We start from the raw sequence: 144,179 nt of genomic DNA, 5'->3' as shown, positions 1-144,179 counted from the left end.
GTAAAAATAAAATATACAATGTAAAAGAGTGGGAGACACAATATGTACAATACAGCAAGGACACAAATAGACATACGTAAGACAGAAGACAGTAGTGCAATAGTGATGGAGGGGGTGATTAAGATGGAATAACAGTACAATTATAAACAGAACCCGTGTAAAACAGTAGTGCAAATATGGTATGATAGCTTAAGGCTGGTAAAGTAAATGAGTGCAAAAAGTTCTTAAAGCTCACAGTTTATGGAGAGTTAAAGTGAGTAATGCAGTGTGAGTGTAGCAGCAGTGCAAGTATGAGGTATGTAGTGCATGTCTGTTTTAAAAGTTCCAGTAATGTGTGTGTTCTAGTAAAGAGTTTCAGTACTGTGTTGTTGGGGGGGTGGGGGTCAGGATGCTGAGTGAGTGTGTGCTGAGGGCAGGATTGGGATATGGTGTAGAGCAGGGAGAGTTCAGCATCCTCACAGCCTGATGGATGGAGCTGTCTCGCAGTCTGCTGGTCCTCGCCCCGAGACTTCGCAGTCTCCTCCCTGATGGCAGCAGGCTGAAGAAGCTGTGTAGTGGGTGGGAGGGATCTCCTGCGAGGCGGAGGGCTTTCCGTGTGAGGCGGGAGCTGTACAAGTCCTGAAGGGAGGGGAGAGAGGTGCCAACAATCTTCTCAGCTGCTCTCACGATGCGCTCAAAGGTCCTGCGGCAGGATGCTGTGCAGGCCCCGTACCACACGGTGAAACAGCTGGTCAGGATGCTCTCGATGGCCCCTCTGTAGAAGGTGGTCATGATGGGGGTGGGGGCTCCAGCTCTTCTTAGCTTGTGGAGAAAGTAGAGACGCTGCCTTCCTGGCCAGTGATGCTGAGTTGGTGTTCCAGGAGAGGTCCTCTGTGACGTGCACACTCAGAAACTTGGTGCTGCTCACCCTCTCCACAGCAGTTCCGTTGATGGACAGAGGAGTGTGCTGTGTGTGAGTTCTCCTGAAATCCACAACAATCTCCTTGGTCTTCTCTGTGTTCAGAGAGAGATTGTTGTGTTTGCACCAGGAGGCCAGGCGGCTCACCTCGTTCCTGTAGTGTGACTCATCGTTGTTGCTGATAAGAGCGGCCACCATCATGTCCTCTGCAAACTTGTTGACTGTGTTGAATGCTAAGCTGAAGTTAACAAACAGCATTGTGACATAGGTGTCTTTCTTGTCCAGGTGTGTGAGGGCTGAGTGGAGATAGCATCATCAGTCGAGTGATTTGACCGATATGCAAACTGATAGGGGTCCAGGGAGGGGGGAGGGAAGACTTAATGTGGTGCATGCTTCGTTCAAAGCACTTCCTGAGGATGGGGGTGAGTGCAACTGGACGATAGTCATTGAGACAGGATGGCGATTCCTTCTTTGGGACAGGGATTATGGTGGTGGCAGAAACAGACTCCATGAGGGTGGTATGAGGGCCCGACGTCCACAAGTGGGGCTTGTTCTTACAGCTCAAAACAAGCAAGATTCGCCATTGATGCCCTGTGCTCTTCACCCTGCAAATCAGACCCCTTGTGAGACCATATGCTGGTGCAGTGGGCCCTGAGTTCCTCCTAATGCAGGACAGTGCTAGGTCTCATATGGCTGAAGAGTGTTAGCAGTTCCTGCATGATGAAGGTATTGATGCTATGGACTGGCCTGCCTGTTCCCCAGACCTGAATCCAATCCAGCACATCTGGGACATCATGTCTTGCTCCATCCACCAACACCACACTTCACCACAGACTGTCCAGGAGTCGACTGATGCTTTAATCCAGGTCTGGGAGGAGATTCTTCAGGAGAACATCGTCGCCTCATCAGGAGCAATCCAGGTGTTTTAGGGAGGTCATACAGGCACGTGGATCCACACACTGAGCCTCATTTTAACTTGTCTTGAGGAATTTCCACTGAAGTTGGATCAGCCTGTCATTTGATTTTCCACTTTGATTTTGAGTATGATTCCAAATTCAGACCCCCATAGGATAATAATTTTGTTTTACATTAATAATTTTTATGTTATTTTGTTCTCAACGCATTCCACTATGTAATAAATAGGATTTTCAACTGGAATATTTTATTCATTGAGATCTAGGGTGTGTTATTTTAGTGTTCCCTTTATTTTTTTGAGCAATGTATTTAAGTAAAATGTACATTGCACTTTTATTCTACAAACCACTGACAACAGTTCTGCAAGTTACAAATACAAACATTGTCATTTAGAGCATTTATTTGCAGAAAAAAGAAAATAGTCAACATAATGAAATAGGTAGAGCGCTTTTAAACCTTAAACAATGCAAAGAAAACAAGTTCATATTCAGTTAGAAACAATAATGCTAATGTTTTAAGAGTTTAGAAATCAATATTTGGTGGAATATCTTGGCATGTTCTCCGCAAGTCTTTCACACTGCTTTTGGGTGACCTCATTCCACATCTGGCACAAAAATTCAGGCAGTTCAGCTTCGTTTGATGGCTTGTGACCAACTTACAGAGGTGTACCAGGGGATGCTGCACAAACAACTACATCATTACAATTCATGATGAAAGTCGATTATTTACTTTATTTTTAAATGTGTTACTGCTCAACACTGCATAGCAATAAATGTGAAACATAACATATATTTTTTATTTGTATTGTAAAAACACAAAAGCTCATTCTGCAACTATACATTTATAGTAGTGCAAACGATTCTTCATTGGCCACAGGTCATGACGTCAGATGACAAGAATTTTACCTCAGGAACATGTCTTATACTGTTACATGCCTGCAGGATCCTTGCACAAAGATGGAGGTAGTGGTCCTGCTGCTGGGTTGTTGCCCTCCTACAGCCCCCTCCACGTCTCCTGGTATCTGCTCCATGCTCTGAACACTGTACTGACAGACACAGCAAACCTTCTTGTCACAACTCGTATTGATGTGCCATCCTGGATGAGCTGCACTACCTGAGCCACTTCTGTGGGTTGTAGACATCACCTCATGCTACCATGAGTGTGAAAGCACCACCAACATTCAAAAGTGATCAAAACATCAGCAAGAAAGCATGAGAACAGAGAAAAGGTCTGGGGTCACCACCTGCAGAACCACTCCTTTATTGAGTGTGTCTTGCTATTTGCCAATAATTTCCACCAGTTGTCTGTTCCATTTTCACAACAGCATGTGAAATTAATTGTCAATCAGTGTTGCTTCCTAGGTGGACAATTTGATTTCACAGAAGTTTGATCTACTTGAAGTTATATTGTGTTGTTTAAGTGTTTCCTTTATTTTTAGCAGTTTATATGTGTTGTTTAAAAATAATATGTTGTTCATAATAGAAATAATTATAGTGTTAGAAATAAAATTGAGCAAATTTAAGCATAATATACAGGTCCTTCTCAAAAAATTAGCATATTGTGATAAAGTTCATTCTTTTTCATAATGAAAAGATAAAAAAATTAAACTTTCATATATTTTAGATTCATTTTAGTGGAATAACAGCTGCAGGTCTTTACGGGTTTGTCTCTACCAGCTTTGTGCGGTCACATTTACTTTACAAAAAAAACTTCAGCTCAGCAAGGTTGGATGGAGCACGTCTGAACAGCAGTTTTCATGTTTTGCTACAGAAGCTTAATGGGATTTAGGTTAGGACTCCGACTAGGCCATTCTTACACATGAATATTGATCTTCCACTGTAGTTCTGGCTGTATGTTAAGTAGGGTGACCAAACGTTCGTATTTCACGTCCAGTTTTTTTCAAAAAGTGAGGAAATGTCCTGGTTTTTAAATTACCTTCATTGGACCATTAAATTTACAGGCACTAGGGCACTGCGCACGGCGCTGCGTGTGACAGTTAAAAAAAAAAGTGATATGCAACAATTTTAACACGGCTTCTTTTACAAAACTAAATATTTTAATAAATAGTTCAAGCCATTAGAGACATTAAAATCTGCCACAATGTCCTTCTTTCAACAAAGTGATATGACATCATGGCTTCACTCTTATTAGGAAAGAGACAATTAAAAAGTACATTAACCAAACATTTAAGATTCGAAAAGGTGTGCCTGTCTTGAATAAACCCTCTTTGGTCCAAGAAAAAACAGATGGAAGAACAGATTTCACATAATTTGCCTGTTGTCTTTTTGGCAGTGGCGTAGGAGATTATACAGTCATATGAAAAGGTTTGGGCACCCCTATTAATCTTAATCATTTTTAGTTCTAAATATTTGGGTGTTTGCAACAGCCATTTCAGTTTGATATATCTAATAACTGATGGACACAGTAATATTTCAGGACTGAAATGAGGTTTATTGTACAGATAACACAAAATGTGCAATATGCATTAAACCAAAATTTGACCGGTGCAAAAGTATGGGTACCCTTATTTTATTGATTTGAATACTCCTAACTACTTTTTACTGACTTACTGAAGCACAACATTGAACTTCATAGCCAGGTGTATCCAATCATAAGATATTATATACCTTAAATATCCAAAAGATATTTAAGGTGGCCAATTGCAAGTTGTTCTCCTATTTGAATCTTAAGGTAACTTTTGTTCAATATCTGTTCAATATCCTGCAACACACACTTTATCTTTTTTTTTTAATTGATAACTTTTTTACATTTAACAGGGTTATTCAACCTTTTACATTCCAGCTCTTTATCTTAAGGTCACCCATATATATTTGTTTACTCAGATCAAAATGCACATAAGGATTTTGCATTGCAAACCGGAAAAAAGCCTCAGCGTTCCTGGTGGAGGTATATTGAAAAGTCATGCTGAATGTGCACCCGTTAGTCTCATAACATCAGCTCCTTCTTAGCTTTAACTGCAGACATTACTCTGACCTTGTCCCTAAAGTTGTGGAGCTTGATGATAACTGGCCTGGCTTGTCGATATGACGGCTCCAGCTTTGGTCCGAGCCGATGTGCTCGGTCGATCTTCAGACCTCCGCTCTCACACGGGAGCCCGCAGAGCTGCAGAAGCCACGACTCAAAGAACTCAGCCAGCTGCTGTCCCTCTACACTTTCGAGTAGATTTATTATGATAACGTTGTCCAGTCTGCTCCGGTTCTCCAGATCATCCAGCTTCGCCATTATTTCCTCCACCGTGATGTTACCAGTAACGTCTCACCGCCGTCCATTTTGTTGCATCTTGGTCTGTGGACACCGCTGTTCGTCTGTCTTCTTTATCCCTTTTGGACATTTTTCGGCCATATTATTTGAACCTTTGCAGCACCTCGGCAACCCTTACAAACTGACCCACGCATAAACTAGAAAAGTTGACAGAGTGCAAGTAAAATTGAAACATTTAGGTGGAAGATCACAGAAGAGGCCCAGTCCTCCCAGCTCGTCGTCATCACGTGAACAGTTTTAAAGGAAATGTTTATAGAGACCAGAGCATGTTCTGAGATTATGGCAGCATCATATTAACATTCTGACACAGAAGAAAGTAACCTATTATTAACAAAAACATAACCCCAGTGTTGGTTTTATAACTATTATAAATATTCAATATACATTAGAAGTATTTTTCCATAAATACATTTTCCACACAAGTGCTACTGATCACACATTTACTTCAGCATTGCTATTCTACTTACATTTACTACAATTGTGTTATTCTGATATATTGAATTTACTCAACAGCAGCGCTCCTCTCATTATACATTTGTCTGAGCAGTGGTATTCTACTTACATTAATTAAAAAGTAATTGTGGGACACTGTGTAAAGAGTAAATAAAGGTAAATAAAACATAATTCAATGACAATTATGATTTGCAAATGCCATAAACCCATATTTTATTCCCAATTAAACATAATGTTATGAAACATTTTTGCATTTAATAAAAACATTATTTAGAAATTGAGTATTTAAGAAGCAGATTTGTGAGGTTCACAAATCTGCCAAAAACAGCGTCTTTAAATTTGGAACAATATAAGAACATTTTTCTCACCATAAATTTGTGAAGACTTTGGATATTGTTTACAGGAAATCACTGCATGAACTCAGGAACACAGGATCATGCAGAGAAGCATGGGCGCAGATGGCACTGGGGACGGGGGGGACATGTCCCCCCCAGATTTATAGTGACCTCATCCGAAATCTATCATCTACAAGCATAAACGTTGGGGTTTTAATTTAATTAACTGTACGTTTGTGGAGTTCTGTGTTCCACAATGCCCTCGTTTTTAAACTAGGAAGCGTTCAGTTCAGAGGTTACATTGTTCGGAGCTCCGTGTTCCAGTTCCAATGTAAATTTAACGCACCTTCTCAAGTCCGGGGTTCTAAGGAGCTGGTTACCTGTAGACTACAGACACAGGCAGTTACCAGCTCCTTACGGTACGTGTCCACTAGCACTTTTTTCAACGCAATCCGCTGCGCTGGATCTCCTTGCTCGTTTTTGAATTAAAATGAAGCAACAGAAGTAGACAGTCATAAGTTTAATATTTTTATTTTTTTACCAACCTCACTGTAACCTATAGCTCTATAAATCCATATTCTGCCGCTTTCAGCTTCTCTTCTGTGGTTGAAAGGCGCCTGTTCTGTGTGTGTGTGTGTAAGAGACTTGTGTGTGTGTGAAGACGCAGCCTGCTCTTCCCTCATTGGCTGGACGCAGCCTGCTCTTCCCTCATTGGCTGGACGCAGCCTGCTTTTCCCTGATTGGCTGGACGCAGCCTGCTTTTCCCTGATTGGCTGGACTGGACACAGTGCGGCGGCCGGATTTATTTGAATAAAGTTGAGCCGGAGGGCGGAGCTGCGTTAAACACTGCGTTTAACATTGTCTTCCTGGTCTTGCCTAGGCTGTAGCAATGAAGAAACAAAAAACAATAACATATAACAATAACAATATTCTAAAGTTTATTGCAGCATATATATATATATATATATATATATATATATATATATATATATATATATATATATATATATATATATATAATTTTACAGCTTGGTCCCCCCAGTTCAAAATTTCCATCTGCGCCCCTGCAGAGAAGGAGTCATATATCAGAACATTCCAAAAACAGGAGTGTCTTCTCTGGCCCAAAAAGAATGGAGCATACACTAAAAATGCCGGCAAACAGTGAAGCATGTTGCTGGCCGGTGGGTAAGATGGATTTAATCAAATACTGGGAAATCCTAGGAAAAAATAATTCTTTAATATTGAGTTTCATTGGACTTTTCAGGGACATTAATCCCAAACCCCAAATCCCAAGTCCACCAAATCTTGGTTTTAGAAGAAGTCCTGTAAGATTCTGAAGTGTCACATGACATAAATAGGATTAAAATAAAGGTTGGCAGGATTTGAAGATGTTTACAGCACACAAACCCAAGACTATTACTGAGTTCTGGAGACGACCAAGAAACGTTGCAAAAGGGTTGAATGATTGAGTGTAACTGTACATTTAGTTTAATGAAAATGCTTCAGAAACTACCATATTTAAAGCGACAGGTTTTGTTAATCCATTAATCCACAATTTTGGAATCTGTGACAGGACACTGAATGATTTTACGTGCATCATTATATATCACCATATATATTTATGTGACTGCCGTTAAAGCACATTTGTCTCTTGAATATTTTTAAATACCTGAGGCTTTTCTCACAATCTCAGCAGCAGTACGTTTTCTCCTCAATGTGAACGAGGTTGTGTTGAAGGAGATTAGAGTCTTCAGAGAAGCTCCTTCCACAGTCTGAGCATTGATTTGGTTACTCTCGTGTATGAATGCGCTGGTGTTGTTGGCGATTACACCGTCGGTTAAAACTCTTCCCACAGTCTGAGCACTGATACGGTTTCTCTCCAGTGTGAATGCGATGGTGTCGCTGTAGTGTAATCTGTTGATTGAAACTTTTCCCACACTCTGAACAATAATACGGTTTCTCTCCAGTGTGAATGCGCAGGTGTGTATTAAGGTGACTCTGTTGTTTAAAATTCTTTCCACACTCTAAGCAGGAATAGGGTTTCTCTCTTGTGTGAACACGTCGATGTTGTTGAAGAGTACCCTGATGATTAAAACTCTTCCCACACTCTGAACAATGATGCGGTTTCTCTCCTGTGTGAACAAGCTGGTGTCGAAGGAGAGTACTCTGATGACTAAATCTGTTCCCACACTCTAAGCAGTGATATGGTTTTTCTCCAGTGTGAATAAGCTGATGTGTTTTAAGATTGCTCTGTCTAGTAAAATTCTTCCCACACTCTGAGCAGTGATATGGTTTCTCACCTGTGTGAACAAGCTGGTGTCGCTGAAGTGTAATTTGTTGACTAAATCTTTTCCCACAGTCTGAGCACTGATACGGTTTCTCTCCAGTGTGAATGCGACGATGTTGATTGAGATGACTCTGTTGATTAAAACTCTTTCCACAGTCTGAGCAGTGGTAAGATCTCTTGGCTGTATTTGTCTGCATTTGTCCATGAAATGCAGGAGAGGATGTTCGTGGAGTACTGGAGATTTCTCTGGATGCCATGCTCTTCCCTCTCTTTCAGCAGGATAACAACTTGAAATACTCTGATTATGTGTATTTGTGAAACCAAATGTCAACCAGGTAGCCAAGTCGACAGTAGAAGCAGGAGACTTTACTTGGCATTCATCTCTGGAAGAAACAAACAAAACCCAAATTCAGTGGAACAAGATGCAGGGTGTAGCTTTGGATAGGGAGTAAAAACTATTAAACTGAACAAAAATTGTTGTGTGTTTGTGGCATTTAAACAAACTGTTTTATTTAGACTTTTATTTAAACATATGAGCAAATGCTTCACAAATTATAAGATGGTTCTCTGCACTTTAAAAACAAACACAAGCATGAATTTCAAACAAACAAATAAGCAAATTCTAGACGCAGCCATGCAATCTGGAATGAAAAGATTTATGCAATTTTTTAAATGTCAATAATATCATATATCAATAATTTTTGGGTCGGTATAAATCATCCACAAAAAAATATTGTGACAGGCCTAATGTCAACTGACCTCAAAGTAAAAAAAACTAGCTAGAAGCTAGAAGTTGATTTACAGGTTAAGATAAACAAGATAGCCGGATTTCCAAGTACAAAACATGGCTAACCTAGCCCCCACCAGTGCGCAGCAGTGTCAGGCGTCTGTACAGTGTAACAGGTTTAACCATAGACTGTATATAAAGATGGACGCCGTGTCACCGTTCCCATTCATTCACTGAAAACTAAGCCAAAATCTTCCGCCATTTTGGCGATTCAGAAACCAGAGTCTGCGCAGTAGAGACCAGAGGAGGGAGAAAGACTGTGGAGAGACAGCCTACTCACTTAAATAAACCCGCCCCTGAGGGCTGCCTCGACAAAGCTCACACAGTCTGCCGAGCCGAGCCGAGCCGAGCGGAGAACTTATCTGCAGCACGATAAGATTAATATTTTCATAGTAACAGTGCAGTTCGTGCACGTTATGGATATTAACCGTGTACCCAGCCACATGATAGTTCTGTATGTAGCAAGTGGAAGTGAATAAAATACAGCGAAAAAAAAAATCACCAAACGGCAGTGAATGCCAGGACTAGTTATTGCTTTAAACAACGAGACGAATCCGGTACTGAAGCTCAGTTAATTTTGCCGCTGAGACGAACTGAGCACATTTGGCTAAATTCTGCACGGATTATGCAGAGTCTAAGCCAGTGCTGCCGTACATCAGCGGATCTCGGGCAGAGCCTTCATGCTATCTGGGTGAGTTTGCCGCACGCACCGGTGACGGGCGAAGCCACTGACCAAGTAAAAATATGAATTCTACAGAGTCTAGCGAATATAGTTAGTTAGATAACTACACTAATGTTAGCTAACAAATTAAGCTAGCTATATAATCCAACCGAGATTAAATGGTTCACCTAAGACCTTGATAATTAATAAAATAAAATGCACACAGACACAGGAGTGGAGGGAAAAACAGCCAGCAGAACACGACATTATTAATACAACAATCTAAATTCAGTTTAGCTAATAAAAAATAATAACAGTAGTACAGTTAGCTAGCTAAACGTTTGACTAACTACTAGTACTAGTCTACTGCTTGACGTAAGGGGAAAAAAAGACATGATGAAGGTTCTGCTGACGGTCTGTTATTGGTCTCGCCCCGGCTAGGTGTAACCCAGCCCTTTTTACAATAACCACACCTTTTTAAATAGAGCTGAATAACGCTTTAAAGCTCACCTTCCGCGAAAATCCGATTTTTCTTGTTTTTTGTGGAATACAGTAGGTCTCTCCGAGTTGAATGTGTACACCTGCACATTAAACTGTTTTGCAGCCCCCATTGTCTGCAGGAGCTAAGCAAAGAAATCCCCCCTCCCCCCCTCCGAAAAACGGGTGAATTTTGAATTATCTTTCTGCCTACGTAGGCAGAAACTCACAGACCAGCCCACCTTGGCTCGAGAAACTCCCAGAGGCGGAGCTGAAGCGACGCAACATCACCGCTCATCAGTTAGGAGGTGGGAGGCAGTGAGCGGCAGAGCGGCGGAGGGGCGTCGCAGTGCTCCTAGCCAATCAGAGGAGAGATATTTGCATGCTGTTTGCATGTATGAATATTCATGAGCAAAGCTGGAATCCGGTCATTTTGGACACACCCCTAAAACAGTCCATTAAAAAAGAGCTATACAGAGACACCTGAGCACTTTTTTTTTTACAAAAACGGCTCACATGTCATTCATTCATACTAGAGACCACAACTAGACATTTTAAAATGAAAGAAAAAACGACGGAAGGTGAGCTTTAAAAAACGAATTCTGTGGGAATATAAAAATGTGACAATATAAGCAGAGGTTACACTAGCTGTTGCATTTAAATAAAGGAGGTAGAATTACAGTATATTAGAAAAAAAACGTGATTGAAAGTTGTTCTGTTTTGCCATTGAAACCTATGGGGATGGGTGGGATTATACAGCCTTCTGCAGCCGAACAGTAGGGGGCGCCCGACCTGTGGTGGCTTCACTTTTGAGAGACGATGTTCTGTCCAGCTATATACAGTCTATGGGTTTAACTGTTAGAGGGAATAACTGTACCTGTTTTAGAGGTTAGATCGGGTCCAAAAACCCGAACCATGAACTGTCATTATAAGCCCGAGCCCGACCCGACCTGCCCCGCCCCATAAACTGGCTGTTTTCGGGCTGATTGAATGAGCGAAATATGATCAGAATTATGTTAATGAACACTGTAACATAGAAGCATAGAACTATTATTTAATTAAAATGATTTTTAAGAAGTCAAACGCGGAGGAGTTCACGTGCGAGAGAGAGAGAGAGAGAGAGAGAGAGAGTGTAAGTATATGGTGTATGAGCTACTCACAGGTAAATGTTCTCACACACTGTAGCTCCTGTTTCTCTTTTATCTCCTCGTGCTCATATTCTAGTCCCATACATAAGTCTGCAGCTCCCTCAGTGTTTTCTGTCGTATTTTGTGGCTAGCACGAGCGCTTACAAATAACACTGAGGACCGCGAGGTGCCGCCGCGCTGCCGCTGTTATGCCGAATCCGACTCCCTGCTAAATCTGACTCCCGCTTTGTGGGTAGAATCGGCACAACACCCCCAGCTGTAGAACTACGGTAGTGAAAACAGCGCTTATAAATAAATTAGTTTTTTCACTTTCAGTTTTTGTTATTTGGCTCGTTTTCGTTAACAATAATAATTGGGTACTTAGCAACATTGTGATTATCACACCAGAGCTTTATTTAAAAATAAAAATATAATTAAAAAACAGGTGCCTACATCTCAGACAATTTTCTGGAGTCCGACCCGGCCGAGGAATGTGGTAGGAAATCTCGGCCTGGCCTCGGTTGGGTTCGGGCAGAGAATCTAAGCTCTAACCTGTTTACCTGTAACTAAGTGATTTAATGTGTAAAAATTTCTCTCTTTACTTTATTCATTTAACTTTTTTTGTTTTTATTGTCAATATTAAACCATGACTTGTTGCAGTGAAACCCGACAGGAAGCTGCAGGGCAGACTTGCCAAAGAAGTTACGAAAAGCCTCAGAACCGACAAGAAAAATTACATCAAAGAGATAGCCGAGAAAGCAGAGACTGCTGTCGAAAAAGGAGACCTGAAAGCCCTTTATGCAATAACCAGTGGAAGACGCAGCAACCTCAATAGACCAGTGAGAGACAAACAGTAAGAAACAGCTGCCTTAAACATTAGAAGACCAGATGGCAAGGTGGAGAGACACTTTCAGGAAATAGTGAATAGACGACCACCACCTAAGAACCCACCAGAGTTAGAACCAGGCAAACAGTTAGACATCAGCATGGGGCCGAGTAGCAAACATGAGATCCGAAACGCCCTAAAAAACCTAAAGACTAGTAAGGCAGCTGCAGCAGACATCCCCGCAGAAGTGCTGAAAGAAGGAGGGCCCGCACTAAAAGACCAGCTAAATAAGCTCCTAAACCTGATATGGACCAGTGGAGTATTGGCAGAAGACTGGAAGAAAGGCCTCCTGGTCAAACTGCCAAAGAGCGGAGACCTGTCCCAGTGCGAAAAGTGGAGAGGAATCACCTTACGGTCTATCCCGACCAAGCTTCTCACAAGAATCATGTTCCTACGCAGACCAAATTGCAACGCTGAGAATCATTGTTGAACAAACCCTAGAAAGGCAATCCACCCTCCATGTCAGTTTCATAGACTTCGAAAAAGCCTTTGACAGTCAGTCAATGTGGAACCTCCTACAGCATTATGGGGTGCCAGATAAACTAATCCAGATCATCAAAAAGTTGTACAACGATTTCACGTGCCAGGTCATCCATGACGGAAAACTCTTCACAGTGAGAACAGGAGTGTGACAAGGCTGCTTGTTGTCTCCCTTATTTTTTCTGGTTGTGCTCGATTGAGTCACTAGGACAGCCTGTGCTTGAGCAGGGAAAGGCATTCAGTGGACTCTGATGACAAAGCTGCAAGACTTGGACTTTGCAGACAATTTGGCCTTGTTGTGTCACCGTTTGCAGCACATGCAAAAAAATATGGATGCACTGAGAGAGAGACATCACAGCGAGTAGGGTTGACAATCAGCCGAGAGAAGACGAAGCTCCTACGAGTACCGTGCAGGAAGAAGACATCACCATTGGGGAACATGTTGTGGAAGATTTGGACAAGTTTGTCTACCTAGGTAGTGTGATTAACAAGACTGAAGTCACAGATGAGGACATTCTGGCTAGAATCAGAAAAGCCCAACAGGCTTTTGCAATCCTCTGCCCAGTCTGGAAGTCAACCGCTATCTCTAACAACACCAAGTGGACCAAGGCAAACCAGCAATTCATGGAGATGCAGATCAGGAGAAGAAAGTGGCGTTGGGTCGGACACATTCTACAAAAAGACCCTTCCAACATAACCAGACAAGCGTTGGATTGGAACCCTCAGGGGAAAGGGAAACAAGGGCGTCCACGGCAGACTTGGAGACGCAGCCTAATGCAGAAACAGCAAACCTGACCTGGGATGCAGCGAAACAGACCGCCAGGGACCTCGAAAAGTGGAAGACGACTGTAGAGGCCCTATGCTCCACTAGGAGAAAAGAGGCGTGAATGAATGAATGATATTAAAATTTTATATGATTTAATTAGGTAATTTTGCATTAAAGCAGAAATCCTGTGTGAAAGGGACTTGGGTTGTAGTAAAACATGACAACGAGTACAAACTTTTGTTGAATAGTCCACCTCTATACACCCTCAGAAATTCAGAAATATAGTGCTTTTAGCCCATGCTCCTAGCAGGCCTATAATGCTAGTGATAGGGGCATAGCGTTGTTAATGCAAAGAAATCTCTATTTTTACCCTATTAATAAACTCAAAGTAGCTCCACACTTCATTGGTACAATACAGAGGGTCCTGACATTTAAAACAAGATACTGAGAACTTTAGAAGTTGTAGTAAATATTGCAACATATATGAAATAATATGCATGTAAGCCGAGCACAAACAGCAGAAAACTATAGGCTTCCATAGCCTGGCAGTGTCAGGGCATGATGACGTACCCCACAGGCGATGGCAAAATTAAGAAATTAAGAATTGTATCCAGTAATGACCTGTACAGGAGTTGGCCATCCAAGGGGCATTTGACTGTCCATCGAGTCACAAAATATTCAGCATAAGATACTGTGCTGCCATCTCTTTAGGTCAGTTCAGTGCAGTTGAGTAGCATAAGCTTACATTTAGCATTATACTTATTACCACTCTTAAACAAACTCGTAATGCAGAGGATACAGATATGTTCAGGAGAAAAATGTGCATTGGTCTAAAGCTTTCACTGGATCTGGCAGTCTAAAATCAGATGATCATGATAGTCAAGGTGAATGCCTCCTTCTAAGCTGCACCCAGAACCAAATGAGAGACTCCAGAAGCAAAATACTTTAACAGCAAAATCCACAAAAACAAAAGAAAAGACTGACAAAATCTAAAAGTGAATAATTTTCAGGTACCTGCAAAAGACATCAAAGTAACCAAGAATGTTTTAAAACACGTTTGATTCTTTCTATTTTTCTAATTCTAACATTTTTTTTTTTCGCAGAGGTTATTATTTTGTTCTCTGCCACTGAACCTGCATACAGTCTGTATGGTGTTCTTCTGAAGTCTCATTCGACTGTGTGCTTAGAGCTTTATCTGCTAGCCACGTGGGCGTGGTAGTGGGGGGAAAAGTGGACCTAACTACCCAGAACCAGAGTAGGGAGAGGGGCCCATTAAAATCCAAATTTTTTTTCGCTTACGTTCCTTGGGTACTGGCATGGATATGGGGCCCACTGACATTGAAAGTGTACAGGGCCCAAAATTCGCTGCTACACTCCTGGCTAGACGTGTGTTTTCAGCCTCATTTGGCAGAACATGTTTGCACAGATGGTGGTTTAGCGTTTAGCCTGTTAACAGTTAGCCAGTTAAAGGTTCACTTGTTAGCGGCTAGCCTGTCAGCAACCAGCCTGTTATCAGTTACAGGTTTGCTTGTTAGCCAGTAAACGGTTAGCCTGTTATCTAACGTATCTAGCTTTAGCTAACTTAACTCTCTCAGAAGCGAGTTGGAAAATCAGTTTTCTTAGGTTATTTATTCAGAAACAGCTGAGCTGTCTGATAGTCAGTCAGTATATCTCTACCGGGGGCTAAAATGCTAATTTCCGCACTCTGTCCATCCAGCCGCTCTATCCTTCTCCTTTAAACATTTAGAAGATTCTCTGCACACACTGAAACTATCTGGACGAAATTAGTTTCTCAGGGGGACGTCTGTAAAAAATATTTCACACTTCTACTTAGTAATAAAACTCCTGCATCTGGACTTCAATAAAAAAAAACAGGAGGAAGAGTGAGTTTTTTGTCTTTCGGTCACGTGACATTGTGTTCAGTAGCCCCAGTATCATTTATTTTACTTTACTTCTGAATATATGGAGATATTTAGAGTGCATTATTAGCATCATGACATTCCAGATCATTATCTTCTGTTATGAATCTGATAAAATTCTTATTTTTTTTAAACTCTCAGTTAGGGGTGTGTCATATTATATTGCATACTATAATAAAAATTAATTAGTAGTGCATTTTTGAAATATTTTTTTAGTTCAGTGTTTCGTCATATCGCCAAGAATACCATAAAATATTGTGATATTTTAGGGACAAATCGCCCGCCCCTAATCGTCATACCTGCAGCAGGTGAGCTGATGGTGTTCCTCCAGCAGAGCAGTGTGAGTACAGATGTGTGGAGCTGCTGCTGCTGATCAGAGCTGGATCTTCTGCTGCTCCACTTTACTGGAGACCGGGAGGAAACTCTCTTTTTAAACAGCAGCTAACATCTCTACAACCCGCGCTCTGACTATGAGGACATGTCCAGTCCTACATTCCACTGATCAGATAAACCAACAAACAGTCCTGAACCTCCAACACTAAACAACCGCAGCTAAACAACACCGGAACTCCGCTCAGGAACCAATCACATCACATAACTACACTTCCGTCCTGGAGCCAAGCTAGAAACTACATGTCAAAATAAAAGCTTTGCCGCGATATAAGGTTAACTTTATTTTACTGGTATTTTTAACTTGTTAAAAAACAGAGAACAATTATTGTGCATTAAATATAATTATTTTACTAATGTATTTTTTTTAATTCACTCAATAATTGCTTGTTTTTCCATTAACTAATAAAATGTCCTTGAATCCTATGTGTGTTTATATAAAAAAAGACATCTCTGAAGGATTTTAATAATTATATTTCATCCAGCTGGCCACCAACGTCAATGGACGTAAATTCCTGGTTGAATGTTGGTCATGACGTCAGATGACAAAAAATTTACGTCAAGATTACGTCTAATACTAACGTCAAATTGACGTTGAATAGTGATGACATATGACGTTAATATTTTGTTGTTTTTGCATCATAATTTTAGATAACCAAAATCCAACATCACCCAAACATCACATCCTTACGTCAAATTGACGTAAAATAGAGACATTTTGTTGTAAGGTATGATAACCAAAACCCAACATCTGGTTACCGTCGGAATCTTAATGTCAGCTTGACGTGATGTTCTGACAACATTAGATGTTAATATTTAGTTGTTTTGGATCATAATTCTAAGTAACCAAAATTCAATGACAACCAAACATCACATCCTTACACCAAATCGGCATAAAATACCGTCATTTTGTTGTAAGGTATGGTAACCAAAACCAAACGTCTGATACATATCTGAATCTTAACGTCAGCTTGATGTGACATTCTAATGTCATTTGATGTTGATATTTAATTGTTTTTGTGTTTTAATGTTAAGTAACCAAAATCCAACGTCACCTAAACAACACATCCTTACATCAAATTGACATAAAAAATACGGCATTGTGTTGTAAGGTATGATAACCAAAACCCAACATCTGGTAAACGTCAGGATCTTAATGTCAGCTTGATGTGAAGTTCTTACATCATAAGACAAATTGTTAAATTAAATTACGTAAAATACCAAAATTTTGTTGTAAGGTATGGTGACCAAAATAAAGGAAACACTTAAACAACACAATATAACTCCAAGTCAACCACACTTCTGTGAAATCAACCTGTCCAGTTAGGAAGAATCAGTATCAAAAAGTGGGTCAGTAATGGTGTGAGGAGGCATGTATTTGTGTGTGTGTGTGTGTGTGTGTGTGTGTATATATATATATATATATATATATATATATATACACACACACACACACACACACACACACACACACTGCTTGAATTTTTGCACCAGGAGTAAAGCAGCATAAAGTTATCCAAAAGCAGTGTGTAAGACTGGTGGAGGAGAACATGTCAAGATGCATGAAAACTGTGATTAAAAACCAGGGTTATTCCACCAAATATTGATTTCTGAACTTCTTTGCATTATTTGAGGTCTGAAAGCTCTGCTTCTTTTTTGTTATTTCAGCCATTTCTCTTTTTTGGCAAATAAATGCTCTAAATGACAATATTTTTATGTGTAATTTGGGAGAAATGTTGTCTTTATGCCCCAGATAGGATGGGTGGAGGCGGCAGAAAATACAAATTACCTTTAAGGACTGTTGAAACTTTGAAAACGTGTTTGAAACATTCCTGTAACTTGTGGAGTTAATGGAGTTCCCGTTATTGGTGGAGTTCTGCATTAAGTACTGTTGGATTAATTTCATTTTGTGAATATACTGCTTTGAAAACAAGGTAAGCATATTATTTAACATTTCAATTAAAGGGTTTTCATATCCTGTTGTTGTATAAGCCATTTAATCTACATTGGTAAAGTTTAACTGTTCTTAAAAATAAATAACTTTGGTCTGATATTGACAATCCAATTTTTTCAATATGGATTTTAAGAAATCTGACTGCTAATGTCCGGATTTGATGGATATTAATTTTTTTATTTCCATCTTAAATTCTGTAACGCCACAGACGGGAGTCAGACGCTCGCGGTAAAAACAAAACGAGGCTTTATTATAAAGCACGTAAGCTGATAGCGTAGTCAGATAACAGGCATGGGTCAAAGCCAGAAAAACAACCAACCAAAACATCAGAGCCGAATCACAAACCGAAAACGAAACCATTAACCAGAAGCAGAGTTCAATAAACCAGAAAATCACAATACAAACAGAACAAAAGGATAAGGCAAAAACGTAGTCGACAAGAACAAACAAGGGTCATACACGGGTAATACAGACAGGAAAATAACGCTCAGTAAATCGCTGGTGAAACAGGGAAAATACCTCGCGAAAAACGAGACAAACAGACAGGTATTTATATCTGAAGTAAATTACCAACACCTGAACACAATCTAGAATTCCGGTGACTTAGACCGCACAAATGAGCCGTGATTGGCTGAGTCCGAACACGTGGTGTTGTCAGGTGCATGCTGGGAGGTGTAGTTCCGGACCGGGGATTGTCCATAGACGGGAACGGCAGAGTCAGAAAAAGGAACTACAGAGTCTGTGGTAGGCGTCACAAATTCGATAATGATTTTTCTTTAACCTAAATTTAACGCCTCTCTGTGGTTGGAGCTTGATGTCAAGGCAATTTCAGGATCCAACTAAAATTTTACGTCTATATAACATTGGAGCTTGATGTCAACCTGACGTTGGGTTTTGGCGTCAACCCGATTTTCATTTCCAACTAAAATATACCGTCTGGCCAACGTCTTTCTGACGTCAGGGTGGCGTCTTGTGCCTGCTGGGAAAGTTTATAGTTAGAGAGTGGGGACAGGTAATAAATGCTTTTTTTTGCTAAGTTTTTAATGTTTTTATTTACGTATCTTACTTTTGCATTTAGGTCAATGTAAAATACACTATGCTTAATTGTGAAATGTATGTAATGAAATGTATTTTTAAGTTATGTTGTGTTCACATGTATAAATGTAATTTCCTGAGGACAGAAATGGCACCTATTCGGTGGAATGGCCCATGTACTATTATAACCCATAATGTTTATTTATTAAAATGTTTTATCGGTTTGTAGAATTTTTCCCAACAGGGGAGCTCATCAGCAGGGTGTATGAGCACCGGCTTCCCGAAAGGTCTGCATCAAATAATGCTTATGTGCAACACAAAAGCATTAAATATATATTATATATATTATATAGCTATATCTGAAATATCATATACAGAGCACTCAAAGCCCTTTAACATTTCACAACCTTTACAACAGGGGGGTCCAAACTTTTTTTGTTGGGGGCCAGAAGGAGAAATATGTTTGAAGTCACGAGCCCCAGACTCTGTAATAAAACAAATAATGAAATGTACCACTTTAAATAATACATTTTCCTGATTTTTTCATTTACACACCATTTTACTTGACTAACTATCTTTATCTTTGACAGTGTTGTGTAAACTAAGATTTTTCAAATTGATGTTTAATTTCATGATGTCTCTCAAATTTTAGACTCTTTGGCCTGTTTTTCTGCGCTAGAAATGCGCAGAGCTGCCCTTTAAAAGCCTCAGTATTACTGAGGCTGGGTGGAGTATGGTTTGGCTTGTCCCCAGCTCCACACTAACATTTTCTTCTGTCTCTCCTCGACCTAGAAGGCTGATTCTGGACCCGTTGCACAAAGGGATCCCCGTCCTAAAACTCCAGTCATTGGATGGACTAACCTCTCCTGGATTGGGAAGGGATATTGGCCCCTCTAGCCTGGTGGCTCCTACAGCCTCGGTCATCTGAACCAGGGACTTTACTTTTCTCAGTTTTCCTTTTTTTCTTTTATTAATAAACGCCCTACGGGGAGCTTTTTGTTGAACCTGCCTCTGACTCCTGCTTCAACTGGGTCCTCCTAGCTAGGTTGCTCACACTGGTGGAGAATGCGGGCAACTGGACCCTTTTGAAGGAGAGGCAGGTGTAAATATATATAAATTATAATAAAAAAAATAAAAAAATATATATATATTTTTTTTTTCTTTCCGACAAATATTTTTGGAATCTGGGCCTTAACCTCCCGTTTCTCTGTCGGAAGCTCCTCTATAGCCTCCCGAACAGAGCCCCCAACGAGGAAGACGTCTTTCTCCCTCTCTATTTTTTTTCTTTCTCTCTCTCGCTCTCTCAGAGATGGACCAGGAACTCCAGCATCTCTTGGAGACCAGCCTCCAACAGCAGGAGGTCACCCGGGAGTTGGCGCGAGGGCTCCGGGAGCTGACGGAGGATCTGCTCTCCTCCCGTCGTGCAGGACAGCTGGCTTCGCTCCCTGATCCCCGTCGCAGTGCTCACCAGCTCCTGACCAAGCTGGCTCCGGGAGACGATGTGGAGGCCGACCTGTATACATTTGAGGGGATTGCAGAGAGAGAGTTATGGAACAAGGAGGAGTGGACCAACATCCTGGCCCCCTTTCTTACCGGCGAGGCCCAGTTGGCCTACTTCTCCCTGCCCCCTATCCAAGCTCAAGATTACGAGCTTTTAAAGGAGGAGATTCTGGCCCGTGTAGGTCTAGGGCCAGCAGCATCAGCCATATCATTTTATAAATGGACCTTTAAGCCCAATGCTCCCCCCAGGCCCCAAATGACCCAGCTCCTCCGCTTAGCCAAAAGATGGCTGCAGCCAGACCAGACTAGCTCTGAGGGCGTAGTGGAGAGAGTGGTAGCTCACCACTTCCTCCATACACTGCCTTCAGAGCTACAAACAGCAGTGGGCCTGCAAGGAGCCCCGACCATGAGAGGGATGGTTGAGGCCACTGAGTCGGCGCAGACCATCTTATCCATGGCAAGACCCGTAGAGAAAAGAAGCCCTGGTCCTTTCCCTACCCAGAAGGATAGGCCCCTTTTTTCCGGTGTCCCTCTAAACCCCACTAGAGGTCCTAGACCTGGTTTTAGGCCCAAAGAGCCCCCGCTGGGGCCGATAGACGAGCCCATGAACACAGCCCCAGAAAGTCCACATCGCCCCGCCCCAGCCGCAAAAGCCTGGTTAGCAGGCTGTGGACTCCACACTGGTCTGGCCCGACCCATCCCTCGCTGCACTCTCCAGCTCAATGGCCGCCGAGTACAAGCTGTCCTGGATTCCGGGAGTACAGTCACCTTGGCCCGTCCCGAGGCCATTCCCTGGGTACGTGCAGACTACACCACCATAAAGGTCCGCTGTGTCCATGGGGATCAAAAGACCGTACAGACCGCAAAGGTGTCCCTAGGCCGCCCCCAGCAGCAGTGGCCCATCACCATTGGCCTTGTCCCCGATCTTCCCGTCTCCCTCCTCATCGGCAGGGATTACCCGCAGTTTGAGGAAGAGCTGAACAGAGCCTCACAGTTTCGGCCCGGTCACAGAAGTGGGAGAAGAAGGGGGCCATCCCTCCGACCTGCCCTGGCTGCGAGCGGCCGGAGCCCCTCCGAGGAAAGCGCCTCCGAAGGTGAGAGAGACCCACTATCTAATCCTCTGTTCTCTCTCCATCAGCAGGTCCTCCGAGAGGGGTGCTTTAGCCGCGAGCAGAAGGAGGACCCCAGGCTCAAAAACATCTGGGAGGCCATCGCCGAGATTGATGGGAGGGCCGTGGGACCCACGGCACCAGCTCCACCATATTTTATGGTCAGGGATCAGCGTGCCTACAGGGTGGTGAAGATCAATGGGGAGACCGTGGAGCAACTCCTGGTGCCGACCCGACACGTGGACAAGGTGATGCACCTAGCACATCACCATCCGCTGGGGGGTCACCTAGCAACGGAGAACACCTTGGCCCGGATTCAGCAACGGTTTTACTGGCCAGGCATCCGGGCTGAAGTCAAAAACCACTGCCGGCGCTGTTCCACGTGTCAGCTTACCAGCCCCTACAAGCCGGCCCCGGCTCCTCTAGTACCCCTCCCCATCATCGACACCCCGTTTGAGAGGCTCGGGATGGACATCGTGGGCCCCCTGCCGAAGTCAGCGCGGGGACATGAGTACGTCCTTGTCCTGGTCGACTATGCCACTCGCTTCCCAGATGCGGTGCCGCTCCGGAAGGCAACCTCGAAGGCAATCGGTAAAGAGCTGGTGCTGCTGATGAGCAGAGTGGGGATCCCAAAAGAGATCCTCACGGACCAAGGTACGCCCTTTGTATCCAAGCTTATGAGTGACCTTTGTCGTCTCCTTCAGGTGCGGCACCTCACCACCTCGATCTGGCATCCCCAAACAGACGGACTGGTTGAGCGATTTAACCAGACGCTCAAAAAGATGCTGAAACGGGTGGTCGAGAAAGAACCCCGGGATTGGGACCAGCTCATCCCCCACGCACTCTTCGCTGTCAGAGAGGTGCCCCAAGCATCGACCGGCTTTAGCCCCTTCGAGCTTCTCTACGGCAGGAAACCCCGAGGACTGCTCGACGTCATGCAGGAAGCATGGGAGAGTCAGCCTTCACCTTTCAGGTCGGTGATTGAGCACATACAGTCCATGCAGGAGAAGATCAACTCTGTGCTTCCTCTGGTGCGTGAACATATGCAGCAGGCGCAGCAGGCCCAACAACGCACCTACAACCGCCCTGCTGTCTTGAGAGAATTCCAGCCAGGAGAGAGAGTCATGGTCTTAATACCTACCACCACCTGCAAGTTCCTGGCTCGCTGGCAGGGTCCATTCACTATCCGGGAGAAGATCAGCCCAGTGAATTACAGCGTGGACCAACCAGACAAGCGGAAAAAGACACAGGTATACCATATCAACTTGTTAAAGAAATGGATTGAACCACCACTGCCTGTGTCTTTGTTCACCCAGGTTCCTGAGTGTCGAGGCAGCATGGAGGTGTCGTTTGGCGAAGACCTGTCTCCCTCCCAGCAACAGGAACTGCGGGAGTGCATCGACAGGCATCACCGCCTCTTCTCGGAACTACCTGGACGATCCCAAGTGCTGCATCACCGGATCTCTACCCCTCCAGGAGTCGTTGTGAGACAGCAACCCTACTGTCTTCCTGAGGCCCGCCGGAAAGCTGTGGAGGAGGAGGTAGAGAAAATGCGTAAGTTGGGGGTGATAGAAGCGTCATCGAGCCCATGGTCCAATAGTCCTGGTGCCCAAACCGGACGGCTCGTGGCGCTTCTGTAACGACTTCCGCAGGCTGAATGAGGTATCCCGGTTCGACACATATCCCATGCCCCGAGTGGACGAACTCATCGACCGTCTGGGAAAGAGCCGGTATATCTCCACCCTCGACCTAACAAAAGGATACTGGAAGGTACCACTGGCTCCAGAGGACCGAGAGAAGACGGCGTTCGTCACTCCCTCAGGTCTATGGCACTACTCGGTCCTGCCGTTCGGGCTGCATGGAGCACCGGCCACCTTCCAGAGGTTGATGGACATCATCCTCCGGCCCCATCACAGCTTCGCCACAGCCTATATGGATGACGTCATCGTCCACTCAGAGACGTGGGCCGAGCACCTACTCCACCTGGACCGGGTACTGACAGCCATCCAGCAAGCCGGTCTCACTGCCAACCCCCGAAAATGTCGTCTTGGACAGTCCGAGGCGCAGTACTTGGGGTACAAAATCGGCAGAGGTCTCCTAAAGCCACAGGAAAAAAAAGTTGAGGCGGTGAAGAACTGGCCCACTCCCCGCACGAAAACGGACGTCCGCGCCTTCCTGGGACTCGCAGGATACTACAGGCGGTTCGTCCCTCACTTCGCCTCCATAGCCGCTCCACTCACGGATTTGATCAAAAAGGCCGCCCCGGAGAAAGTGAACTGGACCCCCGAAGCACAAACTGCCTTCACCGACCTGAAGGGTAGGCTTTCTTCCCAACCTGTGTTGAGGAACCCTGACTTTAACCAGCCTTTTGTCCTCCACACAGATGCCTCTGAGACAGGGCTGGGAGCAGTCCTTGTGCAGGAGTTCGACGGAGAAGAGCATCCCATCCTCTACCTGAGTCGGAAGCTCATCCCCGCCGAAACACGCTACGCCACCCTGGAGCGAGAAGCCCTGGCCATTAAATGGGCGGTGGAAGAACTACGCTACTCGCAGTGAGCGACACACACAGACACACACAGAGACTCGAGAGGGGCGGCAGAGGAGAGCACACTGCTCTGCTCCACCAGACTAGAGACAGGTAGATGGCGGCTGTGGAGCTCACTGCTCTACACAACTCCACCAAACTCGAAGGGAGAAAGAGATAGATATAAAGAGCCGGGGATCGCCCGGAAAACCGGCATAGATCCGCTCTCACGAGCTTCAAAGATCCAGCGCCGAGTGGCTGATTGGCGCTGCTGATAAGGTGTTCAAAGCAGGTGTTGGTAATTAGCCAATCAACCCTCAGCGCTGGCCTGGCGCGCCCTCCGATGCCCCGGAGGATGCCTCGATCGGGCACCAGCCCTTACACCCTCTCTGCTTTTAGACTCTTTGGCCCGTTTTTCTGCGCTAGAAATGCACACCCTCTCCGCTTTTAGACTCTTTGGCCCGTTTTACTGCGCTAGAAATGCGCACCCTCTCCGCTTTTAGACTCTTTGGCCCGTTTCACTGCGCTAGAAATGCGCACCCTCTCCGCTTTTAGACTCTTTGGCCGTTTTACTGCGTTAGAAATGCGCACTCTCTCCACTTTTAGACTCTTTGGCCCGTTTTACTGCGCTAGAAATGCGCACTCTCTTCGCTTTTAGACTCTTTGGTCCGTTTTACTGCGCTAGAAATGCGCACCCTCTCCGCTTTTAGACTCTTTGGCCAGTTTTACTGCGCTAGAAATGCGCACTCTCTCCGTTTTTAGACTCTTTGGCCCGTTTTCTGCGCTAGAAATGCGCACCCTCTCCGCTTTTAGACTCTTTTACCCCGATTTTCTGCGCTAGAAATGCGCACTCTCTCCGACTCTTTGGCCTGTTTCTGACACCTAGCGTTCAAACTTTGAATTATATTGCATTATAAAAACCTGCTTAACAGCGGGCCAACTTTCATTCTATTTCTAAAATACCTTCCTTCCTTCCAAAAAAGGAAACTGACATTGGCTCTCCTAACGCATAGCCGTCCTACTACGTGTCCACTTGACCCGATTCCTTCAGACCTTCTGCAAACCATTGCACCTGCAATCATTCCGGCTATTACTCACACGATCAATGGGTTCCAAGAAAGGGCACTCTACTGAGACGGCTCTGTTGTCTGTGACAGAAGTGTTAAAAACTGCTAGAGCTGCAGGACAGTCCTCAGTGCTCATTCTGCTGGACCTCTCGGCCGCATTTGACACAGTCAACCATGACTTCCTCCTAACTATACTCTCGAACATGGGGATCTCAGACAATGCGCTGTCATGGTTCAGATCGTACCTCACTGGGCGCTCGTTCAGGGTGTCATGGCAAGGACGGCTGTCCCCAGCCCACTCGTTACCCACTGGGGTTCCCCAGGGTTCGGTACTGGGACCTCTTCTCTTCTCAATATACACCACCTCTCTAGGTCGGGTTATCCGCTCACATGGTTTTTCTTACCACTGCTTTGCTGACGACACTCAGCTATACCTGTCGTTCTCACCAGATGATCACTCAATCTCTGCACGAATATCACAGTGTCTCTCAGACATATCCGCATGGATGAAGGAACATCACCTCCAACTAAACCTCTCAAAGACTGAACTTCTGGTCATACCAGCAAAACCTTCTATTCAACACAACTTTGCCATAACCATCGACTATCTCTCTCTCTCACCGACAAAGGTTGCTAGGAACCTGGGTGTCATGGTTGATGACCAGCTTCTCTTCACGCACCATGTGGCCTCAGTTGCTCGATCCTGCCGCTTTGCGCTTTACAACATCGGAAAAATTCGACTGTTTCTGATGCAACAGGCCACCCAACTCCTGGTACAAGCTGTGGTAATCTCACGCCTCAACTACTGCAATGCCGTACTAACTGGCCTCCCGGCCTGTGTAGTAAAACCACTACAGATGATTCAGAATGCAGCAGCACGTCTGGTCTTCAACCAACCAAAACGGGCACATGTCACTCCGCTGCTCATTGAGCTCCATTGGCTACCGGTTGCTGCTCGCATCAAATTCAAAGCGCTTACAATCGCCTACAAGGTGATGACTCCTTCCTACCTGCACTCGCTCCTGAAGGCTTACGCTACCTCCCGGCCGCTGCGCTCCTCCAATAAACGTCGTCTCGCTTTACCAAACACTCGCACAAAGCAATCCAGACTGTTCTCATACAGAGTTCCCCAATGGTGGAACAAACTAGATCAGGAGAATCTCTCGCTATCTTTAAGAAACTCCTGAAGACAGAACTCTTCAAAGAGCACTTACTCTCCTAACACCTCTAACACACTAACTACTTCTAACCTCATCTCCTTCTTCCTCTTCTCTACTCCTCTATCCCATTATTTCCCTCTGACCTCCTTAAGGCCCTATCTATAGATGCTTTATTTTTAACTTCTATTATTTTTGTACTTAACCTCTTCTATTATTTGCACTTCATTATTGTAAGTCGCTTTGGACAAAAGCGTCTGCCAAAGGTAATGTAATGTAATGTATTATAGTTCAAACAACCTCACGGGCCAGATATTTCACGCTATAGTCTAGGTCATTCAGACAGCAACCACTGTCCACTTTAGCAGAGGTGTCATAAATGAGAAATGTTCACGGACCACAATCGTATTATATTAAGAAAGTCTTCAACAAGTGTGAACGTGCCGCCGTGTGGAGGCTCTGAAGGGTTGAGTAGATGAATGCTGCCAGGTAAGTCCCAAAACCCAGTGAATTTATTTGTGTTTCCACGGCCGTAACAAACAATGAAAAAAAAAGAGGAAAGAAAAAATATATATATACAAAAAGAAAATAAAGAAATAATAAGAACTACAGTTCAGGAGGACTTGGAAGCAGTACTATCAAATAAATAATACTGACTTGTAGCAGCCAGTAGGAGTAGCAATCTAGCAAAAAAAAAAAAACACACATTTCTAACAACTTCTAGCTGCAACAATCCTGAGTTTTATTACCAAATACAATTTAATCATAATAATGAGCTAATTCCAGAAGTAGCCAATCAGGTCTGAAACCTGAATTTGAAACATACATGCATATCTTAGCATTTATTATCATATGACCTTTTGATTCTTAGTGAATGGTTGCAGTGAGTCCTCTATATTTGAGCTATAAAAATCACTTTACCTATGATGGTTTATCTCAGACTGTCCACTCAGCAGACAGACAGAATCCATTCATTTTAGTAGCACAGCTAACACACAAATCAACCTGCTAATGCAACACCACAAACACTTCCATACCACTGTTATTCCACTATTATTCAGCTACTATTCCACTGTAATTATACTGTTATTCCACCGTTTCTGTGCGTATATACATGTATACAACTTGTCACTATCCGATCTGTGCTCCCTGCCCGATTTGTGCTGCGTATGCGCACTGCAAACTGAGCAGGGGGCACAGATCGGGTAGCCACGGCTGTCAACACTTTTCGGCGCTGTGAGATCGCTGATCAAGCTCAACTTCCGTTTTCTGAATTCTAGATAGACTGATAGGTGTTTAAACTAATTATAATTCGAAAATAATCTGTTAAAATGTATAAGCCTGTGGGGTTTTTATTTTTATATTCAACATATACCAAGACTGTAAACTACTTCACATTTTATTACACATTCAGAGATAACATTAACATCTACATACTAAAGTGTCAATTTATAATGCTTTCCATGAATGAATGAATGAATGAATGAATAAAAAAAAAGTAAATAAATAGAGCCAGAACACATTTATTCGGCCTTATCTAACTGGCAGTTTATCTTTCTGTAATCTAGATAGACTGGGAGATAAATTACAAACAAAATACAAACATCAACCAGAAAATAATGTTCTTTGTCCTTGAGCAGTTGATATATAAACTGTGCATTTTATGCTTTGTCAATTTAGTATTAACGGGTGTGTAAGACACACAAGGGCACGTATATCTTTTTTGTGTTTTGTTTTCTTTATATTTTGTTTTCTTCTTTCTACTCTACTCCTATCCTGCACTGTCCAGAGTTCTGCTAGCCAATGGAAGACATGCTGAGGATCAGCTGACCAGGTCCACCGGAGGGAGGAGTGGCTCACCGGGAAGGGGTGGTGCTTCCCGTTTAAATACCTCCATGTGTGCCAAAATGCGCCATCTACAGGCGGGCGCATGTATGTTCAGCCAGCATTTAAGATGGACCGGAAATCAGAATTAGACACTGGCGAATAAGAAGCTAACTTCAGCCTCGTCCAAGATCTGGAGGCTTATTTTGATATTGTGTGATTCCTCTAAAAGCACCAATATTTCATGATTTGTGAATCCACGTCTGAAGTAATCCTCAATAATAGTATCCATTTTGCGTCTTTGTCTCACCTGCTTCTGTCTCTGTACAGTAAACTAGTATCTCAAAATACTGAGATAGTATCTCAAAATATTGACTTAGTACCTCAAAATATTGAGATAGTATCTCAAAATATTGACTTAGTACCATAAAATATTGAGATAGTATCTCAAAATATTGACTTAGTATCTCAAAATATTGACTTAGTACCTCAAAATATTGAGATAGTATCTCAAAATATTGACTTAGTATCTCAAAATATTGACTTAGTATCTCAAAATATTGAGATAGCAGTTTACTTAATAATAATAAAAAAAATTGCTGGATTATTTTTATTTTTTAGGTGGCGGGAATGGGCTTCCATACCATAGCGCACACAGCGCGCAAACGTGTGATTTTGTGTGTCATTTCATAAGAAAAATATTAATATTACTCTAAGATGGACTTACATTATTCAATTTTATTACAAACAAACTTAAAAATAATAAACTCTCGTTGAATAGTGTATTATATTAGAGGCGCTCTGGAGAGGTTTTGAAGCCTTTGGAGACGCCTGGTGGACACTTAATATAATGCAGTGTAGCTTCTCAGTCCTTTTATGTAATTTTTTTTTTATTTTGTAATTTGTTTTTCAAGACCCTACTAAATCAGGAAATGGAGAGAATGATTGACTATTCATCGCCAACATCCATACACACATTGTAAACTCCACATATAACAGGCGCTTTTTGTTTTTTTTTACATTTTCTTCGGCATTTGATGTTCTCAAATGGAACCTAAATAATGGAATAAAGGGAAGTCTGGAAGTGAACTATTGTTTAGTTCCAAGTGTCTACTTCAGTTTAAGCCCTGAATGGTCTCTATGTTGTATGTAAAACTTAAGATATCCAATGTTATAGCGTAGCAGTGCAAATCGCATGAAAATGAGCATAAAATTGGATCTGCAATGCTAGCAAAAGAACATATACTTGATTCAATTTTACACAAACAAGTATTGGTAACGAATAACCTGTTCTGGGGGCCTTGGCCGGGTGTCTTTACACTTGTGAGGGAGGGGTTTTGTCTTTAAATGCTAGATTCATTAATAATAACCACATGCACAGACAGAGTTTTATACAGACAGACAGTAATTGCGCTAATGTTATGCTAGCATTATGTGAATTATTAATTCACATTTAAACACATTGAACTGTGCAAGTCTCTGTTTCGGAACTCGTGGCATCATCATCGGAACTTCAGCTAGCTTATAGTGGTGACATCATCAGGCCACAGTACACGAGGAATCGTCTCTCAGTATTCCAATCAGAAGGTGTGACTACTACTTCACTAGCACACCTGAGTTATTTATCTCCACAACTTGAGAGGGACTTTACTAAAGATGAGGAGTTTTTATCCCACAACTACCTCTCTGCACCACTGGACTACGTCCCATGAGGCACAAGATGCCAGCCTCACAGTCGCCCAGTCCACCACCGAAACCTGCTGCTAAAAACACCAACAGCAGGTTTCTGCCTGTAGCTACCGAGCCAGTGGTGGTGAATAAGCTGTTCGCCTACAATTCACCAGGTAACGTACAGTTTTGAGTTTCACTCCTTACTGGACCTTACTTAGGGCTGCACGATTTGGGCAAAATATCTATTTATTATTCCGGCTGTAAATAGTCGGGCACAACTCGACGCATGGCTCTGGCTCTGGAACCAGTCTGCTTGAGAGGGGTTGGACACTCTTTAACTCTTCAGTTGCCCCGGAAGAGAGGCGCCGAGCTGGGGTTGGCATACTTGTTGCCCCCCATCTCGGGGCCTGTACGTTGGGGTTCACCGCAGTGATCGAGAGGGCAGCCTCCCTCTGCCTACGGGTGGGGGGACGGGTCCTGACTGTTGTTTGTGCTTATGCACCGTGGCTCGTGATCTACAACTCGCACTGGAGCAGTTCGCAGCCGAGTGTGAAATGGCCGGGATGAGAATCAGTGCCTCCAAGCCTGAGGCCATGGTCCTGAGCCAGAAAAAGGTAGAATACCTTCTCCGAGTTGGGGAGGAGGTCCTTCCTCAAGTGGAGGAGTATCTTGAGGTCTTGTTCACGAATTAGGGGAAGATGGAGCGGGAGATCGATAGACAGATCGGTGCTGCATCAGCAGTGATGCGGGCGCTGTACAGATCCGTCGTGGTGAAGAGAGCCAAAAAGCAAAGCTCTCGATTTACTGGTCGATCTACGTTCCTACCCTCATCTATGGTCATGAGCTTTGGGTCATGACCGAAAGAACGAGATCACGGGTACAAGCGGCCGAAATGAGTTTCCTCCGCAGGGTGTCTGGGCTCTCCCTTAGAGATAGGGTGTAAAGCTCTGTCATCTGGGAGTGACTCAGAGTAGAGCCTCTGCTTCTTCACATTGAGAGGAGCTAGTTGAGGTGGCTTGGGCATCTAATTAGGATGCCTCCTGGACAGGAGGAGGCCCAGGGGAAGACCCAGGACACGCTGGAGGGACTATGTCTCTCTGCTGGCCTGGGAACGCCTCGGAATTCCCCTGGACGAGCTGGCCCGAGTGGCTGGGGAGAGGGAAGTCTGGGTTTCCCTGCTTAGGCTGCTGCCCCCGCGACCCGACCCCAGATAAGCAGAGGAAAATGGATGAATGGATGGATGGATATATTTATTATATTAAAAAAGAAAAGAAAAAAGAAATATATGTATGTATATATGTATGTATGTATATATATTTATATATATATATATATATATATATATAAAAAAAAACGAAACAAAGATGTATAATATGTAATAATAATAATATAATAATAATAATATAAAATATGTATAAATATGTGTGTATTTATATATACATATATAAAAAAGGGATTATATTTATATTACCAGGGTAAAAAACAATTAATCGTTCAGCCCGAACCACAGTTCTTCCCTTTATTGTTCATGTAATCACAAGTAGCAGGATACACAGACAAGACAGACAGAAGAACCCGAGGCCAGTCCAAGCTGTGGTGCATCTTATTAACAACATGGCTGCCCAAAGACAGACAGATAGAAAGTAAAGGTATGTAGAGATTCAATAATAATAACCACATGCACAGACCGAGTTTTATACAGACAGACAGACAGACAGAGAGAAAGTAAAGGTATGTAGAGATTCAATAATAATAACCACATGCACAGACCGAGTTTTATACAGACAGACAGACAGACAGAGAGAAAGTAAAGGTATGTAGAGATTCAATAATAATAACCACATGCACAGACCGAGTTTTATACAGACAGACAGACAGACAGAGAGAAAGCAAAGGTATGTAGAGATTCATTAATAATAACCACATGCACAGACTGAGTTATAAACAGACAGACAGACAGACAGACAGATAGAAAGTAAAGGTATGTAGTAGAGCTGGGCAATTAATCGATTTAATCAATTAATTTGAATTTACAGTTAAGGACAATGTGTTTTTATGAAAATCGATTTTATCTGAGTTTTAATTTTCACCACTGACGCTCCGCTGTGGGCTCCCGTACTTCAGAGTGAGCGCGCACCCCCCGCCCCTCTCTCCCTCCCTCCCTCCCTCCTGCGCGCACACATCTCGCTCTAAATTGTACTTGTTTTCTATTTTGTAAGTTTTATAAAAAAGGGCACCATTTTATTTCTTTCTAGGTGGGTTTATTTATTTATTTTTTAAGTTTGAGGGTGCATTGTGTCAGTACCTAAACTATGTTGGAGAAAGCTTTCGAAAAGGACACTTTCGAAAACGGGACGCCCGGGACAGGACGTAAAATATGGACATGTCCTGGGAAATACAGACGTTTGGTCACCCTATATATATATATATATATATATATATATATATATATATATATATATATATATATATACACACAGTGGCGTGCACAGACATTTTGGGGGGCAAGTGCTCAGGGGGGAAAGGGGCACTTTTTAGCGCACGTGGAACACTTCATTATAAAAAAAATTATGTTGAATGAAATTTGAATTTGAGTGAGTTTTCAATGGAAAAATGTCACACCACCAACTGATAAAATACATATACAATATTAACTATATACAGTCATTGTTAAGTCCTTTAGTTAACTTCTGTTTACCTTCCACTGTCTTTAAAGCAGCATCCTCCTTGGCGCAACATGAATATCAACATGCCCACTTAATTTTACTGCCCCCCCAAGCAAATCAGTCCAGAACCGGGGCTGTATGTGGTCGTCCTCACGTTATCTATCATTGATTTGGGCTAGAGCGGCTGGTTTCTCTGGTGACCAGTCGGCTAAAAATGCTTAGTAGTTTGGTTCTGGATGAGACATTTTACTGCACAACTAAATGATTTCACGTTGGGTTTAGAGGGCAAACGGTAGGATTTTACTTGATGTGTATGTTACCTGGCTGGTGGGACACGGGGGAGAAGAAGCCGATCTGTTGCTGTGCGTGCTGTGCTGAAGACTCGCTGAACTGAACTGCTGCTGAGCGACCGTGCGGGGTCATGTGACAGAGGAACAGAGAGGTTGGGTGTGTGCGAGCTGATTTTAGGGCATTCTGTTTTCACTCGTTTTTAATCCCTCAGGTTTTCAAAAGATGATTTCAAACCGGCCTCAGTAAAATCTTAATAATAATATATAAAAAAAAAAACGAAGTTTCAAAAGGGCACTTTGGTTGATAAAGGGCAGAGTTGGTGGTGCTTTAGCACGCCTGCACGCCTCTATCTATCTATATATATTTTTATATTAGAAACATTGTTTAACATTCCTGTGTTCGTTAAAACGGTTGGTGAGACCATGTAAGCCGAGTTTGAACGTTTGAACATCTGTGTAAGGGACCGTCCACCATCGTGACCTGAAAATGGCAGGTGGGGAACGCTGCATGAGGATGTTAAATTGTATTTTACCACTTCTTAACATAACATTTATCACATGTTTGAATAATAATTTGTAATAAAAATTAATCTGTTTGCTTCGTTAGCTGAGCTAGTTTAGAGGCTCTGTGCAGCTGCGCAGCTTCATAGCATCTCCTCACTTACTGAGGAGGATCCAGTGTGAGACCGGGAGACTACCTGCACAAGGCTCACTGAACACGCCTCCCCATGCGTGTGCGTTTGTGCGCTGAAAAACTTTGACGCTATAGTGTGTAAGTTGGCTGCCAGCAGACGAGCAGGATTAATTCATGAACACTTTCGAGGCTGTGAAAGACATTCACCATTTTGTCAAGGGGCATGACATACTGAATTCCTGTTCAGTGTCGAGTTTATAGTGTTTAAAATGGTGAACATAATAAACTAAAAACATTAAAAAGATAGTGTTCTGTTATACAGTACGTGCAGGCTTTGAATATTTTTTTTAATTAGAAATAGTTAATTGTGTTTGTATTTTTCATGTTATTCCCAAGTTGTATTTAGAAATAATTTAATTAAATGGACATGCACATTTTCAAATCCTTCACAAAGTATGAGGAAGTAACAGGAAGATTAAAATGTCTAATTTAAATGAAAAAAAACTTCAATATCCTGAACATATTCCACAGCAGAATTAGTGTTATTCACTTAACCTCCACAATTAAACTGCAGTTATAGAAGTGGCCCAAGTTACTGTGAGAGTATAGGTAAATTTGATCTGTCATCTTAAGTGCCTGTTACATTTTGTAACAATTCAAATTATTTCCAAGAATACATTATTGACAGTTCACATACTGTTGCAACTGGGGGCTGTAAAAATCATATACAAAAAAACAACTTAGAAAATGTTTATCATTTGAGTGCGGTCAGGTTTATTCAATAATTTATATTATGTTCTATGTCATTGTATCGCCTCACTGTGCAGGCTCAGTTCAGCTGTAAATACAGTTTAATTTTAAATGTCATTCCCTACTTTAAGATTGTATTATATCATACAAATGCATTTTGGGGAGAATATCCAATGATCAATGTAATAAGACCTAATATATATTTCTGTTCATTTAAACCTGGTTACCTACAACGGCTTGTGATTTAATAACACATATTTGTTGAGTATTGAAAATAATTAAAGCTACTAATTTTCTTTTTTAGGATGCATATCTGGCAGCCATCAGAGCCATGACCTGAAATGTGTGATATGGAAACAATGGCAAAAAAAAGTGTAAATATGCAAATCTATACATACCACAAACTTTTCTAATAGTCTTCTTGTTGCATATACTATATATTAAAGCTTGTATTTTCAACTACAGAATAAAATTTAAAATTCAACTCAAACTCTTGTTGTTTTTGTGTTTATGTTCATGCCTATATGTCTAAGTAAAGAGAGTAAGTATGAAAACTGTATTTTGAGTGGTTGTAGGAAGGGTAACAAAAAATCCTTCTCAGTAGGTTTTGGTCCGCATTGGACAACGTTTGGGTCCGGGCCCGCCCATTAGTGACCTCAGTTCTATGCAAATGCCCGAATTTTCCTCTTCTGCTGAGAGCTGCTCTCACTGCTCACCACACACACGCTGTATCGCTACTGTGTTGCCAGATCCCTCTTAAAAAGTCCACACTAAACTGTTTTTTCTTCTCGGTTTAAGCTTGACGAGAAATATCGTGCCACGAGATCTCGTCACACCCCTAAAAAATAATATATGTTAAAATATAGTTTTTATTAGAGCACATTTACAAGTAAGGCTATAGGTTTTGGACCATGTCCGCTTTGGGTATAAAGATGTTCAGCATAGAAGGTGGGGCGGAGCTGGCCCAGTGTCGGTCTAACTGTAAATGAGTCTGTGCCGTATTTGGACCAGATATAAAAATGAGTCATAGATCTGAGCCAAATCTGGGCCAGATGTAATGAAATTCAGTTTAGAGCTGTGCCAGTTCTGGCCCAAATTCAAGTCAGATGTGCAAAACTTATCTGTGCTGGTTTGGGCCTGTTGTGCAAAAACAAACCAGGCCAAATTTATCTGCCAGATTTGTTACAGATGTTGTGCCTCGTCTGGGCCAGGTTAGGACCAGAGTAAGTTTGCTATGAGGGGACACTGCCCTTTTTTGCTGAAATAAACTGGCACGCAATGAATCTTGGGACACTGTGGGCTGTGAAGGATGCAGCCGGTGGATCTTTCGTTTTCGAGGAAAATAAGGCCACATTTGTCGGCCGCATTCGAAGGAGCCTTTGAAATGCCTAGTCACACCGCTGTGACGTAATCGGCCTTCAAATGAGTCCTTCGAAGGATGCAGCCCCTGAATTGGGACACACTGAGGGTATGCTGCATTTACATAAAAGATATCTATGGTGACAGTCCCTTGTGCCCTGTGGAAGCGCCATTTTTTCTGCTGTTTTATTGATGTCCTGACGGATGGCAGACCAACACAGAGTTCACTACTGCCCCCTACTGAGCTGGAAGAACATACAGCTCTGTTAAATAAATTAAGGGCCCACTTCAGTTTTTTAACTAGTTTCGCTGAATTAGCTATTTATAGGTATATGTTTGTTTCTTCTATAAACTACAGACAGTATTTAAAAAATGTAATTTAGAGCATTTATTTGCAGAAAATGAGAAATAGCTGAAATTACAAAAAAGATGCAAAGCTTTCAGACCTCAAATAATGCAAACAAGAAAAAACAAGTTCATATTATAAAGATATAAAAATTTAAATTCAAGCAGTTCAGCTTGGTTTGATGGCTTGTGATTATCTATCTCCCTTTTGATTATAGTGTAGAGGTTTTTAATTTTGTAAAATCAAAGAAACTCATAATAAGTGGTGTCTTATTTTTTCCAGAGCTGTATATATTTTTAATTGAGGGGAAATTACATTTCTAAAACTAAACAAAACAAGATCAAACAATATGATAATGACCAGCACCTTTTAAAAACAAGACTTTACTAAAGTGCACTTCACAAATCACAAAAATATTGTTAAATATTTGTTTTTTATTAAAGAATAATATATATAGTTGCAAGAAAAACTCTTTGGGATTACTTGTATTTCTGCAAAAATTGGTCTTTAAATGTGTTCTGATCTTCATCTCAACAATAGACAAACACAGTCTGCTTAAACTAATAACACACGTAAAATTATTTGTTTGAATGATTTAGATATGCAAAACACATCTGTGCCTGTACTGAGGCTGTTTAAATACCGTGTGCACATGTGTGAGCCTTGATTGACACAAAAGCCTGGTTTGAATTAGTGGGAACAGGTTGAGTCTGAATTGCGTTAGTGGAACAGAACCAACAGGAAGTGAATTGTTTGGCTAACTCAAGCGAGGCTTACTCAAATAAGCGCAGCTTTTTTAAGCTCGCTTCTTGGAACAGCCCTCTGGAGTGTCCTGCCATTAACACAATTGAGATGCTCTTTGGCATCATGACCTCAAGAAAGTGATTCACAACAGATATCCCAAGAATATTGTTGAACTGAAACAGTTTTATAAGGAGGAAAGCTCAAAAATTCCTCCTGACTGTTGTGCAGGTCTGATCTGCACCTACAGGAAACATTTGGTTGAGGTTTTTGCTGACAAAAGAGGGTCAACCAAATTAAATTAAATCCTAAGGTTCATATACTTTTCCCCCTCACTGTGAATATTAACATGTTGTGTTCAATAAAACCAGGCAAACTTATAAACTTATTTTTCTGTGGTATTAGTGTAAGCAGACTGTGTTTGTCTATTGTTGTGACTTGATTAAGATCAGAATACATTTAATGACCAATTTATGCAGAAATACAAGTAATCCCAAAGGGTTCACATACTTTTTCTTGCAACTGTATATATAGTGACACAATGTTAAAAAAACATGCACTCATTTAAAAATAACTTTACTTCATGATTAGGACAGTCTCCAGCTCTGATCTGAGAGTTTGTCCTCACCACTGTCATTCACAGTGGAGAGAGTGAGCAGCACCAGTGTGCATCTGTAAGAGCGCACACTCCTGACCCCCATCCCAATCCTGCCTCCAGCACACACTCATTCAGCATCCTGACCCCCCTCCTTTCAATACAGTATTGAAACTTACTAGAATCTACACAATACCTGCAGTACTGCTTATACTTGGAATAGCATACCCTCTTTAATTCCACCTACAAATGTGACATTTAAAAAAGGCCAACTCTGTATCTAATGCATTATCGCTTTTCTCTTCATTTGGAAAATTCTCAGGATACAAGGTAAATTGGCCCAAATCTGTTTTGATGCCCCTCCAAAACAACACTTGTTCAAAACCATCTCAGGCGCCTTTATTAGTCTTTAACAAAGGGTTCACATATCTTGGTATTATTATTATTATTATTAAGGCCCTCATTTACAGAAATGAAAAAAGTTAATTTCTGTGACACACAGAAAAATTAGTGAAATTCAGAAAATACATATTAGAGATTATTCCAATAAAAAGGATAAAAAAATCAATTGAACTACAGAGAGCAGACAAAAATGGTGGAGTTAACAATAGACACTAAACTTCTTATACTTCATATTTTGATGCTAAATCAACCCCACACACATAAATTGCAAGTCAATTGTGCTCCGCTAATTATAAGGGGCCGGTCTAAATAAGAAATGCCAGGCCTCTGGCCAAGTACTTATCGGTCAGTAGAGGAGTCGCTTCATGTCTATATAATTGCTTGATCTCTCAGGTTCCTGAAAGAACCCAAGTCTCCACAGTATGGGAAAGATAGTTGCAGCTAATTCCTACCCTGAACTGGGATAGAATCTGGGACAATATTTTTTCTCTTTAAGGAATCTCGCTCATCAATTGATTTATTTTAAGTATATTCACAGAGCTTATACCCCTCCTATGCAGTGCTACAAATGAAATGTGCTGACAGTCCAGACTGTCATTTATGTGGCAAAAATACAGTTGGTACAAAACTGCATATGTTTTAGGATTGTCCCGAAGTATGTAAGCTCTGGTTTAAAGTATCCTGTGTTCTATCAGATGTACTAGGTGTTGATATCAGAATTTCACCTTCTTTGTTTCTCCTTAACGATGATTCTTTACTCTGGCTCTCCCGTTTTCAGCTCAGACTCTTCCTTGCTACTAAAAAAAACTAAAAACTATTCTCCAGTTCTGGTTTAACCCCACTCTCCCTTATTTCGTACTTGGATTTCCAATACTCTGTCAATTGCTATTCATGAACAATCATGCACTAGACTTTAGGGAGCTTCAGGTAAAACCATTAATATAGTCAGAAATGATAAAACAATTTGGTTTTTTAAGTTCTTCTTAAAAAAAAAACTACAAGTATATATTTTTTTTTATGTTTTTTTCCCCTAGATAGAATCTAAGTTCAGCATAATTATGTTTATTTTTATTTGTATATGGTCTGTATTCACTGTGTTCTGAACATATGCAGTATTGACAATAAAACTAACTGACTACTTGTTTCGTCAGTTGCTCTGTCCTGTTATGAAATTTCTCTAAAGCTGCTTTGTGAATTAAAATAAATTTAATTTGATAAGTACAGTACTGTGCAAAAGTTTTAGGCACCAACGCAAATTACACTAATCCATTTATCTCAGCAATATGAGTGTTTTTAACTGAAAAAAGCACAACATATGATTTGAACAGATGCAAATAAACACATATACAGTCAAACATAACAAGGAATTCTCATTTTTAACTTTCTATTGGATTTCAGCTCACCTGATTTCCAATTTACCAAACCAGGTGTTGATATGATGAGAACTAGAAACAAATGTATATATTACTACTATATATTACACTTTAAATTAGTACGCTTATTGTGCACAAAATAGCAAACTTTCATTGGTCAAATCAGCTCTACCTTTAGATTAATTAAGCTACATCTAATTACATTTTGGTAAATTTTTGTACAAAACCTATTATATATTTCCAAATAACACTGCTGCTGTACAAATGTAACAGTGTGTTTCAATCACACTTTTGGAAACTTTGAGGAACTTTTAAGAGAAATAATAATGCTTTATTTCAGTTACTGGTCAGTGAATAGAGAATGGCTAAATCAGAACTAAATAAGTCCAACAAACTTAAAACAACTGAATTAAAATAATATTTTACTGAGATAAACAAAACAATAAACAGATTATGCACATTAATTTATGGTGATTTAATTTGATTATTTGACTGTAAATCAAACTTTATCCCATTGAGATACAGGAATAATTTAATAAAAAAATTAAATTACAGAAAACAAGCAGATCTAAGGCCTTTTAACCCTTGTAATAACACATTTAAATCCTGATTCCTTGATACTTCACTGACTTCAGTACAAATGTAATCTATCTTAAAGGTAAACACTTAAAACTGTAGAAAACTATATAAATTCACTTACATAGCTTCTTACCCTTTACTTTTTGTGTATAATCTTACTGCATTTTAAATTCTAACAGATTATTTTCTGGATTAAATAATGTGTAATCTACAGTTACAGTAGATACAGGAATCACCAGTGTACTCTGTTGTACTTATACTGCTGTGTGATATACCTGCACACAAAAGGGAGTAGGATTTTGGCATAACACCGCTACTTTTTGTTCTTTCATTGTTTAACTGGTGAGGATAGCCTGTCTTAATGTCCTGTAATTGGTCTAAAAGTTCTAAACCATCCAAAATAGTGTTTTCACAAACTGGTCCAGGGTTCAGTTGATCCAGACCTCTTTTTGTTGGACCAAATTTTTGTCTTTTGGTTCTGACAGTGGTTCTTGGCACCTTTCACAACTCCTATTTTGGTTCAGACCATACGGAAAAGTCAGAAAAGATTGCAAACAGTATTAGGAGCAGTCAGTTTACAGATGAATTCACTATAACCGTAGATACATAAGGTTATATTGCTACTTTACATATCAACTGGGAGGGCAAATCAACACTACCATTCTGTAAAGTTACTCTGCGGCGATCTAATTATCAGTTTCTTTAAAGGGGACATGAAACATTTCAGTTTGTATAAGTTTTCTAAGGGATTAAATATAATGGAATTTATTGGTAGGGGGGTTCTATAAAATGTTTACACACTAAATTATAATATATTTATGTTTGTTACGTTTGGGCTGGTGCGCCTCCATTTTGCCCGTGCAGCACTGGTGACGTCACGAGGTTGGTTGGTTGAAGAGTCCAGGTACATAACTAGCGTAAAAGAGCTAGTTGTTTGTGGAGATTATGGATGAAGGCGAAGCTGAGCTAGGCTAACGTGGACCATTTGCTCAGAGATCTTTCCTCTATAAACCTGAGCAGAACTTTTTAGATGCTTTTCTGAGAGCGAGATGTTTTGGAGGTGTCTATTCTCTCTCTATGTGAGGTCCGTGCAGAACCCTGCAGCGCGTCCACAGCAGGTACTGCCATCAAGTTAACTAGCTTGTTTATATAACTGACATTTATCTATTTAGCATGTAAAGTCCAGAGTTCATTAAGACTGAATGAAACGTACATGATTTAAGTGGATATTGAAACACCAAGGCGCTGTTTGGTTGATAAACCACTCAGTTTGGAAGTTAGAAGGCCTGCTGGGTAGCTAGCTTCATCTAGTTAGTGTTAGCTAGCGTTGGCTAGCTATGGTAAGAAGGTAAGACAGCTAGCTAAGTAGCTATCGCTAGCTATGCTATCTTTTAACTGTCAGCTTATCTATACTTTGGGTAAAGTTACCTCTCGGTGCTCTGCTGGTGAGCGCATTGATTGGCTCGTACAGCTGCTGCTTTCATAGTAATGTTACCCTCAGTCGGATGGTCTGTACATCCCAGGTGTTCAGAGGAAGAATAAAAACGGAGGAAAAAAGCCTCGGACTTCAGCTTATTTGACCGGCAATAATGTTCCTGACTCAAAAACACTCTCCTCCATAGTCCTGGTCTAGAAAGTGCTCACCACTAACCCCTAGCATTGCAGCTAACCGGAGGATTCTTGCGCTTCAGCGTCGCTAGCCACCATCGAAGAACAGCTGTCTGAGGAGAGGTATGAAAGTGAATCTTTCTCATTCTTCAGCCTATAAAACTTAATACACCCAGTATTACTACACCCAGGGGCAATACAGAAGTGCCCCCCCCCCCCCCCCCCCCCTTTGCAACGATTTTTGGTTTGGCTTTTATTATCTACTGAGGATCTAAGTTACTGTAGACTAATAGTTTATGTTAGTGAGGCGTGCGAGAACCAACCTCGTGACTTCACTTTCAGCGCTTGGACAAGATGGCCTGCGATCTAAAATGACATTTAGATTGCATATTATTTTAATTCCGTTTCACTGACAACTGTTAAACTTATATTATTCTATTTTAGAGTGAAAATACAGCTTGTGAATTATACTAAATACTTGAAGTGTTTCATGTCCACTTTAAAGATCATAGCTATGGTTTAATGGTCTATGGTTAAACTTTTCTAGTAAATGATCACATGAACACATTTAAAACATTACCTAGATTTTTAAATCTGGACTAGAACCACAGTTTCCATTCCTAGAGTAGTGCTATGGTGCTCATTTCCATCATCGCTCTTTGTACATTTATGTGTATTCAAAGTCTCTGAATGCCTGAAGCTCCTCCCACACTCTGAGCAGTAGAACGGTTTCTCTCCAGTATGAATTAACTGGTGTCGTAGAAGATGATTCTCTTGGTTGAAACTCTTCCCACATTCTGAACAGTGATAAGGCTTTACACCAGTATGAATACGATGATGGATTTTGAGATTTCTCTTTGTATTAAAATGCTTTCCGCACTCTAAACACTGATACGGTTTTTCTCCAGTGTGAATTAGATTATGTCTAAGGAGATGACTCTTTTGATTGAAACTCCTTCCACAGGCTGAGCAGTGATATGGTTTCTCTCCAGTATGAATACGCTGGTGCAATTGAAGTGAACTCTGCCGTTTAAAACTCTTTCCACAGTCTAAACAGTAAAAAGGTTTGTTTCCACTGTGAATCACCTGGTGCTGAATAAGATGACCCTTCCGAATAAAACTCTTCCCACACTCTGAGCAGGGATACGGTTTCTCTCCAGTATTAATACACTTGTGTTTTTGGAGATTACTCATCAGACTGAAACTCCTCCCACAGTCTGAACAGTTGTGTGTTTTCTTATTGTCTGTATTTCCCTGTTCTTGTCTGGAAGGGGTTGGAGAGCATGACTGCTGAGAACTGAAGATGGTAACAGTCATGTTGTCCTCCTCATTCAGCAGCTTACCACCCCTTTGAAAAGACTTGGAACAGGAAGCCATTTCTTTCTGGGGGAAAAAAAACAAAGAAAAAAGGATCTATACTTAATGTAATAATTAAACAATTTCATGTAGATTGTAAGCATTTTCCTCAAAAGAAGTACAGCTTTTTAGGTGTTTTAGGTAAATTCACTATATTCCAAGATAGAAGGCTTATGTTAAATTCTGAATTCATTTAGCTGCTGCACACAAATATTCTCAGCACTTCTTTACAAATTTTAGTCTAGCCTCCTGATTCTTACTGCTAAAGAGTGGTTTGTATTTTGTAGTACGTTCTCTTTATTTCGTCTCTCGTCTTCTTTAAACACTGAAATAAGAAACATTCACTCCTGCCCTGTGGAGGTTGTTGATAATGTTACAAAATAACTGTTTTTATTGACTGACCTGTGTAACAGAACTTTCTCTTTAAACAGCTTCAGAATAGCCTGTTATTCTGATGGTAGTAGCTCTTTGTTAACTGGCCTTCCTAAAAACTAATACTACTCACTTTTAGTTAATCAGATATATATTTTTAAATTGTTGTTATTAAACAGCCGCAGTAACTGAAGAAAATCAGTTCATGTTAAACTTAGTGTCTCATTTATAAAACTGCTAAGGACTCTCTTGGGAGCCTGAAGCATTAGGGTAGATATTGGCATTTCACAAACCCTCCTAGTCCATTTTCTTTCCTTCTCTTCTCTCCTCCATTCTTCCTTTGTATTAAGATGCCCTAATCCTTCTGTTGCAAATTGAAATTAACTAACCTGTAGGGCCTACAGAAGGCGGAACCATCAGAGCATTAGCACTGTATGGTCAGCCTTACTTATTCTCAGCACTCTTTATAGAAAAACAAAAGATAAAGAGGTAAGTCAGTAATGTGTATTTTAGTATTTTTGTGTCTTTATCTGTGTCTGAGAGTAAATGTAGATCAGTGTGAAGGAGAAGAGTACCTGCAGCAGGTGAGCTGATGGTGTTCCTCCAGCAGAGCAGTGTGAGTACAGAGGTGTGGAGCTGCTGCTGCTGATCAGAGCTGGCTCTTCTGCTGCTCCACTTTACTGGAGACCTTGAGGAAACTCTAACCACCCTTCCATAATTCACCTACAGAGAATCCAGTCTTCATTTTAAACAGCAGCTAACATCTCTACAACCCGCGCTCTGACTATGAGGACATGTTCAGTCCTACATTCCACTGATCAGATAAACCAACAAACAGTCCTGAACCTCCAACACTAAACAACCGCAGCTAAACAACACCGGAACTCCGCTCAGGAGCCAATCACATCACAGAACTACACTTCCGCCCTGGAGCCAAGCTAGAAACTACCTGTCAAAATAAAAGTCCTATAGCGCCTTCGGTTTAGCGGCCCCAAGCAAACACACCCCCAACACCAACCCCCAACCTCCACACCCGTCTCCCCTCCGCGAGAAGCCTTTTCTTTAGATCATCAACTTAAGAAAGAAAATACAAAAAAATGAAATAAGAATTGTTTGTTTATTTTTCCAATTTCGGATTCTCAATTAAAAATGAACAAAACAAATATTTGGATTAGAAGCAAAAAAAGAAATTCCAGTAGCAAAAGTCTTTAGCAGCAAAATTCACACAAATCTACAGAAAATCCACAAAAACACAAAAATGGAACCAAAGGCTGACAAAATTCAAACTAAAATAATTAAAAAATAACTTTAAAAAAGTATCCAAGAATATTTAGATATATATTTGCTATGTTTTTTTCTCTCTTTTGTATTTGCAACAAACACTTTTTTCCTTTTGATTCCTAACATTGTTTTAAGTAAAACTTTTGGCACAAAATTCACTCTGTGTGTTTATTATACTCAGCATCATGACACAATCACATTAGTGCCATCTTGTGACCAAAATGATGATGTGCTGAATGGTAAGCTTGACAGTCAATGCATGTTTTGTTAAAGTATTTTTGTTCTAAAATGTATCTATAACTCTGAGCAGGCTTTTAATAACCCATTTAAATTTTTACTATTCACTATTTGTTTCTGTATATGTGTCTCTGTCTTGGTTTCTGTTTCTATTTCTGTTTCTACCCATTAACAATTCTCAAAGCCCCAAGTACACCAAGCAGTGATAACATTAAACGCGGCAACTTAATCTTCAGAAACAAAACAGCTCTGGCCCATCAAGGCTTTACAAGACCTCTGGAAAAATCCTGTGGTATCCAGCACCAATCAGATTGTAAAGCTGTAAAGTGAACTTTAGCAAACCTTGGTTGCCCAACTTGTCAAAGGCTGTCCATCCTTGGAGCATTTTTATGTACTAACCACTGCATACCCATGCATATTATATTGGCCTACAAATAGAGAAATCCAGGATTACAACTACAGGATTCATGAATATTTGATTGTTTTGATCTATCTCCTTAGTATTTGGGTAGTGTATTTGCTACTGCAAATTACATTGTTTGTATCTTGGCTTAATCTAAGCCTCCTCTTAATGAATGTATAATAGTTGTCTTATAATATCTGTACTAAATAGAAACGTGCTAATATTGTTTTTCCAAATAGTTGTGTGCTTTAAATAAACACACAATGTATACTTTAATATATATATAAAGTTGGCCTACTCCTAGAGCCCCTTAGTCTAAGATTAGCTTCCTCTATTTCGGAATCTCTAGTGATGGCCTTCGGTGGGGGACAGGGAAGCCTGACTTCCAAGACACTAAGAAATACATTGGCAAAAACTAGAAAAAAAGAAAAAAAGGGGGAAAAAAAGAAAAATATATATATATACACAAATCTTGGTAAGCCAAAAAATTTATAAGACTAAAAAGGTGCCTTAAAATTAGAATAAATTTTAAGTTCTGGTTTGATTTATGGAGAACATAGGACATGCAACATATATATATATATATATATATATATATATATATATATATATATATATATATATATATATATAACGGTCTCATTCGCTAATATATATATTATATTATAATATATCATATAATATAATATATATATATATATATATATATATATATATATATATATATATATATATATATATATATATATATATCCGCGGATCTACATAAACATGGTGACACTTTAGCGGAATTCCCCTTTAAACGGTAGTAGAGGACAAAGCTGTGACGACAGCAGTTTTGCGACAGCCCCTCGGCTCCTCTCTCTCTCCCTGCAGCGTGACTGAGTGCCGCGGCCGTGAATAAGCCCTTTCGGATCGGAGCTTCGCGCTGTGCTTTAGCGCTTACAAACCCAATTTATCGCAGCCAGTGGAACACGTGCGCACACGTTTAGGGTTTATGTGTCGCGTTTGGTCCGTTTAAGCACTGATTGCTTTTACTTGAAGTTGGAGAGTCGAGGCCCGGAGGAGGAGCGGGAGAGAGACTTAGAGAAAAGGAGAGGAGAGAGAGAGCTCGGAAAAAGTTTTTGTTGTTGTCATGTGACGAGCTACGTATACAGCGATAAAGTGCGGCTTTCTATCGGTGTATTCACTTCATTTATTTGATTTAAGAGTCTGATAATTCCTTTCCAATATGCCTCAGCCCAAATACAGGAAGATAGCCGTGTTGGGGTACCGCTCAGTGGGTAAGTTCTTCGAGTCCAGCAGAGAAAAACGGCCCGCTTTCGCTAGCAGGCGAGCTAATGCTGACACAGCGCTGCGACTTAACCATTCTCACTGTTATTAAACGCTCCTAGCTCACTGTTTACTACAGAAACTGCACTGCTGCTGCCCGAGGAAACACGGCCGGTGTTCTGTCAAATTCTGCTACCCTGTCAAACCGTGCTATCCTAGTGTTTAATGTTTAACTGTAAAGATACAAATGATTAGAACATGCTGCATGCAGTAGAAGTCTCGGTATGAGCAAATTTTAACAGCCTAAATCGCTGTATCAGGATAAAGTTAAGGCAGTATACGTGATTAAAACATTTATATATTTTTATTATATTGTTTTACTTTTTTACACGGTTGAAACACTCAAGAAAACGATGATTTTGAGTCCTAGAGGTGGATAACCCAGGTCCAGAAAGTAAAAATCCATTCCAGGGTTTTGTACCAACTCTCTGGGCTGGTCTGTGTTTAACTCAGCTGCGGCAGAGCCGTTGGTTGAAAATCCTGGAACGCATTATTTATTTTCTGGACCTGGGTTATCCACCGCTAGGAAAATAAACTCATGAAAACTTAAAAAAAAAAAAAAAAAAAAAAAGGTTTGCGCATGCGCACAGCCGCTACATAGTACATATATATATGTGTAGCACAACTCGACAGAACACCTGGCCCCGCTGAAATATCTACTGTTTATCATTAGGGCTGGCTTAGACCATTAACCCTGACACTCTGTCCTGTGGAAAGTTAGCCAGCGTGCTAAGGCTGCTAACAAACCAGAGTAGCTAAAACACACCCAGAGCGTTAACAGTTAGTTCTGTTGAAGGAAAACATGTAGCCTAGCTATTTTTATCACATGTTTTTCATGTTTTGTTGCACACAGTTGGTTTCACTATTACATTATTAAGTTGAATTTTATAGATTCTATGGCGCACACAACTTCAAATAATATCAGAATTAATTTAAACAACTTATTTAATTAATGTATTGTTTTAAATCATAAGCCCCACTTATGAAGTTTGGATGTATTTATGCAGTAAGAACATAGTTACTCCACCCTTCAGTCTTTCTTAGTATTGAACAGGTTCTTTTGGTTATTGTCTCTTTATAATAAGAAACTCTTGTTTCTTTTTACTGTATTCATGTTTATGTGCACCTGTTCTCATTTAATAAGAAGATTTTACAGTATAAATGATCTTAGTGCTAAGATAAATATTTTTATAATGAGATTGAGAGCCTTAAGCAGTAGTGGGTGTATGAATAGTATCATACTGCTCCTGATGATCATTATTGTTATACCTTGGATTATGTAGTGATGGACAGGTAAACACATACCACCATCAAACCAAGCTGAACTGCTTAAATCTTTGTACTAGAAATGGCATAAAGTTATCCAAAAGCAGTGTGTAAACTGGTGGCGGAGAACATGCCAAAATGCATGAAAACTGTGATTAAAAACCAGGGTTATTCCACCAAATACTGATTTCTGATCTATTAAACATTATGAATATACTATTATTATTTATTATTATTATTATTATTATTATCATTATTTTCTTTGCATTATGTAAGGTCTAAAAGTTCTGCAACATTTTTGCTGTTTTAGCCATTTCTCATTACCGTAGTTTATAGAATAAAACAATAACATTTATTTTACTTGAACATATATTCCGAAACTGAAGTGCCTTTTATTTTTTGTTCCAGGGCTGTGTTTATGTATGTATGTATGTACATTTATTTATATATATATATATATATATATATATATATATATATATATATACAATGGTTTAAATAAGGTTGTGTTAAATATTTAATAGTAATGGAGATAATAGTAATAGTCTTTTTTGTCATATCTTACAAACATAAAACATGATATGGATTGTGACACATCACATTCACCCACACATTATTAGATATTCTAGCTGTTTCACCGTTTGTCTCTGTAATGTTTTGTGTACTGCATTTTACATAAGTGTACTGCACAAGTATACCTCTAACATTGATTTTTGTTTTGTTACTAACAGGAAAATCATCTCTCACCATTCAGTTTGTGGAAGGACAGTTTGTAGATTCCTACGACCCTACAATTGAAAACAGTGAGTGCCATCATTAACTTTTCTAAGGAAATGTCTTTTGTTTTAACAGTGTAAATGTTTATTCATGCTTAACAGCCATGATGACAGGGTCATGGTTTTGCGCACACCGTTACATAGATAATGTATGGATCAAGCACCTGCATTTAATGTCCCTTTTACCTGTGATCGTGTTTTTGTTGAACCACAGTGCTTTATGGTGTCCTCTAAGTGAAATTAACAGACATGTCTATCAGCGGTCGCAGTGGGGAAGTTAACAGAACATCATGGGAAAACTAAGCGCATTATATGCTGTTCTGGTGCTGTCAGTTTGTGGCATTTTTACAGACAGAAGTTTGCTACTCTTCTGTGTACTGTTTCCATAAAAAAAAACAACTAAGTGTTATTATTTATTTATTTTTTACCTTAGTTTGGTTGGAAACCATGCTTTATTTGAAAAATAAAAAAGTTCAGTGACTTTACCAGTTAACAGCTAAATTTGAGGGAAACTCTCCATTCCACCTTAAATGATGCATTTCAACAGACAACAGAGTGAGACTGCTGGATTGTTAAAGGCAGAATGTAGAGTTTGAGTACGAGGACAACTTTAGCTTAGCTTAGTTCAGAGTTCGGCTTCAGTGATTTGAAATAAGTTGAAGTTGAAATGATTGACAATGTTGATTATTTAAATTTGCTGACTACAAATTTCATTGTTGACTAATCGTTTTATTTGTAACAGTACATTGTTGGTATATTGTTGGGAACTAAAGTGCACTGGGTAAATGGCTCACTCACACAGGTTACACTCAAATTAGTCTGTCTCTCCAAACACAACAGATTACATATTTACAAACTATCAGTACTTTCCATGTTTAAACAACATCTAGATATTTAAATTGATTTTAATACTTATGTTCAGCTGTTTCTTTAATCTTTATAAATGGGGAACATGGTAGAAATAATTGCTGACTTATAGAGTAGTCTAAAAAATAATGATCAGTTTAGTCGACTACTGAATCATTGGTTGCAGCCCTAGTTTTAAGCCTTGTAAATGTTGATAAAACATAAAAAACAGCATACAGAACAGCAGTTTGTAAAGGGTGTTAGCTAATATGACTATAAAGGGATGTTTTAATGTCCATTTTTGTAAAGTGTTGTGTCGAATATAATATAATGTCTGTTTTATGATATTTGTGTCCACATCAATGAACCCATCTGGTTTGATTGAAGTCCAATGACATTCCATATTCTATATTTATCTGTTTGTGGAGGTATTTTATTTATTTATTTAAATAACAGGGACAATATACATTAACCAGCATAAATTTTGGGTAATATAAATGTGCCTGATAAAGCCAAATGGCTTATTTTTCATATACTACCTGCAACTACAGGTAGTATATGTAAAAACAGGTACTAAATTATTTTGGTAGTTGACTAATCTGATTATTTTTTTGAGTAGTCAACGATTATTTTTGGCATGCTCTCCATCTAAAAAAAATGAACATGAGATTTAAAATGCATTTAAATGTCTGGATGTTGTTTAAATGTGGAAAGTACTGATATTCAGGGATTAAAATGTAATCTGTTTTGTTTGGGTACTTTACAAGACACAGACTAAGTTGAGTGTAACCTGTGTGAGTGAGACATTTACCCATCTCCCATTACATTTCTGTCCCCAGCACTTGGTGTAATGCGGTATGATTAGTTGACAATAAAATTTGTAGTCGACAAATTTAAGTAATCAACATTGTCGATTATATTGACTAATCGTTGCAGCCATTTTATATACTACCACCATGTCTGTAATCTAAAGTTTGCGCTTTTTTCTATTTCTCCCCCTAAACCTCACCTGTGTTGTGTAGTGCGTATGATTTTTATGTTCTCCCACTGTATAGGTCCAAATCTCAATTGCAAAGCTCCTACATCTAACACCTCCTATCTGCACTGTAACTGTAATGACATTCAGTTTTTTTTTTTTTAGGTATAGATATATGATTGAATTGGATCCATCTCTTGCTAAAACATCTCAAACATGATGAAATTTACATGTTACTGCTAAATTCGCTACACTAGGTATATTTCTGTTTAGCGTCATTAAAGACAAACATTGGTTAGACCATTTCTTCAACTGTTCACTGTTCTTATCTTATTCAGAACCATAAGGTGCAAATTAAGATGTGATTTGTGACCTTTGTGTATATTTACACATCTAGAATATTAAAAGTTTGTTTTAATACCCGAACCTGGCTCTGGCCTCTGAATCATACATATTTCTTATCTGTCCCTTTAAACCAGATCCTCTATTTTGTTATCTTTCAGCTTTTAATAAAATGGTGTCTGTGAATGGACAGGACTTTAATCTTCAACTGGTCGACACTGCTGGACAGGTGAACATTAACATTTGTTCCTTGCTTTAATTTGTCATTGACACTAGATAAAGATTAATTCCAATCGGGAATAAATTAAGTTAAATTAATTTTGTTGTTGATGTTATCTAATTTGACATGCACACTATATACGCCACATAGCTCTTTGAGATCATAGATATTTAACATTTGGTGTAAACACGTCTCAGTTCAGCCTACAAGTAATGCGTATAGACAGTTTATGATTCACATGACCGGATTGGTCTCCATCCCAATCCGCTAAATGAGTTCAGGACCACCCTAATCAAAACATAATAAGCTGTCTTGGTCCTTTTACCACTAGTTGACAATGTATTGAACTGACAGTAATTGCAAGTAATTGTAATTTATGAAAGCAGTGAGTTAATTTTAAAGGTTAAATTGCAGCGTGTTGTCATTAAATGTCATTACCCCTCAGCTGTCCTAGAAAAAGAATAATGAGCTTTTTCAGCTCTGTTTATTCTGTCTCTTCTCTTTCAGGATGAGTATTCCATTTTCCCACAGTCTCATTCAATGGACATTCACGGTTATGTTCTTGTGTACTCTGTCACCTCTATGAAAAGGTTGGTGCTTTTGTTTGTCTAAGATGTAACTTGTGTGATACTGTATAATTATGGTTTGTATAAGCTACTATAAATCTCTTAAGGTTATAGGTGTCTTGCATAGTCATAAATTATACAGTTGATGGTAAAATGCTTTGACTGATGATGTATACAGTATTTATTAAAATGTAAAACTGGTTGATCTTTTCTCAGCTTTGAAGTGGTTCAGGTACTTCATGACAAGCTGCTGGACATGGTCGGAAAGATACAGTAAGTGTGTGTATGTGTTTTTATCTGTGTGAGAAACGAATGTGGTTATGAAATGTTGTTTGTATTTCCAGGGTTCCTACTGTTCTGGTGGGAAACAAAAAAGACCTTCACATGGAAAGGTAAGCATGGGAAATCTGATAAGATTGAAATTGGGAACTTAAGAAGAATGGCTGAACCAATCTTTTTATACTATATTTTTTTCTTCTTTTAGGGTTATTAAACCAGAGGAGGGCAAAAAGTTAGCTGACTCGTGGGGAGCTGCTTTTATGGAATCATCTGCTAAAGAAAACCAGGTAGCATTGAACTTGTTTAATATATGAAAAAATGGGATTTTCCAAGTGACTGCATAATTAAATAGTTTAAACAGTAAGAGAGTGATGTCTGAAAAGTTTAATGTGTTTAAAAGCTCCCTCCTATGATCAGGAGATTACCGAATCCTGTTCATGTAACTTGCCATCAGCTGCTGGAGAGACACAATTGGACAATATAGTGGTGTATTGTTTGAACCTTTTATAAATTAACAGACTGAAAGACAGGGTTTTTTATTTCTTGAAATACTAATTAGGTCATGATACATCAATGAATATAATGTTCTGATTACATACAAACAATGTTTCCTTTTTCTGTTTTTTATAGGACTGTTAAAAAAAAAAAACATTTGTTTACAAAGAAAAAAAATCCTGTCACACAACCCCACCCTCATGCACATGCTCTGGCTGTGTACTGCACAGAATCTGTGGCAAAATCAAACATACACAATATTTGTAATTCTATAACAAACATAGTGGCAGTTAAAACTTTGTTTCTGGTGTAAATGGGGTTCTTAAGTCATGAAGACCTGTTTAGTGAAAAAATATTTGTGAAATTGTACTTCATGATTAGAGAGGCTTCTAGCTGCGTCTGGAAGCTAAGCTATGTTTTTTTTATGCTGACATGAAACTTTGAGACATTAGCTTCCCCTGCTATGCCTGCGTTCTCACGCAAGTTGTTATTTTCAGAGATTTTTCGTTTTAGAGTCACTTTTGCGTGTTGTGGTGTGGGAGAGTTTTTTTTGGAAACAATGTTGATCCAACTACATGTGGGTCCCAGATCATTGTTGTAATTATTAATGCTTTGGCATTCACAAACCTTCCTTCTGGAAGAATGTCCCATGGACAGAAGATATTAAAATAGAGCTTCTTTTAAAGGCATGGCAAGTTTAGTTCTATATCATCTTTCATACCCAGTGAATATTTAAAGAATAAAAATGTAAACATGCAGAATACTTAAAGAAGAAACAATAAGCATAAATTACATTGAAAAACGTTAAACATACAGTAAATTTAAAATATAGAAAAGTACCACTACAGGATAGAGGCTTACAGAGTTTTTAAGTGAACCAGTCCAATTAGGACTGTTTTCTGCCTGGATTTATAAGTTTCTAGTGTTTGGGCTCTTCTAATGCTCTCTGTCAACTGGTTCCATTTAACAGGGTACCATGCGCCAAAAATTAAATGAGGTCATTAAAGATAGAATATAGTATGGTGAATTATAGTGGAGGTTTGGTGAATTTTTTTTTTGTTGCTGCTTTTAGTGCTCTGCTGGTTTTGTGTCTCTCTCTTTGGTTCTAAATCTTTAAACTATTCTTTTACTAAATTAGGTTGCACCAGATTGCAGTCTTTGTGTTGTGTCTTCTTAACTAGTGACAATTACCGCATGTACTGACTGTGGCTTTAACACTCATTAAATCTCCATTTAGTAAACACGTACATTGCAACTAGCCTACATTATAACTTTTGTACAGCTGGTGCAACCGGCCCCAGGATAGCTTAACTGTGTGCACTGTAATATGTGTAACATTTAAAAAATTGCTAAAGAATTCTGGAGCACAATGCAGGTCCCAGTGTCAGAAAACTGTGTGTCCATGAAATGTCATGGGAATTATAACGTTATGATTAAGTACTCATTAATTAAAATAAACAAATAGCCAGTACTGCAGTGATTACATTTAGATCCTGGATTTGTTTAAAATGAAAAGCTATAAAAATGTAGACTTTAAGAGTATTAAAAAAAAGATAATAAACACAGAAAATACTGCAACCATAATGAAAAACGTTTTAATTTGTTTGTTTTTCTATGTTTCAGACAGCTGTAGAGGTTTTTAAGCGGATTATTCTGGAAATGGAGAAAGCAGATGGAAATGCCCCATCAGAGGAGAAGAAATGTTCCGTGATGTAGGTGCTGGTTCCTCTCACGGATATGCAGTGAGCTCCCTGGCTGAAATTGGGGGAAACATTACCAGTCAACATGACCTGCAGTATGGTGGGACTACGGTTCTCCCAATACCATCCTTCCTCACAGCAGATGGGAACATTCTTGCAAGAAAACGAGAAAAACACAACGAGTGGTGAGCTGTCCCAAAAAAGAAAAAGAAAATCCCCAAAAGAAAACGTCCTGTAGCCTTAACAACAGCACAGGCTGGTTTCAATTTGTGTTTAAAAGTGATCTTAAAGCACAATACTGCCAAGCATAAATTATAAATGCCACCAATGTTTTAATGAAGCAAGCGCCTCTTAATTATTTTTTTATTTTTGAAACTTATATTTTTACTGTTACGATAAGCCTTGTGGAGCTGTCAGACACCATCAGCTTGTCAGCTCCTCTTGGCTACTCTGCCTTTAAGCCTGTTCATGAATTAAGGTGCCGAATTCTGTGCCTGGTCCATGTTCCACTGATATTTTTTTTTTTCTTCAAAATTTCTGCATGATTAAATGGTTAATATGTAAACAGAGTGATTTGATATGAAACTCTGCATAAAATACTTTAATTCAAACCCACCTCTTAACCTATATGTGTCTTCTGAGTGATACGGTATGCTGATGATGGCAAATGGTGGAATATAATACTCTTTATATTGAAGACATTTTGCCTCTTGTCACCCTGTGCATGAATCTGTACACCAAATTGAAGACTATCAGTATTGTACACAATGGTGGTGAATGGAATTGGGCATCTGAGGAGTTCTCATCTCTTGAAGCTCCCTCACATTTTCGTTTTTATTTTTTTTTTTCAGAGTTGCAGTGGGTGTGTTAAAGCAGAGAAACAATTTAAATGAACAATGCTCACATTCAGTGTTTTGACTGCAGTGTTTTAAAGGGCATGGGAGCAAAATGGTCAGCTTGGATTTTTAAATCTTCTAAACTAAATAAATCAGTCCAGAATGTCTCATTATATAAACTCATTCTTAAAACGTATAGCCATTACTTACTCTGTATTATTTAGCAACAAATTTTACCTAATCTGTGAGATCTATGAGTCAGTTGATAATCATCAGTATTGGATTGAGCAGTACAAACCTAAATTGGGATGTCCCTAATCATTTTACACCTGACCCACTTTGAAAAACTGTTTAATCTAAACCATTGTAGAAATCTGCCATAAAAAATTAAATGACATACTCTGAACCTGAAGACAAATTTAGCCAACTATCTATACCATCATATACAGGTGTGTCTGTGTGCAAAGAATCATTTTATTTGAAAACATTGACTGTTTCTCAGAGAGCTGGCCAAAGACTAGAAAACAAGCTAGTGGTCAGTTGCCAGTAATGTGCATTTTGAATAGGGAAGTACCCAGTAAGCCTGACTACAGGTATCACAATATTCTAAGTCTGGTGTACTGGCTTTCACTTCCTGATGCCAAACCACTGTTGTTTCATAACTGGCTTGTATCTGTCGAATGTTGGTGAGGAATTGCACATTGTACTTCATGTGGAGTTTTCCTATATTTACGTTGAGATGGCAGTGCATTTTCTTTTTTACAGTAATATACGGTTGATATAATTAAAAAATTATCAAGCAGGGAATATGTTGAGGGTTCTGCTTCAGGTCCTGTTCTCTAGGTGAATAATAGTATTACATCACATTTCTGCTTTGCATGACTGGGTTGCAATAAATCCAATGCTATGTGGGTGTTATGCAAATCAGAGCCCCTTCAACGTGTCCAGCCAATCCGTAAAGAGTAAACTGCTTCATCCACACATACCAGTGCCGCACACAAAACATGCACATTTCAAACTATAAAGAGAAGCTGAAAACGGCAGAATCTGGATTTCCAGGACTATTGGAGGAGGGTCTGGCTGCAGAACACCAGTGTGAGGCTCGCAACAACCCTATTGAAACTATAGATTAGAGTTAGGGGTGATTTAAAAATATAAGAATCTTAAAATTATGACTGCCTACTTCAAGACTGTTTTAGTCACTTCATTTAAATGAATAAATATCACAGATGCCCACACGGTGGAGACATCCTGCATGTTGGAATGTGTTGAAGAAAAATGCTAGCAGACGCATACCATTTACTTCCACCTGTTTCATTTACCATTTTAAGAAAGAACTTTCTTCTTTCTTTCTTCTGCTTGCTCAGAATTATCAGTGCTGTCCTGTGGGTTATTCTGTTTATCATTACAGAAATGTTTCTTTAGATGAGCCTTGAATTGGTGGAACAAAAGAATAACCAAACATAGATGTTAAATTGAGCAGCAGAACTTCACTGCCAAAAACCTTCTGCCCCTTTCTTTACTACTCTACAGTGCTGTTTATAAACCATGCTGAAAATACACTGTTTAAAACCACAACACTCTGCTATATTCACTCTTAAAAAATAGAGACAGGTAGGATCTTATATGGGATTACTTGAGGAACGCTTTGTAGCACCTTAATGTTTTCAAGTGCTATTTAGAACAGTAGCATTTAATGTGCTTTAATTAGGTTACACTTCTAAAAATAAAATAATAAAGGGGCTATAAATTGGTTGACTATTTCCTCATTTGCTCATACATTATGCTATTGTTCGAAGATTTTGATTTCATGCAGAATGTAATTTCTTAATTGTGCAGTCAGGTCTGAAAAAGGCCTCCTGAAGTAAGTAACAGATTTAACTGTTTTGTACAGATTTGTCCAAATCACTCTGAGATGGGCTTGATCTTCCCATCAGGGGCTTTTGCACAAAGCCATGGATGCCATGCAGCTGGACTCCCAAATAATGCAGAAGGGACATGCCACCAAATAGCAAAAAAACTTAACGTGTATTTACATGTACTCAAACCTTTTGGATCCCACTTTACTTTACCACAATAGGAAACAGTGTCCAGGATGCATTAAATAAGACAATTGAAACAGGGCCTTATTTACTTAGTGAAGCCATGATTGGTTTGGTTTGGCTTCTTTTCATTGGTTTATTGGAATAGTTTGTGGCTATACGTTGAATTTATATTATCTCTGAACTTTTTTCTTTTTTCCTCTTTTTCTTTTTTTTTTAAAGGGGTTAGGGGGTCACATTTTTTGTTAAATTACATGTCCTGAGTAATACATATAGTTGAATGATTGATAAATTGATTAAGGGTAATATAACACATGCTGATGATGCATTGCCACACGCCTTAACCTTCACTCATCTCTGACCCTGTCTAAGCTGTGTTTTTGTGAACAGCACTGAGAAGAGACTTCAGAGTGTTTTATTTTCTAAAATCCAAACTCCAAACCAGCTTGGGCATTATATTATATGTGTTCTTGCAGTAAGCTACACTGAGCAGCACTGAAGCACGCTTAGTGAAACACAAGGTTGGACAGCGTGAAAGTTTCAGGTTGAAATTGATCATGATGTTCTTTTTTTAGAGATGCTCTGATATGGATCTGCTGACTGACATAAATTTGGAGAATAGGAACAAATATCAACATTTAGAATATGCAAACTGATGTTTCTTTTTACATTTAGGTCAAAACTGGAGCAAAATTTGAAAATTACTGCCACATAAAAAATTCTTTACAGGTTTACTGACAAACACAAGCCTTACTAACGGCCCTTAGGTTCTATAGGTCTTTTAAAATAACTGATCATCCATTTTTTAGTTTTCACCTTATAATGTGTGGGTATATGTAAAGGATGAGACTTGACATCATATAATTAATTTAGCCAGCTGCCTTGGATTGTCATAGCAGATTTTGGGAAGTGGGAAGTATGAAACCCATGCCCAGTGTCTTACCTGCTGTGTCAGGCTGCCAAAATTGATTGAATGTTTGGATGCATTTTTTTCTCTCTCCTTCTCTTTTTTTTTCTTTCCCAAAAGTTTTCCTCTTTTGTAAACTTGACTCTCAGCTTGCATTTATGTGAAATTTGCACTTAAACATCCAAACCTCTGCTGTGGGTTCACAGTTCATACAGAAAGTCTTGCTGAAAACCATTTTGTATAAATAAATAAACAGTAATTCTTTAAAGGTCACCTTCCGTCGTTTTTTCTTTCATTTTAAAATGTCTAGTTGTGGTCTCTAGTATGAATGAATGACATGTGAGCCGTTTTTGTAAAAAAAAAAAGTGCTCAGGTGTCTCTGTATAGCTCTTTTTTAATGGACTGTTTTAGGGGTGTGTCCAAAATGACCGGATTCCAGCTTTGCTCATGAATATTCATACATGCAAACAGCATGCAAATATCTCTCCTCTGATTGGCTAGGAGCACTGCGACGCCCCTCCACCGCTCTGCCGCTCACTGCCTCCCACCTCCTAACTGATGAGCGGTGATGTTGCGTCGCTTCAGCTCCGCCTCTGGGAGTTTCTCGAGCCAAGGTGGGCTGGTCTGTGAGTTTCTGCCTACGTAGGCAGAAAGATAATTCAAAATTCACCCGTTTTTCGGAGGGGGGGAGGGGGGATTTCTTTGCTTAGCTCCTGCAGACAATGGGGGCTGCAAAACAGTTTAATGTGCAGGTGTACACATTCAACTCGGAGAGACCTACTGTATTCCACAAAAAACAAGAAAAATCGGATTTTGGCGGAAGGTGAGCTTTAATAATGTGTATTGTTTTTATTCATATTTAAACTACCCTCAGAACTGCAGAACAGGTGAACTGTGTTGTCTGGAATATTGGAGCTCCATACCTTTGGAATCGGATGTAAAACTAATTATCTTATATCAGTACCTGATCTCACTTGTGTGACTGCAAGCGATCAAATTCGCTTACAGCAGTGTTTTAACATCTAATATAAATTAGAGGAAGGTACTACTGTCCTTTAGATCAACGATTCTCAACTGGTGGTTCCGCACACTAAGGTGGGTAGTGGACAGCTTGTAAAAAATACATAAAAAAATATATGTTGATTTATCTGACTTTGTTCATGTCTTTTATGTTTGGGGGAAAAAATATTCTTACTAATGTACTCTAAATGCAGATATGCAGAGAAGTGAAATATCTAATTTTGTGGCCTTTTTATTTTGTGCATTTTTGATTTTTACTTTTATTGTTGCTTTTTTTTTTTTACATGTTGCCATGTTCCTCCTCAGTTTATTAAAATGCTATCAAATTCACTTTACATGCTTGTGTGTGTTTGAATGGCTTTTAAAGGATTTTTTTTTCTTCAAAAATAAACTAGTTGGTTTGTATTCTATCAAAGTGGGTCACGACTTAATGACCATGAGAAAATGTAGGTCCCATACTGAGACCAGCAGAGAACCCGTGATATAGATGTTGTTTGAATGAACAGGTGTCTGCGTAACTTGTTTGAAAGGAAATGCATTGGCTTATGTACTATTTAGAAATCCAGCCCATTGTATATAAAACAAAAAAATATATATTTTTTTTTCTAAATGTAACTTTAAAGTGTTTAGGTGAGTCTTACAGGCAGACAGCTATTTACACATTATCAGGGTTGCCACATTGGGTACAAAACTCACTGGATACTCTATCGCTCAGTGTAAGTTAGTTACGCCTGAAAGTTTGTCTTGTTCGCGTCCTGGAGCTCCGATAAAATCAACCGTGTTTAATATTATCGCAAGTCTTGAGACTCTGCTTGCGCAAATAGTGACGTGAATGATGTCAACAACCAATAGGAGAGCTACGGGAAGAGGCAAGACTATATTTCACAAGACTCTTAACAAACAATAAAAAAAACACATTTTGCAGTTAATGTGCCTTATATGGTTCTTACTTTAATATGTACAGCATTCTAAACACAGGTAGCACTTTAAAGTCATTACATTTTAAGTTTTTTTTTTTTTGCACAGTTATTTATTTGTGCAGTGTTATTTTAATACAAACAAGTTTAATAAATACAGATTTTGCAAGAACGATGTTCTTTATTGCAATAATTCTATCTACAACAAAGACAACGCTTATAGGCAGAGTTGAACACAAAATGTATTCTATTTAAAAAATAAGAAGAACTAACAGTATGGCAGAAAAAATAAACCGTTAATGGGGACAATTTGCGAGTCTTTGATAAATCATAGTATTGAGATACACATTATTTGTAAAATAATATGTAATATGTATTGTATGTAAACTCCACCAGAAGCATGATGAGAAATAATCTCAGAAAGAATCTAGTTGCAGTCTTGCAGTTAGTGATCTCCAGTCTTAGCCTGTGACTATTCACTGCGGTCAAGCCAGCCCCCACTTCAAAACGCTTGGTCAAACTAGCCCCCACGCTGTTTCTCAGAGCGCGCATACACTGAACATTGCGGCAAGCGTGAGAAGGAACATTTCAAAATAAAAGTCCCCCCCCCCCTTAATATCAAGACATTATGCTGTGGAGTGGTATTAAAAGGAATCCACATGATATCACATGTTATGTCTGATATCACATGTCAATAGGCTTGTTCGTATGGAACGCCAAAAGGCCCAAAAAACGCCTGGACCAGACGCCTTTTATCGAAAAGAACGGCGTAAAATACGGCGTTCTGTGTGGGTTTTACGCCGTAATATACGCCGTATGATTTCAAGACGCCGTAATATACGCCGTATGATTTCACGACGGCGTTAAAAACGCCGCTAAAAGCACAGAAGACGCCGTTTCCCACGGCGTTTTTCGACCCTTTTGGCGCGCCGTACAGAGCGCCGTCTCAGTGCAATGAGACGGCGTAAAAAGCGGCGTTTTAGTGTCTCTCTTGACGCCGTAATAAGCGGCGTAAAAAGCGGCGTTTAATAATAAGATAATGAGCTCCACCTTCCAGTTTTGAAAGCCAACACATTTAAACTCTGTTCAGCCAATGCTCTTACAGAGAGACTCAGTCTAAAGCAATTCACTGCAGATCCGAGCTCCTGAACCAGAGCTCTTCAGTTTTTAAATACAAATTTACAATATACCTTCTTCAGACATGCTGGTGCTGGTGCTCATGCCTTTTATTAGTCTAATATTTATGCTGTTCAATGTATTTTAAATAAAATTAATAGTAGTAGGGACGCCGCTTGTGCATGAATTTTATTAATTAATAGTGTGTTTCTTTTTAGGCTACGTTTGGTAAATGATAGCGAATAGGGTCATTCTGCTATATTACAAGAGTTTCTTGGTTTATTAGCTCTTAAATATTTGGCCAGGTACTGTATCAGTATTTATATTATTTGAAGGATCTAAATAACAGGAGTGTTAGTAATCATAAAATGTAAGGAAACGTAAATGTTTATAAGATATACAGTGATAAACCAAAAAACACTTAAAAAAAAAACACCCCGACAGCTGAATATTCAAGGACACGGAGGTGTTGGTAGAGAGAAGGATGACGGCTAAATTTATACTCCACGAAGAACACTCTCAATCATAGCTCAACTTACCAATCATTCAATCAATAAACCTTTTTTTCCTCTCGGGAGTACATCATTTCCACTGTAGCCGAGCATTTACAATTTAAAAGGGACTGACAACATTGAGTAAGAAAATAGAATTAATAAGAATTAAAAAAAAAAAAAAAAATATATATATATATATATATATATATATATATATATATATATATATATATATATATATATATATATATATATAAATAATCAATGCCAGGCTGATTTGCCCCTGTTTGTGCAAATAAATGATTTTTAAGACCACCAGAGACAAAATTATGAAAATATGAAAATTGCAAAAAGTACACAACAACAATGTTAAATTCAAAGGATTTACAGTAAGATTTAAAGGCCTTTTTTAGGGCAAATAAATTACAAGACTTGATAAGACATCCGCAAACCGTGAATAGGTGTCTATACACAGGAACGTCGCTATAGCCCCTTTTTAGGGATGTTTTAATTGTTTTTACAGAAGTGTCTCTCTAATATGTTAAAAATATTCAAATCTTAAAGTATACTACAATTAAAGAATTTTAGTAACAAAATCAATCTCCCCACGCAGCGCGAAAGATCTGATCCACTTTGTCTCGGAGCCGCGTCAAGAAAAATGCATACACACGCAAAATTAAACAGCGCTTTTTTAAGCTAATGATCCAGGCTGTCCAGCATTTAGACTGCAGTGAGTTAGGCTAGCTGTGGTGCTGTTGGTCAGTTTGTGTGTTTATAATAAATACTGTGTATTGTACTGCCTGTATGTGTATCAGCTAATTGATGTTACATAATAATAGAATATGATGAGATAAGTTGACACTCATAATGTGCGTGGGGCTTGCCAATGAGTTTGGATATTGAATAGATTTTCCAAAGTAAAGAGCCAGATTAATAATTTAATGAAAGTTTCTAAGCGACTGAAGTAAATATAATATAATAATAAATATAAATATAATTAATATGTAACTTGTAAGTCTATGTCTGTAAATGACATTACTTGTTTCCTTATGGAAATAGAAAAATTACCGGATCTGCTGAAGCATAAAAACTAATATTAATTATATTATGCTTAAACAACAACAAAACAATAATATTCATAGTAAATTAAGAATAATTTACATCTTATAATAATAATAATAATAATAATATATAATTATAATATATAATTTTATATAATATAATATATATTATAATTATACTGTATAATTATAATATTTTAATAAGAATAAAAATAAGAAGAATCAGCTTCCTAATATAATTTGTAACTAATTTAATAAATTAATAAATTCATTTATTGAAACCCTGATGTTTTTGCAACAATAGGGTTCTTCATGTGTGATATACTGACAAGGTGATGTGATTTCCGTCTGAATAAAAAAAAGTGGGGAGCTGCACAGCATTTTGCTTTCACCAGTTTATTTTTACATTGATACAGCATAAATATTAGACTAATAAAAGGCATGAGCACCAGCGGGAATGTCTATAGATGGTATATTGTTAATTGTGTCTAAAAAACTGTGTCTGAAGAGCTCAGGAGCTCGGATCTGCAGTGAATTGCTTTAGACTGAGTCTCTCTGTAAGAGCATTGGCTGAACAGAGTTTAAATGTATTGGCTTTCAAAACTGGAAGGTGGAGCTCATTATCTTATTATTAAACGCCGCTTTTTACGCCGCTTTTTACGGCGTCAAGAGAGACACTAAAACGCCGCTTTTTACGCCGTCTCATTGCACTGAGACGGCGCTCTGTACGGCGCGCCAAAAGGGTCGAAAAACGCCGTGGGAAACGGCGTCTTCTGTGCTTTTAGCGGCGTTTTTAACGCCGTCGTGAAATCATACGGCGTATATTACGGCGTCTTGAAATCATACGGCGTATATTACGGCGTAAAACCAAAACAGAACGGCGTATTTTACGCCGTTCTTTTCGATAAAAGACGTCTGGTCCAGGCGTTTTTTGGGCCTTTTGGCGTTTCATATGCCATACAGTTGCTTCCCACCAACTGCGGGAGCCTAGAGCCGCCCTTTTATTTTGAAATGTGTTCCTTCTCACGCTTACCGCAATGTTCAGTGTATGCGCGCTCTGAGAAACAGCGTGGGGGCTAGTTTGACCAAGCGTTTTGAAGTGGGGGCTGGCTTGACCGCAGTGACTATTCTGTGACAAAAAAGTCTGTGACTAGTCTTTAGATGTGAGAGGGTGTCAGACTTCAGTCTGTTAAAAGTCTTTACAGAGTCTTTTCAAAGTCGTGTAGTGTATGGACTTAAAGCTACCCTCTCACATCTAAAGACTAGTCACAGACTTTTTAGTCATAAAATAATTCAATTCAATTTTATTTATATAACGCTTTTTACAACAAAAATTGTCACAAAGCAGCTTTACAGAGAAAAACAGGTCCAGGCCTCTTATAAGCAGCACCACTGAGATGCCATTTTTATGGTGACACAGTGGCAAGGAAAAACTCCCTTTAAGAGGACGAAACCTATTTCCCATCATGCTTCTGGTGAAGTTTACATACAATACATATTACATATTAAATAATAATAAAAAAAATTACAGTCAATACTGTCATTTATCAAAGACTCCACATTGTCAGCTCTAATTATAAGCTTCTTTTCCCCGTCTTTTTGCTACAATCTTGAATATCAAAGAATTTGCCTTTGTTGTAGATAGAATTAATGCAATAAAGAACTTCATTCTAGCAAAATGTGTATTTATTAAACATGTTTATTAAAAATAACACTGCACAATAAGACAAAATCGTGCAAAATAAAATAACTATACATATAATGACTTTAAATTACTACTTGTGTTTAAAATACTGTACATATTAAAGTAAGAACCATATAAGGCACATTAACTGCAAAATGTGTTCTTTTTTAAATAGTTTGTAGGTGAACAGACACGTGAAATATAGTCTTGCCTCTTCCCGTAGCTCTCCTTTAGGTTGTTGTCACTGTTCACGTCACTATTTCCGTGAGCCAGGTCTCAAGACTTGCGACAATTTTAAACACGGTTGATATTATTGGCGCGCCAGGGCGCGAACCCTAAAACTAAACCACTACCTTACACTGAACAATCCTAATGACGCGACGGCAACTCGACTTTAATCTAAAACAAAGACAAATGTACAGCAGTGAAGCTGTGATTCTTTGCTATAGGATGTTGAAGCAAAAAAGAGGAAAAAGAAGCTTATAGCAGAGTTGAACACAAAATGTATTCAATGAACTGTTGATGGGGGCAAACGTTGTGAGTCTCTGATAAATCACAGTATTGATATACACATTCTTTGTAACTTATGTAATATGTATTGTATGTAAACTGCACCAGACAAATGATGGGAAATAATCTCAGAAAGAATCTAGTTGCAGTCTTGCCATTAGTGATCCCCAGTCTTTGCAAAATCTTAGTCTGTGTGTAAAAAAGACGAGTCTTTAGATGTGAGAGGGTGTCAGACTTTAGTCTGTTAAAGGCAGAGGTGTCAAGTAACAAAGTACAAATACTTTGTTATCTTACTTAAGTAGAAAATTTGGGTATCTATACTTTAGCGGAGTAATTATTTTTTAGACGACTTTTTACTTCTGCTCCTTACTTTTTTACACTGTTATCGATACTTTCTACTCCCTACATTTTTTAAAATAACCTCATTACTCATATTTCATTCATGCAACATAAAAAACAAACAGATAAATCACGCCCTATGAAAAGCTTGTGGTTGGATAACAAGTATAAACATGTACCATTCAGACCCTCTATTGGTTTGTATTTAATCCATCCCACGATTAAATGACATCACGTCAAACTACAGATGCATGTAGCCTTATGGAGGAGACTGGAGAAAAGTGGAGCAAAATATCGCGCTCCAAACTGAGTAATATTAATTGATAAAATGACAATTTTCTGAAACATTTAATATTAGTGTAAAAAGCATATGTATTTTCAGGCATAAATTGGTAAAATTAGGCTTGGAGCTTAAGAGGTTATAAAACATGTTTTGTTGACTACCGCATAACTCTGTAAATTCTTGTGCCATAAATTTGATAGCTTTATAATTAATCTGCAACAAATGTAGAAAAAAAAATAGAATTGAATGGGTCCAAACTTTTGACTGGTACTTTATATTATTGCTATATTCAATATTTGCACGTTCATTGTGCAAATCTACAGTCTACAGCTGGTTGGTAAAGCATGTAGTAAAGACAGGTAAGATGCTGTCTGTGTGTAAAAGATTTTCATAACATCCCTCTGAATCTGTGAAGACTTTTTTTTAGCACCATTTCAGTTTTTTTATAGTCTTATAGTCATCTAGTCATCGAGGGTAGTGCACTATAGACCCCTGTAGTGCGGCCTAGGCTTCTGCTTATAAGGTCCTTTTTCCCCTTTCATTACTTTTACTTTTAAACTTTAGGTACTTTTAAAAGCAGTACTTTTATACTTTTATTAAGTAAAAGGTTTGAGTTGACTTCAACTTCTTCTTGTATTTTTAAACTCCAGTATCTATACTTCTACTTGAGTAATGAATGTGAATACCTTGGTTAGAGGTCTTTTCAAAGTCTTCAAAGTCGTGTAGTGTATCGACAGCATAAGGAGTATTAGACAGGGGGGATCTGGCAACCCTATGTCTTATTGCGGAACTGCAGACGGGCGGAGCGGATGCTGCTGTAGAAAAACTAGTTAATAAAACCGAGCTTCAATAAAACGTCTCCTTTTTAATAAGTGCTCTAGTTATCGGGTTAAACAACGACCCAGAGACTGTCCTGTAGTGTTTAACAGGTTTGGAGGCCCCTTGTTAATTGTTATCTAACCTGTTAGCTATCTGTCTAAATCCAATGTAGCTCATTAGCCGGTAAGCTAGCAAAAAAAGCCATGATGGAGAAGAAGGAGCAGGTCCAGCTCAGGAACAACCCCCGCAGGTAAAACCAACACACACACACACACGTAGAGTACCGATACCCCGAGCTCCTCCACAACCCAACAACGAGTCGCTGCGGAACATTTCAGCGTTTAAAGCAGAACGTTTCAGTGTTAGCTTAGCTATCTAAGTGCCTTCTACCAGCTACTGTTCGCCTAGCCCAGTCAGCTATCCCGGAATTCTCCAAATAACGGTAAAGTTAATCCGAATTATAACTGAACTGGTTTATTCAGTTAAGTTACTGGACTTGGTTATTGGAACGTGGTTCAACCCTTCATGTCATTTAGTTTACTAATTTTATTTTATTTAAAGCCTTTAGCTGTATTGTTTACGCCACTAGCTAAGCTAAGCTATCTTAACTAAGTTGGCAAAAGTTAATTTAAAGTTAGCCGATGCTAGCTAACTAAACGAGCTGCGTAGCGTGTAAAACTAATTAATTTCAGTTAAATGTAGATATTATCTGCACACTAACGTTACAGACAGTTTCTATTTATTTATTGCTTTAGTGAACCTTGCTAATCAGTTAATATTTTGAGAGAACAGAACTCGCTGAACAAAATGTAACGTTACCTTTATTTTTGTATGTGCCACATTAATGTTATTTTACCCCAATATTTTAAACTAAAAAACTAAACAGATTTATATAAAACACGTAGCTGAGTTGGAAAAAATTGTATATTATATTAAATCTCTTTTAATCTTATTTTCAATCAAGGGTGACCATCATTTACAATGGTTTAAAGGGATTAAAACATTTTAAAATATTTTGAAACAATAAGGAAAATTTAGTAAAATAAATATAAACAAAAAAACTGCTGTGATGTGAATCTCTCTCTCTCTCTCTCTCTCTTCAGGCAGTTGAAGAAGCTCAGTGAGGACAGTTTGACGAAGCAGCCTGAAGAAGTGTTTGATGTGTTGGAGAAGCTCGGAGAGGGGTTAGTGGAGGAGTGCATGTCAGCTCAGATGGCTCTCACTTTATGTGCATGTTTAATCACGTATAGAGTAACAAAATTGGGCTGCATCTGTAGATTATCTACATATTTGGTTGACGTATTAACTATTATCCTATGTATTTGAAAGTTCTGTCAGGGGAAAAAACTCACAATAAATGTGTGCTTAAATGGTTTGATTAAAGAATGAATGGCTATGAGCCATTTAAACCAGTGTGGTCTGATGCCAGCTGCTCCCCCACTGCTGTACATCGCTTTTAAAGAATCTTTGATTATAATTTTAAAAGGCAAATGCTGCTCTATATATGCTCACTAGACACCTGTGGATAAATCAACACGCTGCAAATGAATAAAAGCAGCATCAAAATGTAGTTGTAGTTCACCTCAGTAGCTTCTACTGTAACAAGAACCTTAAGGTTGCAAATAACAATGCTATGAATGCACAGTATTTTTTTAAGTAAATTAATATGAAAATATTTATATTTGTCATCTTTAAACAACATATGTACATGAATGTCCATAAATGGATCAGTTTTGCAAAAAAATGTCATTATCAAATGCATTTAATTTAAGGTACGTTCTGTAGGGAAAAAGCTGGAGCGGTCCAATTTCAAAACATCACAGAGAGTAGTGTATATCTAGCGTAAAAAAAAACTGTATCTTGCGTTATATTGACTGTATGTGACACGACAGACATAAATAATCAGCTAAATAGCTAGATAGTTGCTAGGGATGGCCATAAATAACGTTTACCGTTAATCGTTTTGGACGTAACAAATCACTTAATATATAAACCCTTTAAGAGCTACTATAAAGACTATAGCGTATATTTTGCCAAAGTATTAATCAGATGTGACGCAGCTGCTCCTCCGTTGCAACTGATTACAGTTCATGTTAGAATGTGTAGCATGACTGTGTTATCCAGCATAATACAAATCACTGTAGCTAACCTTGCGTACCTATCTATCTCTCTTAGATATCCTCTGCCAGCTGCACACAGACCACTGATATGAATGTGAACACTCAATTTTTAAACTAATTTAAACACCAGTCCCTTGTAAGCACATCTAGTGGTGGCGATAAATTGCCCGACTAAATTAGCTAGCCAGTTAGCTTACCTGTTCAGGAGAAAAGTAGCAGCTCTGTGTTGGTCTTGTAGTCTTTTTGAGCTTAAGTCTTCTCCACCTTTCAAACTTGCTGCCAATATTTACGCTTGTTATATTCCTTCTTTGATCACTGAGCTTTTTTGAGACATGCTGAGGCTTTCTAAGCTGTGTAGCAGCTGAGGTTTAACTGAACCAGCCCTGCTTGCTAGCTCTGTTGCTGCAACCTCAGAGGTGGAGTTAGTGTTGGGGAACGAGCAGCAGGCGGAGACAGAGGACAAAACTGGCAATATCAAGGACGGACTGCACACTTCAAATAGGAATGTGCGGGCTGAAGCCCTGCTGACAAGGGCTGCTAGTGCTTTCACTCAACATGTATTTTTAATATCTGATGATACATCCTGATCATTTTTATCATTTACTACTGACAATAAGTTACATATTGGTCCTTTAACCATGTGTTGTTTTCCTGATTATAATCTGTATTTAATATAATTTCAAGGTAGGTTGAGGACCAACTTTAATTACAGTATTTGTGGGCAACACAAACAGCAGAAAAAGACTGTAAACCCTACCAACGATTATTACTTCACATGATTGGTGAAGCTCAGATTCCATAGTAGTGTCAAAGCAAGTTATTAGAGTAGCCTAGAAATCGAAACTCTTTATATACCAACTGAAAGACAAGGGCAACCGTGTTGGGATATCAGTTACAAGATCTGCCCCATAAATAGTTTGTGGCTCAAAGAGAAGTAGATACTTCAGCATTTTAATACTATTATTGATCCTTTGAATTTCACTCCATACACACTAGAATATGATTGGAGGCCTGAATTTTTTAATATTAGATATATGATATGGAAGCAATATCAAGCTTGAAATGTCAAACTTTTTCCCCCTTCAGGCTTTTATAAGAACAATGTAAAGAATAAATATGCACTAATTGTCAAGAGGTATTCAACACCTAGTTTTCTAATTGCAAACATTGTTGCCACATGTGTTCAGTTGTGCACATACTGTGTGTTTATTCTTAATACAAAATTACGATAGAAATGTAGCGGCTGTGTTTACATAAGCTGAAGGTCATTGTGCACAACCGGGCATTAGAGAAGTAGAGCTGCATTTTCTGGAATGATGGTGCTCTTTGGGAGGAGTTTTGAGTGGCAGAACTGATCATCCAGCATCAGTTCCTGACATCACTGATGCTCTCTTGGCTGACAACAGTTACATTTTCTCGCTGCAATGTTCCAACATCTGCTGTAGATCCTTACCGGTAGAGTAGGGGCTGTTACTGCAGACAAGCTATTGATAAATGCACTTGATTCTTAGGGGCCAGATGTTCAAACATAATCTTATCGGATTTTGGTTATTAGATTGGATCAAATCTGGAAAACGGGTTGTTTAAAAGGGAAAGAAGCATTCTGAAATCGGATCAGATAAATGGATCAAACCTTCAGTTTCTGTTGTTCAAAACCTTTTAGTAGGATTTGGATAAAATCAGGATTACCCTGATCCCAACAAGGGGTAGGATTGCAAGGTGGATTTCAGGAAGAACATTTAGTAAAACTCTAAAATTAAAGTTTTAAAGTAAAAAAAATACATTTGTACAATTTAGTTTATATACTTTTATTTCTATTTTGTATTAGAACTGTTTAACCGTTACAGTGATAAAGTAGACACAGGCTACCATTTAAGCCTTTCACTATAGTAAAAATAAAATGATCTTGGTCCCATGAAATAAACCCCCCAAAAGATTATATAATATAAAAAGAATAATATATCCATTTCTTCATCTGTCACAGCCATTTATCACTGTATATTAATGTCAAAGAAACATTCATCAGATATGAACCTCTCAAAAATAATTTCTAACAATTGCATCCCTTTCTACATGTCCAGTCAGTCCCTCATTCCAACAGAACACCAGAGGTTGGTCTGGTTCTTCAACAGGCTCAGGTGCATCATGAACATCACAGAGAGGGACATTGCGCCTGGTAGCAATGTTGTGCAGGACAATACATGCAAGTATTATGTTGCATGCTCCCTGTGGTTCGACAGGCGTTGTTGCTGCAAGAAAAGGCACTGTCTCCTAATATTATGCCATCCGGTCGGTTGGTTTGGAGCTCTCTGTATAAAGCACTCTCCCTCAGAATATGTGCATCACGAACAGACCCAGGCCACTTCACAACACAGTTTGTGATGATTAGGTCAGCGTCGCCTACAAGTTGGATGTTGATGCTGTACCTCCCCTTTCGGTTGATGTACTCCCAATCCCGCTCATGAGGTGCTTGGATATGCACATGAGTGCAGTCAATAACTCCAATAGTATTGGGCATGTTCCCCAAAATAAAAAAACTTCTGCTTGGTCTGGGCAATCTGGTCATCCTTTGGAAGTGAAACAAACTGATTGATCAGGCTGGCCAAAGCAATTGACACAGCTTTCACTACATTACTCACAGTTGATTTGTCCACTCCTACATTGTCACCAACAACTTGGTAGAAAGTCGCAGATGCATAGAAGCGCAGAGCAATGAGGACCTGTTCTTCCACAGACAGACTGTGACTCCTTCGGGTTCTCCGTTGAAGTTTGGCCCTGACAAGGTCTGCAATGTACTTAATATCAGCATTCCCAAAGCGAAAGCGAGCATACAGTTCTTCAGTGGTGTATTGCTCCAGTGGTTTTGCACGTTCAAGATACACCCTTTAATGGTATCCTCTTCCACCAAAATGGCGGTAGCGATGCACAACACCTGCCATGTCAGTGCATCTCTAAGTCCTCAGAGGAAGGCTTAATACAGGATGGCTGTGAAAGACCCACCCACTCATTAGCTGACATGCTTGTGTTCAATTAGGCCAATCATGCCCAAGTCCTACAAAAACTATGTTCACCACCACAGATGAGGTGGAACCATGGACACAAAAGGACATAATTTCACAGTTGCAGAAACCCATGCACTGCTGGAGGGTGTAAAGTGCCATTATGCCTCAGTTGTAGGAAGTTCTGCTGTGGGAATGGTGACAAACAAAAGGAAGAAAGATGTTTGTGTTGAAATCACCCAGAATGTTAATGCAATTGGGTCTGGCCAGAAGAGGACCTTGGAGCAGGTGAAATTCAGATGGAAAAATCTGATGGCCAGAGCCACAAAGGACCTTGCTGAACAAAAAAAAACACCCAAACAGGCAACAAACCATTTAGGAAGAGTGGTTCTGGACATTATTGGAGGTGAGAATTCTAAATCTCTGCGAAATGGTGATGACTATGAAACTTTTCTTAAACGAGAAACTCAGAAGAAGAAGAGCAGAAGCACAGATTCTCCTGGCAGAGGAACAAATAAAGCTGACCAAACTGCAGCAAACCAGGGTGCAACTTCAAATCCGCCTCCTAAAAGCAGGGCTTGAAAATGCAGGTCTCTCTTCCTCATGTGAAGAACCCTGAATATCTTGTTTACTATTGGACATTTTTTATTTAAGATGCTTTCAATACATCCACAATGTATTTGTTAATGTATGTTTTTTTATTTGTTGTGGCTCAGATGAGGGGTCATAAAAGAAATTATAAATGGAAGTGGATGTTTGTTTTGTGTTTTGTTTCAAAATAAATACTTGACCCCACGTTGGTTCTTCTACCTGTTCTTTACATAGCTGGTAATCCGGATTAGGAAATCCTGAAAACTGTGTATCTGGATCAGGGTGATCCAATCCAATGTTGCTTTGAAAAACCGGCTTAAAAGTAAGACACATCACCTGATCCTGGATAGCAAAAAATGTGATTACCAAATCTGGATAATTTTGATCCGGATTACATTTTTTGAACAACTGGCCCTAGATGATGCACTGAATCACCTTTACCTTATATACTGGTACTATGTTTTCAGGGAACCAACAAACCAGGTTGACCTTGTCAGATGTTGGGTAACAGGAAATGAAGGAGCATGTTATGTGGCATGACCATGTTCCCTTATCTGCCGTACAGCATGTGAATGTAGCTTAAACAAGTGTTTCTCGTTCAATTAAATTAAACAAAATTTAATTAACAAGTTATTTCAGGGGGTGTGTTAAAGATGGAAACCTGCTAAAGTGAGCAGAACAGGGTGCCTCCAGGACACAGCACTATATGGAAATTTTACCTTGCTTGCGTTGCAGCCCGCAGAGTTTACAGTGAAAGCTGGAAGCATATTTAGAAATTCACACATGACGTTCAGGTGTGTTAAACACCAGTGCTTTAGGCTACTGTCTTGGCTTGTGGCACACCCAAAAGACAACTGTTGACGTGTTGCGATGTCTGTGCCTTTTGCAGATCTTATGGCAGTGTGTTTAAGGCCCATTATAAGGAGACAGGGGAGATTGTGGCCATTAAACAGGTTCCTGTGGAGTCTGACCTGCAAGAGATCATTAAAGAGATCTCTATTATGCAGCAGTGCAACAGGTTTGTACACATACACTCAGAGTCTATCATGGTGTGTTTCTTTGTGATTCATATTCCAAGTAACTTCATCAAAAACCCTTATGTTTTCAGAATAACAACTTTATAGAAAAAGGGGAAAACTTTTTTCAAGCTTCTATCAAATCAGCCTTAACCACCCATTATCATATACCATCTTACCTATCAGTGGCAGTTAATGCATCTACAGTTTATTTTACATTTTAGAGTGATTTTGTTTTGACACAATATAAAGAACTGTATCTTCTTGTTGTTGGCTGAGGATAATTCATTCGATATTTTTTTTCTTTTAAAAAATCTGTCCTTGTTGATTTTCTACAGCCCTCATGTGGTGAGGTACTATGGCAGTTACTTTAAGAACAGTGATCTTTGGATCGTGATGGAGTACTGTGGGGCTGGCTCTGTATCTGACATTATCAGGCAACGCAACAAAACGGTGAGAGAAATCTCCCTCTTCATAATGTCGAAATTTCCTTTCTGGATTCTGCTATTTTTGTGCTGGAATTGATATTAAATTACATGATAAACCAACTTTCTGTGTATTGTTATACATTTTATTGGGCAAGTCTCTTTAGAAATCCATTTAGAATAACAGTATAATCACCTTTAAAAAGTAACTGATCTCAGATTAATCTTAGTGTCTGAAGATTATCAGTCCTTATTCATTTTAATTGTATCTTTTCAATCTGTCTTTAACTAGCAAGCAACTTTATTTCTATTAAATGTGCTTTAAGTGTACCAAGTTCTGTACCTAGCGCTGAACCTAAACTCATTTCTGACATCAATGCAAATACGTATCATTGCCACACAATAAGTTTCTTTTTGCCTGACATCAACTGTTACATCCTGAACGTAACTATAATTCTGATGGTGTATTTTCAGAGAAATCCTAATCGTTTACCTGTTTTGTGGGTTGCAGCTGGCAGAGGATGAAATTGCAGCCATATTGCAATCCACTCTGAAAGGACTGGAGTACCTGCACTTCATGAGAAAGATCCATAGGGATATCAAAGCTGGGAACATTTTGCTGAACTCAGAAGGACAGGCCAAATTGGCTGACTTTGGAGTTGCTGGGCAGTTAACTGTAAGAGGAAAGACAATTATCTTTTCAAGCAAGCATTATTAATAATATAGTATATTTTATATTGTATATAACTATTAAGTATTTCTGACATTCAGTTAAGCTTTCTTTTTAAATGTAATAACTGCTATAACTTAAATAAATTGATTGAATTATTGCTGAACAAATTAACTTTGTTTAGAGGAGGAAGAAATTGTCTGGCTGACAGAAGGAATTGACAGCATTCCAACAGACATCTAAGACCTCAATCTCTGTCTCCCTCTCATCCTGTTAGGACACAATGGCAAAGCGAAACACAGTAATTGGAACGCCATTCTGGATGGCTCCAGAGGTCATTCAGGAGATTGGTTATAATTGTGTTGCTGATATTTGGTCTCTGGGTATCACTGCAATAGAGATGGCAGAAGGAAAACCACCGTATGCAGACATACACCCTATGAGGGTAAGACACTGGTTCTGTACTGTGTTTTCATTGGTTTCAGCAAAAGAAGGCATGATTGTTTTATGATACTGATGGGAATTCTTGATTGTTGACTAATATCAGCCCAGTGTTTAGCATAACTTTAAAAGAAAATTGTTAGTTTTATTTAATATGAGTTTATGAAAGGAAACGGCAATCCTGCATCTAATAACTTCCCTTACTTTTACCAATACTCTAATCACCCACTACAAGCTCTTCACAGGGGTCATTTTGTGTTCACCTCTTATTATAGTTAAAGTCAAAACGTTGCTAAACAACTTCCTGTTTCATAACCTACGAAGCAGAATGAGACTGAATTTAGTACAGCGCAGTGTTTAGTGTTTAATAATTCTAAAATATAAAATATATTGTTCAGATTACTTCAGCTAAGGAATAAATGCATCTAAAAGCACAAATTAAGAAGAAGGCTTACATGATGAGTTAACAATATCCATGTTGGCAGATTATTATTTGATCATTTTTTTTGTTAATGGTTTTTAATTAAAATCAGGTCAAGAACAGTCCAATTTGTAATTAAAAAGGGGAATGACAGTGAGAAAACATCATCTTCGAGGAAGGAATGTGGTCAGAAAAAAAAATCCAGAATCAGAGGACAATATTTACAACAGAGTAGAATAATAAAGTAACGATATACAGTTAACATTACAGTATACGGTATACACTAAGAATGCACATAATTTACACCATAAATATATAGACTTATGGTATTGCACGGATATACGTTAAATATGAATGATTAGGCCTGTCACGATAAAAAAATGTTCAGGATGATATATTTTAGCGATAAGCGATAATATTGTCATTTTTAACTGTTTTTGGGCTCCCAAAGGAACTTTAGGACAATGTACCACAGTAATAATATACTAGTATCATAATACTATTACACCATTTTAACGTAAAACTATTTTTATTATTAAGAACAGACATCCAATCTAAAAATATTTAATATTTATTTTTATAATTAAATATAAATATTTAATTAAGTACAACCACCCTGGGACTATGTGCGTCTTGAGAAAGCTTAACACAATATTAAACAGACCTTTTTTTTTTTTATATATATAATTTTATTTATTATTTTTCCTGTTTTCTCCCCAATTTACACGGCCAATTACCCAACCCACTCATTAGGACTCCCCCTATCACTAGTAATGCCCCAACACACCAGGAGGGTGAAGACTAACACATGCTTCCTCCGATACATGTGAAGCCAGCCACCACTTTTTTCGAGCTGCTGCTGATGCTTGGAGGACAGTGCAGCAACACGGTTTTGATACATCAGCTCACAGACGCCCTGTGCTGCGGACATCACCCTGGGAGTGATGTGGGAAGAGAGTGCCATTTATCCACCTGGAGGGAGCAGGGCCAATTTTGCTTCCTCTGAGTGCCGGCAGCTTGATGGCAAAGCTGCATGTGCGGGGGGTTGAACCTGTGACCTTCCGCTTATAGTGGCAGCACTTTAGACCGCTGGACCACTTGGCGCCTAATATTAAACAGACAAATCAATTAAAGTAACATTTACATTAATTAAACTTTTTTTTACTCTGTTTATAACACAAAGGCACTTGCAGATTCTCTTTTCGGATCATGTAGGTATATGCTTTGAAACACAAATTAGCTCAAAAAGAGCAAGGAACAGTAGCATGTTTAGCGTGTGGGGCTCAAGGCAGGATCTCTCTGGGGGAACAATATTCATATTCAATATTCAGTTCAGAAAATTAGGCTGGATGTTTGTGCTTTAAATGAGCTCTCAGGTTAGTGGCTTTTGTTGCCACTGTTTTGAAATAAAGTAAACATACCCTCTCATTCGCCCATTTGGCTTAAATACTTTCACACCGTCCTAAGCTCTGCGTGTACTCAGTTCCTAACCGATAGATGTCGCTGTCTGACAGATTCGTCTTCGCCTCAGACACAGAGCCGGTCAGAGAGCAGCACAGCACGACTTTCATTCAAACTCACACAGAAACCCAATGGCTATTATCGACGTCAGCAAAAATTATTGCAATAAAAAAAATATTGTACGATAAGTCGATGACTTAATTATCGCAACAGGCAGAATGCTGAATGTGGGATAAGTATGGGACAGTCCGGTAGGTACAGTGTGAAGTAAAGTGCAGGGTGCAGAATGCTGAATGTGGGATAAGTATGGGACAGTCCGATAGGTACAGTGAGAAGTAAAGTGCAGGGTGCAGAATGCTGAATGTGGGATAAGTATGGGACAGTCCGGTAGGTACAGTGTGAAGTAAAGTGCAGGGTGCAGAATGCTGAATGTGGGATAAGTATGGGACAGTCCGATAGGTACAGTGAGAAGTAAAGTGCAGGGTGCAGAATGCTGAATGTGGGATAAGTATGGGACAGTCCGGTTGGTCCGAGTCAGGCAGAGCACAGGCAGAGTTCTACTGGCTGTTCCACAGCCTGGTTGCCTGAGGGAAGAAGCTGTCTCAGATCCGGCTGATTTTGTTCTCCTCCTTCCACTCGGCAGCTGTGAGAACAAGCTGTTTACGATCCTGAATGATCATGAGCAGCTTAAATCGTCTAAATATTTGGTGAAATTAAATCATAGGAAAACAACACTAGGGGCCCTATTTTTGCGATCTATAGCGTACTGGTTAATTGCGCTTTGCTCAGCTGGATTTAGGGGCGTGTTCTGTGTCTTTAGTATTGTGAGGAGGTGAAAAACACGCCTTGCGCAGCTCCAACAGCGCAAAAGGCGTGTTTTAATTCTCTTAATTATTCATGGATGTGTTTTGGGCATAACGTGAAATAAACCAATCAGTGTGTCCGTAGTCTAGGGCTGGGCGATATGGAAAAAAATCTTATCACGATATAGTTTTCCATATCAGCCGATATCGATATGTATCACGATCTAAATCAAATCACTTTCTGTTACACTTAAAGGTTTCTTTTTATTCATAAGTGACACATGTATTGCCCTTAAAACAAGTACAAGGGGACAAATATATAAACTAAAAAAAAAATGCAATAGCACTTGGATTTTAATCAAAGGATTATTCCCCTCCCTGAATGCAGGCAGCTACGTAAAGCAAAATACAAGAGTATATCAGTGTTCATTTTGACAGGTGATCTTAATTTAGTATTAGTCTTTTGAATAAAATGTAGAATAGTTTTAGTTACATTTTAGTCTATCAGATATTATTAGTTTTAGTCACATTTTAGTCTAGTTTTAGTCTAATAAATTTTGGTTATATTAAAGTATGTATTACATATGTTTTACTGTTTTCTATGTTATATTTGTTGTTATTTTGAGATTATTTATTGCTATTGTTTATTAAAATGATAGGCTTTTAAGTTTTTTTCATTTAAATTATGCTACATTTAAATATTTTAAAGCAAGTGACCTGTAATGGAGGTGGGAGGAATAAAGTCAAGTTTCTGAAATAATCCACTTCTACTGCAGTACAGATTTATACTAACATTACTGACTTTCAGTGGACCAGACTTACATTACTTAACAAGTGTATTTAAAACTCATCCAGTTCAGTAACATCAATGTTTAGCTTCGTTCAAATGCAGCTACACAGATTATATCATCTTCTATATGATGGGGCGTGCTGAGCTGTGAGGCAGTTCTGCGCGCTGCCTGATCTCGCGCTGCGCCTGTGTGCTACTTAAACGGGAAATAGAAAATAAAGTTTATTGAATCCTATTGTCCGGCTTATTATAGCTATCGTGATATATAATTTCCTCGATAACTATCGATATCGTTTTATCGCCCAGCACTACTGTAGTCATTACCTTTAAGAGACAGGTTCTGTTCATTCCTTTTTTAAGAGCGCGTAGGAGCGCATACTAACTGTGCGTCAGGCTGTGAAGATAAACCAGCAGCACAAATGAGGAAAGAGTAATATTATTTTATTCCCTATTCTGTTTATTGTTTATGTAAAAACTGGGTTTGCAACACAAATATTAATCAAGCAATCAGTTATTTACCCTGGATGGGGACCTTCATTTATATAATATATATGAAATATATAAAAAAAAAGAAAGAAAAACTGACATTTACTATAGATGAATAAAATTATACGTAAAAAAGGAAAAATAGGACATTTTAAAAAGAGCATAAAAATTGATATAAAAAAGTAAAGAATTTATCTTATGAAGAAAATAATAATAGTAGTGAAAGTAAAATGATAAAAATGAAATGATCTAATTTATTAGTAAATTAAAAACATGGGAATCATGGAAAAAAATATATGTATTTAATAATTTGATCAATAAAATAATAAAAATAATTAAAATGAATAAAACAATAAATAATATGAAATATAAACTCATAAAAAAAGCATTTAAAACAATCACAGGCTTTCTGATAATTAAGTTGCCGTTTCAATTCAGTTTCAAATCATTGATGCAGCTCATTAAAACCTCAAACTTTCCTTTATATTTGACAATATTTGATTAACTTACAGGTTCTCACTCATTTTTATTTAACTGAGTTTTATATTATTTGTAGCTCGCGCTGAATTCAGCTTAGCGCTGCGAAAGAAAGCGTGAGAAAGCGAGAGAGAGAGGTGCAGCGCATTTTGCCTGATTTCTCGATTAATTATCAGTAAATATGTGGCTATAGGGAGTTTATAACATGCATTTTACTTCGTTTGTCTATATTTATTAAAAAGTTTTTTTTTTTTTTTTTAGAAGACAGAGGTTATTCCTCTGTCTTCGCTTTGCGTGCCTGTGACTTTTTAGAGGGCTGGATTAGAACTTAATTAATCAATTAATATATTTAATATTTTAATAAATTTCCCCTTGGTGATAAGAAACGAATGCTAACATATAGCTTTATATTTCTGTGTATTTCAAATGTTTTAAGGTTTATTTAATTGACGGGCAGCATCAGGCACCAGGATGACAATGTGCTTTATTTTTCAGAAATACAAGTAAATTTCAGTTAAATAATAACAAAGTGAAATAAAATACATTTATGTTCAGTCAAAGTGCTTTTCTCTTTTAATATTCCATTTCAAAAACTCCAGCGTGTGAGTGAAAATAAGCATCTGTTGAAATTCTTAAACAGCAGAATGCTTGTGTGCTATATTAGTTTACAGTTATTAAGTCTGTGTACTAAACATAAATATAAATCCATATAACTGACAGAAACAAATATAACTAATAATAATATATAGTTAATGTGCATTTTATTTTTATAGTTGCTGAAGGCTCTGGGTAAGGTGTATTTTTCTGTGGTAAGGAAGTGATTGTATGGACTATTTTGGAGCGCAGGGTGATCGTGATTCAGCTCTGGGTGCACCACTGACTGTTGAATTTAGATGTCCTTTCAGGGGATCAGTCGCGCAATGCTTTTTTGTGCCACCAAGATAGAAACATGCCAGAAATGTACCTAAACACACATCATTTCCAAACCACCATTAGCATCAGCATTAGCATTAATATATTCCTAAAGTCAATTGCTATTTTAAGGACATGTGCACAAGGCGTAAAAATAGACTGTTGACGAGGTATATGATGGCAACGCATCACGCTACACGCCTTGCGCAGGGTGTACGATAGGGCCCTAGAACTCCATATTGTGAGCATTTCACACTCACAATGTGAAGGGAACTCAAGGGACTGGGACTAAACTGCTAAACACCTTAAGAGACTTACTTATCAGTCAGGCTAACTGTCAAAATGGCTTCAGTTTGTTAGAGAGCATAAAAATGGACTCTGGAGCAATGGAAGAACATTTTTACAGATTTACCTTGTTCCAGAGTGATGGAGCATCAGGTTTAAGAAGAGATTTGGCTGAAATAATGCTCCAATCATGCCTAGTGCTTACTGTATAAGCCTGTGGGGACAGTTTTATGATCTGGGTTTGCTGCAGTTGGTCAGGCGTAGGTCCAGCAATGTTATGAACCCAAAAATGTCAGCAGACTACCTGAATATACTGAACACCAGGTTGTTACGTCAATAGATTGTTTTTTTCTTTCCTGATGACACAGGCATGTGGTGGAAAAGACTTTGTATATTTTGCAATATACAGCTGTGGAAAAAAAATAAGATACCACTTAAAAATTATGGGTTTTATATTTTACCAAAATAAGAAAACTCTGGAATATAATATAAAGAGGAAGATGGATAAACACAAGCCATCAAACCAGGCAGAACTGCTTGAATAGTTGCACTAGGAGTGGCATAAAGTTTCCAAAAGCAGTAAGACTGGTGGAGGACAACATGCCAAGATGCATAAGCTTTATAATATGAATTTGTTTTCTTTGCAATATCTGAGGTCTGAAAGCTCTGAATCTTATTTTGTTATTTCAGCCATTTCTCATTTTATACAAATGAATGCTCTAAATAACTATTTTTATTTGGGAGAAACCTTGTCCGTAGTTTCTATAATAAAACATGAATGTTACTACTAATATTCACATTGGTATTAATGTCATACCAATGTTTGCATGTGTTACAGGCAATATTCATGATCCCAACAAATCCACCACCAACATTTCGGAATCCTGATCAGTGGTCAGAACCTTTCAGAGACTTTGTGTCACAGTGTCTGGTGAAGAATCCTGAAAACAGAGCAACAGCCACACAACTGCTACAGGTATTCATATTTGTTTATGTTGGTTTGTATCTTTATCTATTTCTCCATTTCTGCATCTCTTACAGTTCTTGCTAAAAGCTTAGCTTGGCTAGGCTGATTTGTTTGTCACGTTTTTAAAATACTATTTTTATAACTTACTTTGCAGGAAATAATGTGTTTCTGTATTCTATATATCTGCTCAGTGACTGTGTCGGGTTACAGAACCCTCCCCAGCTCTGTCTTTGCGTAACGCGGCACCTGATTGGCTGATTCACATGTCTTTCTTCAGGGAAGACTGTTGATTCTGCATTAGTAAGCTGTAAACCCAGACTACCCTTTTAAATAAGGCATTAAAATCGATTAAAATCTGCTTTGACATAAATGAGGATTATTGTAGAATGGACTGATGGATTTACTCATTTGGAGCGATTTTGAAGCAGCAGGGAGAGGTAAGCGCTGGTGGGGGCTGTGTGTGTGTGACTGTTGACCTCTAGTGACCCAGGGGGATTAGACAAGCTGCTGTAAAACAGTCTAACTCTAATTCAGGAACTGTACAGTGAAATGGTTTGCAGGTCCGTAATTCTGAGAGTTAGACGGTTTGAATGATGTATAAAATGTCCGCTTTGGATCAAGTATGGACGTACGTAAAAAGCAAATATGCAAATCATAAGTAATATTTTAAATAAAAATGCATATTTCGCCGTAAATGTTTATTTTCTAAAAGGAAATACAGCCAAATAGGCTAGACAACTGAAGACCAGAGATGCTAAGCTTCAATATATGACATATTGTGTGTGTGTATTGAGCCTATAAATATTCATAAACACAGCCAGATGTTAATTATGACATTTGTCTGGCCCGCGGGTGGGCCAGGGCGTGTTAAGAACATAAAGTAGAAGATTTTGCTTTGATGCCAGTGTTGCCTACTCTCAACGCTCTCTTAGTCAGCTTGGAACCTAGAATGGTTCTTAAAGAATGAGCCATTCTCACACATAGCTAAAGGTAGGTAATCCAGGTCCAGAATTTAAAAATCCATCCCAGGGATTAGGTTGAATTAGCTCCAGAGCCAGCCAGGCAATAGAAGCAAAATCCTGGGATGGATTTTTACTTTTTGAACCTAGATTACCCACCTCTACACCTTAACTCATAAAATTAAAAGCTCACACGCTCTCTAAACGATATTACAACACCGAATCATAGCCTAGAGCTAGCAAGCAAACCTTGGTATGTCTTAGCATGTACCAAGCCATGACAAACATTACGAATACCCCATTAGTGCATCACTAGGTTTACTACAATTTCTTATTAACATATAACTGTAGGAAACATTCAGTTTACCTCAATATGCTTTTTAGATAGTGAATGTTTGAACGCCATTAGCTCGTGATGCTGAGCTGCATCGCATCCGAAAAGAATTGTTTTTGCATCCAACCATTCTGAAGCCCCTCACTGCAGCTGGAGACATAACTTCCTTGCTTAACTTTCTCACTAACTCTCAGTTTGGAGCGCGACATATTGCTCCACTTTTCTCCAGTCTCCTCCATAAGGCTACATGCATCTGTAGTTTGACGTGATGTGTCGATGGGATGGATCAAATACAAACCAATAGAGGGTCTGAATGGTACATGTTTATACTTGTTATCCAACCTCAAGCTTTCCAGATGGAGTGATTTATCTGTTTATTTTTTATGTTGCATGAATGAAATATGAGTATTGAGGCTATTTTTAAAAATGTAAGAGTAGAAAAGTATCGATAACAGCGTAAAAAAGTAAGGAGTAGAAGTAAAAAGTCATCTAAAATGTTTACTCCACTAAAGTATAGATACCCAAAATGTCTGCTTAAGTACGATAACGAAGTATTTGTATTTTGTTACTTGACACCTCTGGGTATTTTACTCATTATTCTGACAAAAAGTAAAGTGTTGTGCACTGCAGAATGTGCTAAAATCCATAAATAAAAGAAAATACAGCAAAAGTCCATAGCAGAAATAAAGGATTGGTCTCACTGTTCCAATTATTTTGGAGGGGCCTAAAAAGTGTGATGCATATTAATATCAACTGAATATTAGTATAAGAATTGTTTTCATATTTTCTGTATTTTTGTATTTTCTGTATTATCTTAAGCATCATCAGACTTTTTCACGTGTCCTAATAGTAGACAAAGAGAACCCTGTTAAACAAATAAGACAAAAAATATTATACTTTTGTTCATTGAGGAAAACAATCCAATATTGCAATAGTTGCAGATGTGTGTTCATTCCAGCTTCTTGTGGGTGGGTTTCCTCACATTAATGGCTCGCTTTAGGTTCTTCCACCACATTTTGCTTAGTTTCAAGATTTTGTCTTTATTCTTCTTGAACCATTTTTTGATAGAACAATTTGTACTTAGGGTCGGTGTCGTGTTGCAAGACCTACTTTTTCTTCATGGACAGATGTCCTGACATTTTCCTTTAGAATTCTGAATTTATTATAGTGCTGGGCAATATACCGGAGGAGGATTTTGAACCGCTCAGAGAAATGTTCTTGTCGTGCCTCCGACGAGCCCAGAAATGGTAATTTATTCAGCACAAGAGATTAAACTCCCTAAATCTCTGAATATGAGGAAGTAACTATAGCCCTTTGTAATATATTAATTTGTTTAACTGGATTGGTGGATGGTTTGTAATGTTTTTCAGCCTGATGAACCTCTTTTTCTGAAGTCCTCAGAAAGCTCATTTGTTTGTGCCATGATACACTTCCACAAGCATGTGTTGTAAAGAGCAAAGTTTACTAGATACCTGTTCTTTAAATTATACAGGCTCCGCCCACTCACACTTTATTGGCATTGCATTGATAAAAGTGAAATTAGTCAGGTGTTTTCAAACTAACTGCTAACAATAGAGGTTTACATATTTTTATACGTAATCAAGTTTTAATATTCTTGTCTTATTTGTTTAATTGGGTTCTGAACAGAGGTGGAATTATTAAAATAATAAGCTTTATTTGTGTTCTAGAAATTACGTCTATTTGTCCTAGGCTCAACAATCCATTTTTATATATATTTTTTTTATATTCTCCTTCAAAAGTGTGTTAATTGTTTTAACAGATATGTACAGTGTGCTAACAATGTTTTTTTTCTTTTTCTTTTTCTTTTTCTTAGCATCCATTTATAAAAAGTGCTAAATCCAACAGTGTCCTGAGAGCACTGATTACAGAGGCAATGGAGCTCAAACTGAAGAAACAGGAGGCTGAGCAACGAGAACAGGATGCTGAGGATGAAGATAACTCGGTACTTTTCAATGTTCATTTAGTGCTGGTATAATGGTTCATACGGTATACCGTAGGACAGTTTTGAACCGCATATGCATTTGTGACATACCGCCTTACCGCTTTTCCCAGTTGTGCCCCCCCACCTGGTATTTGTGTTAAGGAATCCACGCTTTGTTCAGGTGCTGAGCTCATGGCCAGACAGTGGTCTACTCAAACACCAATCACGCTCCAGCAACTACCAAGCACTGGCATCACCTGGACCTGCTGCAGAGTTGAGGAGAAAGCAGTAGTGAAAGGATATTAGCGTTTTGGATGGTTCAAGGTTTTACAGCGGACATTATCATTCGTTTGTCGTATGTTCATGAGACTGTGTTTATTAATGTCACCGTGTAGCCTACATTCCACTCTACACCGTAGTTTGATGCGCACCTCTCTGCGGATAGCCGCAGCTGTGACTGGTCCGCAGGGCCTCGCCCCCCATCCCACCCCTTTCCCCGCCTTCACAGTTTAAACTGCAGAGTGGAGTAGAGCCGCTGATCCGTGCACGGAGAGGTATGAACGCGGTCCGCTCTGGATATGCATAGGCTACGGCGTAGGTTAACATTAGCAGCTTAATCACACTCATCCCTCGCTCGACCCTGCCTGATCAGCACTTTATTCCCCAAAGCGAGCCCAAAAACAGTCCTGAGTACAGAATCATTTATTCAGCATGTGATGAAACAACATAAAGCTCACAGATTATTGCAAATATTAATGCACACTGAACTGGATTTATTTGTAAACTGAAAAAAAAAGCGAAATGAGGGCTGATTTTTAATACTGTAAGGCCTCTAATGGCTACGTGCTGGGACCTTATTGTAATTGTATGTTTTTTTTTTTTTATTATTGTTAGGGGTCCGAGCATGTAGTGCTAGGAACCCTATTCTTATTGTTCTGATTTATTATTATTATTAGGGTTCAAGCACCGAAGGTGCGTAGAACCCTATTGTTTTTGCTAAGATTTTTCTTCTTCTTCTTCTTATTATTATTATTCTTTTTCTCCTGAAAAAACAGTTGTGCAGCCTAAACCGTAAGTCATAGAGAAATGAAACTTGGTAGGTAGATGTAGGATCAGCATCTCGGTGGACAACAAAAATGGCACCGATTGGTCAAGTGGTGGCGCTATAAACAAGGAAATTCATTTTTCACAATTTTCTCAATAACTCAAAAACCATAAGACCTACATTCAAAATTCTTTTTTTGATGGATTCCTTGGGTCAATACCAACAACTTTCCAATTTGGACCATGCACTTCCGTCTATATAGATTTTTTGCTAATTTGCATAATATGCAAAACCTACTTTTGCAAACTAGTCCTAGGAATTTTGACCAATCCTGGCATGTTTGGTATCAAAACACTCGTGAGAGCATGCGCTTCAATATTCATTAAGAAAAAGTTGAAATATGTAAACAATATGGCCGCCATATGCAAATTAGTCCTTCCGGATATACGCCCCATTCACTTCAAGAGGTAAATTTGGAGCACTGTTTCTCAGCAACCGTGCAACCTAGCAAGTTGAAACTTTGCATGCAGAATCTATCATACAGCCTCTAAAGGATGTTCAAAGGGCAACTTAATCAATCAACATGGCTGAACATCATCAGCCAATCAGCATTCAGCAGACATTTTGGCAGGCTGAATGTTGCCCAATCTGGATGATATTTGGCAGTTATGTTCAGGTGGAGACACTGTAGTGACCTGCAAAGTGCTGAAACAATCCGCCCACTGGGGGGCGCTGTTCCAAAAAAACGAGTATATGTCAATCATGCTGTACTATTTTGACATCTAATTGTTTTTGCCATATTTAGTACAGTGGCTCTGACAAATTTCTCAATACAACTATGTTTAAAAAGTGCTTTGTTCATTCATAATTGCTAATTGTTTGAAAATAGCTATATTGAAACTACTCTCTGGATATTTGGCCTATCACCTCCATTTCAGTCTTGCTGCACACTGTAGAGTCTCTAGGTAAATGTTCATTAAAAACATTTGTGAAAATTTCACATACAATACTCTCCAGGCATCAAGCAATCTGTTCGTCCTTGGAATTTCTAACCTAAATTGCTGTAACTCTGCAGTATTTGCTGTAATCTCACAATGTTAAAGACCTCTGTACAATATCACTCTGATGAAGCGCCATTTAATACAGAACTAGATTAAGAATAACTTGACATTACATGTCATATCAGAACATTCACTCCTTTGTGCCTCTTCTCAACATTAATAACAGGTGAAAGACTTTTGATCATTTCTAAATGTGACAATGTCACCATCCTATGCTCTAGTAGGCACCATTGTGCTAGTTGGTGCTTGATGAAGCGCCATTTAATTCAGAACTAGATTTATAATAACTTCGTAATTACATGTCATATCAGAACATTCACTCCTTTGTGTTAATTTAAACTTGTTTGGTCAAACATTTCAGCTTGTTCTGCAAAGGTTCAAAGGTCAATCTGAATACCACTTTGTGAACATTCTGGTTGAAGCCACCTGATCAATACCAATAACATGTAGACACCTTTTGACTAGTTCTAACTCACTTAATGAATATCCTACAAAGTTCACTAGATTTACATGTGAATTTAAGCACTGATCAGGTTGAAAGGCCTCTGCTCAACATTAATAACAGGTGAAAAACTTGATAATTTCTAAATGTGACAGGGCATCTCCAATCATATTAGACCTTCTTACACATCACCATTCAATGCTCCAGTAGGCACCATTGTGCAAGTTGGTGCTTGAACCCGATGATTGCCGCTTGCGGCTATATTTATTATTATTATTATTATTATTATTATTATTATTATTATTCTTTGTCTGCCATAGAAGTGATTGGGCAGAAGAAACTGTAAGGCCTACAGGGCTGAGACTTGGTCATATTGTAGTACTTCTCACCGCTACTCAGATAAAAAAAATGAGCCCGATCGGCCTCATGCGGGCGCTATGACAAAGCTAAACGCGTTAGGCCTCGTAACTCCCCCGATCTGATAGCTAGACCAAAAATTTTGTTATATGATTCCTTTGTTTATGGCAAATCAAAAAGGTACATAGAATCACTAAGCTCCGCCCACTTCGATTTTTTTGCTACTTAGCATTAGGGCTGCCACGATTAGTCGACTAGTCACGATTATGTCGACTATTAAAATAGTCGACGACTAATTTAATAGTCGATTAGTCGTTTTTTTTTTTTTTTCCTTTGTTTTTCTCTCCAAACTGCTGCGACTGCCTTTCTGTCCTGGACGCACATGCGCAGTAGTGGAAACCGGGGTAGGTAGTGGACGACATCTCAGGACATTATACAGACAGGCTCTGGTTTCATGGCTACCCCGCTACAGAACTCAAAAGTGTGGGATCACCAAGAAAATAAAAGTGAAACTCGTGCAATGCAATATCTGCAATGAAGAACTTGCCTTCCTCGGCAGCACAACCGCGATGCACAAGCACCTGAAAAGGAGGCATGTTGTGGCTGATTAAATGACGAAGAAGCTAAATTGCTATTTAGCTGCTAAAATTAGCGTAAACAGAGCATTAACTTAGTACTTAACTTACTCATCTTGATAGCTTTAAAACAGAGGTCACTAATAGGCGGACCGCGATCCGGATCCGGACCCAGACGTTGTCACAAATGCCTTCCCAAACCGATAAACTACAGAGAAGGATTTCATTCTGACAGTGGCTTCTGTTTTCAGTGCTTTTCGGTGCAGTAAACTCACAGATCAGTCATGTGTGGTGTAAAATCACCAAACGCTCTCCTCTGCCAATCAGATTTGTGCAGACCACTGCCCTGTGTACGGTAATGTACACAATATCTGGACAGAGAGGCATTTTTTAATAATATACTTTTTTTTCATAATAGTTCAAACAACCTCACGGTTGAGATGTTTCATAAATGCCAGTGCCTTATCCTTATTTTACACAGTTGTTTACACTTTATGCTAAACAGTAAAATAATTGTCTGTTACAACAAGCTGCATATTTCATTAAAGGTTTAATGAACTATGATTTTAATTGTTTTTATTTTTAGTTAGCATATAGCTGAAATCTAATGTTGGTTGTATAATAGCAGCTGCATTCTATTGTGATAAACTGTGTTTTATATTCAATTAACGTATGATCCGATTAGTCGACTAATCATAAAAAATAATCGGTGATTAGTCGACTATAAAAATAATCGTTTGTGGCAGCCCTACTTAGCATAATAGGCAAAACCTACTTTTGAGAACTTGTCATTGACCAATCCTGACATGTTTAGTGTTAAACAACTCAGCAGAGTGCCACCCTTAATAATTATCGATTTTGTGAACAATATGGCCACCATATGCAAATTAGTCTTACCGTGGCACACCCAAATATACTTTAACAGATGTAACTTTTGAATGCTTAAACTGACACTAATGCCACTTTACACCTTTGATCCTAACATGATTCTGAGGTAGCCTGTCAATCTGTATAGACATATGCCCCCCGGGGGGCGGAGCCAAAGCTGGAAATTTGTTTCTCAGGAACCATACAAGCTATTAAGCTCTGGATTGGCAGTTATCATCTTGGGCTTATGTCCTAATGGTATACCAAAGGAAAATTTGATATGTAAATTTTTGTGGTCGCAATTAGCCAATCAGGTTCCAGCAAGCTTTTGACAGGCTAAACAGTCACCAATCAGGACGACACTCATACCCTACATGTAAATGAGGGCTTTCTATCACCTATTCAAATATTGTGTTGATTGGCCTCTTGGGGGCAGAAAATAAGTTATATCTAAATTTATTTGTGAGCTAGGCATACAAATCTTTGTGATTTGCATGCTTTGCTGTAGACTTTATAACTTTGAAATTACATGTCTTTATTGGTCTTTATGGTCATGCTGGTCAGCCAGCTTGGTTTTTATGGTCATGCTGCTCAACCAGCTTGGTCTTGATGGTCATGCTGGTCAACCAGCTTGGTCTTGATGGTCACGCTGGTCAACCAGCTTGGTCTTGATGGTCATGCTGGTCTACCAGCTTGGTCTCTATGGTCATGCTGGTCAACCAGTTGGGTCTTTATGGTCATGCTGGTGAACCAGCTGGGTCTTTATGGTCATGCTGGTCAACCAGCTGGGTCTTTATGGTCATGCTGGTCATCCAGCTTAGTCTTTGTGGTCATGCTGGTCATCCAGCTTGGTCAGGCCGAACAACCAGCTTTGTCATGCTGGTCATCCAGCTTGGTCAGGCCGAACAACCAGCTTGGTCAGGCTGAACAACCAGCTTTGTCATGCTGGTCATCCAGCTTGGTCTTTATGGTCATCCAGTTTGGTGATGCTGGCCAACCAGCTTGGTCATGCTGGTCAACCAGCAATATTTTTATAGGCCTTTTTGCCTGTACTGCTCGGACCCCATAAAATACGGCTTAGGGCTATATTTATTATTATTTTTCTTGGCTAGAACGCGATCTGAAGCAAAAACTGTAAGGGCTGGAAAGACCAAATTTAGACACAAGGGACAGTAGGTGTGACTGTAGAGTAGGTGACTCAGCCACCAAAGCAAACCTTAATTGGCCTGATGGTGGCGCTATAGCAAAGTATTTTATGTTTTGGGTGTTAACTCATGAACCATGTTGTGTATTGACAAAATTCAAGATTTTTGCTAATGAGCATAATTTGCAAAACCTACTTTTGCAAACTAGTCTATGGATTTTTGACCAATCCTGCCATGTTTTGTGTCAAACAACTCGGGAAAGTTAATAATTATCCCAAAAATCTTGAAATTTATACACAACATGGCCTTTAAAATGAAAAATAATCATCCTGAAAGGGGACATGAAACACTTCAAGTATTTAGTATAATTCACAAGATGTATTTTCACTCTAACAAATTTTATAAGTTTAACAGTTGTCAGTGAAACTGAATTAAAATAATAAGCAATCTAAATCTCATTTTCTTAAGTAAGCACAGCCCCATCTGAATCTTGACCAGCGCCGTCAGAATCTTGAAAAATATTGTGATATGCATTTTTGGTCATACCGCCCAGCACTATGTTCAATGTTATTTAAGTTGTTGTTAAAGAAAACAATATCAAATATTAGTATGTAGAATTTAGTTAGTATTAGTTGTACATAATTACGTAATTATTGTTTTAATAATAATTGTCAATTCTGGTTAAGCTAATTTTAGTCACTTTTCACTTAGAATGTGGGGGTATTATCACTAAGAGCTTAATGTTTGAGTTTATAAGCTTGTACTGTTGTTTCATTTGCAGTAAGCAATTAAGTACCTAAATATATGTTAAAACATATAAAACGTAGAAAACCAACCAATTAGAAGGCAAAATGTAAAACAAACAAATAAGGGTGATTATTTTGATCAATAGGAAATCAATAGGAATTTGATCAATAGGAAAGTGCCAAACTGACTTGTAGAAACTGTAAGGTCTTGGTTATTGTGTTCTGTTTGATTTGATTCATTTCTAAGATATTTTACTCTTGGGGGACTGTTTAGTTGCATAAGATTATGTAACCATAAGAACAACTTAATTTGAGCTCATTTGTTTAACTGAACCTTTTCAACTTTTAATCTTGAATGTTTTTATATTTAGATTTTATGTATTTATTAGTGTAGTCAATGTTAGTGATCATGTTTATGGTGTGTTATAGGTACTTTTTCTTTATTAATTAAAAGTTATCCTCTGGTAAAAGTGACCACCCTCCAATGTGACCTTAATAGATGGTTTATATCAGTCCTGCAGTAATTGCTATATTTGTAAATATTACATTATATTCTGTATGTTTTAATCGCATGAAGCATGAAGATTCATTTGTATTTGCTGAGCCTAAATGATTTCTTATATTGAATTTCTGATTACACGCCTCCTGTTGTAGAATTAATGTATGAGTAGGTCTTGTAAATAAATATAATTTGTATGTAGATTTTTCTCATTTCATTGTTTTGTAGTTGCTGAGTTTTTGGTTTGATTTCTATGAAAACAGGATGATGATGAAGTGGACCAGGGCACTATGGTAAGGGCTGGAGCATCAGACATGGGAACGGTCCGTGCAGTGGGATTACTGGGCAGCACATCAGGAACCATGATAGAGCATGACGGCACCATGGAGTCTCAGCTCGGCACCATGGTCATAAACTCTGATGATGAAGATGAGACTGCAGGCACCATGAAACGTAAGTGGACACAGCTCTCTGCTAGGGCTGCCACAAACGATTATTTTTATAGTCGACTAATCACCGATTATTTTTTATGATTAGTCGACTAATCGGATCATACGTTAATTGAATATAAAACACAGTTTATCACAATAGAATGCAGCTGCTATTATACAACCAACATTAGATTTCAGCTATATGCTAACTAAAAATAAAAACAATTAAAATCATAGTTCATTAAACCTTTAATGAAATATGCAGCTTGTTGTAACAGACAATTATTTTACTGTTTAGCATAAAGTGTAAACAACTGTGTAAAATAAGGATAAGGCACTGGCATTTATGAAACATCTCAACCGTGAGGTTGTTTGAACTATTATGAAAAAAAGTATATTATTAAAAAATGCCTCTCTGTCCAGATATTGTGTACATTACCGTACACAGGGCAGTGGTCTGCACAAATCTGATTGGCAGAGGAGAGCGTTTGGTGATTTTACACCACACATGACTGATCTGTGAGTTTACTGCACCGAAAAGCACTGAAAACAGAAGCCACTGTCAGAATGAAATCCTTCTCTGTAGTTTATCGGTTTGGGAAGGCATTTGTGACCACGTCTGGGTCCGGATCCGGATCGCGGTCCGCCTATTAGTGACCTCTGTTTTAAAGCTATCAAGATGAGTAAGTTAAGTACTAAGTTAATGCTCTGTTTACGCTAATTTTAGCAGCTAAATAGCAATTTATCTTCTTCGTCATTTAATCAGCCACAACATGCCTCCTTTTCAGGTGCTTGTGCATCGCGGTTGTGCTGCCGAGGAAGGCAAGTTCTTCATTGCAGATATTGCATTGCACGCGTTTCACTTTTATTTTCTTGGTGATCCCACACTTTTGAGTTCTGTAGCGGGGTAGCCATGAAACCAGAGCCTGTCTGTATAATGTCCTGAGATGTCGTCCACTACCTACCCCGGTTTCCACTACTGCGCATGTGCGTCCAGGACAGAAAGGCAGTCGCAGCAGTTTGGAGAGAAAAACAAAGAAAAAAAAAAAAACGACTAATCGACTATTAAATTAGTCGTCGACTATTTTAATAGTCGACATAATCGTGACTAGTCGACTAATCGTGGCAGCCCTACTCTCTGCAGACAATTTTTTAAACTTTGTTTTTAACACAACAGCTGAGAGGAAAGACATAAAGCTCACAATAAACCAATCATACAATAATGTTATTTATGTTTGTGTTGGACATTGTTGTAAACAGTAATGTTTATAAGGCAGGGGTTGGAACCTAAGTTCTGGAGTTTACTTTTTTTTAATTCCTTTGGCATACCTTCTGAACCTTTATTAACTACTGAGATGATCTACGTGGTTTAAAGCAGGAAAATTACCAAATGAGGTAGGGATCTGCCCCCCCAAGAACTAGATTACTTCACTCTTGCTTCCTAATATTACTGCTACACATTTGGTACTGCTTATCAGTAAACATCAGTTATTATCATAACATCTCTTATTTCACGTTTCATTTATGGATTTATGGTGTAAGCACCGAAGGTGCTTAGGACCCTATTGTTTTTGCTCATATTTTCTTCTTATTAGGGTTCAAGCACCGAAGGTGCGTAGAACCCTATTGTTTTTGCTAAGATTTTTCTTCTTCTTCTTCTTCTTCTTCTTCTTCTTCTTATTATTATTATTATTATTATTATTCTTTTTCTCCTGTAAAAACAGTTGTGCAGCCTAAACCATAAGTCATAGAGAAATGAAACTTGGTAGGTAGATGTAGGATCAGTGCATCTCGGTGGACAACAAAAATGGCACCGATTGGTCAAGTGGTGGCGCTATAAACAAGGAAATTCATTTTTCACAATTTTCTCAATAACTCAAAAACCATAAGACCTACATTCAAAATTCTTTTACCAACAACTTTCCAATTTGGACCATGCACTTAGATTTTTTGCTAATTTGCATAATATGCAAAACCTACTTTTGCAAACTAGTCCTAGGAATTTTGACCAATCCTGGCATGTTTGGTATCAAAACACTCGTGAGAGCATGCGCTTCAATGTTCATTAAGAAAAAGTTGAAATATGTAAACAATATGGCCGCCATATGCAAATTAGTCCTTCCGGATATATGCCCCATTCACTTCAAGAGGTAAATTTGGAGCACTGTTTCTCAGCAACCGTGCAACCTAGCAAGTTGAAACTTTGCATGCAGAATCTATCATACAGCCTCTAAAGGATGTTCAAAGGGCAACTTAATCAATCAACATGGCTGAACACCATCAGCCAATCAGCATTCAGCAGACATTTTGGCAGGCTGAATGTTGCCCAATCTGGATGATATTTGGCAGTTATGTTCAGGTGGAGACACTGTAGTGACCTGCAAAGTGCTGAAACAATCCGCCCACTGGGGGGCGCTGTTCCAAAAAAACGAGTATATGTCAATCATGCTGTACTATTTTGACATCTAATTGTTTTTGCCATATTTAGTACAGTGGCTCTGACAAATTTCTCAATACAACTATTAGAGGTGTGCCAAAAAATCGATTCACATAAGAATCTTGATTCTCATTTACTACGATTCAGAATCGATTTAAAATGTCCCAAAATCGATTCTGAGGGGCGGGTTTTAGACTGATTTTGGGCTGGGTATTTTTGTTGGACCTGGCAACCCTGGGGATAGCGCTTGTCCTTTCAAACGGAGATCTTCCAGACACACACAGAGCGTAGGTGTTTGAGAATCACCGGTAAGATGGCAGAACAAGCACTATATTACATTAGATTAACGTGTAGTTTCAATGTTTTATGGCAGAATGCTTCATAACAAGCATAAAAAAGATCGCTAGTAGTTAGTTTTAGTAACTGTTAGCTAGCTAACTAGCTAACTTTCCAGTTCCACCTTAAATAACGCTACAGGTGGCAGCGGGCTGCAGCATTTAAGGCGGAACGGAAAAATAACAATAAGCTAATCAGAGCTAATTTCAGCTCCTCATCACAGAGGAATTAAGGAATGGACCATATGAATTAATTTCTCCACCTCCTGCCCCCTTTCTGAAGAAATACAACGACCTTAAATTAACTAGTTAATCAGCAGCTGCTCCTGAACTTTAGCGCTCCACTGCTATCATCACATCAGCCCAGCAGCGTCACCTACACACCACCGCTAGTAGCCTGGTAATAAAGCAGTGTTATTTATTATTTATTTATTGTTCATTAACGTCATTGTGATATCCCAGTGATTCCTCTGTCACTGAGGACCCACATTCCTGCACATTTTATTGTTTTTGTAACACATTACCTGCTCCAGGACCAGTGTATATTATGGAGGGTTTTTTTTTCAATAAGATTCATAAGCCAGAAGCAGAAATTTTTATAATCCAAATCGTTTTGAATCAAAAATCGATTTTGAATCGAATCGTGGCCCCCAAAATCGGAATCGAATCGAATCGTGAGATAGTAAACGATTCCCACCCCTAACAACTATGTTTTAAAAGTGCTTTGTTCATTCATAATTGCTAATTGTTTGAAAATAGCTATATTGAAACTACTCTCTGGATATTTGGCCTATCACCTCCATTTCAGTCTTGCTGCACACTGTAGAGTCTCTAGGTAAATGTTCATTAAAAACATTTGTGAAAATTTCACATACAATACTCTCCAGGCATCAAGCAATCTGTGCGTCCTTGGAATTTCTAACCTAAATTGCTGTAACTCTGCAGTATTTGCTGTAATCTCACAATGTTAAAGACCTCTGTACAATATCACTCTGATGAAGCGCCATTTAATACAGAACTAGATTAAGAATAACTTGACATTACATGTCATATCAGAACATTCACTCCTTTGTGCCTCTTCTCAACATTAATAACAGGTGAAAGACTTTTGATCATTTTAAATGTGACAGAATGTCTCCAATTGTGTTAGACCTTCTTACACATCACCATCCTATGCTCTAGTAGGCACCATTGTGCTAGTTGGTGCTTGATGAAGCGCCATTTAATTCAGAACTAGATTTATAATAACTTCGTAATTACATGTCATATCAGAACATTCACTCCTTTGTGTTAATTTAAACTTGTTTGGTCAAACATTTCAGCTTGTTCTGCAAAGGTTCAAAGGTCAATCTGAATACCACTTTGTGAACATTCTGGTTGAAGCCACCTGATCAATACCAATAACATGTAGACACCTTTTGACTACCGTATTTTTCGGACTATAAGGCGCACCGTATTATAAGACGCACTATCAAAGAACGCCTATTTTCTGCTATTTTTCCATACATAGGGCGCATCGCATTATAAGGCGCGTTAAGTGACACTAGAAAGGGTGCCTATATCAAAGTGAACAGGGGTGGTGCCATGTTTCCCTTCCCCCACCGGGGGTGGTCGCTTGCCGGTGGAGCGTCTCAGTATACAAATCTAGCTATTTCAAAGTCAAACGAGTGCTGGATATTAATCTACACAGATTCCTCTCCTGAAAACTGTTTATTTGGGTGAGTAACGTGCTTCAGTTTATTTACAGTAAGCTTAGATTTCCAGATGTCCACTAAGGCTTGCTGCACCAGCGTTAGCATAGCTATCCGCTAGCACGCTAGCTAGTCACCTAAACTAGTAAAGTTAACCCAAACTTAAACGACAGCGTTACACTGAGTAATCCTGCGTGTTCTGGTAAGACAGTGAGATATTAGCTAGCGATTCGTCCCCCGTAGCTTGTTTTAACACGGTAAACAAGCAGATTACAGGCTGATAAAACTCACCTCTGAGAGAGTTAGCGCTTAGCATCTAGCTAATGCTAGCCAGGCAAAGCAGCACAGACTTACAGGCCGATAACTCACCTCTGAACGGTGAACGCTTAGCGATTAGCATCTAACTCTAATAATACTGCTCCAGCAGTATTAAAAGTGCTAAATTTAGAAAATACTGATCTCTGAACAGTGAAAAAGCTAGCTAGCTAAGCGGTTAGCATCTAGCTATTGCTGCTCCAGCCTCGGAGCGGCACGGCTCTGCACGGAGTGTGTGTTTACTGCTCCTTACACCTGACGGGTAAAATTTAGATAATACTGATCTCTGAACAGTGAATAAGCTAGCTAATGCTATTTGCTGCTCCAGCCTCGGAGCTGCACGGCTCTGGACTCTGTATAGCACTGAAACTCTGTATAACGCTGCACGGAGTGTGTGTTTACTGCTCCTTACAACCTGACGAGTAAAATTTAGATAATACTGATCTCTGAACAGTGAATAAGCTAGCTAATGCTATTTGCTGCTCCAGCCTCGGAGCTGCACGGCTCTGGACTCTGTATAGCACTGAAACTCTGTATAACGCTGCACGGAGTGTGTGTTTACTGCTCCTTACAACCTGACGAGTAAAATTTAGATAATACTGATCTCAGTGAATAAGCTAGCTAGCTTAGCGGTTAGCATCTAGCTAATGCTATTGCTGCTCAGCCTCGGAGCTGCACGGCTCTGGACTCTGTATAGCACTGAAACTCTCTATAACGCTGCACGGAGTGTGTGTTTACTGCTCCTTACACCTGACGGGTAAAATTTAGATAATACTGATCTCTGAACCGTGAATAAGCTAGCTAATGCTATTTGCTGCTCCAGCCTCGGAGCTGCACGGCTCTGGACTCTGTATAGCACTGAAACTCTGTATAACGCTGCACGGAGTGTGTGTTTACTGCTCCTTACAACCTGACGAGTAAAATTTAGATAATACTGATCTCAGTGAATAAGCTAGCTAGCTTAGCGGTTAGCATCTAGCTAATGCTATTGCTGCTCAGCCTCGGAGCTGCACGGCTCTGGACTCTGTATAGCACTGAAACTCTCTATAACGCTGCACGGAGTGTGTGTTTACTGCTCCTTACAACCTGACGAGTAAAATCCATACAAAAGGCGCACCGTATTATAAGACGCACTGTCAATTTTTGTGAAAATTAAAAGTTTTTAAGTGCGCCTTATAGTCCGAAAAATACGGTAGTTCTAACTCACTTAATGAATATCCTACAAAGTTCACTAGATTTACATGTGAATTTAAGCACTGATCAGGTTGAAAGGCCTCTGCTCAACATTAATAACAGGTGAAAAACTTGATAATTTCTAAATGTGACAGGGCATCTCCAATCATATTAGACCTTCTTACACATCACCATTCAATGCTCCAGTAGGCACCATTGTGCAAGTTGGTGCTTGAACCCGATGATTGCCGCTTGCGGCTATATTTATCATTATTATTAGTCTTATTAAGGTCCAAGCACTAAATTGCTTTTGTCGGGTTTGTTCTTATTATTTAGCTTCAAGCACGTAGCATATGATTCTTTTTGAAGTATGAGCCAAGTGAGTCTTCAGGGGGCTCTACAGTAACAAATTAACTGTTGTGCATTTATACCATTTATCGCTGTTTTCAAACCTAAATGGACAGAAGGCAGGAACCTTTGACCTTATTAACACACAAATTTACATACATGTATATACTAATATGATCTTGATTACCAATTTTGAGCCAAATCACTTTTCTTCACTCTGCAATCATTAATATCATACTGATATTTATCCCTCACTGCAAGGCTCTCAGCAGGTTATATGTGGTGTCTTGCTGCACACTGGTGGTCATTTGGTGAAACAACTACAGGTTTTAAATTAAAGCCCTGTTGAACTCTAAAGCTTATTTAATCTTGCTGGTCTTGCTGGTTGCATATCTTAAGTCATTCTTGGTTATGCTAGTCAGCCACCTTGGTCATTTTGTGTATGCTCCACCCACTTAGTTTTTTTGCAAATTGTGCATAATATGCAAAACGCTAGTTCATTACTTACATTACATTACATTTGGCAGACGCTTTTGTCCAAAGCGACTTACAATAGTCAAGTACAAAGTAATAGGAATTAAGATAAACCATTTTTAGATAGGGCTTAAAGGAGGTAGAAGGGAAATAAAGGGATAGAGAAGTGAAGGAGGGGAAGACGGAAATGAGGTTAGAAGTAGTTACGAATGTAACTGTGGTTCTGTGAATGCTGGATCACCGCCAGAGTGCGGCTTAGCCTAGTGGATATTCCCTTTGGCACAGCAATGACCAAGCAATTATACCAAAAAAAAAGCATGTGACCGTCACACCCACCTATCTTCCTCGGAACAACTTCTCGCGCAACCCGCAGACTGATCGAGTGACGACAGACTCTGGCTGTCATCCAGCATTCATAGAACCACAGTTACATTCGTAACTAGCGTTCTATTTCATGCCTCCTGACCGCCAGAGGGCGGCTTAGCCTAGTGGATGACTCATACCAACCTTGTCACGAGGGCAGCACATCCAATGGCAGATTCTTGGCCTAGAGCACGGATGTGGCCAGATCCATTGGCGCAGCCACATTCAGCTGGTAGAACCTTGAAAAGGTGCAAGGAGATGACCAGGTCGCAGCTAAACACGCCTCTGACAGGGGGACACCCCGGAGTACCGCCCAGGACGTGAAAACTGCTTGTGTGGAGTGCCATGTCACAGATGCAGGCAATGTGATACCAGCTGCATCATACGCCATACTGATGACTCTTACCACCCAGTGTGAGACCACTGCGTGGCCACCAAAACACACAAAAAGTTGATCAGTGGAACGAATAAGTTCCGTAGCTGAAACATATTGCCTGAGTGCACGAACAGGGCACAGAACTGAAGGCTGATTCACAAGCTCGTCCTGAAACGCAGACAGATAGTCTACAATAGACTAGTTAACAAAAGATGATTCCAGAACCTTTGGCAGAAACACAGGATTAGGCCACACTGTGACACCGGAACAATCAGGCCACCAACCAGCAGCACTAACTGAAAGTGCATGCAGCTCACTGACACGCTTTGCTGAGGCAACAGCTAACAGAAAGGCAGTTTTGAGTGAAACCCGTTTAACACTAACCCTAAACTTATTGCACCAATCAGAAAACAGCTTTCAACAGTTATCATATAAGAGACGGGTAGACTGAGCTCTGGCATTCTCTACAGTGTATTTTACAGAAGCAGAAGTCATTAGAACATCTGGGGGCCCAGAGGCCACACCCAGAGCTAGAGGCGTTTCGGACACAGGTGCCACAGTCACCCCCCACATCTGAGAGAGACGGTCCCTCCTCACAGGAAGTGGCCAGGGCTCGCTGCTGAGTAGGGAGTGAAGCAGAGGAAACCAGGGTCTGGCAGGCCACCGTGGAGCTACCAGCAGGACACTGTGTCCGCAATGGTGAACCCAGAACAGGACGCTCAAAAGAAGCGGATTTGGGGGAAAGGCATATAAAAGGCAGCCTGGCCGTTCGCGTTCCAACGTGTTTGTCCCTAACGCTCCCTATTCGTCCATGCGAGAGAACCATCGCTGGCAGTGTGTGCCAAAAAGATCAACCGCAGCCACGGCATAACAATCCCAGATTTGACGCACCACATCCGGGTGTAAGCACCACTCGCCTGGGGCCAACCTCCTCAGCATTGCCAGCCTGTGATGCGCCCAGGTGAGGATGCTGCATGCCAGACGCAGAGCAGGCAGGGAACGAGTACAACCTTGGTGGTTTATGTTGTAAACAGTTGTCATATTGTCGTAACAAACAAGAACATGACGACCCCGGAATGCTGGAGTGCCAAATAAACCGCTCTCAGCTCGAGGAAGTTTATGTGGTCCTGGGCTTGGTGAAAACTCCAAGAACCCTGCACAGCCCTGCGTTGCCGTACAGCACCCCAACCCATGAGAGATGCGTCGGTGGTGATTATCCCCCGACGTGATGCCAGTACCCCCGCCGGGGGAAAAGAGAGAAAGTGTCCAGAGATCCAAGGAGAAGACCGCCGGTTTGCCTGAGTCTGCATACGCCTGATGTGATCGGAGTGAGCCTGTGGAAGAACTGAACGTGGGCGTGTAAACACATGCTCAGAGCGGTGTGATCTCAACTGCTGCTGCCGTGTCTCGGTCATACGAGCGTGCTCTCCAAAGCCTCTGTGGCCGCCGGTCCGAATAATTGGCCGAGTATGAACTGGAGATCCCGGAGCACGGTTCTGCCCTCATCAGACAACGGCACTTGAGAAAGCCACAAATGACTGCGTAATCTCACCAGGCTAGCCATAAGATTGCCTAACTCCTGTGTCAAGAATCCTATGTAGAACATTCTGCTAGATTATCTTAAAGTAAGCATTGGAGCTAGGATTAGGCTTTTTTGTATTATTTTTGTATTATTAAGAACATAAAGTTGTTTCACCAAATTACCACTAGAGTGCAGCAAGAGACCACATTAAACCTGCTTAAATACCCCTAAATTATTGACTATTGCCATATATCAAGGCTGATAAGTTGTTATTTGTCAGAGTTGTCATAAGTTGTCAGAGTTATGAAAATGTTTGAACACTTGTAGAAATGCACTAAAGTGATAGTTAACGCTAATCACTAGCAGATGCTTTTAAAAACATTGATCTTGCTCATTTACAATGATATTGTAAGGACAATTGCCAAGTTTGGGCCTGACAGGTCTTCAGTAGCCTCTATAATGCCCATGTAACCCATACTAAAAAAAATATGTAGCTACTAAAACCTCATAAATAATTTAGAAGTACAGTAGCATGGAGCGTCCAACAGAGGGCACCATTGACTGTGCCTTAGTGGTGAAAGAAGGGGTTTCTTTTGTTTGTTTTTCTACTGTTTTAATATAATAACCCTGTGTGTCTCATGCTGCAGTAGCTGATTGATTCCCAGTACAAGAATATTCCATAATACCCCAAAATTATTGGATATTGATATATACTAAGACTAATAAGTTGTTCTTATGTCAGTAATACAGCTGTAAACCCTGAAGAGAAGCAGTTTCCAGTGAGTATTTGAAGTGTTTAAAGAGAGCTCCAGTGAGTCAGAGCAGAAGCTCCTGTGTTCTGCTGGTTTAGTTAATCTCTGATGGGGCAGTTCACCCTGCTGTGTTTAACCTCAGATGTTTTGGAAGAGAAATGAGTGAAATGAGTGACAAAGTGATGCTAATTGCTAGCCAATGCGAACTGCTAGGCGATGCTAACCGCTAGTAAATGCTAATCGCCAGCCAAAGCTAATCGCTTGGAGATGCTAATTGCTAGGCGATTCTTACCGCTAGTAAATGCTAATCACTAGATGATGCTAATCGCAAGTCGTTGCTAACCGCTAGCCAGTGCTAACCGCTAGCCAGTGCTAACCGCAAGCCAGTGCTAACCGCTAGCCAGTGTTAACTGCCAGTCTAAGCTAATTGCTAGCTAATGAGTTGGAAAATTCATGTGATAGCGAGTCACATACGTTTAGATCCATATCTTATGAACCATAAGGCCTATTCTCAAAATTCTTTTTTTTTTTTTGCTAAGCGGTGCTTGGACCGCCAGTTGCCGCTTGCGGCTATATTAAGGGTTCAACACCGAAGGTGTTTAGAACCCCATTGCCTACAACTTTTCCAATTTGGACTATGCACTTCTGCCCATTTAGATGTTTTGCTAATTTGAATAATATGCAAAACATACTTTTGCAAACTAGTCCAAAATTTTGACCAGTCCTTACATGTTTGGTATCAAAATACTCGTGAGAGCATCTGCTTCAATATTCATAAACTTTTTTTTTTACAATATGGCCACCATATGCAAATGAGTACTTCCAGATATATGCCCCATTCACTCCAATAGTTAAATCTGGAAAACTGTTTCTCAGCAACTTGTGAAATGTTCACTTACAATAGTGTCCAGGCATCAAGCAATCCATGCGTCCTTTAAATTTCTAACCTAAATTGCTGCAACTCTGCAGTATTTGCTCTAATCATCTCACAATGTTAAACACATCTCTACAAAATCACTGTGATGAAGCGCCATTTAATTCAGAACTAGATTTAGAACAACTTTGTAATTACTTCAGAACATCCACTCCTTTGTATTAATTTTAACTTGTTTGGTCGAAAACTTCATCTTACTTTGAAAAGGTCAAAAGATCAATATGAACACCACCTTGTGAACATTCTGGTTGAAGTTTCCTGATCAAAAACCATAACATGTAGATGCCTTTTGACTAATTGTAACTTCAGTTAATTTACATGTGAATTTAAGCACTGATTATGTTGAAAGGCCTCTGCTCAATGTAATTGATATTATTAATAACAAGTAAAAAGCGTTTGATAATCTCTAAATGTGACTACAATGTCTGCAATTGCATTAGACCTTTGTACACATCACCAACCTGTGCTCTATTAGGCCCCATCTTGCCAGTTGGTGCTTGAACCCGCTGATTGTCACTTGCAGCTATATTTTTTGTTTGTTTTTGTTTTGTTGACTGACCAACAACAAAACAGCTGAGCATGTAAACTTTACACAGAGATGGAGTCCAATACTTGAGCTAAAAAGTTAATATGAAAGTAAAAAAGAAACAAAATAATTTAACACAATGTCAAATAGATCAAAAGAATCTAAAATGAAGTGCAGCGTTATAAAATGGTTTCAGTGTAGTTTCTCCAGCACCAAGAAACAAGTATAAGCATTAGCTGCTTACCGGGCTAAGCGCTAGCTCTTATACTGTTCAGAGGTCAGTATTATCTGACTGTACTCTGCGTGTTTGCTGTGTTAAAACAAGCTATGTGGAGGAAACCACTAGCTAATATTGCCCTGGTTTCCAGAGCACTCAGGGGTCCTCAGTATAGCGCTGTCGGGCGGCTTTAGTGGAAATCTGGAACTCTAAGTTTACTGTAAATAAACTGAAGAGTTTTACTCACCCAAATAAACAGTTTTCAGGAGCGAAATCTTTGTAGATTACATCCAGTGCTCGTTTGACTCGTTAGAAAATGTTGCATTAGAAGGAAAACATGGCGACACCCCTGTTCCTTAATAGTATTGCATAATGTGCATTATAGTGCAGTGCGCCTTATGTATGGAAATAGACCAGACAACAGACGTTTGTTAATAGTGCACCTTATAGTGCAATAAATACAGTAATATTGCCTTAACTGGTTAAATTGTACATCCAACCCATAATACACTGACTTTGCTACATTAAAAGTAGTTGTTTTGCTCCATTAATTGCTCCAGAATTGTAACCACATGTCGCTTTAGTATAAACACGCTCTGCTGTGTACCGAACTCTTTGTACGCGTAGGTTCGACACAGAAGTATAAATAAGGCCCCAAATTATTCATCCAGAATACTGTTTTAGCTTATCAGAAAGCCAGCCTCATTTAGAGCCAAGCATTACAAAAGCAGCATCAGCACTGTGTCTGTAGTCTGTAGTTTCACCCTTTGGGGCTGTCCTGAGCTTTTACAGTTTGCTTTCTCCAGTTTCAATACAGACACCTCTCTGTCTGCCAAATAAACCCAATCAATGAGCCTAGCAGAGTAAAGCCCCATCCTCCTTTTCCTCTCTAATGGAAATATATTCGATTAGTATAGATCGGCACCAAGAGCCTCACCTCTGACATTTATGCAAGAATGTGTGGAAAATAACACTTAGCATCTAATCTAATTTCATCCTAAATCTGAAGCTCTTAGCTACCGATTAGTATTCTCCGAACCCTTTATCTTACTGTTCTACTGCTGCATAGGGAATTAAGTTACTATTCCTGTATGCGTGCAGATCGATACGAACTTCAGGCTCGGTATGGCACATTCTATTTGCATTATAGTAGCTACAGTATTAGCAGTTTCATTAAATATTTACAAATAAAAATGCCAGCCCTTTTGTAAAGTTTTGCAGCAGACATTTCAAATGTTTATGAACTAAATATTATACAGTGCAAAAACAGTTACATTTGTCTTCACAGTGATAAAGATATATTTGAATAAAGTTTTAAAGGGAAGCTTTGTATTATTCAAGTTATATTGCAATAGTTTTTATCTGATCAGTATGCAAACTTAAAAGTATTTTATTGAGATATTAATTGATAGGCCAACAGAAAGTAGCACATAATTGTGAAGTGGATTCAAAAAGTTAATCAAATAAAAATCTAAAAAGTGTGACGGGCAAACCCCAAATAAAATCCAGTGCAATCGTTTACCCACAGTAGTAACTTAATTACTTAAGTATTTCAGCTGTGTGAAATTTAGCCTCCTTTTCTTTGCTAGTCTGTAAACAAACTGAACTGGGTTCGATCATTTTTCAGTTTATGAATAATGCAGAATTTGATCATATTGTGGCCACAAACACAGAACTTGTGCAATTTATGCAAACCTCTGCTGCTGGTCACAGTAATGTTTTGAAAAATAAAGATGATTATAACCTTTTCCACTGAATGCTGCAGTGAATGTACTCATTTTGGCAGCATGAAGCTCACTTTGGCAGTGTAAATATGTTATAAAAAAACACAGTGGTTAATATCAGAGCGTATTGTGTGTGGCTTTTTTGTGAAATGGGCTAAAGTGTATTTTTGCGTTTCAAACACTGTCATGGTGACGCGCATTGGTGTGAACAGATAACCATTTAAACTTTATTTGAAAAAATAAAGAAATTATTGAATTGCATTATTTTTGTCACATTTAAAGAGTTCAAACTACAAAACAGTAAGTTTTGAATATATTGTGTAAAAATGATCTGAATCTGCCTGTCCTGGCCATGTTGACTATCAATAGGAATCTACACCGTGATGACACATTACTAGTGTCTAAATACTACTACTAGTTCTAATTGAATAAATTCAGAATGCATCATATTTCAAAAGTTATTAGGCATAAATCGTGGCAAATTACAATAATTCTGTGCCAGAGCAAAGTCTTTATATTCTTCTTCAAACTGGGTGTCGCTATGTACATATTATTTTTGTACTTAAATGTTTGAATTTTTTAAGAGTTGAGTGTGCATGTGGTCTGCTTATATATGCATGTTCTATATGCCATAGCGAAAGAGCATTGGGCAGGATAATAAGGAAAAGTCTTAATAATTGAACAGCCTGAATAAATGATAAGCTGAGGTTTTATGCTCTGTAGGTAGATGAGAAGGCAGTTGCATCACACCATGGTCAGAAATACACACAAGGACATTATACAAAAATAGCAGTAAGACATAGCTTATGGTGTTTAGCATTTATACAAATAATTGATAGAGCTGGAAGCCTGACTGTGAATCTTGGTAATTGTGTTGCTCTTTATAATGTGTTTTAAGATGCAATTAAATCACAAAAGTCTTTCCACCATTCAACTTCCCTGAAGGCTTTCCTCTTTCATTAGCACTTATCAGCAGAGCTGTGTGGAATATATGGAAGAAATTGACATATACAGTTGCAAGAAAAAGTATGTGAACCCTTTGGGATTACTTGTATTTCTGCATAAATTGGTCATTAAATGTGTTCTGATCTTCACAACAATAGACAAACACAGTCTGCTTAAACTAATAACACACAAAACACTATGTGTTTTTTTGCTTCAATATTTTATTGGGGAAAATATAATATAATACATCCAGTTACAAAAATACAGTGTTTCCTTTTCCTTTCTTTCTTTCTTTTTTTTTTTTTTAAACATAGATTAACATATGTATATGTGAACACATACCACATACACACAAACAAAAATGTGGGGAAAAAAACAAATAACTTCACTTCTCTGTTTTTTTTTTTTTTAAAGAAAACGAGAAATTAAAGGACAAATTACAAAATATTGAGAAGTATACAATAAGCAGCATCCCACACCAAACCCCAACTCCCCCCCACTCCACCCCCCCACACATATACATATACACATGCACATACATTAAAAAAGAACAAAAAGAAAAGAAAACAAGCACACCTTTAATTGGGTAGTACCTCTAAACTAGTGAAAAAGGAAATGAAGGACTGCCATTTATGAAAAAATTTGTTCTTGCATCCTCTCAATGTGTATTTAATTTTCTCAAGTTTTAGAAAAAACATGAGATCCTTGAGCCATTGGGAAATAGAAGGATATTTTACAGATTTCCAATGCAACAATAAGGAACGTGGGAAGTGAAAGCTATAATGTCCACTTGTGTAGAGTTAAGTGTAAGTGAAGGGTCAGGAATCCCAAATATAGAAATCAGAGGTTGGAGGTTGGAGAGTTACCCCAAGAACAGTGGACATAATAGTAAAATAACCCTGCCAGAAAGCTTTTAGATCTGGACAGAGAAAGAACATGTGGCTTAGGTGACAAGGGGAGCCATGGCATTTATCACATTTGTCTTCCACTTCTGAATACAATTCAGATAGCCTGGACTTAGAAAAATGCACCCTGTATAAGACCTTAACCTCTTAAGCTCCAAGCCTATTTTTACCATTTTCCGCCTGAAATTACATACTCACATTTGAAGGCTTATCACTCCAATATTAAATAACTTAATATTATTAAATGACTTAATATTACTTAGAAGCCTTTACACAATTCATTTAAAGCATTTTAATTATTCAATTTAACATATAATGTATATATAATATAATGTTTACCAAAATATGGTAAAAACCAGGAACATTTTTAGGTGCTTTTCAGATTTTCTATTTTATTTTTTTATTTTCAGACACATAAAATGAACTATTTATATGTAACAAGGGTTTTGACAGCTCTAAATTTTACTTTAATGTGTTTACAATCATCATATAAAATTTGAAACTGCTACCTATTACTGTTAAGGAATTATAGTGATTTGAACCAGTAATGGTCTTTTCTTTCTCCAAAGGACTGAAAACTTTATAATAATAAAAACTACCACTTTTAATTCTCATTTTGCAGTAAAGTCTCGGTTTTTGTGTGGTCTACTCATATACAAACAGAAATCCGCAGTGTCTTTTTAAGAGCGGTATTTCTGCTGAGTGGAAAGTCTATTAGACTCAGGGTCTGTGGCCAGCAAAGGTGATAAAGGGCAACCCTGGCGACATCCACGTCCAAGGGTAAAATAATCTGAATAAATGTCATTAGTGTGGACACTGGCCTTAGGGGGTGAATAAAGGAGGCGAATCCAAGAAATAAATTTATCACCGAATCCGAATTTCTGTAAGACTGCAAACAAGTACTCCCACTCAACCCTGTCAAATGCCTTTTCAGCGTCTAAAGAAATCACAAGTTCAGTAAGTTCCGTTTGATGTTTTGAGTAAATTATACAAAAATGTGTACGGGTATTAAAAAATAGTTGACGACCCTTTATAAAACCATTTTGCTCTTCGGATATAATATGAGGAAGCACATGCTCTAAACGGGATGCAATTACTTTAGCCAACACCTTTACATCAACATTAAGCAGCGATAGCGGTCTGTAGGAGCCACAGGAGGTTGGATCTTTGTCCTTTTTGAGAAGAAGTGCGATAGTAGCTTGTGTCATGGTTTGTGGTATTGAACCGCTTTCTAAGGATTCATTGAATACAGATAAAAGAAGTGGAGCCAATTTACCTATACATTTTTTTGAAAAATTCAATCGGAAACCCGTCAGGGCCTGGGGTTTTATTGGATTGCATAGCTTTAATTGCATTTGATACTTCTTCAAGGATGAGTGGGGAGTCCAGCTGCATAGCAGTACTAGTACTAATGACAGGATTTGCAAGGTTCTCAAGAAAATTGTTCATTTTAGTGACGTCTGTAGGAAATTCAGATTTGTATAATTTAGAGTAGAAAGACTTAAAAATAGAATTGATTTCCAAAGGATCTGTAGTAATAATGTCATGAGTATTTGTAATACTGGGTATCAAACGGGAAGCAGCCTGTCGTCTTAACTGATGTGCCAGTAAACGACTAGCCTTGTCACCATGTTCATAATATGTTCCACGGCTCCGTAGTATTAAACTCTCTGCATCTTTTGTTGAAATGAGATCGAATTCTGCTTGCAGATCAAGACGGCGTTTAAGCAATTCTGGAGAAGGGTTCAGTGCATACCTCTGATCAAGGCTACTAATCTCTATTGTGAGTTCATTTAGTCTGTTATTAATCATTTTGCTAGAAAAAGCCGAATAAGAAATAATTTGACCTCTCAGGTGGCATTTAAGTGTCTCCCACAGTAATGAATATGAAGAGGAATAATTTTGATTAAAGAACAAAAAATCGTCAATAGAATTAGAAATGATTTTGCAAAATGCTTTGTCTGCCAAAAGAAGTGGGTTAAATCTCCAAAGTGGAGGGCTACTTTTGTGGGTGGAAAATTTAATATCCAATAGTAAAGGTGAATGATCGGATATTACGATGCCTAAATAATCGGAAGAAATTACAAAAGAATTAAGTGTACTATCAATAAAAAAAGTAGTCAATCCTAGAATATGAACAGTGCACCTGGGAAAAGAAAGACAATTTTTTGACACAAGGATTACGATATCTCCATGGATCAACAAGACCATTTTGATTCATAAAATCAGCGAATGTTTTAGACATAGCAGATTGAACTAGATTACGAGGATTAGACCGATCCAAACTTGGGTCGAAAACACAATTAGATCCCCTCCGAGAATCAGCAAATGAGTGTTCAAAAAGGGAATGTTACTCAGCAATCTGTTAGCAAATTCAACATCATCAAAATTTTACCAAAACAACTTTTTCTCGCATCAGAGTACCAGCAACTATTAGAAATCTGCCATTCCTATCAGAAATAACATTGGTACATGAGAACTGAAGTTTTTTGTTAATTAGAATGGCGACTCCTCTAGCTTTTGAATTAAAATTTGAGTGAAAGATTTGACCCACCCAAGAGCAATTTAACCTACTGTGATCTTTATTTCGAAGGTGGGTCTCCTGTAAAAATACTAAATCAGAATTTAAGCGTTTCAAGTGTGCAAATACCCTAGACCTCTTAACAGGATTACCCATTCCTCTGATATTCCAGCTAAAAAAGAGGTGTGCTTGTCCCAGCAGTGCTGGGATCTACTTTACCATTAACCATTTATTTACATGCAACAAAAAAAGCAGATGGTCATAAAGAGCTGAGGCGGGATACCCTCCCCACAACATACCCCCAAACACAAAACTGTAATGCTGAACAACGCGGAGAGTACGTGAAGCAATGCTGGAGAGAAAACGAGAACGAAGAAAAAAGAAGAGAGAATAAAAAAAGAAATGAAATTGCCTGCTATGCACCAACAATAAATAATAATAATAATAATAATAGCCTAATTAGTGCAGCAAGCCAAAAGACCACTTAACAGCATAGGTGAATATATTTAACATTAAGCTATATAACCTTCGTGCGATAACAGGTCACATATCTGAAGAAGAAGAAAAAAATTACAAATTCACACAGGAATCAGGGTTTTGACGTAGTCGCTGGCCTCCGCCGCTGAAACAAAGTCCTTCTCGACACCGTTGTATGTGATGCGAAGGCGCGCTGGATGAATCAGACCATACCTAGCACCAACAATACCGCGGAGTTGGCGCCTGACCTCATTGAATGCAGCCCGAGCTATCTTAGCAGTGTGGTCAGGAAAGACTGAGATGGCCATGTCCCTGATTTTAATCTGTCAGAGCTCTCTAGCGCGGCGTAAAATGTCAACACAATCACCATAATAATGAAATCTGCAGACAATGGCGCGTGGACGATCACCGGGTTTGGGTTTGCGTTGGAGAGTCCGGTGTGACCGGTCCAAAAGCGGCTCCTTAACCAGACCGAACGCTTCCTTCAGTAAGGCGGCTACAGCAGCAGTGGTGCAGGTGTCAGGACCCTTGGGTACTCCCACTATCCTAACGTTATTACGCCGGGATCTGGACTCCAGGTCCTCACATTTATTTTCCAGCTTGGCTACGGTAGCTGTGAGGCACTCGATTGTGGTTTTCATCTTGGTGATCTCGTCGGAACACTCGGTAAGCGCATGCTCAATCTCTACGACCGTACCTTTTAGCTTGGACAAGGTAGCATCAGTAGCAGCTTTATCGTTCGCCAGCTGAGACTTTACCACTTGCAGGTCGAGCTTGATAGTAGACAGAGTTTCCCCGAGAGTGTCTTTTAAGTTCCTTTTTGAAGATATCAGCGATATCTTTCCTTAGCGAGGCCAGCAGATGGAGCTTGAGAGCCGTGATGTCAGGGTTAGCGTGCGGCGAGACTGCCTCTGCAGGAGCCAGCGGTTCACTCGAGGACGTGGTCGCGGTGTTCGGACCAGGCCGCAGTTGTGTCTGAATAGTATTGAGAGTTTTAGAGTTCTTTCCAGACATTTTACACAGTCCAGAGTTAGACTATGCAACACTAGTACTGTGAAGTAAGGTAGAACTGAATATATAACCAAAAAAAGCGCAGAAAAAATAACATTTAAATCAAAATCGGCAGGAGCTATAAAACTCACGTCCTACTCCATTAATGCTCAGCAGCGCCCCCCCCAAAACATTATGTTTGCATGGTTTTATTGAACACAACATGTTAACATTGACAATGGGGGGGGGGGGGGGTGGGTTGGGGGGGGGGATCCCTAGGCTAATGACTTTTCTAAGAGTTAATTGAAGCCAGGAATCAGCAAACAAGAAGTCCAATCAATGGATGAGATTGGATGTGTTGGTTAAAGCTGTCCTGCCCTATAAAACACACACCAGTTTTGAGTTTCCTGTTCTTAAGAAACATTGCTTGATGTGAATCATGTCCCACACAAAAGAGCTCTCAGAAGATCTACGTTCAAGAATTGTTGACTTGCATGGCGATCAATGAGGTAAGGAAGTTCCATAGTTCCATAGGAAGTTCCTGACATGAGTGTCAGCTAGTCTTACAGAAATCTCTGGCACATGCTAACATTTATGTTAATAAATCTACAATGAGAAAAACATTAAACAAGAATTAAGCTAATGGGAGGACACCACAGAGGAAGCCACTGCTGTCCAAAAAAACATTGCTGCACGTTTTAAGTTTGCAAAAGAGCACCTGAATGTTCCACAGCAGTACTGGATAAAAATACTGTGGATAGATAAAACCAGAATTTAATTTGTTTGGAAGGTACACACAATTCTATGTGTGCGGAAAAAAGGCACACACACCATCATCAAAACCTCATCCCAACTGTAAAACATAGTGGAGGGCACATTATGGTTTGGGGCTGCTTTGCTGCCTTAGGGTCTGGACGGATTTGCAGTCTTCTGAAGAATCCTGACATCAACCCAATTAAGATGCTGTGGCATGACCTCAAGAGAGCGATTCACACCAGATATTCCAAAAATATTGCTGAACTGAAACAGTTTTGTAAAGAGGAATGGTCCAAAATTCCTCCTGGCTGTTGTGCAGGTCTGATCTGCACCTACAGGAAACATTTGGTTGAGGTTTTTGCTGCCAAATGAGGGTCAACCAGTTATTAAATCCAAAGGTTCACATACTTTTTCCACCCTGCACTGTGAATTTTAACATGTTGTGTTCAATAAAACCAGGCAAACTTATAATTTTGTATGGTATTAGTTTAAGCAGACTGTGTTTGTCTTTTGTTGTGACCTAGATGATCAGAACACATTTAATGACCACTTTATCCAAATGGTTTACATACTTTTTCTTGCAACTGTCTTGCTTGACCATGAAAGCCATTCTTGCAGCTGTGTGTGATGCAAATCAAAAAATTTGATGTGGTGTTGTTGTTTTACTTCTAGACCATGAAGAAACGATGCAGCCAGCTAAGCCATCATTCCTTGAGTATTTTGAACAGAAAGAGAAGGAGGCCAACAAAAACAGTGACAATGACAATAGCAAAGCACCTGCAGAAGCTGATATGGAGCTGGTAAGTAATGTTTACTGATTATTTAGTTGTTGACTGAAGCTTATTTATCATTATGTATTCTTTATATGTAAAGATACAAATATATGTATAGTGGCCTGCAGGTACAGTAGTGGGAAAAGTGTTTGCCCCCTTCATGTTTGTCTCTTAAATGTTTCAGATGATCAGACTAATGTAAATATTAGTCAGAAACAAAAGAAAATAAGTCTTGACTTGACCTGAGTGTTTCTATCGCCCACATATACCTTTACCCACAATTCTAACACCCGTTAACACAAACCTACTGTATATATTTATGTCCAGGAAATTGCTCATTTGTGAACTTAAAGCCAGTGCTGGAAAATACATTCTAGCCTCTCTTTGGTTGGGGTGAAACTGATGCAGACTGAAAAGTCTTTTAGTTTAAGCCCTATTTGGCGTAGATTAAAAGGTTAATTGGGTCTTGAAGTAATTGTGATTTTATTTCCATCTATATCAACTAGGGCTGCAACGATTAGTTGATATAATCAACAATGTTGATTATGTAAATTTGTTGGCTATGAATTTAATTGTCGACTAATTGTTTATTTGTAACAGTACCGCATTACACAAAGTGCTGGGGACAGAAACGCAACGGGAGATGGGTAAAAGACTCATTTACACAGTTTACCCTCAACTTAATTAAGTGCCCAAATACAACATATTACATATTTACTCACTAAATATTAGTACTTTCCACATTAAACAACATCCAGACATTCACTGCTTTTTAAAGCTCATGTTCAGCTATTTTTATTGTTTTTTGGAGATGGTGGACATGGCAGAAACAATTGTTAATTAATAGACAAGATTAGTCAACTTCCAAAATAATCATTACTTGTCTAATATCAACTGTCTGTCTTTTTTTTTGTCCTCTTGGTTCAATTACAGTTAGTTTATCTACTGTTTCACAAATTTTATATAAATATTTAACCTTTTCTGAACTCTGGAATAAAAATAAATTGCTACTGGAAGGTCATAAAAGTGACTTTCATTCACATCACATGTGGTACATGAGGTGGAATGAAATTGTGATCTCACTGTCCATTTATACCCAAAAGAGCAGTTGTTAAAATAGATAAATGTAAATAAAATAAAATACAAATAAAAAGGAACAGAATAAAATTGAATAAAATTGATATCTAGATAAATTAACAAAAATAGAGAGAGTAGGCGGGTTGCAGCAACATGAAGTCCAGAGTAAAGTTTGCTGTAGCAGCATGATGGTGTGAATGAAGAGCAGTAATATGATAAAGTGTCTGCGAGTAAAGTAACAGTGTTTGTAAACAGTAATTTGTCCTTGTAGAGTGACAGTGCAGTGTGTTGTTTAGGTGGAGTTTAAAAGTCTTACTTAAAAGTCTGAGTCTGGTTGTTTTGCACTTGATGCTTCGCAGCCTCCGGCCTGAGGGAAGCGGGACTAAAAGTGAGTGTGCTGGGCGGGTGGGATCCTTTCTGATGCAGGTGGCCCTCTTCCTGCATCTGGAGGTGTAGATGTCTGTGGTGCTGGGGAGGCTGACTACAATAATCCTCTGTGCAGCCTTCACCACCATGTGATGTAAGATGGAGATGCAAACCCTTTAGCAGGTCCAAAAGGTCTGGAGTTTTATCACTGAGCGTACGTGTAAAGTGTAAAGGAGGCTGCTGCTGCACGGTTTCTCCGCTGCACAAGCCAGCCCAGTAAATTGCTGTTTGTGTTTTCACACTTAGGCTATTTGCTTAAAAAAACAAACAAAAAAAACGTTTGTTCAGGAAGTATTTTATATTCTTAAACATTGTTAATTATATTAGAGGACAGTCATTGTAAACTGTACTTGGTCTATTTCGGTTAAAGGATTGTGCAGGGCATATTACTGATTTTGTATTTTTGCACTTGGGCTATAAGCTCAATATTAAATATTTCGTTTGTTTAGAAATTATTTTATATTTTTAAACCATGTTAAATTATATTAGAGTAGAGGAAAGTCATTGTTAATGACGTTATTGTACTTGGTCTATTTCGGTTTAAGGATTGTGCAGGGCATAGCCGTATTACTGATTTTGTATTTTTGCACTTGGGCTATAAGCTCAATATTAAATATTTCGTTTGCTTAGAAATTATTTTATATTTTTAAACCATTTTAAATTATATTAGATAAGAGGAAATTCGTTCAGACATCATTTTTGTAGGCCAGGCTTTTCTATTCGCGCTGTCTTCAGGATTTGCAAAAATAAAAATAAAATATAGCCGCAAGCGGCAATCATCGGGTTCAAGCACCAACTTGCACAATGGTGCCTACTGGAGCATTGAATGGTGATGTGTAAGAAGGTCTAATATGATTGGAGATGCCCTGTCACATTTAGAAATTATCAAGTTTTTCACCTGTTATTAATGTTGAGCAGAGGCCTTTCAACCTGATCAGTGCTTAAATTCACATGTAAAACTAGTGAACTTTGTAGGATATTCATTAAGTGAGTTAGAACTAGTCAAAAGGTGTCTACATGTTATTGGTATTGATCAGGTGGCTTCAACCAGAATGTTCACAAAGTGGTATTCAGATTGACCTTTGAACCTTTGCAGAACAAGCTGAAATGTTTGACCAAACAAGTTTAAATTAACACAAAGGAGTGAATGTTCTGATATGACATGTAATTACGAAGTTATTATAAATCTAGTTCTGAATTAAATGGCGCTTCATCAGAGTGATATTGTACAGAGGTCTTTAACATTGTGAGATTACAGGAAATACTGCAGAGTTACAGCAATTTAGGTTAGAAATTCCAAGGACGCACAGATTGCTTGATGCCTGGAGAGTATTGTATGTGAAATTTTCACAAATGTTTTTAATGAACATTTACCTAGAGACTCTACAGTGTGCAGCAAGACTGAAATGGAGGTGATAGGCCAAATATCCAGAGAGTAGTTTCAATATAGCTATTTTCAAACAATTAGCAATTATGAATGAACAAAGCACTTTTTAAACATAGTTGTATTGAGAAATTTGTCAGAGCCACTGTACTAAATATGGCAAAAACAATTAGATGTCAAAATAGTACAGCATGATTGACATATACTCGTTTTTTTGGAACAGCGCCCCCCAGTGGGCGGATTGTTTCAGCACTTTGCAGGTCACTACAGTGTCTCCACCTGAACATAACTGCCAAATATCATCCAGATTGGGCAACATTCAGCCTGCCAAAATGTCTGCTGAATGCTGATTGGCTGATGGTGTTCAGCCATGTTGATTGATTAAGTTGCCCTTTGAACATCCTTTAGAGGCTGTATGATAGATTCTGCATGCAAAGTTTCAACTTGCTAGGTTGCACGGTTGCTGAGAAACAGTGCTCCAAATTTACCTCTTGAAGTGAATGGGGCATATATCCGGAAGGACTAATTTGCATATGGCGGCCATATTGTTTACATATTTCAACTTTTTCTTAATGAATATTGAAGCGCATGCTCTCACGAGTGTTTTGATACCAAACATGCCAGGATTGGTCAAAATTCCTAGGACTAGTTTGCAAAAGTAGGTTTTGTATATTATGCAAATTAGCACAAAATCTATATAGACGGAAGTGCATGGTCCAAATTGGAAAGTTGTTGGTATTGATCCAAGGAATCCATCAAAAAAGAATTTTGAATGTAGGTCTTATGGTTTTTGAGTTATTGAGAAAATTGTGAAAAATGAATTTCCTTGTTTATAGCGCCACCACTTGACCAATCGGTGCCATTTTTGTTGTCCACCGAGATGCACTGATCCTACATCTACCTACCAAGTTTCATTTCTCTATGACTTACGGTTTAGGCTGCACAACTGTTTTTACAGGAGAAAAAGAATAATAATAATAAGAAGAAGAAGAAGAAGAAGAAAAATCTTAGCAAAAACAATAGGGTTCTACGCACCTTCGGTGCTTGAACCCTAATAATAATAATAATAAGAAGAAGAAGAAGAAAAATCTTAGCAAAAACAATAGGGTTCTACGCACCTTCGGTGCTTGAACCCTAATGATTTTCAACGCATCATTCAAGCTTCCACAGCAGTAGAGTTTAGATTGTCAGCCGTAGCCTGACCCGATTTCCGACCCGAACTCACACATGCGCTCCTCCTCTCCGCAAAATGGAGCCTTCTGAAGTGAGGAGGAACATTACATAAGGTGAGCTAAATTTGGTCCAATGCAAAGGACAGTCAGATGTATGGAGCTAATTCAAGTTAGTTGTTGATAGAAACAGCACGTGTGTCGGCTTCGTAGAGTGTGTTAAGCACAGAGTGCTATAATCTTAAAATAAAGGCTAAATTAATCTATATGCTTAAAAAAAATCGTTTGTTCGTAAACATTGTTAAGCATATTAGAGAAGAAGAAAAGTAATTGTAAATTATTTTGGTTTAATGAGTGTGCAGGGCATAAGGGGGCAGAACGTGCATAATCATGTTAAAAAAAACACTGCATTAAAAAAAATATATATGCACTCTTAGTGCTTCCTTTTCATTTACTGGATAGAAACTGAAGCTGAAAGCTAATCTCCGAGTTGTAGCTTGAAGAATTAGCACACAGAGGCACAGCAGTGTAGAGCTGTTCTCTTGGCGCTGGTACGTTAATCTTGTCTCTTGGGTTTATATGAATTGATCAGATAAATAGTCGTCTATAAACAAAGGTAATGTTATTCCATTAAAAAAGTATTGCTTAATTAATTGGTAATCACCTCCTCTATTTTAGACAGAGTGTAGTTACTGTACTTTGGAGTAGTATTGCCCCCTACTGACCTGTCTTGGTATGGCTGCTGCATATGCAGCTTTGAGTTAATGCATTCTGGTGTTGAAATGTTGCATTGTGGTTCAATACACACCTCAATTTCTAACTATACTGCAACATCACAAGCCTTGAATGCATTTTTAACGCATACGCTGGTATTCGTTTTAACAGGTAGAATCGAACGTGGCCAGTTTCTTTCAGTCAATCGTAAGTCCTATACCAAGATGGAAATTATCTGTTTTCGTGAATAACACTATAGACATAAGGCAAAAATTAAAACATCTAAAATGTGTCACTTGACAATAAGGTCATACACAGACTATTAAATGTTTGAATAATGTATCAAAATGTATGCCTACATTACGTCGCATATGCAGTATGTTGTGCCCCCCTCACCCCGTTGGAACAGGAAAAAAAGTTCAGGCTCAGGATTTTTTTTCACTATCACCCCTGAGAACTGCTAGCTAGGTGTGGGCGATATGGCCCTATAATAATATCACAATATTTCATGGTATTTTTGCGATAACTATACTCTTGGTGATATGACAAAATACTGAATTTAAAAAAAGATTTCAAGAATACGCTACTGCACCAAGATGAATATTACATTTTCTTATTGCATACGATATGATATGGCACACCCCTAACTGAGATTTTAAAAAATACAATAAATTAATCAGATTTGTAACAGAAGTCAATGATCCAGAATGTCATGGTACTAATAATGCGCTCTACATATCTCCATATATTTAGGATTAAAGTAAAATAAATGATACTGGACAGATATAATCTGTCTTTAGTAGATATAAAATGGGAAATGAGAACAATGTGAATTTTTCTTTTGCTAAAAACAGTTAAAGTAGTACCCTGATGTGATAATTGGGGTGGGTGATGATAAAAAAAAATGTCAATTTTTCAATATCGTGTACGATATTATACCCTGAAATATCGTACAGGATATTTAAAAAATGTTGACGTTATTATTGCGCACGATACGATATGGCACACCCCTACTGCTAGCTCTGAAATGTGAGGAAAAGAGAGGGTCAGAATTTCTGCTTTAAATTTTACAGCAGTGTTTATTTTAGTTTGAGGTGAGTTTAGACACACACACACAAGTTAACGCTTCGGAAGCAAATATAGCCTTCTCGTATCCACCCATACCGTAGCCTACAGGTGGCCTAGTGCACATCTCCCCTAATATGTAACTACGTTTTGTTGGTGAGCAACTGTGATTGGTCCTCCTTGCCTCATGTTCCTGCCTGCACATTCCTGCATTTGCAGGAGTGACTGCAGTTACACCAACGCAAACGCGCACAGTGGTGAAGACCATACGCAGAAATATAATACTCCCTGTAGTGTAGTGCTGGATTATATGGCCAAAATACGCAATATATACCTTAATTTCTATCGATCTGATATAATTTCGATATTAATATAAATATTTTGATGGCCTTAGAAAAAAATACTAAGAATCCCTGCAATGGAAATCTGCACCTACTACTGTCTGAAAATTTTATTTAAGTCTTTGGATGCCTCCTCTCTCAAAACAATATAATACTTCAATACTTAAATCAATGCTCACTTTTATTTGCATATAGCAAAATAAAAACATGACATTCCTGTCAAACATAAAACTGTAACCTATATACATATTACCAGCATAAATAACTTTAAATTACAACTGAGGCAGAGCTTCTTGTTCTTTTGTGAACAAGTTTAACAGATCAAAACAAAAGTGCTTCTACCAGGATAAAGAATACAAGAAGCCTTTATATAACATGAGATCCCCATCATATAAACAAACCTATAGGCTTTATCAACTGTAAAGTTACAACATAAGCTACAAAAGTGCTTTAGCCAGAATAAGGAATATATTGTGTGTAGTTAAACTGCTTGAGGTGGTGGAACAGATTCGCTGCTAGCCGGCTCCACTCTCCGGCACAATTTGGAGCAAGCTGAAGCCTGAATTTTATCAGACCTTTGAAAGCCAAACCAAATCCTCCCCACTGAATTAGACCTGCATCCCTCAACTATCTCTTCTGCTTAATCACTTGTGGAAGTTTTAGGGGCACTCATTCTGCATCTAAAATGTCCGTGCTGGAGCCGGCCGGAGCCAAGTCAAACCGAGCGGGGCCGAGGCTAGGCTAGGCTAGGCTAGTTTTGGCTCTGCTTCACTCTGCTCGCCTCCAGCCTGGGACATTTTAGATGCGAAGTCTAGCCTAGCCTATCTGGCTATGTGCCTGTGGGATTACGTCATCATGCACTGACGTAGCCCGGCTACAGAGGCATATTGTGTTCAGCTCTGCAGCAAACCGACAGTAAAAACACCTGTCCTTGACAGATTCTGTAAATAATACATACCGATATACCACAAAACTGATATCACCGTTATTAAAACCTTTCTTATCGCGATAAATACAGATATCAAATTACTGTCCCAGCCTACTGTAGTGTAAATATATATATTTTTTTATATATGGATTATTAATTAGTCATGTTTAATTGGATAAAGTGCAGCATATTCTGAATAAATATCCATAAACTAAGTATCAGGGAGTATTTGAATCATATTTAGCTATTGCAAATCTGATTTTCATGTCACCCAGCCCTTACCACCAAATGCTGAAATCCCAAAAATATTAAAGCAAAGTTGGAATAAGTATGAAAAGTTATTTTTATAAGAAAAGAGAAATCTGAAATCAAGCTTTATCATTCAGATCAAGTAGGCCTGTCACAATTACATTATAGCATTTTATGCTATATCAGTCATGCCATGACTCCACACACAGTGTGGAATACTGTAGTAGGTGAAGAATAAAGTATTCCCCAAACTATGCGTTTAATTAAAATTTGGTTGTCTTTCTTAAAAGTTCTTATTCCATAATTTTTTCATTCATTTTAAAATGTCTAGTGTGGTCCTTAATATAATATAATGAATGAATGCCATGTCATCTGTCTTTTGCGAAAATAATTGCTCTGGCATTTCTATTGAAGACAGGTTTTGGCTCTTGCTTATGAATATTCATGCAAAAATATCATCTCTGTTTGGCTAACAGCACTGCAGAAGAGAACACCTACATGCCTTCCCCCACAGTCAATTTTACAGCTCAAAAACTCCAAGAACAAAATATTTTCAGAGATGGAGCCTTAGTTATAAAGATACAGCACTGAGTGCTAGGTAAAGTTAACCCTTCAACTTGGCTTAACGTCAGACTCTCAGCATCCCACGGCAGAGAAATGCCATGACTGTCCGACAGGAACGGCACCCGCTTTGACCAGTGTTCTGTCGAGTTAAACCGTATTTCCCTAGTGTATATTTAAGGTCTCTGTAAAACGCGGAATCATCCTGGGATCAGATTTAAACCTACAGTAACTTACACAAGATAACTAACACTAACTAGCTGGTGTAAACAGAAGCTGTAAGCTCCTTCTTAGTCAACAAGACAGTGTCTGCTCTGCTTAAGTCCGGCTCCAGCTCTGTCTGTGGCCGGTCCCGAGCCAATGTGGGCAAGAGCATGAACTTACAAGTTGACAGACACCTGACAACTCTCTGATTGACTTGTTTTTCTAAACATTTTAATTTACTAGCTACTGCAGACTGAAAAACATTTTCATATGCAGCATGCATGTACAACTCAGAGAGGCCTATATTTCACAAAGTAAAAGAAAAAGTGGAAGGAGACCTTTAAAAGAGTATGATTGCCTTATTGTGCTATTATATTATCATTTAATGGTCTTAAAATGACTAATATAATTCAATGCAATAATTTCTGGGGTGATTTTTTTTTGTCATAAAAATAGTCATGACAGGCCAAGATCTCACCTACATTCTTCTAAAAGGAAAAAATCTTTAATTTTTGCTTGTATTTGTGTTTATCTGCATCGATCCTAAGAAGAGAGAAATTATTTTAAAAATGATCTGCTTAGGTACCGAACATCTCTGCTGTACACATAGTGGTATCTCTTTAAGTGAATGAAAGTCCGGCAAGCAGGACAAGAAAGCACTGACATTAAGCTGGCAACAACTATAGATTATTTCTTTAGAAGGCTCCTGGAATCATTGATGCCAGTGGTCAATAGTCCATTTCCGTAATCTATATGTAAACAGACGCTCATCTCAGAAAAAGCTTGCATTTAGGATCCTGTCAACTGCACTCGTTTTAATAGAACAGAAGCTGTTCAGAAAAACAGTGCTTCTACTTTTAGGAAGTCACTAAACACTGTCTTACATAACGTCTGTCATCAAAGCTCCAGACATGCCAGCTCATGTCTGTTATACTCTTAGGCCTGCTTTCTTATGACAGTCTGTCATTGTTGATAATGACGTCACATGTGCCGTAGGCATGCTGGGTTGTCAGCACTTGTGCTCATGTCACCCCAGTGCAGCTGTGAAGTCCTTTTTTGGATCTTCACTATTTTGCCACATGGAGGGAAGTGCAGAAGGCATGCTTCAGTTTGTGGAAGCAGGAAATGTCCTCATTCATGTCTGTCTTACTTCAGGCCTTTCTACACTGTCCATACAAACTTGGGCAAATGTCAACATTCCGACAGCAGGTGTAGCAATATTCCTCTTATATATCTCACATTCATTAATTTTACATTATTTAATTTTTTAAATATAATTTAATGTGCTAGATAGGGTAGAATTATTAAAAAAAAAAAAATGAAATAGGGCATCTTTGAGTGTGTGTGCAGAACCTGGGGTTATGTCCATGAAGTGACCAGAGTTGTAGGAATTAAAAAGTTTCACAGAGTCTTTAGTTTGCTGTGCTGAGAGGAGTTGAACAGTCTTATGGCCTAACGAACTTTCAGAGTCTGTCGGTGGAGCAGCACTTGGACAGCAATCTGCCACTAATTGAGCTCCTCTGCCTGGTGATGGTGCTGTGCAGAGGATGGTGAACATTGTCCATGATGTTCAGCAGCTTGCTGAGGGCTCTCGTCTCTGCCAGTGTTGTTAAGGACTCCAGCTCTAATCCCAGCACAGAACTAGCTTTCCTCACCGTCATGTCCAGTCGTCCCCCTTATGCTGATGCTGCCTCCCCAACACACTACAGCGTAAAAGAGGACGCTGGCTACCACAGACTGGTAGAACATCAGCAGGAGTCTTTTGTAAACCTGATGAACCTAAGCCTCCTGAGGAGTTAGTGTTCACTGACCAGTCAAGCCTATCGTCCAGGTGAACACAAGGGTATCTGTCGGACTTGACCACCTCCACATCGACCCCCTCAATGGAGATTGGCTGCTGAGCAAAGAGCCTGGACCTTCTGAAGTCTATGCACATCTCCGTGGTTTTGGTGATGTTCAGCTGCAGATGGTTCGTCTTGCACTACACCACAAATTCCTTAACCAGGATTCTGTACTCCCTCTTATCACCATTACGCACACACCCCACAATTGTAGTGTCATTGGAGAATGTGGCATGACTCCGAGTGGTATTTGAAATCTGATGTGTACAGGGTGAACAGGAATGGAGAGAGAACAGTCCCCTGTGGTGCTCCTGTGCTGCTGATCACTGGAGCAGTGATCTAGGTGACCAGGTGCATATCCACCTCCATCTTCATCATCCTGTCTCTCAGTAAAAGGGGTGGATGGTGTTAAAGGCACTGGAGAAGTTAAAGAACATGACCCTCACAACACCTACCCCCTTGTCCAGATGAGAGTGAGCTCTATGCAGATAGATAGAAGTTGTCTTCCACGTGGCAGTAGCCCTCTCAAGAGGTAGACTCAGATTAAACACATGTTGGAGGGGCTCTGCCAGTTAAACAGCACATGCCTTGAGAATTCTGGGGCACACTCTGTCTGGGCCAGCTGCCTTCCTGGGGATAAAGTCATCTCAGCTGTCTCCTGATTTGGTCTGCAGCAAAGGTTCATGGACTGGGGAAGCTGATTTGCCTGCCTACTGATGGTGGTGTTGATGGTGGCGATGATGAAGATGGTGGAGGTGATGGTGATTGTGGTGGTGCTGATGAAGATGGTGGAGGTGAGGGAGATGGTGGGGGTAAGGGTGAAGACTGATTGGATGGAGGTTCTGGTAGTGGTGATGATGGTGTGGTAACTGTTGCAAGAAAAGAGGAGGAGAGCTGGTGACAGGGTGCTGAATGTTGCAGGGTAGGAGGAGGGGGCAGCAGGAGCAGGACAGTCAAACCTGTTGTAAAAGTTGTTTAACTGATTTGCTCTGTCCACACCCCCATCTGCTTGCCACTGTTATTTTTGCACCCAGTAATGGTTTTCATCGTACCCCAGATCCTCATGTTGTCTTGCAGCTTCCTTTCCACCTTTTTCTGTATGAGTCCTTGGCTTCTTTAAGACAAACCTTGAGTCGAACCCCCTGTACACGCTTCAGCTCTACCAAGTTTCCATCTTTTAACGCCCTCTTCTTTTGGTTGCAGAGATTCTTGACGTCACTGGTAATCCAGGGTTTGTTGTTTGGGAAGCAGCGTACAGTGATGTGTGGGAACAGCAACATCCATACAAACATTTAAGAAGTCTAAGACAGTGAGTCACACCTTAATGTCCTCTTTATGTGGGTGCAGCAACACACTTCAATCCATGGTGTCATAGCAGTCCTTGAGGGCTTCTTTTGCTTCAGGAGACAATGAATGAGCGTGTGGTAGTGGGCTTCCTCAGTACCAGTGACCTGTACGGTGGCTGTAGGAAAACCAGATTGTGATCTGATTGTCCCAGTGGTATTAGCCCCGTATGCATCCTTTACATTAGCATACAGCGAGTCTATGGTCCTGTTTTTTCCTGGTGGCAAAGTCTACTAACTGGGAAAAGGCAGGCAGGGTAGAACGCAACGTGATTAAAATCACCAGAAATCATGTAGAAGGCGCCAGGGTGCTGTGTTGGCTGTGACAGTGGAGTGGATGATGTCACACGACCCCTGCACATCCGCCCTAAGACTAAGATAGTGTGAGAGAGCTCCCACAGCATGTAGGATGGTCAGAGACTCCCCGCTAACAGTTCAGTGTCCGGACAGAGATCACGTTCACGTTAACTTTTCCAGGGTTGCTCCATCTGGGGTTGATGACGAGTGCAAGCCCCCAACCTTTGCGCTTTCAGGATAGCTCCTGGTCCCTGTCCGCCCTCACGGTAGAGAATCCAGGTAGCTCCACGTTAGCATTTGGAGTGCTGGGTGTATGCCAGGTCTTGGTGAAACACAGGAGCTCTACAGGGAGTGTAGTGTGCTGATTTTTCACCAGTCTGGCTAGCTCATCGGTTTTGTTGGTCAGTAAGTTGACATTCCCCATAACCACCGCATGCTCTGATGCACTTTTTTGGTAGCGCTCTCTCGGTAGCGTTCTCTCGTCGTTTGCTCGTACGCACTCTCTGTCGCGCTCTCTCTGTGGCGCTCTCTCGGCCGCTTGCTTGGACATGCTCTCTCGGCCGCTCGCTCTGACGCTGTAGTGGCTGGGCCAGTGGGCGAATGCTTCCTGGGGGGAGGAGAGGTTGCTGGTAGATAGCTACTTGCCCTGTCCTCCATAGGGAAACACACGGGAGACAGCCGGTGCAGTGTAATGAAGACCATTTATTGGGCTGGGGAGCACCCACAGTTCACCCATCACAATCTGGGATAACACAGTAGGCAGAACACACAGGCTACAACCTAGAGCTAACCACCATGCGTCCATGTCGGATCATATCTCACTCTCTCTCTCTGCACGTACAGTATTAGCATTCTAGTGTGCATGCGCCTCATCTAAGATACTTAAAGTGACCGTTACAACGCGCGCTCTCGGCCATCTCCTCTGATGCGCTCTCTCGGCCGCTCCCTCTGAAGCGCTCTCTCGGCCACTCGCTCCGACACGCTCTCGGCCGCTCCCTCTGAAGCGCTCTCTCGGTAGCGCTCTCTCGGTAGCGGTCTCTCGTTGTCTCAGACGCTCTCTCGACCGCTCGCTCTGACGCGCTCTCTCGTCCGCTCGCTCTGACGCGCTCTCTCGTCCGCTCGCTCTGACGCGCTCTCTCGTCCGCTCGCTCTGACGCGCTCTCTCGTCCGCTCGCTCTGACGCGCTCTCTCGTCCGCTCGCTCTGACGCGCTCTCTCGTCCGCTCGCTCTGAAGAGCTCTCTCGTCAGCTCGCTCTGAAGCGCTCTCTCTTCCGCTCGCTCTGAAGCGCTCTCTCGTCAGCTCGTTCTGAAGCGCTATCTCGTCCGCTCGCTCTGACGCGCTCTCTCGTCCGCTCGCTCTGACGCGCTCTCTCGTCCGCTCGCTCTGACGAGCTCCCTCGGTCGCTCGCTCTGAAGTGCTATCTCGTCCGCTCGCTCTGATGCGTGCTCTCGTCCGCTCGCCCTCTCGTCAGCTCGCTCTGACGCGATCTCTCGTCCACTCGCTCTCTCGTCCGCTCGCTCTGACGCGCTCTCTCTTCCGCTCGCTCTGACGCGCTCTCTCTTCAGCTCGCTCTGAAGCGCTATCTCGTCGCTCGCTCTGACTCTTTTCACTCTTTTCTGAGTGTGCTGCACACTTAGTATATCATTACTATTTGCCTTAACAGTGTGTGATCTCATAAATCAGTGTTTCATGTTGGGTCTTTTAATATTTGGAGTAGACAAATGTAATGTAAAGTGTAATCCAGCTACAGTGTTGGTCTGCAAAGACACCAAAACAAGCACACTCCCTCTCAGCACAGAACTGCGATCGCTATGATATTTGACTCCTTCTATTGAACTTCTTTCTCAGAAGAAGCAGCCCCTCAGCACTGCTTGCCCCTATAGTGCAACAGTTCAGTCTTGGACCTAGTCTAACCAATGAGATGGGAATGCTTTTATTTTTATATCATTGATCGCTGCAATAAATAGTGACAGAATGCTCGTAAAAGCCAGTAAGAAGTCTACTGGGATTTAAATGGAAGGTCTTTGAGGTGAAAATGTCAGTGATCTGTGTTTAATCAATCTGCATGCACTTAGATTTGTTTATTTCTGATGCTCTAGGACAAGGCCACTTAATAGGTGGACTTCAGTCCAAGTCTGGATCCAAATCCACTTGGATCCAGTTTTGCTGACATTCTTACTAACCCAATTAAACTTTACATAATCTGCTCTAGTTTTCTACTGTCCAATCACAGTGAGAAAAACGGAGACTTGATGCAACAGTGTACCGGTACTTAGAAAAGTGTTTTGCTAATAAGCAGAACTGATGACATGAGGCAAATGACACCAAACATGCAAAGTTATTTTTGCTGACTACAAACAAATCCTCACTGCAATGCCCCAAAAATCACAGACTCTCCACATTACTATACAGGAGAGAGTTTTTTTACAAAACTAGTTAATGTTAAAACACTAGCTAAGGCAAAACTAGGTAAAGCCATGTAGAGTAACAAACCTTTAGCTAAAAGCTGTGCGATGCTATCCATGCCCGTAACTGACAGTATATTACAAAAAATAAAACTGACAAAGATTTTGCAATTATTTACTCAGAAAGGGGCAAATGGGATTGTGCACTCCTTCTAGGCCTGGGTAAAAGTAAAAAAATAAAAAGGCGAGCACAGAATCAGTCCTGGGTGGAGAATCATTTGAGGTATGTCTTACTGGGGAAAAAGTACGCTGCTCAAAAAAATAAAAGGAACACTAAAATAATACATCCTAGATCTCAATGAATAAAATCTTCTAGTTGAAAATCTTTATTTATTCCATAGTGAAATGTTTTAAGAACGTAAAAATGATCAATGTAAATCAAAATTATTATCCCATGGAGGTCTGGATTTGGAATCATACTCAAAATCAAAGTGGAAAATCAAATGACAGGTTGATCCAACTTCTGTGGAAATTCCTCAAGACAAGTTAAAATGAGGCTCAGGCCCTGGGCTGCTCCTGATGAGGCGACGGATGTACTCCTGAAGAATCTCCTCCCAGACCTGGATTAAAGCATCAGTCAACTTCTTGACAGTCTGTGGAGGTCATTTTCCAGGGCTCTTGCACTGCTCTTCCTGTTTCTCCTTGCACATAGGCAGAGTGAGCGGTCCTGCTGCTGGGTTTTTGCCCTACTACGGCCTCCTTCACGTCTCCTGGTGTACTGGCCTGTCTCCTGGTATCTGCTTCATGCTCTGGACACTGTACTGACAGACACAGCAAATGTGCCATCCTGGATGAGCTGCACTACCTAAACTACTTGTGTGGGTTGTAGACACCGCATCTTCTATGATGTGAGCAAAAGTGACCAAAACATTAGCTAGAAAGGATGAGAACAGAGAAAAGGTCTGTGATCACCACCTGCAGAACTACTCCTTTATAGGGGTTGTCTTACTAATTACCTTTACAATCTAACTGTTGTCTGTTCCATTTGCACAACAGCAGGTGAAATTGATTCACAATCAGTGTTGCTTCCTAACTGGACAGGTTGATTTTACAGAAGTGTGGCTGACTTGGAGTTACAATGTGTAGTTGAAGTGTTCCCTTTATGTTTTGAGCAGTGTACTTCAAGAGCAGTATAGCCCCTTTGAAAACTTTAATACTGTAGTGTGAAGGATAAAATGAATGCACATTGTAATCTGGAATTACTTGTTAACTGGAGAGCCAGGGGATTTAAACATGGCTTTAGCTAGAATTTATTAGGTTTTAAATAAATGAACTGTTTCTCACAAAACTCTATTCCACATGAAACGCGTTCCCCACTTTTGAACTACACTGTCATTTAAGTTGCATTTAGTTTTTAGTTTAAATTTCATAGTTGTGCATTATTTTACTTTACTAAACTTCCTTTACTACCATCCTTCCAGATGCGTTCCTGGAGCGTGGAGGAACTCAAGAGACGTTTGGCCTCTCTGGATCCTCAGATGGAGCAGGAGATTGAGGAGATCCGTCAGCGCTACCAGACCAAACGCCAGCCCATTCTTGATGCCATTGAGGCCAAAAAGCGTCGCCAGCAAAACCTCTGAGCTGCCTGAACTGGCTGAAGGTGGCAGTTTTATTTAGAACACTGTTGGTTACTTACGAAGGTACCTATGAAAGTTCACAAAAACACTTCTTGTTTTTGCCTAACTTAGAGTTCTCTCTTTGCATTTATTTTAATATTATTATTATTATATATTATTTTTTGCTTTTTTTTTAATATATGTGTGATTCTGTGACCACTGCTGTTGCATATTAGACTAAATATGATGGTACCTTTGAAATTGAAAAGCCGGGGAAAAAGTATTTCTGTCGTACACTGTACCTTTATGTTTTACACCTCTTCAATTTGCCCAGTACTCTGTTCTAAATGTTGTACTGTAGTGTGCATGTGTTTCTTTTATATACTGTTTGGTGTAGCTTTAATGTTGTAGGTGCACATTTTATTGATCATAAAGCAACTTAATACATTAGAAAGAAAGTGTTTGAGTTTTTAAAATGGACCTTTTTGATCAGGGATAATGTTCTTGGGTGGTACTGCAGATGTTTTATTTTTCTTAATTGAATTTTGAATGGACTCAAATTTACTGTGCTTAAAGTCAACCTATAATCAAAGATGACCAATTTTACTTTGTTAGTTTGTATCCCTGTTCATAGTAAGCTTGATTCATCACTGTATATTTTGACAGTTGTTATTTATTTCTGGAGGTTTTTGTATTTTTTTAATGTCCTTGTGTACAAGCAGCTGGGCAATGTAATGTAACCAATGATGTCAAATTTCTCCTCCTCCACCCAGCACTCTATCATGGAGAGAACATGATTTTCTAGTTCAGAGATTTCAGATTTGTGTTGACTTTTAAGCTGGAGGGAGGTGGAAAACATTTGCACAAGTTTGCACAAGGTGATTCCTGATATGCTGTCAAATGAAAGAAACTCAGACTCAATCTGTCTTGATATCTTTCGGTGTTTGAAGTCTGTAGGATGTATGTTCATGCAGTGAAGTTATTCTGAACAGTTTATTAGAATTTTAAAGTTGTTTTGGTTTAAAACTGTAGGGACTGGCATAAGCAACCGTCTCAACACTGCACCAGCTCAGACAGCGCACATAATTATAAGATTACTAAGGCCTAGTTGTGAAGTGGAAGTAATTAATAGTAAAAGTAATTTTTGCCTTAATGTAACTGAGATGTGCTCCTACTTTGGATACATATCAGATACATGTGCAGCTTTAATGAGCTGTCAGATTCAGTCAGTTCATGTATTATTATTATTTTTTTTTCCTTTCCATTGTGTATACTCTGCCATTCCTTGATGATGTGGAATCTGACAATTAACCTGAAGTTGGTGCCGAGGGGCTGGGCACAATGAGAACGCTGGTAATCTTCCACAATCAGGCGTTTTGTGAAAGAGCGCAGTGTTTTTCACTCTCGTGTTCACTGTTTCACAACGGCTGTTGTTTCATTCCTGCTAGTACTAAGTGAGTTTGGTAATGCTGTTTGCTACAGGGCCTTATTTGCACAGTGCTTAGCTGTCAGAAATACTGGGCGTGGCTTTTTGCTGTCAGGAGGGCTGATGGGAGTCTCTCTTCACTGTAAACAACTGTTCACTAATATACGCTTTTCCACTGTAATAGCTTTTGGTAGCTTTTGGATTTCTGGTCTAGGCTAGCGAAACGCAGCTCTACAACATAGTTCTAAGCTTGCATAATTATATTACATTTTATATGAACATGTTATTTTCTATAACATGTTGCATTTGTGCTAGAAATGTTGCAGAATTCGAAAATGAAAATGCAATGAAAGATTTTTCTGACTAAAGATACTGCATTTTTTTTCATACACTCTTACTTTTTACTATTCCAATTAAAATAGGCCAAGAAAAGGTACTAAAACAAGTGTTTCCCTGATAAAATAAAACGAGTGCACTTTCAAAGTGTAGAGTTAGACCGGGTTACAATTTTATATGTATAGTTTCATTGTTTTTAACTTTGATGAACAAAACTGTGCCTGTACTGTAATTTTTTTCCTGGCAGTGTGTGCATGACAATTCACTTGAACACAGGGCACATCCATTATTATTTCTTAAAAAAGGGATTTGTTATTTTGCTTTCCATTAAAAGCACATAACTTTATTTTACCAATGTGGATGCTCAATATCAATTATTGTTTATGCTGGAATGACCATTCATTTCACATATTATGAAGTTGTTGAATGAACAGATGTAAATGTAAAATATTTTTTTCTTAACAAGCTTAAAGGGACTTTTTTTGTTGTATTGTATTGACATAGGAGACAGTTTTTTTATTTTTTGTATGTTGTGTGTCTGTGCAGGTTAGACTCAGGATTCATTGACTCAGGATATTTTCTATGGTTAGAATGGTTTACCTACTGCTTAGCAAAGCATCATTTCTTTTGATGAATGCATTTTAAAATGTATACATATGTATATATGTATTTAAACTAAATACTAAATATCTGAATAGAAATTCCATAGAAAATGGATTTATTGTGTCCAGTAAAAGCTCACAACCACAGCTTGTTGTCTGCCTGCTCTGATATTAGGACACAAGTGCTCAGACTTCAGTGAGTTTTCATAAAAGAATGTTAGTCTTTACCATCCTAGTGTGTGTTTATTAACACAGACCAAACATGCCAGTAGTCACGGAATGACCTTATGTAAATTTACCATAAAGTTTAAACTGAGGGGATGGTTTAGGAATGCTGTATAAACTGTAAGGTGTTTTCTTGTGAGTGGGATTGAACATTCCGGCATTTTCATGGCAGATTGAGTTATTCCTGATATTGGTTTGTGGGCATTTAAGTTCCTTAATCCACAGTGTGGATAACTTTTTTTACTGGGAATACATCAGAGAAATTATTACCACCCACGGTGGACAGCAAAGTGGGTGGTAATGATTGCGAGCAGTGGCTTCTGGTGGAAAGTGACATGCATATCCTGCAGGTCAGTACAGCGTTCTTTAGCCTCTGTGAAACACGGAAAGTGTTGCACCATGATAACAGTTCTGGTTTTGAATTTTTGGCATGTCTGTGTACATACACTTAAAAATTTAAAAGAAATGTGTTACCTTTTTTAGATAACTGCCTAAAACACATTCATCCTATAATTATTTAATCTGTTACACCCTGCATTAAAGGGAACTTCAATGATTGAGCTTGTTGTTAAATATTTAATGATTAACTATTTCATGCATTTTGCATAAAATGTGAATACAGAACTGATGTCAGTACATGCTCTCTGTTCTAATACTTTTCCCGAACAAGGTTTTCTATAACGTGCCTTAAATTATGCAGAGAACATCTATTCACTGTTGTAAGTTTATTTTTTATTTTTTTTTGCTTGTTTTGATCTGTGTGAATAATAAACCAGATTCATGATCATGTGTCATTTCATTTTTCAGTAATTTTCTTATATGCTAACTGTAGCATAGTATACAATGCTATACAAGCAGATATCTTTGACTCCTGATACTGCAGAACTCACTGCAAACTCCCAGCATTTTGGCAGAATGACTATCAGCTTAGAAATTACAGAGCTGGTGGCAATCACTGGAGTTTAGACAGTACACACTGTTATGGAGCTGGTAAAACTTTTTGGAACAAATCCGTCCATATTTTCATATTGATCTTGTGAACTTGGTGTATGTAACTATTTAACTAAACACTTAATACATTTCTGTCCCGCGATAGGATCATGATCATGTGAATCCATCTGTTAATCAATGCAAGCAGACTTGCATTAATGTGATGGTTTCTGAGTTCTGTAAATTAATTTGAAAGTTTAAGTTTTTAATAGAGTTGTTTACTCGTAAATATGAATAATTTGTAAGATTAATATATATAGGCAGAGAAAAACTGTCAGTGTTTTAAAGTTGAGAATTTTTTTTCCCCAAAATGCCTAAACAATATAGGTGTAGCTCCTTCTTTGTTTTAACTCTTTTTTGAGTTTCCTTAAAAGTAAGTATAAAAATTTGTTTATTGTTTAAAAAAAAACCTTATATGGTTAAATACAGCAGATCTTCCTGCCTCACAAATGGCACAACCCACTATTTGTCTGCTCTGCTGAGGCTGCAGTACACACTCAAACACTCGGTAGTGCTGAGAACAGTTAGTCTCTCTAATCCTGGTAAAGTGTCTCAGTGCAGATAAAGTGTCTGTGTTGTTTTAAACATGTAATTTGTCCTTGTAAAGTGACAGTGCAGTGTGTTGTTTAGGTGGAGTTTAAGAGTCTTGTTTCTCAGTCTGGTTGTTTTGCACTTGATGCTCTGTACCCTCCCACCTGAGGGGAGCGGGACAAAAAGTGAGTGTGCTGGGTGGGTGGGATACTTCCTGATACAGGTGGCCCTTTTCCTACATCTGAAGATGTAGATGTCCGTGGTGCTGGGGAGGCTGACTCCAACAATCCCCTGTGCAGCTTCACCACCCTCTGCAGTGCTTTCCCGTCTGCAGCAGAGCAGCTTCCATGCCACACGGTGATGCTGGAGCACACAACGCTCTCCACCACACATCTGTTTGTTTGTCTGTCTTTTTTTAAATTAAACTTGACAAGCTAATGCTGCAGGTTGTCGACCAGCCACTGACCACTGTATGAATTAAAGTAAGAAAAGCTAGCTGTTTCGTAATGGGTCGACAGATACCAAGTTGCTTGGAGTGTATGTAAGTCCCTGTCCTGTTGCTCATCTGTCCTTTACCCCAGATAAATGATCACAATATATGTAGATGTAATTCCACTAATTCTAACACTATTTCTAACTAATGAGCCAAGACAAAGTCCAGCTTGAGAGATTTTTTAAGATGCTTAGATGTTTTAAACTGGCAGTATTTGTAAAATAATAAAAATATTTTTTTAAATGAATAAAATGCTGGATTTTCTCACATGCATTCTTTGGAGAGTTTATACAGTAAAAATGTAAAATTGGGAAAAATATTTTTATACAGTTATTTTTGTGTTAAAAGTTTTATGCAGAAATCTAAAATCAAAATTGCAGATTATACAAACATAAAGCAGTTAAACAGAAGACTGAAAATGCTGACTACTAAATAATTCAAATATCTGCAAAGAATAAGAAAGAAAACAGGAATGTTAAGAATATATGATTTTTTTTTCTTTTTTTTTTAATTTGCAACCATTTTTTTTATTATTATTTTACGTTTGCCACAAAATTAATTCCATCGATTTTCCTGTGTAAGATTTTTTAAATTACATTTAAGGATATTTTTATGGAGTGACTGTGACTGGTAAAATAATTTTTGGTCCCTCTATAGATATTGTGGCCCTTCGGAGACCCCTGGATCTGCAAAAAAAAGGATAGAGATATGATGATGCCCTGAAATATCCAGAACAGAGAAGTTTCTCGCTTTAAGTTCTTTAAAGAGGATGTTCCAAAATATTTTAAAGTCATATAGTATACGGTAGTGGTGCTTGAAACCAGACATTTGAAGAACTTAAGAAATCTAAAAGCTTCCTCACAGAATGACTTTCTGAATGCTATTGGTTGAATCTTAACTTGTGAATTATGCAGCTGTCAGAGAGCTGGCTCTGATCCATCCCCCTTCTTTCATTTCAGTGTGGTTCTCCTTTTGTTCTCCAAAATGCCAGAACAGTGTTTGACTTTTGGTTCCACATCCATCTTCATGCTGGGAGTCTATTTCACCTCAAGTAAGGAAGGGCAATGAAAGAAGAGAGTACTGAGAAATACAATCAGGGAACAGGACGTCTCCATCCACAAGGACCAAAAGTATAGACAAAGAAATTGGTTGATTCATTGTTTTGTTTGGGCTGGTGTACTGATCGATTTCACTGATGCTGCAGATAAACAGTGAGCTTACTTTATATTATAAATATCTTCCAACACAGTTACAGTTTTAGTCACCATTGACTGGAAAGGTCTAACATCACTGATTGTGGAAACTTCACACTAAAACTCGAGCAGTTTGGACTGTGTGTCTCTCCACTCTTCCTCCAGACTCTGATCACTTGATTTACAAATGAAACGTGAAATTTACTGATGATCAGTGATGGTTTGGAGAGACATGTCATCTGCTGGTATGATCCACTGTGTTTTATCCAAATAAGTCCAAATAAGTGTACACCCCATGAGCGTGCACGGTGCACCTGTGTTGTGTAACCAACCTGGTTACGAGTATTTGTTATGCTTCCTCTTATCTTTTAGGGGAGCTGTTAGAGGTTGTTCCTCCTTTGGGTATACAAAGGGAAGTCAGGTAGGAGGTAGCAGAGAGTTGTCCTACAGACACATGTACTCTTTGTTTGGTAACCTCCTTTTTGGGAAACTATTGTCGCATGCTTTTTGTAAGTATCATGTGTCACTATGCTTATGATGTGCTATGCTAATATCCATTCCTAGAATGTTTATAAGCTTCATGTTGGTTTTAAGTATGCTATTTCTAACATGCTAATGCTAGGGGCCATTGTCTTAAAAGTTTCCCTGCATACAGTGATGCTATTTTTTTGATTGGCTGTTGGGTAGCTACATTTCAGATTTTTTCAACTGGTGTGTGTTAAAAATTCTTTGAAAGTCAGGAAAATGCCTGATGCTGCTCTTTGTCCACAGTTACAAAAATTGTGGTGTACCTTGATAGGCAGTGTCTAATTCATTTCTGCACTTGTGTGTGTGTAAATGTCCTCAAAGGCATAAGATTCACGCTCAATTTGTGAGACTTGAGAGGCCTTGCTTTCATATATTCATGTGCCTTATAGAAATGACCCTCAGTTCATTGCAAATTTACTCCTATATCATGTCAAATCATATCTACAAGGACTGTTCCTACATTAACTTTTTATTTTTTATAACTCTATGAAACATTTCTTCTTCATCCACCTTGATTATTGATTTTGATGTGACAGTGTCGACTGTGAAGAATTCCTATCCTCTTGCGTTCTCCAGAATCTTAGGCCGATCCAAGAGCAAAGCTTGAGTTACCTTTAATGTGCTCTCCTTCAGAACAAACCATCTGTAATAAGAGCTCCAGATGAGCTTCAGGGGTATATGAGGCAGGACATCTGCAATACAATACTGCAGCCATTAGACTGCTGTAGCTGCCGGCCCTGAAAGCAGCTTTTGGACAAGAAGGAGTGCAGAAGAGAGAAAGACACGAGCAGGTTCTGAGGAAGACGTTTTAACTAAATGTCTTAAAGTATACACCAAGCAACCATTAAAACCACAGTCAGGTGAAATTAATAGTATACATCTTCTGATTCCATTGGCATTTACTAAGAGTTTCTGATTCACTAGATCATAAAAATTTGGAACAGCATGAAAAATTTTGATTAAGCACAGTGTTATTTGATTGCAGACAGTGTAGATGCAAGATATCCCATGTTTCATTTAGTAATATACATCTAATTCTAATTTATTTGTATAGTGCTTTTTACAACTGGTGTTGTCACAAAGCAGCTTTACAGAACTGAAAGCTCCGCGTAGGTTCTAGCGGGAAACTCGAAATCACGCCACTTTTCTCAGCCAATCACCAACTCCCACCTGTCCTTAAAAGACCTCCCTCATACCTGTTCTCCCCTGCTTGCAGACGCTGACATACGTTTTCGGGCGCCGGTCGTTGCCGCGTGGCTTCATGGTGTTTCTGCCATTTGTCATTGCCTGCTCTCAGTTTACCGTTTTCGCCCGTCTGCGTGGCTGCTCGTTCGTAGTTGGCTCGATTTCCTGCTCGTAGGATCCATGTTGGTTTGTATTGCTCTCTGTTCTGTCGCTGGCGTTTTGGTTGGATCCTCGCTGTGTTTGCTGTTGGCGGTCTGGGTTCCTGTTTTGCTGGATCACGTGACCGTGTCGCGCTTGCCTTTGAGGCTTGCTGCTCCGATGCTTTGTCTCGGCTCGCAGCCGTTTGCTGAATCGTGCTGGTTGTTTCGGCTCAGTGTCGATTCTGTGGCGTTCTGGCCTAGTGCTGAGGCTTTTCTCGGCGGTGTTCGGATAGTTGCTTGGTGTTTCTGCGTTTTCCGCGGCTCTGTCCGGTGCCTGTGGCTGAGTTTGTACGCTTCGCTCGAGAAGTCTGGGCTGGATGGCTGTTTTTAAACCCGCTCCTGCTGGCACCCGATAGTTTTAGCCCCGCGCCCGCCCTCCGTTTTTTACGTTTCTGCCGCTCCGCACGCCTGCATGTGTTGCTTACGTTTAGTGCTCGAAATTAACTTGGGTTTTTTATTGAACCAGCAATGTGGCGCTGATAGCCTGCTCCCTTCCTACTGTCCACACACACACGCCCACGCCTCAGTGGAGCTGACCCTTCAGGCACTGCTTGCAAAGTGTTTCGTTCATGCAGCACCAAAACCTAATTTGATCGATGATAAATAAACTTAGTGTACTTGGTTAATCCTCGTTCGTTGTGATCTCATTCTCGCGACGCTCCTATGGTTCGTTTATCGGTCTTGGGCTTTACTGTTGCTAAATGTTATTGATGTGTCGTTCGCGATCGATCCGGCTCAGGAGCAGACTCTTCGAAGTCACCTATTGGAACCGGCTCTATTATGGGTGCCGTTTTCTCCATTTTAAATACCTTTGTATTTTACACATTAATTTAGACGCACTGTATTTGATATTTGTATTGTGGCACTTTTTTGTTATGGAGCTGCTTTAATACTTTTTCGTATTGGGTGATCGTATTGACTGTTTCATTTGTTTTAAGTTATTTTGTCGAAGTGGCGCTATTTTGTAAATTTCATATTTGGTTGTAATACGTTTTTTGTTCTAAAGCATTGTTCTGCAGCTGTTTTGCTCGTCGCAAGTGCCTATTGCGCTGCTTCTTATCTCGGACCGTACCCGTTCAATTGCTCTTCTGTACTCGCTTCCGTGCTGCTTATTGTCTCGGGCCGTGCCTGCTCTACTTACTGCTTTAATGTCTCGCTTTCTGCGCTGCCTATTATCTCGGGCCGTGCCCGCTCTAATGCTTTAATGACTCGCTGTCCGCGTTGTTTACCTCGGGCCGTGCCCGCTCTAATGCTTTAATGACTCGCTGTCCGCGTTGTTTATTATCTCGGGCCGTGCCCGCTCTAATGCTTTGCTGTACTCGCAGCCCGCGTTGTTTCTTATCTCGGGCCGTGCCCGCTCTAATGGTTTACTGTACTCGCAGTCCACGTTGTTTATTATCTCAGGCCGCGCCCGCTCTACTGGTTTACTGTACTCGCAGTCCGCGTTGTTTCTTATCTCGGGCCGCTCCCGCTCTAATGGTTTACTGCACTCGCAGTCCTCGTTGTTTATTATCTCGGGCCGTGCCCGCTCTAATGGTTTACTGTACTCGCAGTCCGCATTGTTTCTTATCTCAGGCCGCGCCCGCTCTAATGGTTTACTGTACTCGCAGTCCGCGTTGTTTATTATCTCGGGCCGTGCCCGCTCTGCTGGTTACTGTACGCGCAGTCCGCATCGTTTATTATCTCGGGCTGTGCCCGCTCTAATGCTTTACCGTACTCTCAGTTCGCGTTGTTCATAATCTCAGGCCGTGCCCGCTCTGTAATGCTTTAATGGCTCGCAGTCTGCGCGGTTTCTTATCTCGGGCCGTGCCCGCTTTAATGGTTTGCTATACTCGCAGTCCGCATCGTTTATAATCTCGGGCCGTGCCCGCTCTAATGCTTTACCGTACTCTCAGTCCGCGTTGTTTGTTATCTCGGGCCGTGCCCGCTTTAATGCTTTACTGGCTCGCAGTCCGCGTGGTTTATTATCTCGGGCCGTGCCAGCTCTAATGCTTTACCGTACTCGCAGTTCGCGTTGTTTATTGTCTCGGGCCGTGCCCGCTCTAATGCTTTACTGTACTCGCTGTCCGTGTTGTTTATTGTCTCAGGCCGTGCCCGCTCCGCTGCTTGATTGGACTCGTGTCCGATGCTGCTTGTATGTACAGTACTGCACAGGTTCTCAATTACGTGATTCGTGGACTGCACTGACTCCGTACCTGGTCTAATTCTGGTGATTTGCTGCCTTTTATTGGGTTAATTTTGTGTTGCCTGTGCTATGTTTTGTTTCATGATTGGCATGTACCTTTCTTGCAGAAATTCTACTTTTACGATTCCGTGTTTTAACATATTAATCAACGCCGCGGGCAGCGGTTGCTATTGCCTTAGAACTTTTTTAGTGGCCGAAGTTTTGCGCATTTACCGATCACGGGTTGCTTTGACGTACTGCTGTGCAAATTCCGTGCCTCAATGTTAAGTATCCGATCCGGTTTGTCGTTGCTTTATGTCTTATGGTTTGTGCTGATGTTAATTTCCCTGGTCCTTTGGTTTTGGGGGTGTTCTCCAAGGACAGTCTGTCCTTGGTTCTGCTTTTGGTGCTTCCTGACATTTGTTTTGACATTAATTTCGCTTCCCCTGTTATATTTGCTTTGTTCGCATCATGACTTACAAGGTGTCTAATAACAATCATCAGTAAAATGTTATAGTAGTCAATGATAATGGAAAGTTTAATTCTCGGGCCGTGCCCGCCCTAATACCCACTGGACTCGTAGTCCGCGCTGCTGCGATCACGGGCCGTGCCCGCTCTATTAACCCTGGACTCGTAGTCCGCGCTGCTGCGATCGCGGGCCGTGCCCGCTCTAAATACCCACTGGACTCGTAGTCCGCGCTGCTGCAGTCGCGGGCCGTGCCCGCTCTAAATACCCACTGGACTCGTAGTCCGCGCTGCTGCGATCGCGGGCCGTGCCCGCTCTTTTAACCCTGGACTCGTAGTCCGCGCTGCTGCGATACCCTCACCCATCTTGTTCGGGATACCTGATGTTTGAGTAAGTAATTTATGTACATATATATCTATTTATTTATATATCTATTTAATATATCTATTTAATTGCAAACAACTGGAGGCGGTTGTAAGATTTTTATACAGACGTCAAATGAATATACTGTTATAACGTACTGCCACGACAGCTCGGGCTCGCTCAAATATCCTACTCCTTATGCTCCTAGATATCAACACGGGCCGTGCCCGTTCCTATGCTCATAGACTCCTAGTCTGAGTTTTTTCTGCACAGCGGGCCGTGCCCGCTCTTATACCCTTTGGACTTGTAGTCCGCGTTTTGCTGCACAGCGGGCCGTGCCCGCTCTTATTCACTTTGGACTCGTAGTCCGCGTTTTGCTACGACGGCGTCCAAAAGTTGTGCCCCTCAAAGGCTTAATGTATTGTTAGTCCGCAGTGTTTTCTCATGCTGATCACGTCAACGTTACGCTTATCATACGCTTCTAAAATAGCCTCAAGCAGTGTATACAAGTACTTTGTATACAACGAACCTAATAAATGTATGCTATCAAAACATGAGCGCAACTACTGTAATGCACACGTACTCAGCAAATAACACTTTAATCTTGAACACCTTATTCAAGCTTGTTTAACTGTTTTCCTTCCAGAATACGTGAACCAGGTAAAGGATCCTCCTGTGGGTAATTATATCTTTTTATATTTTTGGGGATAGGCTCCGCCCCCGTCGTACAAGTACGGCAGGATCTGCGAGGTTCCAGACGCTGCGGACCTGGGCTTCGACGGGGCTTTCGCCAAAGACTCTATATACACTATATTCACTATTACTAATTGTCATACGTGTTTATTGGGATTAAATCTTTCTTGCTGCACTTTGTTTCTAGAGTTTTCCTGCTAGAAACATGATTACTGTCAGGTCTTTTGTCTGTCAGCTTCTCATGTCTGTGTTATTCTCAGGTCTGTGTTTCATTCCCAGTGTTTTTCCACTCACCTGTGTTCCTTTGTAGCTCCGCCCCTTCATCCCAGGTGTTTCCTGTTCCCTGTGTGTGTGCACCTCTATTTAAGGTCCGTGCTCCATTTCCCTGGTGTCGATCCTTGTACGTTTATCGTCTGTCAGTGCTCCATGTTTTCCCCAGTTTCCTCAGTCCTGTTTTCCGTAAATCCCTGTGTATTTTGTATCTGTTTTCGTGAATAAATCCCTTTTTGTTTGCATTTGCGTCCGCCTCCGCGTCCTCCCTGCACCCGCACCTGACAGAAGGATCGACCTGAAAATGGATGCAGTAAACAAGTGGACCGGCTCCAGGTTGGCGATCCGCCATGCACCATGCGGGACCCCGGCGTTGGAATCCCTGAGGCCTAAAGGACGCCACAGGCCTCGGGGTAGACGTTCTAAGGGGTCCCGCCAGCATGAAGAGGATCCCTTTACGGGGGAGGATTTTCTTGGGGGGGCGCTAAGGGTTGGTGCGTTGAGCCTCGGGTCTCATCCCGTGTTTGGCAGTAGCCAGGAGTACCCGAGGCAAGTGGCGCGCAGCCCGTGGGACTACCTGGGATGTGCGCCCAGTAGCTCCGAGGAGGAGGAGGAGCTCTACCCTGCACCAGCCCGTACTCCATTGCCGTTTCCCCCAGGGGCTGTACTGTACCCGCGCTCAGTGACTTTCGCGGCCGAGATTCCGCTTTCCGTGAACCAGCGGATGGGACGCCGCGCTCTGTGACTCCCGTGGCTCATCCGCGCTCCGAGAATCCCGCGACCGAGACGCCACGCTCCATGAAGCCAGCGGATGGGACGCCACGCTCTGTGACTGCCGTGGCTCATCCGCGCTCTGAGAATCCCGCGGCCGAGATGCCGCGCTCCGAGAATCCCGCGGCCGAGACGCCGCGCTCCGAGTATCTCGCGGCCGAGATGCCGCGCTCCGAGAATCCCGCGACCGAGATGCCACGCTCCGTGAAGCCAGCGGATGGGACGCCACGCTCTGTGACTCCCGTGGCTCATCCGCGCTCCGAGAATCCCGCGGCCGAGACGCCGCGCTCCGAGTATCTCGTGGCTGAGGCTCCGCGCTCCGAGACCCCCGCGGCTCATCCGCGCTCCGAGAAGCTCGCGGCTGAGGCTCCGTGCTCCGAGACCCCAGCGGCTCATCCGCGCTCCGAGAAGCTCGCGGCTGAGGCTCCGCGCTCCGAGACCCCCACGGCTCATCCTCTCCCCGAGACTTCAGCGGTGGCCGCGCCGCCCCCCGAGAAAGCGCCGGCGGCAGCGCCGCTCTCTGAAGCTCCGGCTAAGCTAGCTAGCCTGCTAGCTCCACCGCGCTCTCAAGCCCCACCTGCTTCCAGCTCTCAAGCCCCACCTGCTTCCAGCTCTCCAGCCCGGCCGGATTCCAGGTCTGCGACTCCTGCTCCAGAAGCAAGCTCCGGTCCGGTTTCTACAGCCTCGCCCACTGCTGAATCTGCGGTTCCAGGCCGGATCTTGGCGGCAGCCGCACTCTCAGCTCCCGCTGAATCGGCGTCTTCGCCAGCTGTATCAGCGCTGCCTGCGGCTCCGGCCGCCTCTGTATCAGCGCTGCCCGCGGCTCCGGCTGCCTCTGACTCTGTGCCCGCGGCTCCGGCCGCCTCTGACTCTGTGCCCGCGGCACCCGCCGCGCCTGCCCAAGCTGCACCCGCCGCGCCTGCCCAAGCTGCAGTGCCTGCCGCCCACGTGGTGCCCACTGCTTCGGCTCCAGTGCCAGCGGTGCCCGCCGCTCCTGTGTCTGCAGTGCCTGCCACCCACGTGGTACCCACTGCTTCAGCTCCAGTGCCAGCGGTGCCCGCCGCTCCTGTTCCTGTACCTGCTCCAAGAACAATGTTTGGCCCTAGGCCCTGTGTCCCTAGGCCAGCAAGGCCTCCTGACTTTGCCCCCAGTACTGTGCCCAGGCTGTCCCCACAGACTTTTGCTGGTCCTGGGCACCCTCCTATGTTTTTGGTCCCCCTGTCTCTCCCTGTCCTGGTCCCCGTATCTGTGTTCGTTCATGTTCCTGTCCCCTTAGGTTTTTCTGTTCCGGTCCCCGTCACTGTGCTAGTTTCTGTCCCTGTAAGTGTATTTGTCCCGGTTCTCTCGTCCACAGTCCAGTCTCTGTCCCAGTCTAACGTCCGACCCCATGTCCAGTCTTTTGTCCAGTCCTTGTCCCCTGTCCAGTCTCAGCCCCCTGTCCAGTCTTTTGTCCAGTCCTTGTCCCCTGTCCAGTCTCAGCCCCCTGTCTAGTCTTTTGTCCAGTCCTTGTCCCCTGTCCAGTCTCAGCCCCCTGTCCAGTCTTTTGTCCAGTCCTTGTCCCCTCTCCAGTCTTTTGTCCAGTCCTTGTCCCCTGTTCAGTCCCAGCCCCATGTACAGTCTTTCGTCCAGTCTCCGTCCCCTGTCCAGTCTTTGTTCATGTCCCCTGCCCTGTCTGCAACCCTGTCCGATGTACAGCCCTCTGTCCAGTCTCAGTTCTCGTCCCCTGTCCGGTCGCTGCTTTTCCCACCTTCTCCATTCTCCATTCCAGTCCCAGTCTGTATCCCCTGTCCAGCCCAATGTCCAGTCTCCGTTTATGCCCACTGTCCGGTCCCCTGTTCAGTCTCATTTCCCATCCCCTGTCCTGCCCAATATCCAGTCTCCATTTGTGTCTAGTGTCCAGTCTAACGTCCAATGTCCGTTCACATCCTTAGTCCAGTCCCCTGTTCGATCTCCGGTCCAGTCCCCTTTGTTGTCTAGGGTCCAGTCTGTGTTTCAGTTTCCTGTCCCGTCCTTTGGCCAGTCTCCTCTCGTCTGTGCTCTGTCTTAGTCTTGTTTGGTGTCCTGTTGTGTTTTCCACCCCCTCTTGCCCGGCTCCTGGGGATCTGTTTTTACGCGCCCCGGGAGTTGCGCGTTAAAGGGGGGGTTCTGTCAGGTCTTTTGTCTGTCAGCTTCTCATGTCTGTGTTATTCTCAGGTCTGTGTTTCATTCCCAGTGTTTTTCCACTCACTTGTGTTCCTTTGTAGCTCTGCCCCTTCGTCCCAGGTGTTTCCTGTTCCCTGTGTGTGTGCACCTCTATTTAAGGTCCGTGCTCCATTTCCCCGGTGTCGATCCTTGTACGTTTATCGTCTGTCAGTGCTCCATGTTTTCCCCAGTTTCCTCAGTCCTGTTTTCCGTAAATCCCTGTGTATTTTGTATCTGTTTTCGTGAATAAATGCCTTTTTGTTTGCATTTGCGTCCGCCTCCGCGTCCTCCCTGCATCCGCACCTGACAATTACAGGACACAGAATCAGGCAAAACATTAAACACAGAAAATACAGAACACAGAACTCCCAGTGAGTGCGGAGGCAAGGAAAATCTCCCTCAGAGCTGCAGGAGGAAGAAACCTTGGGAGAACCAAGACTCACATTTAAGAGGGGGGGCCATCCTACCACTTCTTTTTTGGCTTCTTTGACACAGAAAGTCACTGTGGATTATATCCGATTATAACTATGGATCATATGTTGTATGCTGTTTTTGTGGCAGTTTAAAAGAAAAAAACACATTAAATCTGACATTTTTCATTTTAATTTAGACTTTTTAAAGTTCACTCTGCAAAACAGAAGCCTTACAGACTTACTGAAACTGAAACACCTGGTTTTAGACCACAATAATTTATTGTCCCGACGGACAGTGGGAACAGGAGAGTTGAGGTTCTGCTGTGATTTGGGCGGCCGTGGTTTTATGTTTTTTGGATACAATCCGGGTTAGCACCCGAACATCCCTTTCAGACAGATTCCTCTTGCGTCCACAGTTAATCCTGTTGGATGTGGTTGGTCCTTCTTGGTGGTATGCTGACATTACCCTGGATACCACCCTGGCTCTTGATACATCACAAAGATTTGCTGTCTTGGTCACAGATGCTCCAGCAAGACGTGCACCAACAATTTGTCCTCTTTTGGACTCTGGTATGTCACTCATAATGTTGTGTGCATTGCAATATTGCACAGAAAAACTGTGCTCTAATTAAACCTTCACACTCTGCTCTTACTGGTGCAATATGCAATTAATGAAGATTGGGCACCAGGCTGCTCCAATTTAGCCATCTAATGAACCATCACACAGTGGAAATGTGTATTGTGGTCAGATTAATCAGTATCCCATGTCTTTTTTTTGGAAGGAATGGACCCACACAGCAGCGGCCAAAAACCTTTTTTCTCATCACATGACACAACATCTACCTAAAAGAAAAAAAACTGAAATCTAAATCTAAATCCAAATGGGGCTAAAATGATCAGACTATCACAGGGCTGGACCGGGACAAAAAATCGGCCTTGGCATTTTTATATTTAGAGGGGCCCCTCATAATTAGCAGAGCACAACTGACTTGTAATTTATGTATGTGAGGTTACAGAGAAGCATATTAAACATATGAAGTATAAGAAGTTTAGTGTCTATTGTTAACCAACATTTTTGTGCTCTCTGTAGTTCAATTGATTTTTTTTTTATTGAAATCATCTCTAATATGTACAGGCTATAAACAGGGCTGCTTTATAAATTCATGCAACACAACTATGTCTTAAAAGCATTTGACACTGTTTTACTCTTATTCAGTGTGGGAATACCTTTTACTAATATTTATTTTACATTTTTTTACACTTCCTATAGTCATGCTTAAATTGCAAAGCTTTTACTTGTCATTTATCAGTTTTAAAATCTGTTATTTCATTTGTTTTAGTGCTGTTTAAAACATGTTGAACCACAGCATAGAGGCTACAAATTCAAACTACTATGCAGCCTTTCAACACAGCTTTAACCTTAATATCTGAAATGCTATGATGTAGGTTAAAATGGACACTTGCTGCTCATCCAACCCTTCTCAGTCTTGCTACTTTCACCCGCTTCTGTTTCTCCATGCTGCCTCTTCTTTAACATACGTGCTCAACACTGAACATAGCGGGAGTAGTGCACACCACGCATAGGGCATTTCCACCGATGTGGAACTGGCACCGTCTGGGTCGCATTCGCCGTGTTTCCACCAACAAAAGTAGGTTCCAGGACCAAGAACGCGGGAAACAAAGAATACTAGGTTCCTCAGCACGAACCGTGACACCATCTGTGGGCGTGTCTAATAATCCACAGTGGTCTGCTAGGAAAACACAGTATTTACTCTGGATTTGGTGTTCTCCGGAGTTTCAGGATAATCTTGAAGGGAGAACTAGGAAGGAGAAACTCAACAGTGATGTTCTCACTAAAGAGCAAGTAAAAAACAAGCTAAAATTGTTTAAAAATGGAGTGAAGTTGGGCGGGAGAGTGTACCGGCATTTTATAATGTGCTGGACTGCATGCTGGGCAGTATGTCAGATAATCAGATGACTGGGGAGCTGAATTCGGCCACAGCAGTGGACCAGTGCAACCCTGGCTCTCCGAATCCGTCCACATCAGACAATAGTGACGTTTTACTAAAATTGGTGGAAACATGGGCCGGTTCGTTGAAAAGCACCGTGGTTCTTATCAGTCTGAACAGTTCTTTTGGTGGAAAAGAGCTAGAAGAGAAAGGGTGGGGCTGCTTTCGTCCTATATGCTGATTAGTTCAGTCTACTGTCTATATTAAAGAGCCCCCTCTATATTGTGGGCCGGGCTCTTCGAAAAAAAGGAAAGAAAAAAAAAATCCAACAGCATCGGCCCCTGAGGACCATCAGCCCACCGGGCAACGCCAGATTACCAGTCCAGCAATGAAAGCGCAGCGTTAGTTCTACTAAAGACTCCAAAGCTACGTCACC

The 144,179-nt window shown here is 39.9% G+C and overlaps 2 protein-coding genes and 1 long non-coding RNA gene across 3 annotated transcripts; all 3 read left to right on the top strand.

Moving 5' to 3' along the window:
- The first annotated feature begins 45,337 nt into the window (after window positions 1-45,337).
- On the top strand, window positions 45,338-57,352 carry rhebl1 (Ras homolog, mTORC1 binding like 1). Its single transcript, XM_007238304.4, has 8 exons — window positions 45,338-45,779; window positions 47,826-47,897; window positions 50,196-50,263; window positions 50,762-50,844; window positions 51,037-51,093; window positions 51,165-51,212; window positions 51,305-51,386; window positions 53,218-57,352. The coding sequence occupies exons 1-8, from the start codon at window positions 45,728-45,730 to the stop codon at window positions 53,308-53,310; spliced, it is 555 nt and encodes a 184-aa protein (XP_007238366.1). The 5' UTR covers window positions 45,338-45,727; the 3' UTR covers window positions 53,311-57,352.
- Window positions 57,353-65,271: 7,919 nt separating this feature from the next.
- LOC103038106 (serine/threonine-protein kinase 4) lies at window positions 65,272-130,142 on the top strand. The gene is made up of 11 exons (XM_049479408.1): window positions 65,272-65,572; window positions 66,426-66,506; window positions 71,922-72,050; window positions 72,387-72,501; window positions 72,985-73,149; window positions 73,421-73,588; window positions 80,058-80,195; window positions 83,314-83,442; window positions 90,422-90,611; window positions 111,043-111,170; window positions 126,630-130,142. Exons 1-11 carry the CDS (start codon window positions 65,526-65,528, stop codon window positions 126,786-126,788), a joined length of 1,449 nt encoding a protein of 482 aa, XP_049335365.1. The 5' UTR covers window positions 65,272-65,525; the 3' UTR covers window positions 126,789-130,142.
- On the top strand, window positions 73,602-76,772 carry LOC125802203 (uncharacterized). The gene is made up of 3 exons (XR_007439197.1): window positions 73,602-75,721; window positions 75,790-75,857; window positions 75,926-76,772. It is a non-coding gene; the product is annotated as an uncharacterized LOC125802203 (long non-coding RNA).
- Window positions 130,143-144,179: the final 14,037 nt, after the last annotated feature.

This window comes from Astyanax mexicanus, chromosome 5, assembly GCF_023375975.1.
Source record: "Astyanax mexicanus isolate ESR-SI-001 chromosome 5, AstMex3_surface, whole genome shotgun sequence".
In the NCBI taxonomy this organism is placed as follows: domain Eukaryota; kingdom Metazoa; phylum Chordata; class Actinopteri; order Characiformes; family Acestrorhamphidae; genus Astyanax; species Astyanax mexicanus.
Note: the sequence above shows the minus strand (reverse complement) of the source record. Positions and strands in the feature narration are given on the sequence as shown.

What these genes read in the sequence shown, in the direction of transcription:
- rhebl1 (XM_007238304.4), top strand. Translation starts at nt 45,728, where the DNA reads ATGCCTCAGCCCAAATACAGGAAGATAGCCGTGTTGGGGTACCGCTCA. An exon ending in TGGTCGACACTGCTGGACAG is followed by an intron (nt 50,264 to 50,761) that starts GTGAACATTAAC and finishes CTTCTCTTTCAG; the next exon opens with GATGAGTATTCCATTTTCCC. An exon ending in GACATGGTCGGAAAGATACA is followed by an intron (nt 51,094 to 51,164) that starts GTAAGTGTGTGT and finishes TTGTATTTCCAG; the next exon opens with GGTTCCTACTGTTCTGGTGG.
- LOC103038106 (XM_049479408.1), top strand. Translation starts at nt 65,526, where the DNA reads ATGATGGAGAAGAAGGAGCAGGTCCAGCTCAGGAACAACCCCCGCAG. An exon ending in GAGTTGCTGGGCAGTTAACT is followed by an intron (nt 73,150 to 73,420) that starts GTAAGAGGAAAG and finishes TCATCCTGTTAG; the next exon opens with GACACAATGGCAAAGCGAAA. An exon ending in CTGAGGATGAAGATAACTCG is followed by an intron (nt 83,443 to 90,421) that starts GTACTTTTCAAT and finishes CTATGAAAACAG; the next exon opens with GATGATGATGAAGTGGACCA.